Source organism: Vanessa cardui, chromosome 1 (genome assembly GCF_905220365.1).
Source record: "Vanessa cardui chromosome 1, ilVanCard2.1, whole genome shotgun sequence".
NCBI classification, from domain to species: domain Eukaryota; kingdom Metazoa; phylum Arthropoda; class Insecta; order Lepidoptera; family Nymphalidae; genus Vanessa; species Vanessa cardui.
The window spans coordinates 14399380-14527663 of record NC_061123.1 but is presented as its reverse complement, the minus strand read 5'-3'; the positions used below and the strand labels follow the sequence as shown (position 1 = coordinate 14527663).

The 128284-nt window shown below is 32.6% G+C and overlaps 5 protein-coding genes and 1 non-coding gene across 7 annotated transcripts; 3 read left to right on the top strand and 3 right to left on the bottom strand.

Annotated features, from left to right (window-relative positions):
* Positions 1–14142: 14142 nt before the first annotated feature.
* LOC124543137 (RING-box protein 2-like) lies at positions 14143–46808 on the bottom strand. The gene is made up of 2 exons (XM_047121245.1): positions 46566–46808; positions 14143–14450 (listed from the first exon to the last, which is right to left on the bottom strand). The coding sequence occupies exons 1-2, from the start codon at positions 46717–46719 to the stop codon at positions 14269–14271; spliced, it is 336 nt and encodes a 111-aa protein (XP_046977201.1). The 5' UTR covers positions 46720–46808; the 3' UTR covers positions 14143–14268.
* On the top strand, positions 31298–37474 carry LOC124542937 (facilitated trehalose transporter Tret1-like). Of its 2 annotated transcripts, none has more exons than XM_047120924.1 (4): positions 31298–31765; positions 34418–34876; positions 35359–35472; positions 35584–37474. In XM_047120924.1, the coding sequence occupies exons 1-4, from the start codon at positions 31691–31693 to the stop codon at positions 36841–36843; spliced, it is 1908 nt and encodes a 635-aa protein (XP_046976880.1). In that variant the 5' UTR covers positions 31298–31690; the 3' UTR covers positions 36844–37474. The 2 variants fall into 2 exon arrangements, with proteins under 2 accessions (XP_046976880.1, XP_046976959.1); XM_047121003.1 differs by lacking the exon at positions 31298–31765 and adding an exon at positions 34221–34318.
* On the top strand, positions 40208–45939 carry LOC124543060 (facilitated trehalose transporter Tret1-like). Its single transcript, XM_047121123.1, has 3 exons — positions 40208–40386; positions 42761–42880; positions 43617–45939. The coding sequence occupies exons 1-3, from the start codon at positions 40300–40302 to the stop codon at positions 44877–44879; spliced, it is 1470 nt and encodes a 489-aa protein (XP_046977079.1). The 5' UTR covers positions 40208–40299; the 3' UTR covers positions 44880–45939.
* Positions 46809–47647: 839 nt separating the features above from the next.
* On the bottom strand, positions 47648–59039 carry LOC124532200. The gene is made up of 13 exons (XM_047106945.1): positions 58863–59039; positions 55333–55577; positions 54932–55106; positions 54576–54736; positions 54190–54488; positions 53855–54111; positions 53409–53607; positions 52704–52973; positions 51150–51341; positions 50752–50907; positions 49939–50167; positions 49234–49427; positions 47648–48623 (listed from the first exon to the last, which is right to left on the bottom strand). The coding sequence occupies exons 2-13, from the start codon at positions 55566–55568 to the stop codon at positions 48490–48492; spliced, it is 2502 nt and encodes an 833-aa protein (XP_046962901.1). The 5' UTR covers positions 55569–55577; positions 58863–59039; the 3' UTR covers positions 47648–48489.
* Positions 59040–60506: 1467 nt separating this feature from the next.
* Trnas-gcu lies at positions 60507–60588 on the bottom strand. The gene has a single exon. It is a non-coding gene; the product is annotated as a tRNA-Ser (tRNA).
* Positions 60589–94461: 33873 nt separating this feature from the next.
* Positions 94462–99034, top strand: LOC124533356 (GILT-like protein 2). Its single transcript, XM_047108584.1, has 5 exons — positions 94462–94653; positions 94740–94819; positions 96762–96917; positions 97572–97742; positions 98725–99034. Exons 1-5 carry the CDS (start codon positions 94581–94583, stop codon positions 98968–98970), a joined length of 726 nt encoding a protein of 241 aa, XP_046964540.1. The 5' UTR covers positions 94462–94580; the 3' UTR covers positions 98971–99034.
* Positions 99035–128284: the final 29250 nt, after the last annotated feature.

The following is a 128284-nucleotide window of genomic DNA, read 5'->3' as shown; positions in this document are numbered from 1 at the left end:
TTTGTGCATGTCTGTGTGTCCCACTCAGCCATCAATTACTCTAGCGCCAACTACTATACTATGATTTGGACACGCTCACAGACATTTAAACATGTGATTGTGTGCACAGAGACACGTAAGATTGGTTCCAAGCCTATGGTACGGATATGACACGGTGCCATATCCCTAAAAAACAAATGTATTTTCAGGAAGAGGTTCAAAGGTATATCATATGTAAGTATTTTTTCTATGATAATATACTTTTCTCCTTATAAAACACTGAAAAAAATGAATGACTTTATGATCAGGTATCACAAAAAAACAACATACACATTTACGTCAATATTTTTGAATATTCCGAAAACAAATCTGTTATTGTTTTTAAATGATATTGTTTTTATTATGACGTAAATAGAAATTCTGAAAGAACTCGACTCATCAGAACGAGTCTTCTCAGATTGCATTCACGTATCCTGTGTGTACGCGAAGTGTACGGTTCCATAAACATTGGCTCATTGTGCAGCGATCGAGTGGAAAATTACTGCGGGCGAATAAGTGAAACCGACTCTGAAAATAAACACGAATTAATTATACGAAACGATTAAAACGTGCAAATTGAACTACTTATACAATCCATAATTAGTATTTTGCTAAATTCGAAAAAATGTTGCATGATGGTACAGTTACGAAGACAATACAGACAATACAATATAGGCATGACCTGATTTTACAGCATATTGATGAACTCCTGTACGGTCAACAACATAAACAATTCATTTTGTGCATTATGAATTTAAGTTTGTATTTTTTTTATAACTACGCAACAGATTTGAATGCGCTTCTCAGCAACAAATAGTGATTCAAGGGGAAGGTACATAGTAGTGAACAGTCAAGAAATTCAACTTTGAAACAAGAATTTTAGTTTAGTTTGTAAGTATGTTGTTCACTCTGAAAGCTGTATAGAGAACCGTATTCTACCCGTGAAGGATGGCATTAGTTCAAACTCAAACTCAAATTCCTTTATTCAATATAAAAGCATTACACTTACTTATTGATTGTCAAATAAACACTACCACCGGTTCGGAAAAAGGAACACCCTGACCTGAGAAGAACTGGCGAAAGAAACTCAGCGGGTCTTTTTTTTTCTGTTGGTTGGGTTGTTAGTTAGTTAGTTATTGTTAGTTGGTTAGGCTTCAACATTTATCAACATTTTTTCAACGTGATTTCAACAAAAATACATAATATCGACTTTTTATACTATTTTGTAAGTCGTTCATAGATGACACTGTATTATTTTACACCTTTCATCCTATCAAGGCATTACAATTGGTTTTAGTAAGCATATATTTGAACACATATATATTCTTGCAAGTTGTATCGGGTTTCAGTTTACAAACAAAATAAAGAGGCCTTGCGACGCATATTTGGCATTGTAGTATCATATGTTATAATGACAAAGAAGTCGATGTATAATGATGACTTTTGAATTTTTTTTATATTTAATTACGTATTGATTATGATTACAGGGGCGTGGCTACCGTCGTATCTGCCGTTTCAAATATACGGGGGTCTCGGGCTTCTACCTTTTCTGAGGACCCCTAAACATGATTTTATACGGGGCCCCGTCATACCTTGACGCTAAGCTTCTGTTGTTATTAAAAGAATCCTGTGTCGTTGATCCTACTCAAACATAGTCTATTAGTCGATATTTCGAAGGGTTCCGTACCATCTATAAAAACGGCAAAGAATCACTTTTGTTAAATTGGAACTCCCTCGAATATTTATTGCATTCTGATTTATAATTGTGCAAGTCCGTCTGGGTACCAACCACTTATCAGATATTCTACCGAAAAACAGCAGTACTTAGTAAAGTTGAGTTCCGGTTTGAAGGGTGAGTAAGCCAGTGTAACTACAGGCACAAGCGACATAACATCTTAGTTCCCAAGATTAGTGGCGCATTGGCGATGTAAATAATGGTTAATATTTCTAACAGCGTTAATGTCTATGGGTAATGGTGACCACATACCATCAGGTGGCCCATATGCCGCGTCCGTAAACCTATAGCATAAAAAGCCTAGTGGCAGACGAGCGGACAGCGAAGCTTTAGTAATAGTTTTATCAAAATTACTAATTTTACTAATATGATTTATTCCTAACAGCCAATTTGAACTATTTTGAGTAGGAAATTATGAAAAAATTGTTTACGTATTACAGTTGAAATGAATAATATTGCATAATTATTGCTTTATACTAAGTTCAAATGCACGAAAATAACTTAGTAAACCCATCAAGCACATTCATATCATAAACGTTTTACTATCATTCGAGTATGCACTTAATACTTCAAATAAATATATTACACAATTTATATCCTGCTTGCAATGTACATAATATATTATGCAAAGCAAATAGCATTATTAAAGCTATGTAATTCAATACAGTAGTCTAAAACACAGACTGATTGTATTCGAATCGTTAAAAACAATAATTAACTAACCATGAAGGTTGTATACAAAACCGTTCAAAACAGAAATATCTTCTAACAAAAAATAAACTAGACACATTCACAGTCTAGTTTAAACTCGAAACGAGAGTTTGAAATAATTTTAACATAAAATATTGTGTCGATTAATAATTATCGTATAATATTATGAAGGAATGTAAGCATAATATTTTATGTCTGTATGCTGACGTAACACAATTTCATTCCAAGGCTGACCGAAGTCTAATGCATTGAAAGTACAGACTGATTACAGGTTGTTGTGTAGGCCTCTGATTGGTCGATCGAGGAGGCCTGGCCGGGTGTGGCGAAACGAGTCAACGTTCATATTGCTCGAAATACCACTTGTGTTTCAAGGTATAAGGATACAAAAACTAAATACTAGGAAAACGAGATCCGTTCAAATGCCAAACGTGCAAACGTTTTAGAAGACACGTTTGTGTGTGTTTAGGAATTTACCCTTCAGGGGATTCGAAAATTAATATACCTAAGTGTTTTTGTATGAAACGCTTTATTTAATGAAAATAATTAAAAGATAATATCGAATGAATCGTCAAGGCTCTTTGTTGGATTGTAGTTAATTAGCGTCTTGTCCTTTTGTAAGTTAACTTGAAGAATAATTATTCAATTAAATTAATTATAAACAGATTTACATAGTATAACCAATAAAATGAACACAATGTTATTAATAACTTTTATTTCTTCGAAGAAGGTGTGTGTTTTTTGTACGATAGCAAATTTAATCGTAATTCGATCTAGATACTCCTATCAAAATCCGTTTCGTATCACATGGTAATCAAGATGCAAGATTAGTACTTTATTGTGGATAAGAAAACATACATGATAATTTAGGGGAGTAGTATTACGTTATTTGTATAGTAAATTACATGAATACATTTGGTACCCTCATAATTTCCATTAAAATTAGTTATATATTGAATCATTGAAAAGTAATTGCTCTTTTTATTTAATCTTTTATTTTTCTTGATGGTAGGGTCTCTCTCATTAGATATTCTACCGCTAAACAACAGTACGCAGTATTGTTGTGTTCCGGTTTGAAGGGTGAGTGAGCCAGTGTAATTACAGGCACAAGGGACATAGCATGTTAGTTCCCAGGGTTGGTGGCGCATTGACGATGTAAGGAATAGTTAATATTTCTTACAGCATCATTGTCTATGGGTGATGGTGATCACTTATTACACAACAGGTGACCCATATGCTCGTCCGCCAAACTATTCCATAAAAAAAATCTTATTTACACGAGAATACAATATATGTTTAAACAAAATAATTTAAAAAATGAATTTTTGCTAACTGTAATGACAGTACAATTATGATTTCGGTGAATCAATGATTAAATCATTAACTTATCTGAAACAAATGAGGATAATTGTATCTATGACAAGCAAATAATAATCTCAGACATTTATTTTCGTTAAAATGATTCACACAGATAAGATTACGACTTTCTTATTGACTTAGCTCCTTTAATAAATGACGTATGAAACAAGCATTGTCTTCTTCTTTCGAACATAAAATTACTTATGACAGAAAGAGAGAATCGATGAATCTAGCTTCGTATAAATAATTAGGCTCATAGATTATTTGAATCATATATTCATTTGTTGCAAAATGATATCTGCGAACAGATTGTTATCGCTTGGAGGTGTGGACTTGCGTTACACAATATTGCGTCAGTTGAACAATGCATTATTGCGTTGATAATATTCGAAATAATCTCAGTACTAAAACTAAGAAGAATGTCTTGCTATTACATATTACTATTTAAACTTAAAACTATCTTAGAAATTGGCTAAGGCTTGTAATATGTATGTTTCTGAGGACTCCAGAAGCTTTCGTTACAGAAACTGGCTAACTATAAGTAAATAATATAAATTGAACAACATCGCATGCACTACTCTGATCACAATGTAAGTAGCTAAAGAACTTGTGTTATGGAAAATCAGAAGTAACGACGGTACCACAAACACCCAGACCCAAGATAACATAGAAAACTAATGATAATCTACATCGAATCCGCCAGGAATCAAACCAAGGACTTCGGAGTAGCGTACCCATGAAATCCGGTGTACACACTACTCGACCACGGAGGTCGGCAAACTACTGCTATACGAGATACATATCCTATGGCCTGACCTGAAATGGTAAATAGTCACCATAGACATTTTCTATGTAAGAAAGATTAAAATTGTGAGATAATGTACTTTTTTGGCAAAGTAAAGTAAAGTCACCTGTAACATACAGAACACAGCCTGTAAATTTCCCACTGCTGGGATAAGGCCTCCTCTTCCATTAAGGAGACATTTTAAGTATTTATTTAAAAAAAAAAAATCTATTTGAAATTTAGCATGATTTAATCGATCACAATATAAAAATTAAAATAAAATAAGAAACAAATAAATAGTAAATTGTTACACAATTCAGTTGTGACGTTTACATAACATATAACTGCTCTTATTTTATGCGCAGTATAATTTCCTTACCGAGTGCACTATTTGTAGTAACACATTGTAGTATGTTACTTTGTCGTTCTTGTAAATTAATAAGTAAAAACTATGCAGGTCACTCTAGTGAATCATATAAATCAATATTTGTATTAGGATTAAAAATGATATTGCTATTCATTCAAATTTATATTATATCAGGTAAAATTTATTACTATCATGGCGCTTCTTAAATTTATACATATAATATTGGAGTTTATGTTTAAATTGAAAAATAAAATTGGCGTGTCTATTCGTAATATAAAAATAGCCCACTTTTATTCAATGCATATATATGTACACGCGGTATATACATATATACCAAAATAACATTTTTACAATTTTTGTCGGTCTGTCTTTTTGTTCCGGATAATCTCTGGATTGGCTGGACCAATTTTGACGGGACTTTCACTGCCAGATAACTGATATAATAGGAAGTAACTTAGGCTACAATAATATTTTTAAAAACGCGTACAAGGTCGCGGGCACAGCTAGTTATACATAATAATAGTAACTACTATAGTAAAATGTTTATTTAATTATCTTAAGTAAGGTATATAAGGAATGAACACACTATTTAAAAAAACTCTACTCTTTTTTGTTTCTCAATCAATTTCAACAAGAATAAATAGTTTACTAACTCACTGTACCAAATAGGTAGAAATGTTAAAAGAATCGAAACAAAAATTTTGATGAAAAATAGATAAGTAACATTTTTAGTCTTATATAAATATTAATTAATCCTTACATCTCCAAATTTACACTATTCCTGGGAACTAAGATTTTATATAACAGTAACTTATAATAGTAATAATAGCTCAATCATCTTTCACATCGGAACACAACAAAACTAAGTAATTTTTGGCAACATCCAGTTCTTCCTTGATGGCGACCTGGATCGAAATCGGTTAGGTATCGTTATCATCAATATATTAAAATGTTTTTAATATTTAAAATCACGATTAATAGAGAACGTTATTGTTCATTATCGATATTTATCGTCGCCACAGAATCAGCACTGCGTTTAATTAGCCATGTCTCTTCATATCCTACGTGACTTGCTAACTACGTCAATGATTTAATTAGAATTATAATTCCTATGTTAAACTTTCCTACACAGTTCACTATATCTGTTAATGTGTGTAAATTAGCATCCAGTACAGTAGTGACGACTTCGTATTTATTATTTTATTCAATTCTAGTTATATGTGCATATTATACTAAATTATCTTATTAAATATGTTAATATTCAATGATGTTCTATTAAACAGATATGTTATTAAAGCGCAAAAAGTGATGACTAGAAAACGTCCCAATTGGGACGTTTGCCTTTAATCGTTTTACGTAGTAATACGTTATAATACATCATAATTACGTAGTAATACGTTTTGCGTAATTAAAACATCTAGTTATCCCTTTTACTTATTGTTTTTATCAAGCTATCCTTTTTACTTGTAACGAAATGTAAAATAAACGGTCCACGGCGCGGCACACTTTTTTCTGTTTAGTATGGATTCAACATATCTGTTTATTAGAATATCATTGGTTAATATTATAAACCTACGCACTTGTCGCACAACAAATGAAAAAAATGTAAATGACAGTTCATTCCGAGAACTTTTTGTCAACTACGTTTTTTTTTTAAATTTGAACCCAGCCGAAAGTCGTCGGTTCTTCGAAACTCATGCAGCTGTTTTATTTTGGTTAATCGAATTGCGTTGTTAAAACTCTATTTTAGGTCTTCGAACACGAGGTTAGTTACATACATTTGAATATTTAGAGAGAGATAACTTTTAGGCAAGTTTTACATGCAGATGTCAGAACAGATGCCCGATATTCTAATATAATGTACCTACAACTTTGTAGCTATATAGTTTCGTGTTCTCCCAGTGTTCGAAATTCGAACATCGGTATTTATTATTTAAATAAATAAATTAAATTGATTTGAATTTTTTTTTTTCGAAATTTAAATTACTCTTATTTTATTACACACAGGTTTTAACAAATTATATGAAACAGCGGAGAAAATGCCACAGTTGACTTGTTATTTCTTTAATTTACGTTTTCTATTTCGATATTATATTTACTTTAAAGCGAGGAATTAATAATCGATACGCGTCCGTGTTTACATTTCATAGTTTGTATGTTATCGTTTTGATCGCTCTGTATGAATTGCATTCATGGCAGTCGATTTTAGTCGATTACCTGATAAATTGACTACGATTCGAAAGTCACGCATTTTTAATAAAATCGATACAAAATCTAACTTGAAACAATTGACTGATTTTCAATGTTGTTCTCTTTTTTAATATTGTTTCTTTCACTGATATATGTCTTTATAAATTTCGTATACTCGTAATAGAAAAAAAATCTTTTGTTCTTTCAGAAATGAATTCATTTCTGACCTGATCTCATTTCATGCTTTACATAAGGATGCAACCAGAGATGACATAGGTTGTAGCTTATTCGGAGGTACTTGACACACTTTAAATTAGAATAATTTGTCTTAGAAACTTATTTCATTATGTTCTAGTACGACACAACTTAAATGTAGCATCAGCAAATTCAATAAAACCGATTAAAGCCGATTTTTACATCTAATAGAAATAGCTCCCTATCGTGCCATTCGACACTATTCTCGCGTCAGTTCAACCCGAGAAAGCAAGTGCATGTAAATCGTCGTGTCAAATTAGGTCATATGATATTACAGTTATTACGTTTGTGTAAAGATGATATTCACATAAGAATTAAATATTGATAATTTGTGATAGCGTACTTAATTCGGATGTGATCGGTTGTACGAATTTTGCCGATGCTACATCTAAGTTGTATCGTACTATACCTTCTTAAGTGATAATTAATTAAATATTAGTTGTTATTAATCATATTTAAATACATATGTATTCACGTGTCGCGTGTTACGATGGCGCATGTTAGTTGGGTGCGTAGTTATGTCTAGAAAAGTAGAGCCATGATTGATGGCTGTGTGTACAAATACGATAATGATAGACTCAAGTTTATAATTGATATACTGTGTGCTTTGTTGGTAGCCCGAATAAGTAAATAATGCTCTATAAAAAGGCTAGTATGGTCATGTTTAACTTTTAACAATTTTTATTTTTTATTACATTGTTCCACAAATAATTTATGATTGACGTTATTGATTGATACTCTATATTCAAGTTTAATTTAATAATAAACCAATTTAAGGTTTTTTTTAAATTGTTTTGTTATATGTGATGTTATCAAGGCATATAGTTCGTGCGAAATTTGCATACATGAGGTAATAAATTTAGGTAGACATAAGGTTTCTTCGAGTCGAGATGGCCCAGTGGTTAGAACGCGTGCATCTTAACCTATGATTACGGGTTAAATCCCAGACAAGCACCGCTGATTCATGTGCTTAATTTGTCATTATAATTCATCTCATGCTCAGCGGTGAAGGAAAACATCGTGAGGAAACCTGCATGTGACAAATTTCATAGAAATTCTGCCACATGTGTATTCCACCAACCCGCATTGGAACAGCGTGGTGGAATATGTTCCAAACCTTCTCCTCAAATGGAGAGGAGGCCTTTAGCCCAGCAGTGGGAATTGACAGGCTGTTGTGGTTGGTAAGGTTTCTTCATACCTACAATTAACATGCTTATCCAGGCCTATATCTACTTGAGAACTAAATGAATAAGCTAGCTGACTATACCCAACAATCTCGATTTTCGGACTGGCATAAAAAATATCGAAATACGAATAGAGTATGTAATAATAAGTATCAAGTAGTCTCAGTCTGTTATTTCTGACAGTCAATATCTATATCAAAACTCAATCAGTCTATAGTATACATTACTTCAAATATAGTATACTTGCTAGACCATGAGGATTTTTTCACATTGAACATGTTCTGAGATAATCGCGTTGCATCAAACGATCAAACTTTTATCCTTAATCTATATATATAATAAAATTGGAGTGTCTGTTTGTAATATTAAAATAGATCTTTTTTACTCAATGGATATGTATGTATACATGGTAAATACACCAAAATAACATTTTTTATAATTCATGTCGGTCTGTCTGTTTCTTCCGGTTAATCTCTGGAACGGCTGGACCGATTTTGATGGGACTTTAACTGGCAGATAACTGATATAATAAGGAGTAACTTAGGATACAATAATAACTTTTTTTTGTTAAATTCAAGAGCGTACAAGGTCGCGGGAAAAGCTAGTATAACAATAAAGATTAATGTTGCCTTATGGCAACATTAATCTTATTATCTCAAGTGTAAGTACGAAATTTTGACAATCTTTGATCATCTTTCCAGTTCATCTTATCAAATCGAATCAAAATACACTTTATTCGAGTGGGTTTTTTCGAGCACTTTTCAATTGCCATTTTAAATGATTAAATTAAAATTAAAGTTAACGCCGGTTCGGCACGTAGATTCTACTGAGAAGAATCGATAAGGAACTCAGAAACCAATTCTCACTCGACGCTATATTGTTAAATCTACTTTATTCTTTGTCGAGTATTATACTTTGTTGATCTTTTATTATATGTTATTGTAACCTGTGCTTGAAATTTATTAATTGTCATCGCTAAGTGCTGGAGAAAATCTAATATACAATCGAATACCAAGGAAGGATGAATTGATTTCGCTGAGACGGAAACCAGATTTTATGAAGGTTATTTACTTCTTGTGTTTATACAAATTTAGTCACAGCTTCTAACAAAATAATCAATACTATTGTTATTACATTGTTTGTGTCCTTATATCGCCTGACTTAGTTATATATTGTGTATTCTCCATATTCTTGCCACCTCACACATACCTATTAGTATGTTCAATATTATTATTTATGTATTATTTACATCACGGCCTAATTCTGGTTTAAGGAAAAACAAATTAAATATTTTATTACTATGTATGTATATTTAGGAGATTCCTTCAACTACAACTGGCCGGAAAGAATAAAATAAAAAAAAAGGCAAAAGCGCGCGAAACCGTATCAAGCTGTCATTATTTATTCTTTTGGGCGCGAACAGTAAGTAAGGTCTAAATGTATATTTAAAATCATGACCGAATGTTATAACTGTCAACATTGTAGTATAGTATGACACGATTTAGATGTAGCATTGGTAAATTCAATAAAACCGATTACTGCCGATTTATACAACCAATAGAAATAGCTCCCTATCGCGAAATTCGACCCTATTCGTCGCTATAGATTACCGCGTCAGTTCAACCCGAGAAAGCAAGTGCATGTAAATCGATGTGTCAAATTGACGAATATATTAGGTCATATGATGGTACAAGTTATTATGTTTGTGTAAAGATCATATTCGCATAAGAAATATATATTGATAAAATTTGGGATAGCGTACTTAATTCGGATGTGATCGGTTTTACGAATTTTGCCGATGCTACATCTAAGTTATGTCGCACTATAGCAGACTTCTTTTTGACAAGTCTTTATTATCCTGTATAATCTCCAGGAACTTAAAAATAGACAAAGGTATGTTCCATGACCGATAAAGATTATGTAAATTAATAATTTTATTCTGATCAGGATCGCCAATAAAAATGACTTCTTTTATAGATTGCCTGTTGCGTATTTTTTAAGCTACTATAATAATTTACATTTTGATACATTCAATTGACTAAATAAAAGTATGTCATGAATATTTTATTTTTAAAATGGTGCGCGTGTTTTTGTAATTATTTTTTTATTTTATGTATGTAGTGTTGTACCTTTTTTATATTATTCGGGTGATGACTCCACTCCACCTGATGATGAGTGGAAATGGAGTCCAAACGTGGAGACGCCTAGTACGCACACCAAGAATGAGCTGCACTAGTCACCTCGTCATGTATGCCGGCCCGCAAGATGTCTTTAAGGTTCTTTGTTATATGTAGACTAGCTGTACCCGTCACGTTGTATGCGGTAATTATCGTTGAATTTAACAAAAAGAAAATATTATTGTAGCCTAAGTAACTCCTTATTATATCAGTTATCTACCAGTGAGAGTGCCGTCAAAATCGGTCCAGCCGTTCTAGAGATTAACCGGAACAAACATACAGAGAAAGATTGTAAAAAAATGTTATTATTGTTACATATGTATTGAGTAAAAAGGGCTCTTTTAATATAACAATATTTTATTTGAAATCTTTTAATATAATTTTTTTTATTTGATACAAAACCTTCTGAAGTCTTTCAATATTTATATTGAATTATTAATCTTTTCTTTACTCGAAATAAATAGTTGTTGAATTCTACGTAACAATTTTGTCTTACAAAATGTTTAGTGTTTGAATTCAAAAATGTGCCAAGCGTTTGCTAATACAGGAATATGTTGTAGATTAATTGAATACGGCATGGCCTATTCTGATGACACGATTGAAGGTAACTAAACAACTTAGACCTTGAAATGACATAACATTCTGGGTCAGATTCTAGAATAAACTATAGTAATTGATATGAAGTTGTGAAGAAATGACGTATTGAAGAACGCTGAAATTATTTTCAGAACTTTTCAATTAAATTAAAGTCGATATACGTAAAAATACGTACGTAAAGATGAGTAGAATAGTATTGTATTAGAAAATCAAAATGGAAGAGGTTAATCGAAAAAATATTTTTTCGTAGAAATTAAAGAGACTTGGGCTATTACATCAAATTCATTAAAAACTTCATCAATTCAGACGACATGTACCTAAGCATTGTGCAGTGAGTTAGAAGAGGTAAACGTAAGTAAATAAATTGACAGTACCCGGTAGAAGTTGTCCTGTGTATAAACACGCAACAATTTCTACACTAGACAAATAAGACAACTTTTTATGTTGCATCTATCGGCAAGTCAATTTAAGTACCCCAAGCTTTTGAGCAAATTGGCACACTAATTTAGAAGACACTGGTTCCTAATCGAAGGCTAACTGATATAATTGATCAAGTGTCGAAGCGTTTTAATCTTAAAATTAATCAAGCAAACTTCGGATATCAAATTGAGTTTTTTTTTTTATAGTAAGAGCCGAGATTGCCCAGTGGTTAGAACGCGTGCATCTTAACCGATGATTGCGGGTTCAAACCCAGGCAAGCACCACTGAATATTCATGTGCCTAATTTGTGTTTAAAAGTTATCTCGAGCTCGGCGGTGAAGGAAAACATCGTCCGGAAACCTGCATGTGTCTAACTTCATAGAAATTCTGCCGCATGATTATTCCACCAACCCGCATTGGAACAGCGTGGTAGAATATATTCCAAGCCTTCTCCTCAAGGGGGGAGGAGGTGTTGTAGTAATAAAAAAAAACCATCAATACTTCTCACATATTTGTATCGTTTAAAACTTCAACAGATGTTCATTATGCAAAGTCAAGAGGAACGCAGATCCCACTGATTTTCCGCTCCTTTGTCGACGCGTTTGCCATGTATTCAATTATGCGAATATAAACACTGTAGACGAGCAATATTTATCACACGGCAATCATGATGTATTGCTGTTTGTGGACTTCCGTTATCAATAAGTCATAACTTATAAGCGTAGTGCGACTAAATACAGTGATACCTGCAGTACTGGTTTGACGCCTTGTTAGTCCATTGGCCAGCTTATAAGGCCATAGATCTCGAGGTCCAGGGTTTGTGTCCATAAAGCGGTAAGATTTTTTCGAAGGAAATTTATCTGTAACTGCTGGAAGTCTACAAGCTGTCAAGCAATCCTGTACTTCAGAAAATACGCAAAGCCGTTAGTTCTCATCTCATGGGCACAGATTTTTGTATTGTAGTCCTCACTTGAGAACTGCCACCATCTCCAAAAACCAGAGGACTTCTTCGGTGATTTGTTAAAGGTCTTTATTGTTTTTTTTAAACTTACCACTTTCTATTCCATTTCCCGATAGTGTTCCATTGCTGGGCTAAGGGCTCATCTCCTTTTAGGAAGATTTGGAGTTTATTTCACCCCACTGCTCCAATACCGACTGGTAGATTCCTTAACTAAGAATGATCGAAATACTTTCTATTTTACATTTATATAATGTAATTTTATTCTGATTACAAATTTAAAATAACACAACAACTTACCGTATAAAAATCGGTCCATCTTTTTCGTATTTTATTGTTACTAGACATAAGGTTACTTTTTGAACACTGTAAATCTTATCAAATGTTCTTGAATAGTCAATATTTGACATTTCCAAATAGTCTTTCACCGCGTCACAAGCTGATGCTATTTTTAAAGAAATGGATAACATGCAAAACAATGTTATCTTCAGATCAGAACAGTTTAAAAAATGACAAATTATTATTAATTGTCTTACATATTTGTAAAGTAAACGGCCGCCTTACGCCGGTTAAAATGTCAAATTAGCAGTCTTAGATAGGGAAGATAATAATATTATTCCAAATAGAAGAGGTACTGGTGTTACGGCTTTGTACAAGCCCGCTTGGGTGGATCCACTACAAGCAGAAGTACTTAGTATTGTTCTTTTTGAAGGGTAAGTAACTACAGGCACAAGGGACATAATATCTTAATACCGAAGTTTGATAGCCCATGAAATGATTTAGGAATTATTAATATTTCTATCAAAACCAATTAGATGGTAAATTTCAAAAATCATAATAAAGTTCCCCAAAATTTACTAGTTTGTAATTTTCAACACCAAAAGTTTAGACCAAAAACATTCTTTTATCCAAATTATAGATGACACTTAGCTCCACGTAAAAAGTTAGTCAATGACTAATTTGACTGACATATGTTTTTAAACATTTCCATCCAATATGACTAGAAGTACCTAATACATACATAGACCTTTCTCGTGTTTTTAGTAAATAATATTATAATCATAAATAGCTTTACCTGTTTGCCAGTATGTTAGATGTATAATAAGCTGGGTACATAAAGTCGACCAACGTTTGTTTATCGTGATCTAATAGTATTGTCTGTATATGTCTTGTATTCATTATGTTGTTATCGAGTAACATAGTTTTACAAACCGTCGTCAGTAGATTGATGATGTACCACGTGTAATGCAGAACCCTGCTATTTTTAGTACCACATAAGTGAGTAACCTCGGTCCTCAACTACAAGCAAGGTTTTTCTAGACTTCGCGAGAGTAAATACTTGTCTATTTTAAACATTAAGTCAATCCACTGCCTCAATAAAAAACATTACTTTTATATATAGTGGTTTATTGATCAGTTAGTTTGTAATTCAAAAAAATATTTACAATGTATGAGACAAATAATATGAAGCATGCTTAAAGTTGGAAATTATTTGTTACATCACAATGGACAATTTTTATTTGCCCATCCGTTGAATGGACCACTCCTGTTGACACAGTGGACAACGGTTATTTTGCTTTACCCAGAGCGACATGCAGCAAAAGTGGAAGCTGTGGTTACACTCGCCCCAGACGACCACGCAATCTTGCTTGCCGTACGAGTCCTTTTTGCTCTCGCCCTGGCATCTGAGACAGGCGTCTGTGAACAAAATTATATAAATAGTAATGTTTATATTTAACATCGGAATGCACTTTTTTTAGTACTATTTTTATTACATTCTAGTGGGTTACATAAAAATGAGAAAACATTTAAAATTTTAAGCAAAACGTTATAAAAGTGTATCAAATCAAGACAACAAGTAATGTAATTACTGTAATTTGAATATTATGTAATTTTACGAGACTCAGCAACATCATCAACTGAAAATTTAGAAGCAAGCTAGAGTAAGGATATTTTTAATTGTTCTTTCATATTGCTGATAACCCGACGATAGATCTACCTATCTATATGTTTTAATTTGTATTTTTAAAACCATAAACTAAATTAAGCGACCTCAAAAAGAGAATGAATGTGTTAATAATATTTGAAATTGTTTATTTTTGGTTTATATTTTATATGTATTACGTATTTTATAACAAAAGACAGAGGTGGTGTATATTGTTTAATGTTTTTCTTTGTTAGATGTTAAAATGATTCAGAAGGCAGAGCTAATTGCACGACTTAGGTACTAGACCAAATAGAAAATGATATCTTGCGTTCTATACACCAATCCTGCTATTATTACACGGAAACAAACATTATGTAGCAAATATGCATACAGGCTTTATTTGTTTGCATTTAGAATACAATAATTGAAGTTACTATATATTTATTAATATATATTCATATCTATATACATAAAATGCAAATTAAATGACATTTGCGTTTGTAATTATTCTGAAATACAAATGCGATATCAGTCACGAAAGACGACATCATTGCATTATAAAATTTCCACTTTAATAGTTGGACAACGCGACAATTAAAACTTATATTATATTCTACTGCGTTTTATTTAAACAATAATTTAATTCCTAATTAAAAACTTCACTTAAGATTGCAGTAAACATCGTTAAGTTGTTTAAATGTGCATTATGCATTTCGCAAACAATATTGTTAATGCAGAAATGCAACATAAACATGTCAATATGACAATTATGTGTATTCTACAATTATATGTGTATATTTTAAAGTGTTTAAATAGTTATACAATTATCGAACTTAATTTGAAAATAATTATTATGAATTATATTATTTGTCTTTCAATAATAATAATAATTTATTTGAATTAGGTATTTATTTTATCGATAAATAACTTTCACATCAAAACAGGCTTAAGGAAACGGAAGCTTGTGTTATATGCTATTTGCTGTTTATTTTGGGACTATGACTATAATAGTTGGAAGAGAGGATAGTTGATTTCAATACTGGCTTTGTACAATAAACATATGTGGCGGTATTATTAGGCAACTCCTTAGTTACCCAGTTTTAATTCTTATCAAAATAAATATAACAATGATATGCATTTATCATAATAAGACATATCATTCACTTAGTAATTTGGAGCAGTCGTGTAACTCTGTAATTAAAATTATCCATAGGTAATTTTAAATATGTGAGGAAAGCCTAGCTTATACAATATAACTGGCATTTTTTAAATTATAATAACAGTAATAAAGTGATATAATATACTAAATCCCTGTCAAAATTTTGTACATATTATTATTTTGTTTTTATAATGGAAGGTATAAGTAACATTTCTTTACGTTTATCTTAAGTCAGAAAGTAAAAATCAAAACCGGTAATAAGCGGTTTAAATTAACGCCCGTGACCCAGAGACAGTACTTACGTACAACACCTAAGGGCGACGACCTTCGAAAGCCGCGGTAATTACTATCGCCTGCATCGCCTACAATTATTTTAGTAATAGGGGTATAAATTAAAAAGATCGTCGAGTCGAGGAAAAACAGGTAATTTGAATAACACTTTCATTTTATTTATAGATTATTGAATTACATATGAGATGTTCGATGCAAATTTCTTTCATAAAGGTTTTATGCAATAAACTTTATTCTAATGTTTACAGTACTTACAACGACTTAACCTTTTTGAGTCTTAAAAAGTCCGCGATAGTTGAATATGGTTCTATATTCTAAAGTACATTCATAATATTTTCATCCATTACAAAGTATTCAAAAGCTATAAGTTATTTGAGAAGCAACGTTCTCAAAATAATTATTAATCCTTATTCAGGTAAATATACAATACTGCGAAACTTGGTCTAATAATATTTGGATGTAACAATAAAATATTCACCTTGGCTACATGTAGCTAAATTTAAACCCATAAGTCATGGTCACATTTTATCTATGTATCACCATAAAATAAGTATTCATATTTCTCATAAATACCATATCTATTAAAAAATAAAACTTATAAAATAAATACATAAATTTTTCCAGTGTCAGTTAAACGATTGTGTGCAGTTGGCATTAAATATTATTTTGCTAGGCGCACTTCTCTATAGGAGATAATTAATTCCATCCATGCGCAGCCGGGGCAGATCGCTTGTTTCGTATGATTTTCATCACACTATATTATCTGTTCAACAGGTATTATGTCTTTGCATAAATTATGCAAGTAAATAATATAATATACGTAAATATTTTTAACCTATCTGAAGTACCTTAAGTGAAAAACAGATATAGCTACATAGAATTATGCGACAATATTTCAGTATATTTTCTTAAATCGACCCCTTAGTAAAAGGTTAGGGCGAAGGTTATAAGGCCTTTTATGCAAAACGAAGATCGTATCGATTACCATTGCATTATACTCAACTATAAAATATCATACGACATACGTACTGAGGAAGTAAATAAAATATATCTAGTGAGCTTGGTCTACGTCAGTTAATATACTTTTTTTGTTAACCGCAAATGCTACAGTCTTATTACAAAAACATATTAAGGAAACTCAGGAGGAGTATATATCACGTTAATTACCTAACATATAAGCAAAGTCATTTATAAAAATGAGGAATAATAATGGCCCAAGAATGAACCTTGAGCGACTCCTAATTTACAGGAGACTTAAAATAAGTTACTTTATATATTAACGTTTTAATTAAATGAGTTATTCCTAATAACAAAGACCAAATATTTCAGAAGCTTGTCTTACATACCTACGTGTATCAAATAACAGAAAACGAAATATCCTTGAGACGAAGAATTTTTCGTGTATAGTGTTCGTTTGTTTGTTAAAATGACGTTTAGAAATTGTAAAAAAAAGACAAATAATTGTACATAGTTACATTGAACCCTTCCTTTTTTAACATTTAATTTATGTAGTATACTCATCATTCAACTATAGGGGAGGTAGAATAAGATAGCGTCATGGTATATGCCGTCACGGCATAGGAGGAGGAAATTATACCAAGGCGTGCTTATAAATGTTTCACATCAACAATATTGACAGTGGAATATAAAAAGACATAGAAAAGAGTTATTTTAGCATATTACTAACATTGAGTACATCGATAAATGAACCAATACATCGTCATACTGCATACGTTTATTTTGAGGTATGCGAAAACTCCGTCCGGTGTTTTATGATTGGCGCAGAACATTCATCAAACATTTTTCTGTTTGTTTTCGGACGCAGGAAATAGTCTAGAAATATGATACATAAACGTTTTATGTAACGAATACATATTTTTTTATATAATTTACGTCAATCATTAAAAGGATCAAAATAATACGAACGGAGTGAGAATAAGCTGAAACCAGACAATAATAATATTGATGTGCTATTAACAAGTGGTTGTGGCAAAGGTCAATATATAATGGTAACATAATCTCAAAATTCGCGCCTTGATAATAAAAAAAATCATAATAAAATTGAAATCAATATCGTATCAACTGCATTTGATACTTGTAACTCTACATCGAAAAATAAAAAACAAACTTTTCAAAAACCATATAGGCATATTTGTCAATAGAGATTTTTACATAAGTCAACAAAGCGCTTTTTACGCTTAGAAAGCGAAAGCATACTAAAAATATGTTTTTATACATCTTGAAGATTACGTATTATAAAAATATCATACATATGTAGTTTTCTATTTCTAATTATTTTACATTTTATGTGCGCTATTAACTACAATATTCTACGTTTTGACAATGTCTATTTCATTGAAGATTCATGTACTTTTTTATGAAAATAACAAGTAAAACATACACGATGAATTTGCTTGCAAACAACCAATTAACATGTCAAGCCGCTCGATATACACAAATTAACAACTTTTATTATTTTACGACGTATATATGTTATAAGTATGTATATTACAACAAATTTAAATTGTAAAGTATGGTACGGTTGAAAAAGAAGAAATTACATTAACCAAAAAAATTAATAATTATTTTTATGTAATTTATTATTTCATATCAACAGAAAACCTTTGTTAATTACGCAGACGAAATAATACTTCACAGGCGGGCTCATTAGAACACGCCTCTTTTTTGTTTTATTAAAAGAAGGAAAAATTAAAAAAGAAAGGCATAGTCTATGCCTGCTTTCAAGCTATTACTAGTATTATCTTCCATTGAAGCTTGTGTAGGAGTAGAGACGACAATCGCCGAAGGGGTCAGGAATCAGGACCGACTTTCACATCGCAAGTGTCTTTGAACTTCTGATTCTGAATAATTTTGATAAAGCAAACGACTCTATGTACAACCGATAAGGATGCACGATTTAGCAAATAAGTTGTCACGAAAAATTAACCGTATCAGAGTGTTTTCGTTTTGTTTTTACGAAACGTATGGAACCTTCTAAGTGTATTTTCAAATATTTACCCACAATACAAATAGCAATCACATGTATATTCTAAGTATTTGACGTCATTCTAAAACTACAATTTGCTCTTTAAACAACATTAGATTGTTTTATTATATGGATACCGAGAAATGTGAGTGTGTATATATGACGGTGTGTATGTGTGTGTGACGGCGAGTATATGGGTGTGTGATTTTAACTATATACTGAAATCATTTCCGGACTGGTAATACCATCAAAAAATTTATGTGGCCGTGACTATATGTCCGTCTGTTGAGTAATATCGAAATTTATGGTTAATGTAAGAATTATTTTATTAAATCTAATAAATAAATGATGATTAATTGAATGATGGTAGAGTGTGTATAACAGCATATGAGTATCATGTCATTTACTGTCAAGGCATACGAGTCATGCCATTATGAAGTTTCACATTTAAAAGATTGCATTTTCATTTGTAACTAGAGAATATAAGAAACTATTCATATAACACAGTTAATCAGCGCAGGCGATGATGAAAATAATTTCGTAAATGTGAAATACTTGAATGAGTTAAGCCTTACAGTTGCTGAAGCATCCGTCGGCCACACGTCGGCAAATAGTTAACTAAATACGGACGGTAAAGTGCGAGGAAGACAGAACGATCCTGCGGTCAGTGGTTGTCTATTTCTAGAATTATGATTTCATCCACGTGACAGGCTTTCGTCTTGGGTCACTATAGTACACTAGCTTTGTCTCTTTCTAGAAAATGTTCGATTTTGTAAGGCCACCGCTGAGTCCAATCTTTATGTCTATGGCCCGTCTTGAATGCAAGCAAGGTGATTGATCTAGAACGTTTATTAATAGAATAAAATATTATACCGCGCCGTCACTATGTATTTATTTTTATATCGATTGAATGCACCAGAACATTGTATAGAATACATCAAAAATTGTATTTTATAGTTCCTTTTTTTTTAAATTCCATTTTTAAATTGAATTTTATCATTTTAGGATAGGCCATTTTAGGAATGTACCAAAATAATGTTCTAATTTTAATAAGCTGCGTCAGTTGTTCTACTTTTAAATGAAGTCATTATGCAGATGGTAATCATAGCGAGCTTGCTTGGATTAAATTATTAATGTCACAAATGAAATTGTTTTTGCCTTGTACACGCATTGAGACAATTTGGTTCGAGTATATTAAATATCGAAGGAACCACGATTTATACTTTCACACAAGAACATGCACCTAAATACGTACACAAGCACATGTGTGTGTGCACTGTACACATTGTAAAATGTTGTAATTGTGTGAGGAATACATGTTTGTGTTTGAGAATTATTCAGGCTCGTCAGTTGTATCAAACCTTACTGAAAACATAAACAATGATACTCGATTATTTTTGCAGATAACTATGATTACATCAACTGCTAAATTTGTATTCATCACACACCATTGTTAACACACGTTGAAATCGTTTGAATAAATTTCAGCTAATAAGGAGGAGGAACAATATTTTTCAATAAAACCTCTTTGTTTATGTTATTAATTTTCATGGAAACTATTTTGATTTTAGAACTAAAAAGAAGTGAATTGGAAAAATGTTATAGGCCGGTAATGCGTTTAAAAAATACCAGTAAATGTTGGCGACACCTGCAGCCTCGCCACACCGTTGGTTTGTGCACATTTCAACCAGTACTTTTCCATTAAAACCTTGGCGCATCCATAATTCTAATCTTATGAATCGAATTAAAGGGGCATCCATGTACGTATCTTGCGTGTACACAAAAATATTTTATGGAAGTAACAGTTTCTTTTTTTAAATTAATCTCAAATAAAATATGTGTGTCTTCTCTGCATTGTGGTGTTGACAAATGAAGATTGAAACTATTTTAAATAATTTTAAAAATCGAACTAATTAATATGTTGCCATTTTAAACGTTTTTAAGATATATAAAGCGTTACAGTTATTAAGAACGGAATATTTACCCCATTTTTTTTAAATTGATGGCGCTCGATATTTCATCATTATCTACAAATGTCTTGTTCATGAGACTGAAGTTTACGGATAGATGTCGGTCAAACAAAAATAATAAAACATGGTAAACATCCCGTTTTTAATAACTGTAATAATAAAAATAACCATCTTAATTTAAAAACTTATTTAATGCGTTGTTGTATTTAATTGAAAAAAATAATGTATTCTTGTAATTGCATGTCCCATATTGCGCATGATCGTGGGACACTTTGCATGTGTGTGTGTGTGTAAGAGAATTTTCAATAAGGTATTTCATGTCGCCCGTATATAGCATTTGTAATTTGAAGAATGCCATTAAGCTGATGTATTGAAAATTGATCATGTAATGTTTAATTTATATTAAGATATATAATAGGATGAATTTAATAACAAAACAAATAAAACCTGACTTATAAATAATTATTTGTCTCTTTCTAATGTATTTGATTTGAAATACGGAAGAAGAAGACAGCATTGCTTGTAACCCAAACCAAATTGATAGTACAAAAAATATATGTACATGTATTCGCGAAGATACTCCCCTACATTTTTAAGTATATATAATTCTCATCATTTCACGCACATTGAAATATCTAATATATAAGAATAACTGAAATAAAAAATATGACAATTACATTTTCAATGTAATTAAGAATGTATTATAATACAGTTGGCGTAGGTTCGAATAAAAAATATTTAAAAACGAACAACTTTACTTATAATACGTGATTAGTAAAATAATGCTGCGTCCCACTTTCCCATGTCATATCAATAATGTCAGAAAGAGATAAAACACTTTTTAACTTAACAGCCGATATACACGTAAGTCTGGAGTAAGTCTTAAACTAACCTATAAAATAATAAAAACACAAACAAATCTAAGATTCACGTATTTCAAGTTATTTGCTAATAACTCTATTATATATTTGCTATATTGTGCACTACTAAGAGTTTCTGATCAATATATATTTATTTATAAAAAGTAAAGTAACAGCCTGTAAATTTCTCACTGCTGGGATAAGGCCTCCTCTTCCATTAAGGAGAGGGTTTTGGAATTTATTCCACCACTTTGTTCCAATGCGGGTTGGTGGAATGCACATGTGGTAGAATTTCGAAGAAATTAGACACATGCAGGTTTCCTCACGATGTTTTCCTTCACCGCCGAGCACGAGATGAATTATAAACATAAATTATGCAAATGAATATTCTGTGGTGCTTGCCTAGGTCTGAACCCGCAATCATCGGTTAAGATGCACGCATTCTAACCGCTGGGCCATCTCAGCTCTTCTTCTTTATTTCCACTGATATTTACCGCCAATATTCCGATAACAGTTTCGCCGTCATCCAAACAGTAATTTCTTCGCAAATCCATAGTGAATATCATGGATTAGTCAAGCTACCTACCAATGATATCGCGTCGATTTACCGTCAAAAGTTGTTTATTTGACTTTTTCCTGTTACGCTTAGAATATAGTCGAATTATTTCAGTATGTTATCTATACTAATTGTATAAATGCGAATATAAACTATACCTGTTACCTCATTACACTAAAACTGCTGAACCGATTTAGGTGAAACTTGGTATGAAATAGATTCTGGGGAAGGATAAAGACTTTTGCAATTCACCCCTCTAGTGCAGTCTATAAGTTTTATGTGTTATAGGTTAAGTTTTACATACTATGGATAAAGCCACAGGATTAGCTATTTTAATATGTATCAGATATAAAAACACCTTCGTCTATAACATTATTTTAAAAGTTTAACTAACTCTGTTTGTCTGTCTGACGCTCTATCACGACCAAACCGCTGAACCTTATTCGATTAAATTTGGTATGCAGCAAATTTAAAATCCAATATTGGACATAGGCTAGTTTTGTTGCCTGACACATGATAACCACCACCCTAAAACACGAGCGAAGTCGCGGGCGACTACTAGTATTAATATAAATCTTAGACATAAAAACAGCTGCATAATAGAACGACTAAATATAAAATGTTTCAGAAATAACTTAACCGCTTGCGTGTCACGTTACCGTTTACAGCGTGAAACGCGTCAATATCATTTGAAGGCTTTGGAATAACATCAAAATCGAGCTTGAATATTGTCTGATGATGATAACTGTTACCATTTCATTGCATCAATCTATAAAAAAATAAATCGAATAATATTTACGATCATAAAAAACGCTATCAAATAAATAATTCGACAATATTGATTCAACTTATCATGTTTTATCGATAATATTAAAAAGAACATACAGCCCTAATTTCATACAGGCAAATATGTAAGAAAGTTGAAAAATAACGGTATGATAAATAAATGAATTCAACTATGCTTTCTTTTCTTACTTATTTTCGCCCGCGACTTCACCAGCGTGTAAGGAAGGGGTTCGGGGTTGTGTCAGGTGTTACGTACCCTGTTCTCCTAAGCCTCTAAGTCATGTATACAAAATTTCATAGTGATCGATTGATCAGTTAAAACGCGAAACAAACAAACTCACGTTCGCAATTATAATATCAGTTAGGATTTACGAACGGATAATATTCAAAAATGTACCGTTAAGTAGCGAGTAGTTAGCAAATGAATATTCGAAAGCTGGGCCTCGTTTCAAGGAGATGACATGTGTCATTTCATACGAGATTAACTTCGAGCACGACATTATTTGTAAACAGATCACCACAAATTGGTGACTGCGCGAGACTGGTATAGGTTGGCGGGCGAGCATATAGGCCACCTGATGGTAAGTGGTGGTATATATAATTTGTGTATTCTATATTTATATTTATTTCATAGTTTTATTAATAGATTCATATTATTTTATTTATTAGTAGAGCACCACCCACCTTATATTCTATGACCTATCCTACACCTGTTGGTTGCCTGGAAGAGATCGCTATGTAGCGATAAGGTCGCCAAAATTGTACGCCTGTTATATCTAGGCCATATCTTTGTCATTTGTATTTTTTTATTTCACTGTGTGGTGTACAATAAAAGAATAAACTAAACTAAACTAAGTGGTCACCATCACCCATAGACAATGACGCTGTAAGAAATATTAACTATTCCTTACATCGTCAATGTGCCACCCACCTTGGGAACTAAGATGTTATGTCCCTTGTGCCTGTTGTTACACTGGCTCACTCACCCTTCAAACCGGAACACAACAATACTAAGTACTGTTATTTGGCGGTAGAATAACTGATGAGTGGGTGGTACCTACCCAGACGGGCTTGCACAAAGCCCTACCACCAAGTGGAATCTAGAAAATGAAGCCACAAGCAACATCGTATCTAAAAAAATAAATAATAAAAATCGCGTTACATTTTCATGGTCAAGCTGACTGTGCAACACCAATTACAATTTTTGTTAAATGATGCTATCCGACCTTCCAGCTTATGTAAGTGTAAGAATGTTTAAGGACGGACATTGACACCTGAGAATCTACAGCCAACTCCCCGACGTCATTATGCATTATGCACGTTACTGAACTATTTTGTAACAATGATACATATTAAACAATTTTTATTACATACACTGGCTTTGTAAACAGAGACCAACTATTTAAATGATAGTAAAATATTCTGTTACTCATCGGTCGTTGGTGTAAAAAAACAATGTATTGGCCACGCCTTTCTTTGTCTTACCCAGGTTACAGGGATTGCAAGAAAACCCAGGCAACGTGTAATGGGGAGGTCCTTCGCCTAGAATGGTCAGTCTTGAAATATAGGTGAGGTGCTCCCGAAGGGCTCTTACAAAACTTTTCACTGCTTAACACTAACACTATACCTGAGTATTCGTTTATGATTTGAGTAGTAAACCTTTTCATGAAGATTGTAGTATATAAGATACGAATTGTCTTAGTACATAACATTTATTCCATTTCACAAACACATAATTTTATTGTTTTAGTATATACGCTTTAAATTTCTTTCTTTCCTTGCTTGTGTTCCAATCTATTAAGTGTCAGCGCAGCATCTCTTTTTCTTCCAATATTTTCTATTATTCGTCATTTGTTCATTCACAACCATGTTTCTCATTTCCCTCCTCACACAATCCATCAGGTAAGCATTCCTTCCTTCCCTCATCGCTCATGCTCATCACTTTTTAGTAACGTATTTTTCCTTTCTGCGCCTCACATGTCCATACATAAGCGGTTTCCTTTCACTTTTTCTGTTATTGGCGCTACTATCAGGCTTACTCTTATATACATTTACTAGGTGTAAATAATATTTAAAAAAAAAAAAAAAACTACAAACGTATTTTTATAATATTATTACAAAAAAATTATTTCCTGTTATAAACATATAAATGCTAGTTATTTTTCAAAGATATTTTCAATGACTTGACAATTTACATTTGTAACTTTAACTAAACATTTACTTAGGTGTTATTTATATACGAAATCAATTTAATACAAAGATGCCTTGACCGACTCTCGGGCCATACGTCGTCTTGGTTAGTTTGAGACGTACAAATTAACGTTCTATCTGTCATATATATTAAGACTATAAAGATGTTTTGATCCGCTGGTTGGAATACGAGAACCTCAACAGAATATTGCACTTTCAAACACTACTTAATATTCATCGTGCATCAGATGAAAATCGGCCACATATGTACCCACCAACACGTATTAGAGAAGCATTATGGATTCAGCTTCTCGAATAGAAGTCTAGCATTAGAACATTTACTGGCTTTTTAATTTTATACAAGAATTTCAGAAAATTTATGCAAACTTAGAAAACTCCAGAAGAAGAAAGTGGTGTACAGCGGGGTATTATTTTTATTTGTTGTTGAGAATAGCTTCAGATATACAATTTTGGTAGTTTTCCTTCAAGAGAAATTAGCTGTGAACAGTTTTTACAATATTAAAATACCAAGCGCTCTTGAGGGATTGGCCATAGCAAAAATTTAATAAAAACGAATTTGCGCAAATTTATGCTTGTTGACACAAAATAAAGGTGGCATATGAAACCTACTCGCTTTTTAATTCTAATACATACTTGCAGATTCGAACCGGGGCAAAAGTATAAATAAAATCATTTATGTAAAGTGACGATTTCTAAAGAGCTAAAGAGCACTAGCTCCTGAATAAGGTATAAAGAGATAAAAAATATGTTTTTTACAAAATCTAAAACCCAAGAAACCAGTACCTAATAGCCTTTATTTTACATTTTCACAATCGGATGTATATTTATTTCTGTACCATTCCTTCAATAGTTTTCAATGGTAATTTTCAACAGTTCTATATTTAATTTATACTTATGAATATTATTTGTTTTTTTTTCAGCTGTCACTGCATTCTCCAGCCACAAAAAGCATAACCATGCAAAAACCGCACATATAAATCGTCCATAGAGTACGTAACGGTAGTGTGATGTTTTGTAATTTTTATTTCCTCTCAAGTGGAAATTTTTAATCAGTATTTTATCTGTATTCATTGATAAGATAAGACACTCCTGTTTAAGTGAGACGCGTGACACATAAGCATCTGCACATTAATGTGATAATAAATTATCTTTTATCGCAGCGTCTCGGAAATAAACCAAAACTGTGACGTTATTATTTTCGAAATAATAAATTATATGCAAAAATATTCCCCTATAAATAATCCACAAAAGATTTATCTATACATTCGTCACAAGCTTTTGCGGGGGGAGGGGTTTGTATGGTTATTTACAATTATCCGGGATTAAGTAACCTATGTTCTATAATAAAATATAATCTATCTCTATTCCATACTTCTCCTTTAAGCTGTTCTGGCATGTTGGAGTAACAGGTATAGTACGACACAAATAAGATGTAGCATCGGAAAATGCAATGGAATGAAAATAAAACCGATTACTACCGATTTACACAACCAATAGAAACAGCTCCCTATCGCGACATTCGACGCTATTCGTCGCTATAGATTCACGCGTCAGAGAAAGCAAGTGCATGTAAATCGACGCGTCAAATTGACGAATATATTAGGTCATATGATATTACAAGTAATTACGTTTGTGCAAAGATCATATTCGCATGAGAAATAAATATTGATAATTGGGGATAGCGTACTCAATTCGGGTGTGATCGGTTTTACGAATTTTGCCGATGCGACATCTAAGTTGTGTCGTACTATACGTAAGATATAAATGAATGAGGCATCGTAAATATGCCTACTAACAAACGTTGTTCAGCTGGTGTTTAGTTAAACAATGATCTGTCTCTTTCTATCATCATTAATTTAACATTCCATAGAAGAAGACGCAATATAGTTTAAGCAATCACCCTCATACATTGGTTGGCAACAACATTTATTGAAAAAGGCGTATTTGTCTCAAATAAACAAATGCAATGCCTTACCAATCATTTTGTTTATAAGATATATGCAAAATTCTGTAAAGAGAAATTAAAGTTTGTCGAAAACGATAATGAATCGTTAAGATAAATCTCAAGACATATGCGTTCGACATTGAAGATAATACAATAATAATGATTAATGTTACAGATATGATCATTTAACAATGCAACGGCTTATTACGGCGGCGACACACGAGGAAATGCACATTTCGTCAAAGAACTTTCGAGAACACCGTCGGGACTCGCCTACTGGCGATAGTAATATTCCACTGGTTTTTTACTTTTGGAGTTTACGCATGTGTGAGTCAGTGAATGTTTGTTTGTAAGGCTCACTTCGAGTGCGTTGTGTCGACGTTACCAGCACCGAGCATTAATGACGTAACATCATTTTTTTAATACAAAATCATTTCAATAGGTAATTTAATATGAAAACCTACCTTCGTTTTATAGTGCCAATTAGTACAGAGCTAGTCGTTTCTAGTGAGAATTTAAACCGTACTGGATCCCTTTATTGTAATATAGTCCGAAACTTTGTTAAGCTAGATAGAGATAGCTAGATGCTTAGATAAGGACAAATATACGAATTAAATAAAGGTGATGTAATTGTAACAACTTAATTATTACATTATTTAATTTAATGTCATATAAAAAATAAAGGAACGGGACAATCGTACAGGAGAAACGTATAGTAAAGTTTGGGTTGATTTGAGTCGTGACGCACTAGCGTTTGACGTGACCAACGCAATGTTCGCCGTGTCGATGTGTGCATTACGAGTTCGAAGGCGGGGCAGGCGAACGGAGCTTTTGGCGTGGCACGTCTATACTACCGACGTGTCGTGCGCGCGTGACGATGTGCACGCAGTAAACGCACAGCCTTGCACTCGAAACGCCGACTTCTCCGTACAAAAAAAAAATATATATATACAGACGAATTGATAACCTCCTCCTTTTTGAAGTCGGTTGAAAACAAACCCACATTTTTAAATAAAAGTAGTTACAACGGATTTGAATCGCGTATATTAATTATTTTTACCATCCCGTATACCGTCAGTCTACCCGTGACCACGAACGCTGTAAAGTGCTCGAAACGTCGGGATGTTAAAAATAATTAATATACGCGATTCAAATCCGTTATAACTAGTTTTATTTAAATGTGTAATAATCGCGAAAATTTAAGACAAAACCCCATTGTTTAAGCGGGATCCTCAATTGCGGTCAACAATATTTATGTCAATGTTTATAACAATATGTTATAAACATTGACACAAAGATTTTCATTTCCGTATCATTATATACTATTTATATTATATACGTCACGAGATACAATCAAGATTTCATTCGGAGTAGGAAGATTATATGTGCGCGTTTCGTCTTAAAGAATTGCATTTAATTATTACCATTACGTTTTCTTCCTGATCGTGACGTCAGAGTTCCATTAAGATTACCTATTCAATGTTTATCAGTCGTTATCATGAAACAACGCTTATCCCTTATGTCGAGATGGGCCCTAATCAAACAGCGTCGACTGATTCGTTGACTGTAATTTCGAAAACATAGGGTTGCAAATGAAATGTTGCTAGCTGAAAAAATAACATTGCATACATCAATTTTCACAAGGTCATTTTAATACAAATGTTTTTCAAAGTTAATTGATATAAGATCGAATATTTCTTGTTTCATCATTCATGAAATAACAATTAAGTGCCATTTTGCCATTACTATGCCATTGATTTGAAATATATTATTATTATTTGTACATATAATTAATATTTATGCCAGTATTGCCAACCATCAGCAACAGCCCTAGGCAAGGACACACTTAAGGAGTGAACGCAGATTGTTTAACAGGTCTGGCGAGCGTCGCGGTCGTTGTGACGTAGACGACCCGCCCACATTTTTATACTATCTTTATCATAAAACCACAGATACAAATCACACAGGTAGATATTGCGAGCAATTCAAATGTAAAAAAGCTGATTAAATAAAATTCTGCTTAAGTAATTGATTATACCTTTCAAGTGTTATACGTATCTTTTATAACAATTATGATGACGCTGTAAAAATTGGGTGTGTCTTGTCTGACAAGTAAAATGGGAATAATAATAAAATATAAGATTTTAAATTAACATGGTTATTTTTATTACTAAAGGTATTAATTTCGGAATATTTACCAAGTTTTTTATTTTTGTTCGGTGAAGCTCGATATTTCGACATTATCTACGAATGTATTGTTCACGAGACTCGTGATAAAAAAAAACATGGTAAATATCCCGAAATTAATACCTTTAGTAATAATAAAATATCCGTACGTGACACTGGTGAATTAATCTGTGCCTTTTTGGCACAAATGAAAGCCAAAAAAATTTTAACTAACAATTAATACGAAATAAAATATAAATAACTCTTGAGTGTTTATTGTCAAATAATCAGAATATATTATTCAGAAAGAAAGCAAAATAACTTTGTAGCATTACTTGAATAACTTAATATTTAAAATGTGTTTTTAATGTAACAAAGCAAAGTAAACAAAACTACACGTAAATAAAATACATATAATTAAGAGAATATTATGTATGTATGTAAATAAATACATACCAACTTCTAAATGACGTCATATAAAATTTAAATACCTGGAAGCCCGCTCGGCTTCGGCTATTTTAATTAGTTTTAAATTGCATATGATATAAATAATAAGGGGGAAAACCCAAGTTAGTGTCACTTTTCAAATGTTTTTATAGAGAAGAAAAAAATAAGACGGAAGGTTATTTAAAGAGACAGATTAAATAAAAAAATGGAACGAATTTAATAATCTAACGACGTTTAGTATTTACAGCCAATCACACATAATTAAATGGAAGGCAAATATTTTAAAAAACGAATATAAAAAGAACGCTTTGACGTTTTTTTTTTCTTTATATTAAAATTGTATTTGTTTTTCAAATACCAGCAGTACCGCCAATACATCATTGCTATGCCAGATTGATTAACGCTCTTTGATTCGAAACCTAAATATTTCCTATAATTTTATGCATAAAGCAATTAACGCAAAGTTCTTGTCAATTTGGTTCAGTTCAAGCATACAAACGTTTCAACTTTGTATGTTACTTGAAACAAAATATTAAAAAAAAGGTTTTAATAAGCAATTGATACAGTGTATAGAAAAATGTACATGAAATGTTTTACTAACAAAATGGCGTATGCTAGACAGAAGGCCAGGCAAGGATAACGATTTAGGATAATATAAATTGTAAACAATTATTTTTTGTTAAATAATAGTAATAAAAATATTTAATAGTATATTTAATACATAATAGATATTATTTTAGCTCTAGTTATTAAAAATTCCTAACTTTAAAATATAGAACATAATTACGTTGTTATTGACTACTTCAACTAAACACGAGATGCTTTTCCTTATGTAATGCACTTAAATATTGTAACTAGTGTCCTGTTATTATTTATAATTCCTACTCATTATCAATGTAAATAATTTTGAATAAATTGTATGAAAATATAACAAATTGCGTGATAGTTTTCAACGGTAGAGTCAATTTATATTATTAATTATATAAAAAATCTCACGCTATACGAAAGATCCCCAAAACCGAACTATTAGTTGAGCTGTTAACCGAACTGAATATCTAAAACATTCAATTCAGGTGCAGTCTTGATAGTTTTCGTGTGTGTGCACTCACACTGAAAAAGGTTCACCCACATGGAAAAGCAATGTAACGATAAGGGGGGCGTAGGGGGCGCGAGCGGGACGGGGGAGGCGGCAGTCGCACCGAGCGTTGCCAACCTTCTATAAAACTCTGCGCTGCCATCTGCAAGTTTCAATAGATAACTTGAGTTCTAAAGAATACGGTACGCGCTGCCAACATTTACGTTCGTAGTTGTTCAACTTTGAAAAAAAAAACTGAATGTTGTTCAACCTTGCAAAATTGTGGCGCGAAATACATTTATTTTAAATGATAGCGAATACTTTATCGAATAAAGTGTACAAGCAGAAAAGACTCGCGTTATTTTCTGGTGGTTCGTTAACTGTGTCAAATCGAGCCTAATAGACGTTTTCATACGCAACGAAACGACTTGAACCAAATTAATGAACTTAGTGATATGTGAATGTGACTTTAATAAGTGAAGTTAGAGGACTCGTGACTTCAAAAACGATTACTTCAAAAATTGACTTTAAAGTGTTCTGATACAAGCACTTGATCAAGATGAGCTTCAATAAGAACAACCCCAACCCCATGGGGAAAATAATGGGATATCTCAAGCAGCTCTCCACCGAAATGGTAAGTCATAGGTCTCATAATGTTCGCACTATATTTAATCAAAAAAATATATATAAAACCTTTTTTTATTTCAATAACATCTGGTCATATATCGAAATATATTTTCAGTAGTAAAATTATATGAAAATTCTGTAGTTCTTTCCAGAAAGCTCTGGAAATTAATGTGCGGTATTTACGGTCGTGTGCCGGTCAGAACGGCGGCGAGCGATTGAAGCCGTTGCCCGGCAACCACTATCATCAACAATACGCTTTAAATCGATACAGAATAAGGATCAAAATCCACGAATTCACTGCTTATGTTGCAATTGCATATCCATGCATTAGTTTGAAAACGTCGAAAGTATAATTTCTATTTCGACAGAAACAGAAAGAAAAGTATTTGTCGAATTATGTCAAATCGTTTTTGACTCTTATAATATTGAATTATGTATTATTAAGAAGTATAATTAATTAGGAAATACTTTGCCGATTTATACGGAATAGAACGGCATAGCTGTAACGACCTTGTAAGGTCGGCATTCATTAAAAGTCCAGTAACACATCGGACTTTTGTTTTTGATACCTGTTGCAATTTAATTTGCAAAAAAAAGCGCTACAATAATTATGGTTGATTATGATTACATTTCGATACATGCATCGGAATGAAGTTCTTTAAATAATAAAAAAAAAAATCATTGAATACATATTTTAGTAGTTTGACTGTATTAAATAAATTACTCTTGAAAACTGTAATCTAAGTTATTATTTTAACTTAACGTATAAAATTAAACAGTGGTGCTATCTTGCGGAAAGACGCACATTTATCAAAGACTCGTTATATAGGCGAATACAAAACATGATCATTTGTTCACAAGGATTTCGCTAGATGGCATTAGTTGCCGCTCTTCTAGTCGACCTAAGTTTAAAAGAAAATATATTCATATATCACATAATAAATATATAATGTGATAAATTATTCGAAAAGTATTTTTTTTTTTATTATTTAACAAATGTTTAGTATTCGTTAGAAAATATTTTTTCTGCGTTTTAACAGTTCCATATTATTGGTATATGAAGGAATCTTCCTTCCAATATATATTACGTATATTGGATTTTAAAAATGTAAGTTGTAACTAAGTTTTATCTATATACCTATTATATTATATTATAATATATCTGTTAACGGGCTTTATAATTGTATGCACCACTGAATAATAAGCGATAAATAAAAATAATACCTATTACATCGGACTTTCCTTATATAAGTGTTCTAAAAATAAACTTACACCGTCTAATGGCACAAACTAGACCATAAAACGGTCCCGCTGCACGGTTATGGTCAAGGCATGGCGTCCTCGGTCCTACCCTACGATACTGATATAAAACAAGATCAAGGGCAGCCATTCATATTAATTACTAAAGCTACTTCTTTGAGAAAAAAAACAATAACATATTATGTATATTATAAAACAAAAATGTTATATTGTGTACTAATTATGTATAAAAAAATTATAAATTCGCAGTAAAAACTCCTTGAATCACTTGTATGTAGGTATTTATTGTGTGATGCAGACTAGGCAGTACGCACGTGTTACTTTTCTTGACCCTAACGAGTGAAGGTTTAATATCGATAAGGAGACAATTATTCTTGTTTCTCATAAACTATAGTTACATAAAAGTAAAAGATCTAGAAAATAAATAAAAGAAAATAACCAATGAACTAGATCGTTTAATGTATTCAGTAAACAATGCACCAATTAAACAATCACTAATATTATGTGCATATTAAACAATTGATTCCCAAATAAATAAATTTATGATAGATATGTGACCTCTTTATTGTAATGACATTACGCAAATAAATTGACATCTATTATTATTAATCTGTGGCAAATTATAATTGAAATTTACGGTTGATTTTTTAAGGTGAACTTATTAAAGGGATGCGGAACAGTGGCCAATAAAAATTATAACACTTTTGATCATGATTCACAGGTAATAAAACGTGTGAGTAGAGATCAACAACCTATAAATAATACTACGATTAAAAAAATACAGAAATGTCTAGTGTTATGTATAGGGTGTGGACATTTCTTAAATTAAAAGACACTCTTGAGCATTGTTTATACGAGCGTTAAAGGCGAACCTCATTATAATGGTACGACAACTATCCGATAACATCAACAATCGAACGAATAAAATATAACAACACAAGGCACATCGAGAGACTTTTATTTGAATTGACCATTGTCAGTTGCGCTAATATTATGAATGAAGTTATAGTTTTCGATGTCGCCGTGTCTATAACAAGGCGATGGAGTTAAATTTTTCTCGAAATGTATCATTAGGTTATCGAGAACATGCTTCAGTCATATGGACACTTTAAGTGGTCAATAAGCAATGTTTTCTCTATCTGACCCCAGACTCCTTAGGGTTACAATTCTTATCGTTATGACTGTCTTACGCACATAAGATAGTGGGATATAATAAATGGGACTTGTTTGCGGATGTTTTATTCAGTATCGAATGTTTAGTGAACTTATTTGACCATTTGTTATTGACCGAGTTGTATAAGTGAGTTCTAATAAATTGGCAGGCGAACCAATTAATATTTATTTTATCAGACGAGTATCATACTTTGTTAATTTATAAAATTGGATTGTTTTGTTACAGGGAGCCAGCGAACAAAGCCGTCGCGGGCAACAGGACGAGGAACGATTGTATCGTTCCCGTGGCCCGAAGTACGCAAGAGTTCCATCGAAGCCCACGCTTTCTGCATCAACGACTTGCACATCTCTCGCGACATCCTGCGGCTCTCAGGGGACACTTGTTCCCAACTACGCTACTATCCCCGAGATTGTATCAACGGAAAGCAGCAGTGAGGACGAACAAGATTCATTCGAAAAAACACGCCGTCATTTCCAGCAGCTGCGCCAAATCAGTCTAGGGAACGAATTCAAATATAAAATGGAGATGGAGATTAAAAGCGCTAAGGAGGAAAATTTGCGCAATTCTATACCTTTTGTGAAGCAATTAAGCACAGAGAGTAATAGAGTTAAAAATGATTACACAATCAATGGAGACGCTCAACCCTATGGACCAACAACCCAGCGACTCTACCTATGGACTCAGGTTAGTTTCTTTGCTGAGGCATTAATTTTGGTATAGTTTAATAAAATACAAATATTCATATTTCTAAAATAATTATAATTCCGATTTTGAAAATATAAGTAATATGGAAAACACATTAGCATTCAATTATGCTCATTTAGTGGTTAAAGATTTTTATATACTCATTAAAATATTTCTTGAAAGAATGGGGGCGGTGAAACTCTTGGAACTCGATGTAGGTACAATAATGTTTGTATGACTAGGGATAGGTTAAGCTACGGACATAAAAATACTTATGTACACGCCGTGTAAGCCTTTATAAAAGTTCGAATCGCCCACTGAACTTCAGAACTTTCCGGTTTAAGTTCACGTTGCTACGTTTTGTTCCGGAAAGAGAAATAAATAATGTCAAAAAAAGAAATATTTGAGGTTATGCGTTTGATCAAAATAGTATTTATATATTTTGAGGATTGATTAATAAAAGTTTTATGTAATTGTTACAGATTTTCGCTGCATTTGCCGTATCGATGGGCTCTCTCATTGTCGGCTTTTCATCAGGCTACACTTCACCGGCACTTCCTAGTATGAACAGGACTCTCACTATTACAAATGAAGAGGTAAATTAACAATTAAATATTAATGTTCAAATTAATGAATATTGTATTAAGAATACCTTGCTTTTCAGTTTTAAGAGTATTGATACTAACTATATTTAATTTTGTTTACAGAATAGTTGGATTGGAGGACTAATGCCCTTAGCTGCACTGGTAGGCGGCATCGCTGGCGGTCCCCTTATCGAATACATAGGAAGACGATTGACGATAATGTGTACGGCATTGCCATTCTTCTTGGGTTGGATGCTCATTGCGAATGCCATGAACGTTTATATGGTATTAGCTGGAAGGGCTCTCTGTGGTGTATGCGTTGGCATAGGAAGTCTTGCGTTCCCCGTCTATCTCGGCGAAACAATTCAACCGGAGGTCCGCGGAGCTCTAGGACTCTTACCCACCGCATTTGGTAACACGGGTATACTTCTAGCATTTTTCGCTGGAACATACTTAAATTGGTCACATCTAGCATTCCTTGGCGCTGCTCTACCTGTGCCATTCTTTTTGCTAATGATTTTAACCCCTGAGACCCCGAGATGGTATGTCACAAAAGGGCGAGCGGAAGATGCGAGAAAGGCCCTGCAATGGTTGAGAGGAAAGAATATTAATATCGATAAGGAAATGAGAGATTTGACGCGTTCGCAAGCTGAATCCGATCTTACGTCCACGGGTAACGCTTTCGGACAGCTATTTTCAAGGAAATACCTTCCGGCCGTCTTAATATCTCTTGGTTTGATGCTGTTTCAACAACTGAGTGGTATCAATGCAGTCATTTTCTACGCATCGACAATATTTCAAATGGCCGGGAGCAGTCTCGATGAAAACTTGTGCAGTATCATTATAGGAATTGTAAATTTCGTATCGACGTTCATCGCGACGGCTATTATTGATCGTCTCGGCAGAAAAATGCTCCTCTACATTTCATCTGTATCAATGATTGTCACCTTAGTAGCTTTGGGATCGTACTTTTACGTGAGAGAAGTCGGAACGGATGTCAGTAGCTACGGATGGTTGCCTCTGGCTTGTCTGGTGATCTACGTCTTGGGATTCTCCATCGGTTTCGGTCCCATTCCATGGTTGATGTTGGGAGAAATCTTACCGTCAAGAATACGCGGTACTGCCGCTTCGATGGCGACTGGCTTCAACTGGACGTGCACATTCATCGTGACGAAATCCTTCCACAACATTATAGCCGCAATCAACATGTACGGCACGGTCTGGTTATTCGCCGTGTTGTGTGTGATCGGATTATTATTCGTCGTATTCTTCGTACCTGAGACTCGGGGTAAGAGTTTGGAAGAGATCGAGAAGAAACTTACTGGTGGTTCGAGAAGAGTTCGCAATTTGAACACAAACAAGTCAAATCAAAATGGTTGTTAATTTATATATTAAAAAAAACAGCGTCTATAAACGCGTCATACATTCCTGAGTGCAGTGTCTGTCTGTGCTGTCCGCTAGATAAATATTGTTAGTAGATGCAAAATGGGGGGTTGATTTGTGTGGCTGAATGAACTGGTAACGTGATATTTCGTCGACTGATTGAAATTGTTGTTCGGATCAATGTTGAAAGACTGATTTGGATTGTATTCAATACGTGTAGTTTGTAAATATGAGCATTGTGTAAGTAAGAGATAGTTCCTTTTATATTTACAAGTAAACTAGCGTTTAGATGATAATAATTATCAGAGAATATAATTATTTATATTCAATCGGCCCAGTACTTTTTAAGGTACAATGAATATGTTTACTCATTAACGCATTAGGTTAGTTTAATTATATAAATTATTTTTGTAGAAAATGATCTGTAACTAATACATTAATGTTGATCATGACAAGATATATTTAAAACCAAATTATAAATAATACTTATTTTTGTGATGTAGAAAGTAAACTACGATATTAGTATGTAGTAAATTCTTAGCTTAAGTATTCACTTTAGTGCGTTTTCGTATATTACGGAGGCCATATTTATTTTAAAATAAAATACAAAACTAACAAATGTTTTTTAAAACCTCTTTTCATTGAGATACCCTTAATCTTCCTTCACTTTCACCAACCAAAAAGTCTCTCGGGTTGTATGAAACTAATTCTAATAATTACCAGTAATGTATTACTTAATTATAATTGAATATTATTTAAAATAAAAGAGTAACGTCAGTCTATACACGTAAGCGATTTTAATAGAAAATCTATATATGAAGATAATCTAATAAATGAGAAGACACTTTGTTTCCCCTTACTGACAAATCGTCTAAGCCTATCCAAAATACACAGCAAGTTTTGGAGATGGTTTCAATATAATGTATAATATAATACATGAAAAATAAAGTCTACCAACGGTATTGTTTGTTAATTTATATTTGGTATCACTTTTATTTGAACATAATGAAGATTAATTACTAGATCTAAAATAAAATCTACGTCAAAAACCTCTACCCAATATAGAGTAGCATAAGTTCACGTATGTGCCTAATACAAACGAAACACCTCTTAGATAAAACGACGGAAGAAATAAAATAAAAATAATCATATTATTTTACACTATAGGTAAATAAACTAAAACAAAAATAAATGGAGCAAAATTTTTAATGTTAGGACTTCCATGAACAGTCACTATACAGTTTAAAATTAAAAAAAATTAAAAAAAATAGGTTGATGCTATTAATAAACGAAATTGGTGTACTTTTCTAATTAATAATAAAATGTATGTTTAACACCAATTTATTTTTATGATATGACGTACTTCCGTATGTATGTCAGGCAACATAAAATGATTATATAAGTAAAAAATGTTTATCACGAAAACAATTAGCTAATAACATGTGATGTGAGGCTGATAAAAATGTCGGATAGGTCGTTGTCATGGCTAAAGGCTAATTAATAAACTTCAGCATTAATTTGTGATTTGAAAAAAGAATCCATAGATTTAAATTAAAAAAAAATGTATATTTGTTAGTTATGGAATATTAATTCGTATCGAAATAAATTGAACTAGCATTCTTGTCAATACAAATTACACTATTAAACATTTTATTGCCCTATAAAGAGAAAGAAAGTTCGAAAAAAGCGCTTCAAGCAGTCCGGAATACTAACGAAGCCGAGACCATTGCGATCACCTATGCCGTATTGTCTTTAAAGCATTCTCTTCAAATGTAGTTTAACGCCATCTATCACAAATTTATAGTACTAAGTCTCAGCATTATAACGCTACTAGCGCCATCTTTGACAGCAACACAAAGCTGTTCTAAGTTTTCAGGTTTCTTCACAACTTTTTTCATGATGAGACATTTACAATAACAAAAAATATATATCTTATATTTGTTTAAATGTAAGTGGTTATATATTTTTTAAATGAATTACTTTAATCAAATAAGGTTTTTATCTGCGCTGTAAACATAATTCGACGGTGCCGCCGTGTGAAGAAACTATTATAATCAGATGTGTCAATTGTTTATGTTAAAAGCATTCATTGCGTCCATAAATTGTGTTTACCGGCAGTCCGTTACTCTATACAAACAACATATGCGTTAATTTCTGTAATGACTGTTACGATTATATCGTCATTCCGAGAAGATTTATTTTCTAAATACAAATATACTACAACATGTTTTTCCTCTACTACAAGTTAGAGTAACCTGTTTTCTGTGGTGCTTACAAAAGGGCATAATAATACAGCAGACTTACACAGACAGTACACATTCCAGTCTTAAGCACATTAAGCGCCAGCAATTACGATCTGCCCGCACAAAATCCGTTGGTCTAATACTTGATTACATACGCCCTCAAAGCTTTGCGCCCGGGTTTTACCCCTTACACCCTTTATTAACTCTTTGTAGACATAACAAATTAAAATAAGTTAGCAAAACATTAAAAAATACGATCCACTATACGATGTATATTGAATATTTGTAATAGATTAACAGCCTTTTAATATCCCATTGCTGGGCTGAAGGCACGTTTGGAGTTTATTCCACAACGCTGCTTTAGAGCGGTTTGGTGAATTTTTTTACAAATAAAACCAATATTAAAATCATTCATTTTTTTTTAACGACCCTATATTATTTTATAATTGTTATCCAAAGTTCAGCGCCAAAATTAGGAATGTTATTACGTGTATTCATTGATTGTTTTAAAATGAAGGATGCAATGCAATAGGGCCAGAATAAGAACAGGAACGGTTAGAGATATAAAATAAAAAACCGATTTTTTTACATAAAACTATGTAAATACTTATTCGTTTTGATTACGTTTTATGCTCCTGGTTTGTGTGTATAAAAATGAAGTAGAAATATAAAATAACCTTACCTAAACTTCATAAGTCCTTAATTGTAGGTTTAAAAGCTGTTGCAATAATTATCGCATTAAATAAACCAAGAACGCATAAGATAATCTGCATCTTTTTTATTACTAATCCACCCGCTTCGCTTCGCTTGAAAAAGAGGCAAAGGATCAACGGAAATGAAAAGAAGGTATTATTATACCTTATAATTTAAAATACAAATCAATATAAGATTTTTATCTCGGGTACATATATATTTTGTGATAAATTTTAGGGAACAAAAATTGCAGTAACATTTTTTACGTTTTATAAGTATTGCATCTATATAATAAAATCATAGCTAGATAATATGCGATGTTAAGGTGGAAACCTTTTGAGTAACGCAACCTCGAAAGCCAATCAGTTTTGTCAATCAATTTGTACTCATATAAATCCCTAAGATCGCGCGAGCAGTGCTCATTTCTTCGATGCTCCATGCACGTTTAACATTGATTGGTGTTTACAAAAAGTATTTAGTCTAAATTTTTTTTCTAGACGATATAATAAAAAAAATAACAATGAAAATATTAATGAGAGCGGACACGCACTATAGTATAGTTGTGAGTGGAAGTGATTATGAAAAGCCGAAATATACCTTTTCACAGGTACGTACAATTCATATTCTATATTTTGCACAATATAAGACTGATAAAACTTCGAAAAAATCAAACGCATTTTTCATAACAATCGAATTTGAAAAACACAGTACTAAAATAAAATAGTAAACAAAAAATGTGTATCAAATTGAATAAATTCAATATTTTTTCAAGTTGCATGTAATTCACGCATTGTTTTAAGATTATGTTAATGAAATAAATTGCATGTATTTATAAAAGTTATGAGGCAATCAATTTGACATAACATGCACAAATAACCGTTAAGAAAAAATGCATACACAAAATGATAATAATATCGATCACAAGATGTGATTAAATAATGGCTCTCGTGTAAGTGGAGACAATGATTGTTGATGATTGCTTAAATTGATCGTAGGCGGTTCGTACACACCTCCCAGCAATCACGTCATCCTTGTTACACTTAGTGTAAACAAAAATCATTCCAAACCCATTTTTTTTTTCTTTTCATAACATATAATATACTAGTTGAACTTGCGGCTTTACCCATGCAAATTTTATTAAGCCTTAGCCGATCATCACCCCCATTCTATCCCCAAGATGAGTGAATTAAACACAAAACCTAACTAACCCCATAAATAAGCCCATCTAAATCGGTTGACCGGTTAAAGTATAAAGAAGAAAAGTCTGCGTTACATTCGCATTTAAAGTATTACCGTAAAAAATGAGTTATTTACGTACGAATTATTAACATTAAGTCCTTAAATATATATAAAAATGAAAAAAAAATTGTAACTGTATAAATCTCGAGGCTATAAATGCTGACAGCATTTCCCTGTTAAATCGAAATTTCGAACCGATTTTTGCATTATAAACATTTGGCCCATGGAGCAGTAGTGCCTTCATTAAAAGTATAACACCTCGCCTTATTGTCTCCACTGGTGACAGGAGGGATAGTTCGTGTTTTGTCCTAGGAGTAATGGATAATTAGATTTTTTTTCATTTAATGTTTAATATTCGACAAATAACAAAACAATTGATTTATGTTAAAATTAATACATATACTATACTAATTCATTCAAATTACGTGTATGCTCACTGTAGTGATGGAGTATATAATATGATTTTGTAAGATAAAGGATAAAATTGACTATAAATATTGTAGTAGAATTAATTAACAACATTTATATGTTAATCAAATGTCACAGAATGCCAAAGCTCGAATGACTTGCGGTCTTAAAATTTTTCGAGTGTTTTTGCGATTTTTTGTGCGAATACGCGATTTTATCGATGCCACTGCGCTCAGTTGGTTACAAATTTAAGACTTATATTCAAATAATAACTATATTCCAATTCACACATAGCATGTATCTGCGTCTACGTTCTAAGTGTGTCAATTAGATCTGATATTGTTTTTATTTCACATTATATACATATGCTTCTGTGATACAGTCACCGCTTCATTACCTATTCATAGCATTAAAACAAAACCTACAACACTAAATGGAGAACAAAAAAAGATATACATAATTACTTTAAAGTAAGGAAATAATTGATAACCAAAACCTTATTTATTAAAAGACGATCAAAAAGTAAAAATTGTCCATTATATTAATATTATTTTTAAAGGCCAATTAAATAAATCGTCTTGTTTTGATTTTCCTCGAAATCGATTCTGTGACTTTTAGAAGGACAAATCTATGTGTTTATGTATGTACCGAAACACCTATGTAGGTATATATGTAAATATGTATACAATTATTTATTATTTTATGAAGATAACGTTTATTTCTATTGTCATACATGAAATAATCGTAATGTTAACTTGTGTAATTATTACTAAACTTCTTTAATTTTAATTATTTTAACTTCATACTAAATTAAATTTGTAACAATTATTTCGATTATAAATTAGCTAAATCGAGTAAATTACTACATTACGACTACGCTGACCATAGAACCTTAAGAAATATTTGGACAAATAGACGACCGCTGGCCGATTATTAATCCTGCTTTAATTTAAACACGTGACTAATTGAAGATTAGACAGTAGTTTTTAGAGATATTTAACAAAATAGTAATGGTTGACAATATCAATTTAATTTGTTTATATAAACTGTTTTTTTAAATAACCCGAAACAATAAAACAGTAATTGTGTATCATCAGTCGTTCATTAACATTATAGAATAAAGTTTTGATTATTCGTTCTCGCCAATTATGGTCAAATCTTGGTCCAAAAGTTAGGCGCCCAGTCTTAGCTTGCTTTGCTTTTTAAGGGGAGGTAGATCAAAATACTCTGGCGCTTGCTGTACTTAAGACTGATAACCATTTACGTTGGTAATTAATTATGAACTCATATATTATATAGAAGAAACAGAAATTAAATAATTCATAAGTTTTCAGATACTGGCTGCCGTTGCTGTTTCGATGGGATCAATGATTGTTGGGTTTTCATCGGCTTACACGTCACCAGCTCTAGTGACTATGGAAAATAGTACAAGAATATCTGTTTCTGAGGAGGAAGTATGTATTAAGAAGTGTTTTTTTTGCACGAAACAAAAAATCACGTTTCTTTGGATTAACAGTTTTACAGATTCAGCTAAACTTGGGACCTTTATAATTTAATAGAAAACCCCGGTAGATCCTCCTATAATAAATACTTTTTGGCTTCAGTATCAGCCAACTTCAGACAAAGTTCGAGTTTTGAGTTGTGTCAAAACATAACAAATTCGTATGATGTAATCAATGTAGCTTTAAGAAATTATTGACAAGGTTAAGTAAAAGTATTCTGTTGGAAACTTTACTTAATGTTATCTTATGATATGTTAAATGATTATACCATAATAAAGTACTTAGTAGTTTAGTCACAGTTTTAAACCTTTAATAAATACTTCAAAAAACTGAACATGATGTCTTTTACCCAAACTTGAAATGAAATTCAGCTTTGACTCCAGCACGGCAAAGTTTCGGCAAAATCAATTTTTGGTCGGACAGTAATATATAACAATCAAGGTGACCACTTAAACTATATAGAAGTTGATGAACGTACCTCTATCAACAAATTAAAACATAAACATATATGACAAACTCCGTCCTGGTCGGTCAACCGATCTCAAAATCAATATCAATTTTGATAAATTCTACACATAAGAACTTCTATTGGACGTTTAAAATCATTAGGTTGCGCAACTTGCAGCAATGTATCTAAAACTAACATTCCGTATATTTTAGTGTATAACTTCACGTTGTTGTGTTGCAGGCAAGTTGGGTTGGAGGCCTCATGCCTTTAGCTGCATTAGCGGGAGGAGTATTAGGAGGACCTTTGGTGGATTACATCGGTCGACGCAAAACAATACTCATGACAGCAATTCCTTTCTTCATTGGATGGATGTTAATAGCCACAGCTCGAATTGTTCACCTAGTATTAGCTGGTCGAGCTATATGCGGACTGTGTGTCGGTATCGGATCATTAGCTTTCCCAGTATACCTCGGCGAAACAATCCAACCTGAGGTCCGTGGTACCTTAGGGCTGTTTCCGACTGCTATTGGTAATATTGGTATACTTATTTGTTACCTAGCTGGAAAATATCTTGATTGGTCTGAACTTGCATACTTAGGATCAGCACTTCCCATACCTTTCCTGTTACTTATGTTTATGATCCCAGAAACACCTCGTTGGTACATATCTCGCGGTCGAACTGAAGAAGCACGTAAAGCATTACAATGGCTTCGAGGTGCTAATACTAAAATTGATAATGAAATGCGCGATATAGCTTTATGTGATGCAGAAGTAAAAAATGAGTCGTCATTTAAGGATATTTTGAACATGAAGTATATGAAAGCAATATTAATATGCTTAGGACTTATGCTTTTTCAACAATTATCGGGCATAAATGCTGTAATATTTTATACGGTTAAAATATTTAAAATGTCTGGCAGTTCTGTTGATGAAAATTTATCGACAATCATTGTTGGATTGGTCAATTTTATTTCGACATTTTTCGCTACAGCTCTAATTGACAGAACTGGTCGTAAAATATTACTGTATATCTCATCTGTAACAATGACTGTGACTTTAATAGTTCTCGGAACATTTTTTTACATCCGAGACAATTTACATATAGATGTATCTAAATTAGGCTGGCTTCCTTTAACTAGCCTCATGGTCTACTTACTCGGATTTTCTTTAGCCTTTGGACCAATACCATGGCTAATGATGGGCGAAATTTTACCCGCAAAAATAAGAGGAGGAGCTGCGTCGATATGTACAGCCTTTAATTGGTTATGTACCTTTATAGTGACAAAGACATTCCACAATATTTTAGTTGCCATTGGACCAGCGGGGACATTTTGGTTATTTGGTAGTATTTGTTTCGTTGGTCTATTTTTTGTAGTCGTATGTGTTCCAGAAACTCGAGGGAAGAGTCTTGAGCAAATTGAAAATAAAATGACCGGAAGAAAAGCGAGATCTCGTAGGATGAGTTCTATTGCAAATATAAAGCCACTCCCAAGTGGCTGCTGAATTTCAATTATTGTATATTTACTAGTAAATTTCCACAATTCATTATAATGAGAGTAGTTTACCATCAGACTACTGTTTTTTGTTTGACAAGGTAACAAGTAATAAAGGAAATGGTTAAAAAGAGAGCCATATTAAATATGGTCATAGTAGTTGTATTATATAGTAGAGTAGTATGTTAATTAAAAAATATTGCACAAATAGGATTTTGTTCTTGGGTAAACTATGAAAACCCTGAAGGATATTAACATAAAATATTAAAGGAAAGAAGACTAATGGGCTACTACGCTTACAGAGTATCCATGTTGAGTAGTTGATATGCCAAGAGTCATTTATTTTATAATATTTACTGATTTTAGGTAAATATCATGATTTTTCTATCTATTTATGTATATTAGAAAAAAAATTAATTAATAAACAACTTGTATTCATGCAAGTTTAACTTTTAATTATTGCAACTGATTTGTTCTACATTGGATTTGGCGATGAAGTTCTTGTAAAATTTGAAATCTTGAAAAATTTTTATACACCCGATCTCTCACAGTGTGGTTTAGTGAGTGTATAAATAACAAATTAGTGGCACCTATCGAAAGAAATAAGTTTTAAATCTTCCTTAAAATTATATAAGAGGTTTTTGTGATAATATGTTTATGTCAGTTTGTATAATCTGTATGAAACCTTAAACATATATATCTGCTTGATATTTGAACTCTCTGTTTGACCATCACATGGGTAAAGTCGTAGGACATTGTTACATTATCACTAAGGCTAAAGCTTGCCATCTAACGCAGTAAAATTCTTAATCGGACAAATACAGTGGATTTTCTTGTAAAACAGACGAGAAAATGTTTCGAAGCTGTTTTGTCTATTAGCCTATTTTTATATATATAACACAACAGTAACTTTTGTCTCATTGTGAAAATTTTATAATATGTACTTACAGGTTAAATTATATTATTACATGTTTATGTCTTTGATTCTCGGAATCACTAGAATTATGAGGTCATAGGGGATTGAATACAAATAATTGTTTTCGATATGAACAATTTTTGTTTAAATAGAATATAAAGTTAAAAAATTAACATGAGCTATAGTTTCATGATTTTTGAATGCTTTACTTTGTTTTTGAGACATAAATAGTGCAATACTAATACACAGTTACCATTTATAAAAGAAAAAAGAAAAGTATGAAATGTCTCTCAAACAATGTGCATGTCATTATTGTAAATTATTCAACTATCACTATGAAATTGTTTTATTTTTAAATCTGAGCATAATTTATCAGTACTTATATATATTAGTATAGTACAGTACTTATATGGATTGATATATTTCTGCAAAATCAAGTCTAAAATTAATATTGTTAATGTTATTAAATCTAATATTAAATTGTGTATATTATAGTATATTGTAATTTTACATTCATAAGGTTAAGAAAATATTTTATGTCCTTTGATGTATTTAAGTAGTCTTCATAGAAGTGAAATTTATACAATTTTTACATTATCATTGTATTTTTTAAATAAATATGAAATATTGACTACGGTTGGTTTTTTTCAGAGGTTTTTGATTATACTTTGATCATATTTAGAGAAATTTTATTGTAAGAAATAAATTATACTAGTGAAGTGAATGGAATCGATAGTTCTTGTTAGTATTAATAGATCTTTGTATTGTAAACAAACTCACCCATCACTTGAACGCGGCAAATGGCACAAGTATCGCATTCGACATCCCAGCTCCACATTGCCACTGCATTCCACTTTTTTAATGTAAACATTTTATCGGGCTTCTGCCCATCAGCATCCCCTCGATCGAAGGACTCGCAATCTTCTCCAGACATTTATTTTAATAATTATTTTCTTTCAAATCATGAAACTATGTATAACTCGATAAATGTCAACTGTACTCTGACAATTCACTTGACAATGACATGTCATGACATTTAACAAGATAGTAGTCACTAAGTCAGCTGTTTTAAGGTAAGGCTATCTGTGCCCTTTTGGCACAAACAAAAGCCATAAAAATAAGAAAGAAGAAGGTAAGGCTATTACAGTAGCTCAGATTTAAAACATTCGTATAGTTAGTTAAATTGCATATGATTCTTACTTTAAGCTCAATCTTTAAAAAAATGCATTATACTTTAATTTAAAACGAAGTTCGTAACATGAATTTAGTTTTGAACATTGTATTTTACACCTAAAAACACATTGTAAAATCGTTGGTTCTTTCCAACTTATTGTCAACATAAGTAGTACTTTATAATATTATTAATATCTGTACTTGTTATTTGAAAAAAAAAGTTGAAATACGTTTTAAATTATTCCAGGTACCTACTGCTAATATATATTAATACAATAAATTTATTTCCTTTAAAATATTGTGGTCCCTACCTTCAAAGCATCTTGTTTGGTCAAAGCTTTGTTAAAATAGCCTAATGGTTGTCTATTCTCATTAATTTCAAATAAATATGTTTCCTAGTTCCTATAAAAAAAATCTTTAAAATAGTCACTTAACAATAATATATTGGACATAACCAATCATTTTTGAGTTAAGTAACGAATAGGTTTCTGTAACATTTTATATTACAAATATATTAAATAACTTTGATAATAACAGGACAATTCCATTGTCTGTAAGGAAAATATATCGTTTGGTAATATGAACTGGTCATTAATAAAATACTTTTTGTACGAATTATATTTTATTGTAAAAATTGTATCACTATCTTCAACCTGTAAATTATTATAAAAAAATAAAACACAAGAAAATACATATGTAAGGACTATTGTTAATAAGCCACGATATATTTGGAGTTTAATTTATATTACAAAACTGTAACAGTATTTTAAATAAAAATCAAAGATTGAAACAAATAATGCTTCAATTAATAAAAACAAATAATTATGGTAAATGTTACCAGCTTAAAATAATTAATATAACTAGACAAGTACTAATCAATTGTGTTCATTATTATAATTTCTCAATATTTTATGTGGCGCTTACAAAAACGGTGGGATGTTGGTAATATGTTTGCAGGGAATATACGATATATTTATGTCGTAGGATGAATCTTAAAGTTACTGTAATGCTTATATCAAACTATAATATTATGATACCCATTATTTACAACACGGTATTTTATGGCTGTGGCTGGCTTTTATGATAAATCGCAAATACACAAACTTATATTTTTCTTATAAATGATGTATAAACTTTTACAATAATATAAAACGCAATAGATACTTATTTTATAAAAAATATGCAATTTTTAATAATTACGCACCTAACTAAATTATAAACCTACAATAAAATTACGTAAATTTCAATAGAAACTGTGCAAAGTGCAAATCTATTAAAGTAATGATTACCCTTGAAACAGCAAATAAGGTAATTTTGTCAAATAAATAAACTTTCTTTATAAAAAGGTTCTTAATTACATAACATCGTAACTGTCATATTTATCGCGCAAAATTGTTAAGAGCTTATGATTTTTTTTTAATCAATAATAAGTTCATAGTTATAATTTTTATAACATACTATAATTACAAATTAAAACAAAATTAAATTCGGTAGGAATGTTACGTAGAATAAATTTTACAAGTATATAAATTTAAAAGTAATTTAGAAGATAAGTGAAAATTAAAAGAACAATACTAAATCCAACTCTGCCACTACTGCTGTAACATCCGAGGTCATTTATTTGAACTTGATACCTTATATTGTATGGGAATCTGCAAGCATTATCTGTAAGAAATAATAAATGTATTCATAAACGTTTAAAATATTATCATTTACACATATAGCTAATAAAATTTTAGGGTCTGTTTGTAATATTAAAATAGCCCGTTATGACTCAATGCATATGTAATTTTATACACGGTTCATATACTAAAATAACATTTTTACTATTTTTGTCGGTCTGTCTGTTTTTTCCGGCTAATCTCGGGAACAGCTTTTGCTCGGGAGTGATTTTGACGGGACTTTCACTAACAGATAACTGATATAATAGGGAGTAATTTAAGCTACAATAATATTTTTTTTGTTAAATTCAAACGCGTACACGGTCGCAGGCACAGCTAGTTTAAAATAATTACTTGATGTAATTCAATACCCGGTATTAGCGAAACGTTATAAATAATTATAAATTAAATTGAACATTATACTATGTAGAGTATAAGAAATTAATAAGAAAATAAAAAAATTGTGAACAGACAGCTCTTCTAGTCTATGTCCATTATAATATAACCTAGATGGCTAATCAATCATAAAATTGTCAGGACATAACCGAAATCGGTCAAAAGCTCAGCAACATTAATTTGAGAAAAAAAATGAAGTCAAAATAATATTTAAGTACCTGTACAAATTGAAGTGAAAGTTGTTGTTGTTCCAGGCACAAGTGACGATACAGATATGTAAAAGAATGGACAAGAACCGATCGTCCAACGTCCGTCACAGGGATTCTGCAGATCCAACTCGACGTTACCAGTACTCGCCAACGTTTGACATATCACATCACTTTCGCCTTGACCAGGAATAGTTGAGTTTTGTCTGGAAAATATATTTGTTTTAGTGCCATTGTGTTGTCAAACATCATATCGATATGTTTTAATATTAATATTATTTTATTGCCGGTGCAGTGGTTAGAACGCGTGCATCTTAACCGATGTATGATGATGATAACGGATGCAAACCCAGGCAAGCACCACTGAATATTCATGAGCCTAATTTATCTTTATATTTCATTTCTTGCTCGGCGGTGAAGGAAAACATCGTGAAGTAATCTGCACGTATCTTATTTCATAAAACATTCTGCCACATGTGTATTCCACCAACCCGCATTGGAACAACGCGGTGGAATTGGTTCAAATCTTCTCCTCAAAGGGAGAGAAGACCTTAGCCCAGCAGCGGGAAATTGACAGACTGTTGTTGTAATAGTTAAATGCAACAGTAATTCCTGTTCAGTAAACATTATTGACACGGACAATCCGAATCAAAGCGATTATTCAAATCAGAGAATTCATAAGATAACATTGTAAACTGAAGTTAATTGAGCACTCACCTCGGTTGCGTTACAAAACGTGAGTAACAAATTACAAGGCTGCCCACTCCTGCATTAGTCCTTACGATACGAACTCTCCTGTTACCGTTCCCCCCATAGAAATAATTGGGACTGATGGAATAATAATTTATGGAGCCCGGTTCTACAAAATCATCGAACTGCCTTGTGCCCGATGTTAAGTCAGAATTATAAGTTGATCCACACAGCGGGTTCACTATTCTGCGTCCAACTACAAGATAATATTGTAATTTATAATATGCACTATGTATAATAAATAAATAAATAAATAATAAATATGAGACAACATCACATACATTACTCTGATCCCAATGTAAGTAGCTAAAGCACTTGTGTTATGGAAAATCAGAAGTAGCGAAGGTACCACAAACAACCAGACCCAAGACCACATAGAAAACTTATGGTAATCTACATCGACTCGGCCGGGAATCGAACCCGGGACCTCAGAGTGGCGTACCCATGAAAACCGGTGTACACACCACTCGACCACGGAGGTCGAGTGATGAAGTATGACTTACATTTTTCTACTAAACGATTTTCCACAGTTTGTTAAGGGTTTCGTTATTTTTGTGTATTCGGGTTTGTTGTAACACTGCTACTCAGCCATATTTAGTTACATATTTATTGAAGCAGATAATATTTTATAAACAAATGGCCTCGTGATAATTCTTATTTTATCAAAATCAAAAAAGGAGTAATTTATGAGAAATAACGTTCCAAATTAATGCCACTATGGCATACTAATTTAAAAAATTGTCGAGTAAAAGTAAAGGATATCTGTTCCAACTGTTTTACCTTGTTCGATACTTGCAAGTACAGGATTCATCACGGTGGCCGCATTATTGCCATCAGAATTTAAAGATATGGTCCGAATATCATTGTGTACATCTCGTACTAAAGTCCAGAGATTATCGTATTGGTTCGTTGCTGTTGCAAACAATATCCTTAAATCTGAAAATAGCAAAAAAGTCAAAGTTTTAAAATATGAAGTAAATTAATTAGAAAGCTAGAGACTATGATTAAATTAGTTATTAATTAAAACAGTACCTAAGATTATTATTGATTAGAATTATACAGAAAAAAAAATACAGTGAGTACCTAATTTGGTGCATTTTATGATAACTACTTTTCTAAGTAGACCATAGATAATGCATATTTTTATCTAAGCCGAAAACAGATTATTATTTTATTACCTGGTACAGTTTCATTTAAAATTCTTGCTTGTTCCCAAGTCATTTGAGTACTTTGAACACTGGAACTGAGTAAAAAGAGAAGAACGGTAGAGTTTCCGCCGACATAATTTGCTGTACGCTCATTTTCCAGTTCACTTTGCATCATAGTTCGAATATTTGTTAATGCTGTTTCAAGATTCACACCGCCAAGAACTAAAAAAATATTCATGTTATTATTAGCTTGCAAAATTCGGCAGACGTTGTCCTGCCTATGTACCAATAGTCATAGTGATCGGTCAAACAGTTTTGAAATCTATTAATACAAAAAAGTTATTATACCAATTTTAAATATAGAATTTAATTTCAAAAACATCTCATAAAAACAAACTATAACTTTTGGATCTCCGAATACCTTATTTGGTGGTAGGACTTTGTGCAAGTCCGTCTGATTAGAAACAACCATCTCATCAGGTATTCTACCGTCAAAATTAATTCATCTTTATTATTCATGTCATCCTATATCTCTATAAATTGATATATGTATGATGTATATAGAATTTATCTTTTGAAGTTCATATAAAATTACGATTAATACGTTAATGTAAAAACCTATGTATTTTTATAAAGTATAGTTTCATTTAAAAGTCAGTTTGATAAATTTGATCATTAGTCTTATAAGTATTTATATCTTTAATAACATAATAGATTGCATAGCATTGGGTTATCTTAAGTGTTTCCAAATACCTTGCAAATTCCACTCAATATACCTTCTCGAGTAGGTGTTTGTGTTTTTGTTTGTAAATGCTTATGTTTATTGTTTTTTAGCATGATTTAAAAATTGAACTAACAAGAACTGTTAATTTTATGAAGAAAAATTATTGGAATTGATCTGATTGAATGTTTTCGTACAGTAAGGACCATCACATTAATCCAAGTTGCATGATGATCATCCGTTTACTAGATGACAAAGACTGATGTGAAAGCGCAGTGTTATCATTTAAAAGTGATATGTGTTTTTTAGTCAAGATGGCCCAGTGTTTAGAACGCGTACATCTTATACCGATGATTGCGGGTTCAAACCCAGGCAAGCACCGCTGATTCATGTGCTTAATTTGTCTTTATAATTCATCTCGTGCTCAACGGTGAAGGAAAACATCGTGAGCAAACCTGCATGTGACAAATTTCATATTAATTGTGGCACATGTGTATTCCACCAAACCGCATTGGTGGTGGTGGAATACGTTCCAAACCTTCTCCTCAAAGGGAGAGGAGGCCTTTAGCCCCGCTGTGGGAATTTACAAGCTGTTGTTGTTATGTGTTTTTTAAGATTCGAATCTTAATGATATAAAACTAAAATCAGTGCTAGAATGATGCTCTACTTAACTTTTTATGTAATAAACTTAACTTCCTTAAAATAATTTTCATAGTACGTTATCCATAAAATGTATTATGTACCTTAATTCGTATAAATAGAAAGTGCATTTTTGCTTGATAACATACATGTTAATATATTTCCTGGTGTTTTTTGACAATTTTTTGGGCAAGAACATCTTATAAAAAAGAAAGTCAACTTACTGGATTGATGTCTCGCCATTGTATACTCTGTGTGGAAATCAGCCAGTGAAAAGGTTTTATTTATTATAACATTTCCGTCGAAAGCACTCAGTAAAGTTACACTTGATCCAAACTTTCCAACTTCTATATTATCTAGAATGAAGGATATGGCTGGATATATGGTCTGATACTGCCAGGACGAATCGACCACCAAGTAAAGATTTGTCTTGAGTCTGTAGTTATTTGAACTTATATCAGTTGAGAAACAGCTTAAATCGTTTAGATTGTTGCCTGAAAATATTGAAAAATGGTTATTTTGGTAACATTTATGCATTTAAATCATTACAATAGAATATGTTATTTAATATATGTTGCAAATACGAAAGACTAAAAATTTTGATGGTTCTTTTTCGTCGGTACTCTCACTTCCGTCTTTAAATAAAGCGGGAAATCTTTGATTCTAATGAAAAAATAAATGATGAACACTGAAGGCTTATTTCGTTCTCGTTATCACTCTCCACTTCGCTCTCGTTTTATCTCGGTGGTTGTCATGTGTTAGGCAAAAAACGCAGCCTATGTTCTTCCTCGAAGTTGAAGTTAGCTTCACACCAAAATTCATTAAATTCGGTTCATTGGTTTGCTCGTAAAATAGCGAAAGACAGACAGACAGAGTTTCTGTCACATTTATAATAATAATAAAAGTTTTTGTCATTACCAGATACTTACTTACGTAACTTTGGAAATTAGTAACAGCACTGTTAACCGGTTGTTCTAACCCTCCGATAATTGTTCCACGCAGGGGTATGTTTGTGTCTAGAGCAGCGGCAAACGCGTAGGTTTCAGCAATCAAATTAGCATTTGGTACGAGTTCTTGAATTAGGTTTCTTCGATTACAAGCTCTACGGGTTGAATCGAATACTCCATTCTGAAAACAGTTTATCTTTTAACAAAATTGATACAAAAAATTGCAGGATTTTTGAGTTATTATGGTAAATTGGCTAAAACTAGGCAAAGCCTAGCAGTTTTAATTTCCCAATGAATGCAAAAATATACTATACATGTAAGTTAGGTAATATGCTACATATACTTTAGTTATGAGGTTGTTCTTTTTCTAAAAATAAAGCACAGGCGCTACAAGATATCTGGTGGAAAAAAATCTTAATAACACTAACCCTTGCAGAATAATACATATCAAGAAGCTGTGACAATTTTAATGACGATCCCTGTAATGCAGTATTCACAACGTTGCCTAATACGAATCCATCCATGCCACCACGTATTTCAGGATCTGACATTTCAATATTATTGCGACCGCTAAGCATGTAATATCTCTGAGCTTGCGTCGAGTTCCAATTACCAGCTGCACCGATGGATATAGAAGTACTGCCTCTTTCTATATTTTGAATAAGAACAGCTTCAGCTAAATCTCCTGAAATACGAAAAAAGTTTCGTTATATATATTTTTTATAATCTGTATTTATTCGATTATGAAATAATAATAATTTACCTGATAACGTGGTTGGATAAGTAGAAGTAACAAATTGTTGAATATTCGGATCGTTGATTATAGATCCCTTAGCCAGCTCCAAGATTGGTATCGTCTGGAATTGCGCTCCACCAGCTATACCCGCCAGGACATTGCCAGCGGACACAGCACCCCACGGTGTGTTGACGACCCCACCGAGAATTGGGCATTGACTCTCTCCTAGTAACTGACGTTCGGATTTAACCCCATTCAGATCAGTATACTCGACATCATCTTTCGGATTAAATTGTCTCATTTGTCCGTTTTTATCTGCGGATTTTCTAAAACAGTAAATTTGTTAGTCGACTCCTTTGATTACTTAAACATGTAGGACAATAAAATTTCCTACGTATCTAGTAGGTACTTACAATTTAGATAGATCCAAAATTTCAACATCATCTTTCATAGAATGGCTTGAAACATCACGAATGGTCCTCAAGTCGCGATACTGCGCTAATGTATTACAAGTATTTTCATTTCCACGAATGCGAGCATCGATTGTTGTTGATATCATATTATGTAGAGCACACTACAAAATAATATTTTATAATTAGAATGTTTTACATACAGTAAACATCTTTTAAATATAGCCTAATTATATACCAAATTTCTGGCAAAACAAATGGTTTTAAAATAATAGATATTTTTGATATCTATTATTTTGATATTTACATTATTATTATTATATTATTTTGATATTTATTTAGATATTTTTGATATTTACCTTTAAAGCAGAATTTATAGTGTTATTGGGCAAAACTTGCAAATTTCCTGGAATAATTTTCGTAAGAAGCAGCTTGTTACGATAAAATGAATGGGAAGTAGGTGCGAATGGCAACACGGATGATGACACTATGTTGGCTCCTGGTTGATGGTATTCAATACCATCTTGTCTGTATCTGTAAAATATAAATTTAAACTGAGAACACATTAATTTTTTAAAACACATATACGCTATTCAACCCATAATGACTTCCATCAAAGTTAGTTGAGATACACGTCTAAACTACAGGTAAAGAAAATACAGATGAAGTGAAATTAAATACTAATGGAGAAAATGTAAGATAAATGCAAACGTTGCTTGTGTTTAAACAGTCTGTAATTTCCATAATTCATTTTACTTACGTTTGAAGTAATAAAACAACCAATTGTCTCAAATCCATGTTAACATTAGGGTTGTCCTCGATTTTAGTGATTATATCTATTAAAACAGACATCGATGTCGGTGGCAGATTATTTCTGTTTATTAACATGGGGTCTGTGTAACATTCTCTGAGGTCGGGAGCCACACTGGTTTGTGCGGTCAACTGTGCATGCACACAGCTCGTGGCAGCTGCCAATAACATCACCAACCAAATCATGGTGATAGTCTGAAACAAAAGAAATAAAATCAATTAAACTACTTATTCGCCGGCTAGAGTGAGTTAAGGATTCCTATTGAATAGTATTGATAATTATGGATTTTCGCAAATATTGATAGAGGATTAGTTTCATTTGAATATTACGCATCATATCATTGAGTCTAACGAATCGAGATGGCAAAAAGTATTCTCGTAATACATAAAAGTGTCTATAATACCTCGTTCTAATAAAATCAGTGGGCAACGTAGTGAAAAATTATTCTCTTTAAATGATAAGAAGGCTTATGCCCTGCAGTAAGAGATTTTCATAATGCTTCCCTTTTTATATAGAAAGTAAATATGTATACGTAGTAAATATAAATAAAAAATACAATTTATTAACTCTTTTAAACTAGAACTACACAATGTGTGAAAGCTCGTAGAAAGAACACCTTATGAGTATATATCTCAGCCAGGCTTTACTTTAAAGCATGGCCAGTGAGTCTACTTTTTAAACAAAGCCAAAAGTCAGTTGACTATCTATTTAAAAAAAAATAACAATCTTTATTCTAAAATTGAATTATTTTAAGGGTATGTTTATATTTAAAATACACTAACTTCAAAAACCAAGCCTCTACCTAGAACCGAAAGGAAATAACTCCAATATATTTTCAATAAACTTTAGACCATCTTTAAACTGATTCAGGCATTTTATCGGATTGATAAAAATGGCTGGTATTTTTCGACACGCTATCTTGTCGATCGTTGATGCATCGTTATATTGTATTGTATTTTCACCAAGAATACGCATGCTACGATATAAATAATGATGACGAATGAGTTTAGGCATTCTGATTCATTGTTACATGTAACTTATCAACTGAATTTATTATGGTTATCTAAAGAAAATTAAGGAGCGACTAAAAATTAACAAATGATTGATTTAACTGTAAGCAATAATCAACCTTGTTATTCATTGATATTACATTTTTTATGTCATCGATAGGTAGACAATTTTGCTACATGATGGTAAGTCGAATACAGTTATAATCATTTCTTACATAACCAATACACAACTAGCATTTGGAAATGAGATCTTATGTCCTGTGTGCCACAGGTTACATTGGCTTATTCACCCTTCAAACTTGAACTCAAAAATACGAAATATTTCTAACAGTCAAATACGAAATATGTAGAAAATGTAACAGACGGGGTGGTATAAGGACTTTCATCAAGTTTATTAAATTAAACAGTTTTCTTATTATATAGGAAACTGTTTAAGACATGTTCTTTTCATAGCTTTAATAATCTAAAATAAAAATACAAGCGCTTAAAAAAGAAAAGTATTTTTCACATGAGTATCATAAACATACTCAAATTAAAGTAATATTTGCCAAATGACAATTTTAAAATAGACACCAACTTGTTAGCACTGTTCGAATTTATTAATTGTATCATGAAGATCCTATGAGGCTAACAATTATTACATTCATAACTGTAAGCAATTATAATAATAAAGCAAATTAGCTTTTAGCTCAACAATCATTTTAAGTGTATAAAATGATTATGTACAAATTTTTAATTAATGTACAAACTCAGTGGCGAATTTAACAATAGGCTAAGTAGGCTGGAACCTAACCTCTAAATCTGTCATTTAGAGGGGCGGCAAATTTAGCCCAAACTTGTTATCTTACAGAAATTAAAAAAAAACTTATAATCATATGCATACACATTACGTCGGTAATCCGTATACTCGTCGTACATAGCGGGTTGGAAAAATAATCTAGTAATTGACAGAAATATCACCTAGTTTAAGAGGAGGATATGAGGAGATATGAGGACGATAGAACACAAATCATAAATGTTGCAAAAAAAAAAGTAGGGGCGGCAAAATTGAATAGCCTACTAGCCTACTAACGGCACGTTTGTAAATCCGTCACTGTACGAACGTAATATCTAGTTCTCCTAAAAAGCATTCGTCCAGCTGTTTCAGCCACGTGGAAAATAAATCCTTATTCTAACTAACCTCTTTATTTGCAAAACAATCAAAACACACTTAGTTATTACAAATAGTGTAAATTCCTTCTAATGGATAAAAAAATTAAAGTGGGTTCCGTATTTATTATGGTAGAGGTTGGCTACGAATAAACTTTTACTTCTTTATAATTACAATAGTTGTTTCCTACCAAGATGATTCATAAGGGTGTAAATATTCAGCCACTCTAACTTCTGGCTTTAATATGTAATAAATTTCACTGGATGAATCACCGTTAATAGATACAGAGATTTCCTGTCGTCACATGTAACTATTTTCAAAAATCAAAAAAGTTTTTATTTAACTGATAAGTATTAAAAATTTGTAAGTAGAACTTTGTCAAAGTCGTCTTGGAATGATCTGCCCAATCATTAGATATTCTACTGCCACACAATACTTAGTATTGTTGTGTTTCGGTTGAATTTCGGGTGTATGAGTCAGTGCTACAAGCACAAAGTAAATATTATCTCCCAAGGTTGGAGGCACATGTAAGGATTTTTTTATATTTCTTTCAGCGCTAATGTCTATGGGCGGTATCGCTTACCATCAGGTGCTATCATCTATCATTTTCCAGTCCGCCTATTTAATAAAATTATTATTAAAAGTAAGCGTTTGACTCATTTCCAATTTAACTATTCATATGATAACTTTAACTAAAATTATAAGTACTGGAGCTTTGTTTTATGTATGGCTGCCTATTCAATATAAAAATAACACAATCTATGATGACCTTGAGATTTCATAGTTGTAAATATCATACAGAGCCATTATCTTAAAACACATAACCTAATTTAAGTACCAAGTATTTTAAGGTCGTACTTATTTACAATATTATACTCGTAACAATCGTGTTGCAATATGCAACATTACTGAAATGTTCGCTTTTGCATAATTTTTATTGATAATAATAAAATATAGCGCGTGATGTTGCTACATGTAAAAATCTTTTACAAAAAGTGCCTTTTGACAAATTAGGCCTACCCTTTTATGCAAATAATCATTGGTAAGTTTATTTTAAATATTAAAATAAATTACTTTCGTATATGCTAGTAATGTTCGTATTTGCTTATTCCAAATTGAAAATGACATATTTCTTTGTATCGTATCATATCATAGGTACATATCATTAAAAAGTAAAGTATGATCCAGGAGGACAATCAACGAGTAAGAACTTAATTATCACAATAGAAGAGGGAAGTATATACTTCCTATATATAGTACTTCCGTACTTCCTACATATAGCATAGTAGAAATAAAGCTAATAAAAGTTTAATACTTACAATGCACTTATTACAATGTAAACAGTCTTTAATGATTAGCTTGTATTTCTTCTCTTTGCACAACACTATGTCATAACACTTAATATAAGATATTCCTCACTTATAACTCAGGTTCATTAATAATTCTTCTGGCACACCCAACGCATACCCAGCGTATGCTTATAAAATAAAGGGCAGTATTACTCGATAAGATAATGAAAGCAGGTCTAGATAAATTCGTGATAGCCATATTGTGCGTTCTTATCGAGGTATATCTGTTTTTTGCCAGCGATTACGGCGATAACATTGATTATGGTGAAACCTGTTACTTCGTTACAATAAATATTTTTCGAAACGCACGCCGGATTCGTTTTTAAGTGGTTGATATCATTAATTAAACAATATGTTACAAATAACTTTGACCGAATTTTGACAACGGCGACCAATAACGACCACAAATGGCGATAAGCAATAATAGCCTGTTGTTTGGGAGACACGTTCCATTTTACCCCTACCTTACATTCTAGGATACCATACGTAATCTAGGTCTGATTGAGACCCGGCGCAGGACCTGCGTGCATATCGAAGCACGAGGATGTAACATAGTGCGATTTAGTTATAAAAAACTCAATTATACATTGACCTGAGACATTTGTATTGAGACATTTGAACTCAGGATCTATTTCTACATTATCCTACACCAATCCTTTTGTAAATTGTAATTAGACGCTTATCGATAAGAATATTATTCATGGCACAATTTACTCGATCTACCGAATGCTACCAGTAAAATAGAATGATATCATTCGCTTGTAGTTCCGAAAAGCCCATATCGCCTTCTCTTGAATTTTAGGTATTTGGATTCGCTGATGACGATAACTAATAAAACTGGCGTAACTTTTTTTTAAGGCCAAATCTAGCCTTTTTATATTTTTCACGTTTATTGAAATGTATCTTGGAGAGAAATATTTTCTACAAAAGTTGTAGTATATGAGGAGACGGTTTTTTATACAATAGAATTTTAAAGTAAGCCAGTCCTTTTAAAAAAAAAATGCCGTATATTTCAGATCACTGATCCGAATTGGCCAAACCAGAACTACAAAATCTTGTCTGCCCGATGGTAGCTCCACGAGTAACAACAAACAACGTAACAAGCAGTGACCAGCGCTTGATGAAGCGGCTGCGGTCAGGCTGGATCGACCGAAACTGGACGCGAGTGTTGATGCATATTACAGAGCAGACTTTTAAAACGCAAGGGCGGTTGAGCGGCTTTCTCAGTCCCGGAGACGCTAATTTCTATTGATAAAAATTATAATTTTGAGTTTAAGATCAAAGCTTATAGTTTTTTTTCTTTTTTTATAATACCAAAAGGCCTGACCTGCGTCTTTAGTACGAACTTTTAGAATAGTATTTAATACAATAAAATATTTTGTTTTTTGAGTTATAAACGAGAAAATAAAATTTGTGAATTTCGTGCTTAGCGACTCAAGATGCTCTAGTAATATATGAAATTTGAAGGAAAAAAATATTAATTCTTCGTTACTTTATGCACTTACTCTAAAGGATTTTCGAATCTATTAATAAATAAAACTTTTTGAAAATAATTGATATTATAATTATAATTATAAACCTTTATTTTTAAATATTACTACATCCAAAAATTATCGACGAGGATGGGATTCGAACCCACGCGTGCAGAGCACATTGGATTAGCAGTCCAACGCCTTAACCACTCGGCCACCTCGTCGCTTGTGAGCAGACGCAAATTTTATAATTACATATTAAGATATATTCAATATTCAATGTAATTTCAATAACAATATGAAACTTAAGATATATTTAATTTATATTATAAGACATCTTCCTACATTAATAACGTTACATCACACGATAACACTAAAAATGAGCATAACTATATTTATAATTCGAATATAGTATATTAAAATGATACTATAATTAGTTTTGCTATGAATATATTTTTACTAACAGTTTTCCTATTTTTTAATCAAAATTAAAATTTGAAATAAAATAACTAATATTATTGCTATCTAAATATTTTTGTCTAGATAGGAATACTAACAGTGCCATCTATTGGAAGTTTTCAAAACTACGAAACGCAATTAGGTTTGGACTTTGGATTTTTTTTAATTTATTAGATTAAATTTATTTAAAACTACAAGTTAATTGTGCTTAAAATAAGCATCAGTCAAAACATATGCTTCGTATGAAATCTACTTCACAATTATTCGTACGACGACATTTCGAAATGTAATACGTAAACAGCGACATCTATGTGAAATATTAAGAAGCTGCATGTTCCATTGCTTAGTTCCTAAATTACTCACCAGGCGTTGAATTAAAAGATTATTTTTATTTTGTTCTAGATCAGTAATCTATCTTTTCCACTTCATTTACTGTCTATGGTTAAAATATATGAAACAAACAGTACGTTTTTCTTTTACCTGTGTTTGTCAGTGCCTGATTACCTGATAATTTTTATAATTTTCCATATAACTTCTAGGCGACCTATTTTTAAATAATTATACCTAGTCAGTAAAATACGCGATTTAGGCGCAAAATAATAAAATATTTTAATACAAATTGGATAACTATATACAATTTTTATTAAAAAAATATTCGAATATTAATAAGACATATATAGGTTATACCTACTTATATTAAATAAAATTTATGTTGAAGCAATTATAATCAATTTTATTTGTTTAATTAATGTGTTTCAAAATCACTATCTAACTTTAAATTATGAGCTAAGTAAAATATAAGCTGGAATCGCAAGTTTATTTCTTACCATCTAGTATATTATTATTACTACATTTATAATTAGGTAATTTATTTTTGACGACTGTAGTTTTTATAATACTGTAGGAGTCATGTCTAGTTATTGGATATTGGTCTAACTACATAATACATTACAAGTAATTGTTTAATTAAAATATATATTGTTTGCAGTATAAGAAATACAATATAGACGACTATTAATCTTAAGATAAAAATATTGCTAATGACAAGCTTCATTTTGTGGTTGCAACAGAACGCTATTCAGAATTAAGACCAAGACATGGCCGCGGAACAAAAATAAATAGAAAAACGAACAAAGGAACTGGTTTACTTGGAAAAAAAAGGCGCGTTAATTAAAACATCAAGACTAAGTTATAAAGCTACATAAGTTAATTGCAATCCATTTGATAATATTAATTAAACTGCTATCAGAAGCAGGCTGACTCGTCGGAGTCTAGACGTGGCTTCTCATTGGAATTGCTTTGGTACACATTACATTGATTTGTGCGAGCGACCGTCTCGGGCTCCGCGCTGAGAACGTGGGTATGTGGAAACAAAGGATTTATAACCACGTTTATTTTCTTTGTAAAAACCACAAACGACTGTATACGCTTGCAATGAAACAATGTAAGAGCATACCTACATTATGTATACCTTAAAAAAGCTTTGAATGATTAAGAACTAAGGCCGTTAACCAAGCAGCAATGTAATGAGATGAATAGTGCAAGGATTACATGTGTTTTGTAATCCGATAAAATGGAACTTTCCTTTTACCTTACTCTACTAAATTGAACTGTTATTATATTGAATATTTTTAGAGGTGTAGCTTAGTATACAAATTCGCAGAAAGTTTAGTTTTCAAAGCAACTTTAACATTTGTACAGAAAATTCAAAGACGATGCATACCTATCTGTTATAGATATGAAGTCGCTAGTGTTCCATAAGTCTGTACCGTTCGATAGGCATTAGTAACTAATTGTTTTAAAGAAAAGTAGAATCATATCTGTGTTACAGTGAAGCAACAAAAGTGCACAGACTTAGCTCGCAAACAGTATTGGCGGGTAAAACATCGTCGGAAGGTCTTCGCACACGGTAAATTTTACAGGATTAAGAAAGCATCTCACATTACATTCGATTTACGGTTTCTTTGACTGACTGAATGAAATTCGCTTATCTTGTTCTTTTTTTCAAGAAATATTGATTTTACGTTTTTTTTTTGGGTTATATTTTAATTGTTATTAATGAAAAATATTATTATTCCCTAAATATTGAATACTTTCTATTACAAGAGCCATTTTTATTATTTCATTAATTATTTAAGAATAGGTATTGGACAACATCACATACATTCTGATCTCAATATAAGTAGAAGTAACTAAAGCACTCGTGATATGGAAAATCAAAAGTAACGACGATACCACAAACACCTTGTTGGGTCTGGACCCAAGATAACATAGAAGATCAATGAACTTTTTCGACATCAACTCGGCTGAGAATCAAACACGGTACCTAGGAGTACCCATGAAAATGCACCCTACTGGATTACAGGGTTCATAAATATAAAATATAATTTATATATTATTATATTTTAAATAGAAGGATATGTTGTCATAATTTAAATATAATCAACATGAAGATAACATTTTGGTATATGGTTACGAATATGTCGTCGTATTTCGAATTTTATAAAAGGCAAATTTTATTTTATTAACACTTACCGAGCAATTTTCTTAACATCGAGAAAAATCCTGACAAAGGAGCAACTACATCTTATAATATCCTGTGGAATATCGATGAGGAAGTCTGCCTAAGAGATTATCCTCTCACGAGATTGAGTCCCCACTTCCGAGCTTCCAGACGTGAAATATAATAGTCTACAGCTTGTAGATTACCAGACTGACTAAAAATTCTTTCATTTTTAAAGTCTACGTTCGAGATAATGTATTGCATTATCAAATTCGTATTGAAATAATTTATCTGCAATACTGACAATGTAATAATTACACTATATAAATTCGCGTTGACAGTTTACTAATATATATTTCACGAGATTACAAATTTGACAAATGCTGATCACGTTTGATAGTCAAATGTTTTATTTTATTTCGGAATATCCAAAAGGCCACAAGTACCTCTTTATACATATGTCGTTGTAACATTTAATATTTAAATGAATCATTAACTATTTCTTTTTCATAAATGTTTGAGCTTTAGTATTCATGTGTTTTAACGTTTATATGGTTCGTATTTGAAATATTTAAAATTCTACACGCGAACACAGAGAAGCTATTGAGCCTTCAATAAATTCACATTGGCATTAGTGGTTCAATATGGATGCAGGAAAATCGTCTGCAGGACGGAAATGTGCGGCCAACCGCGGTATGGTAAGTGAAAACGGATTACTGCGACAACTACCTACATATAATATTTTGAACTATTTTAATGTGTTATGCTATACAACAGAAACAAATTTATATTTATATTTTTAACAAATTTAAATTTATATTTTTACATCATTCTAGTGCTAAATAGAATTGAATGATCATTTTTGAATATTTGGAAGGTTTACCCGTTTAAAAGTATACTGTCATTTGGTAATTTAATGTATGTACAATTTATAAACAATTTGTAGTTTAGACTCTGTTAAAAAGCGGGCAAAGCCCCAAATTGACTACTGTTTCACTCTTCTTTTCTTTACTCTGTTGTCAACATTTGCAGATTAATATTTAGAGAAGGATGAGATCACCGCTTTTATGAAACAAAGGAAATGCATACCAATATAGGTATAGTTGTATCATAAATCAACAGTTGTTTAAAAGTTTTTGTAAAGTAACTAAGTCCGTAAATTTCCCATTGCTGGGCGAAGGCGCACTCTCCTATTGAGGAGAGAGTTTGGAACATATTCCAGCACGCTGTTCCAATGCGGGTTGGTGGAATACACATGTGGCAGAATTTCGATGAAATTAGACACAAGCAGGTTTCCTCACGATGTTTTCCTTCACCGCCGAGCACGAGATGAATTTCAAAATATAAACACCATTAAGCACGTATATATAGTGGTGCTTGCCTGGGTTTGAACCCGAAATCATCGGTTAAGATGCACGCGGTCTAACCACTGGGCCATCTCAGCTCAGCAGTTGTTTGGATTGTCATAATACAATTATTATTATTATGATTGCTGTAAATCATATCGGCAAGTTACAAAAATCTAGCCAGCGCGATTCAGAAACGCGAATAATTTAATTAGCGCCATCTATCGGTACCGGTTTGCATTATTATATAGTTACTCTTTGCACTTTGGCTTGTACCAAGAGAAATATTACGACTTTTGACCCTGGCCTGCCAAAAGGATTGATTCATTAGACGCGGCTATCGGTGAGGAAATACCCGGCTCAGGAGGTAATCTCCAAGGATCCATAGTGGCTTTTAGGACAAGTAGTGATATTTTTTCTTTAACATTTATTTAATATGATGAATACCTTTACATGCAAGCTTTATCAACTGAAACTAGTCTAGTATGTATTACAGTTCAGTGGCTCGGCGCTGAGATTGAAAGCAGTGACATGAAATATTATATTTTGTCGTGAATTTAATAAAAATGTGAATCAACTGTTGCATTACCCGCCAGCTCCGCTAGGCCTGCATTTATGAAAATATAACAATTTGTCTTTTATTTTAATAAATAACATTTTTAAAATTAAATTTGCACGCCCGAGCGGCGTTAAGCAACTAACATTCAATTTCACTAATGAATGAGTAGGATAAACGTGAAATTTGTTTCTATTTTCCTATCTTTTGCTGGAATAGTGTTTCCACTGTCTAAAATACAAAAATCTGACTCTGCATTAAATTAATCTGGACGCTACTTTGCCCACGGCTTTCAATTAGCTAGTACGCCTAAAAATTCAGATTATTTAAAGCCAGAATTTTTCAAAGCTACTTTCTCATTTTTAAAACTGAACATATGTTTTTTGAATATGGAATTGGCTATTGCCAGGCTCATCTGTCGACTACGGCATACTCAGTGTAATATATTGACAGAAAGCCTAACAAAGCAAAGGGACATACATAGGTCGGACGCGGAAATATTTGTCTAGACACGATTGACCGACGTTTACACACATCTCTGCAAAAAAGCCTTCGTCATATACATAATTTCAGCGTTTGAATTAATTAGTTTCATAAACTGACGTTCTTTGTGCAAGTATATCAAGTGTTGTTTCTTTTTCTCTGGTATTTGTGACTTATTTTATACCAACAAATTCATTAGGAGGCAATAACTCATTTACATAATTTAAGTTCATTGTGTTCCTAAAAATGAATAATATTCCATTCTTACTATGTCTTATTCATAACTAGCGACCAGCCCGGGCTTTGCACGGATGCAATACTGAATTTGTTTATTTACATCACATTAGAAACTTCTAAAATTATCAGTGTTTTTACTAAACTGTGCATGTATTATATACAAAAACTATCCTTTCGAATCATTGTATCTATTAAAAAAAAACCGCATCAAAATCCGTAGTGAAATTTTAAAGATCTAAGCATATATAGGGACAGACAGCGGTAAGCGACTTTGTTTAATACTATGTAATGATCTCATTACATAATATTAACGAGGATCATATAGTAACGAGCTTCGACGCAGGGGGTGTCTCTGGCGAGGCCTGTAAGCCAGCATCACGCGGTCGATGTCGGTCCCACACTCCCAATTACCACAGGCCGTATTTCAACACGTTCACATCACTGACATTTTTCAATCAGGCAGCTGGATCGACACGGCAGTTTTAAAACGTATAATTAATTACATAAAATTAAGCATAATTATATTTTCCTTTTAATCGTATCCATCAATGTTATTATAATCAAGATTGCTACGATTTAATCTGTGGCGTACTCAAAACGTTCTAAAATCGAATTCAGAACAAGTATCTTCCAAATAGAATTTAAAAACAAATTAATTTACTCTATTTAGGAAATTGTACGAGTATCTTTAAGCAGAACAACAATAATTAAGAGTACGTTTACTTATATATTACTATTTGTCGCCCGCGGTTTTACTCGCTTTTTAGCGTGTTAGTGTGTTAAGCAAAAAAAAATTATTGACATGAAAAGTTTACATAGTCGCAAAACATTCAGTGGTCCCGCACTATATAATACGAAAAAAGTAACCTATGTCCTTCCTCGAAATTCAAGTTTGCTTCATAACAAATTTCATCAAATTCGATTCAGCGGATTGGTCTTGAAAAAGTGACAGACAGACAGAGCTACTTTCACATTTATAATATTTATATATGTGAAATATAAAAAGAAATACGCACAGCGCGATTTAGTTCATCAGACTAATTATTTCAGTTGAACAGGACGAGTGTATATCGATATTGTGCAGTCGGGATATCGATTGCACTTCAATCCCCGGCGGTCGGTCATTCTTCCAGCCGTGTATGCAGCGGTGACGATGAAATCAACAACGCGGGTTTTCCGGATATGTTTACCGAATACACAACGTAAATTAATTGGAGTATAGATCGCACTCAATTACGGCTAGCAGGTGGGTTACTGAGAATTTATTCCTGCGTGAAACGGACAGGATCCCTGATGTTTTAAAAAAATATATCAGTTATCATTGTACGTAAAAAAAATAATAAACTATTTTGTTTACAAACGTAACGTTATATAAAATCAAGTATCGACAAACACTCACATCTCATGTTATACATTTTTTATTTGTAAACTAAACAATATAAGAATCATATCGATTGTTTTTCAAATAAATTATTTTTTGTAGAACTAGTAGTGTATAGGCAAATGCAGTGTGGCGTGGGTGAACCAAAGATTTGAAAGGCACAAGATCGGGATGGCTTTCGTCCAGCAGACGGCAATATTAAAAAAAGAATTATATATAAACTCTTTTTATAAAACTGTTTGAAATGTCTGTTTATTATTTGTTTATTATTACGTGGCAGGGCCTCGGATTCACGGTTCGTTCGACAAATACTCCCTTTAGCATGTTTTCCTCTTCCTGCTACTTGAAGTTTACTCGAGATCGAGTTAAGAAATCCCTTTGCAAAGTCTGTCTAAGTTGAAGTGGTTGTGACTTAAAGGCTAAGTTGTATTCTCAGTTCTTTTGCCGAGACTCAACGATCTATCGATTTAATGCAGGCAACTGGAATTCACGGAACAGAGCCATTTATTTGCAATTTTCTTTCGTTGATATGCTCGTTGGAAAGTTTGAATTGAAAAGCATATTACTGCATACAACTTTTACCGTCTCCCGTATGTAAAATTGCTATGAATACGAGCGTCTGTCGCACGAAATAACAAACGAGTTTACAGCATACGTTCGCTCTGAGGGTTTCGTAGCAAACAAAGAACGCTTTAGGCTTATTCTTTTGACTCGTTAAAACTATTCTTTAAAACCATACTGTACATAATAATTCAAAAACTTAATATATATAGAAACAAAAAGAATCTTCTGTACCCTATTTATTCCAGAATGTAATTTATATACTCGTTTCTTGTGTATTGTGCCAATCGGTAAATAAATAAATATTATATAAAATTTATTTCCAGTGGAAAATAATAAAATACCATAAATGTGCATAAAAATATTATTCATTCAGGATAAACTACAAACTTCTTTCATTTTTCCCCTCAACGTGGAAATGTAGTGGCGCTGCTTATAATTCAGATTTCAGATCCTAGCGTCGCTGAACGGTAGGCATTCATTTAATCCAAAGATTCGAATGTCACCCTTATCATAAATACATTAAGGTCTATAAATTTTTAAAAGAAATGCGTCGTTTTTCTTGTAAGGGCATAATCTTGTGAAATAATTACCACTGTTTTGAGAGGTTCGTCTACAAATAACTATGTATGTAACGAAGTGAACCAACTAGATATTCCGGCTATTTTTCGTTACTTTAAATATTTAAGTCAATGACAACAAAAACTAGTGAAAAAGTAATTACTAAATTTAATTTGAAATAATAATTAAATGATCTTGAAAGTTGTTTAGAAATTGCGAAGATATTAATATCTCGTAGCAAAAATATGAAATTGATATATTTATTCATTATTCGAATAAACACAATAAAATAATATATTATACGATATTAAATTTACTTGACCCTGAAAATAACTGTACATCGCAGTACCAGCAAAAAATATGATAAAACTGGCCAAAAATAATTTGCTGCAGCGAAAATTAAAATGAGAGATTGTCGAGAATAGCGTAGCGGTTGTATTTAGCGGAAAATGAAATGCTGAAAGATAGTTAGGCGGAAGAGGCGAGGGGCGGCTTGGCGCAGTACGGTCTGCTAGACGGCTACATCTACGCTGCTCGCAATAGTTGCAATGCATTATAGATTTTACGTTCAATACGATAAGATCTATAAATGCTTACCTCAAAATAAATATCGACAGTCGACAACAAAAGTATTTTTGATACAATTTTAGTCTAACCAGAAATCGAACTATAACTAAATAAACAAAACACGATAATGTTAAGATTGTTTACTGTTAAAAATACTGACAGTTCTCGATCCTTAAGAAAGTTCAATATCGATAATAGAACAAAAGCAAATGGAATAATATAAATTAAAAACCGTTGATATAAATATTAAAAAATAAGTCTTTATAGAAGTTCGATAATTTCAAATAATGATTGTAATCAGAAGAACTCAGTTTTCACTTTTCTTTTTAACTGTACCGTCTCAGTGAGGAATTGCAAGGTAAGGTAAGGTCTATTGAGTACGTAATATAAATTAAAACGTACATATCTCAAATATAAATGTTTTCGGAAAACATAAAACTTGTTTTGCTGTCTGTATTCAATTAAAACGCATCATCAGGTTTAATTTATTTGCACACGCTTTATTAGTATGTGATTAACAAATGTAACAAGTACATTTTCGTTTATTTCTAATTATCGTATGAATTTGAAAGTTATATAAGTATCCAATTTAAATTTCCAGTAAAGTAAAGATCAATAGCATTAGTCAAAAATATTTATATTATTCAAATACATATTATATATTACACTAACTTATTGATGATAAAAAATCTACGAGTGATTTTGCAAGAAACAACTCAGACCTAAGAAGAACCAGCGAAAGAAAGTAAGCGGGAATTATGTTTTTTATATATTTTTTTGACATTTGTATTTGCAAAGCATGAGAATATGAAAATCATACTTACTTTTTGAAAATGAGTCTGCCTGGAGGCGATCGTTTTGTTTCCAATATGATTTATTGAAAACTAATGTCACTTTTATGACAATTTTTAACACACATGCATCCCTTATCATATACGTATTTTACATATAAATCCGTGTAGGTACATTGCCTCATAAAATAATTATTAAGTCTGTATAGTCAGATAACTTTTACAATAAGGTTATAATTGTTCTAAGTAGTTTTAGTATGTCTCCATCACTACTTTTTAACCGACTTCAAAAAAGGAGGAGGTTATCAATTCGTCGAAATCTTTTTTTTTTAATGTTCCCCAATTTCTCGAAGAGGCGTGGACCGATTTTAAAAATTCTTTTTTTGTCTGAAAGGTGGTACCTTCTAGTTGGTCCCATATTAATTAAAACAGGTTCTGATGATGGGGTCTTGGAGAAATCGAGGGGAACCCTAGTATAAGATATAGAATAGGCACATGTACCGTGTTTTACATATTTTCTGAAGTTATATTGGCATTTGCTTCTGGCAATCATAATATTATTCTGCTAAGGTCATGATGGAAGGTGTAAGTCCTCAATTACTAGGAGTTAGGAAATAGTTCTTTGAACATTAATATATGGATTTATACTCCTCTTCGTAGCTTTTATGAAGAGATTTCTTTTGTTATGTTATTTTTTGGTATATCATGCTCCAGATATAAGTTTTATTGAAATAGGTTCAGCGCTATTTGATCAACAAATAACCATTTGTTACATAAGGACTTTTAATTTATATTTTGAGAAAATAACACTAAAAAGAATAACATAAAATATTAAAAAAAAAATAACACCGATTTTAGTGATCACTTTGAAGTCGGAAGTCGAAGTCGGTGTTATTTTTTTAAAAAAATATATTTTATCAAATACAAAATTCAAACAATTTTATTGTATCACTGGGTTTCGTTTTTAAGAGTTATGGTGATCTTCTTCCTTATGATTGACGGAACATCGACGTTTTAAAAAATCGTATATTCTAATCGGATTATATGTTTTTGGTGACTTATATTTGCTGGCAAAAATATTCTGCATACTAAACCAAAAAATGGGTTTTATAAAAGTGTGTGTTATGGCTTAAATAGAAAATAATATACGCGACATTTGCGTGTCACACGCACTACTGAACAAGTAGGTACTTGTGTATTAATTTATTTTATTTTCTAAATTATTCGTGCCTTATTAATGCTGCGAGAAATTAAACATCGCACCTATTTTAAATCTTACGTTAAACAAATAGTCCTTTAAGGAGTAAATACATTTTTTTTTAATTATTATTCTGAATAAATAAAGTAATGATCAATATTGTATGTAACCTAATTATTTTATTACTTTTTAACTCCCTTATTAATTTTTTCGATTAAAAGCGTCGACGGGTTTGTAATAAAGATTTAACAAAGACTAAATGGATAGAATATATATATTGTAAGCCTATAAATAAAATTATTTAAAAAAATATATTTATAAATAATCGTTAAAGGTTGCATCGGTTTTGCTATTGAGTTACATTCACAGAATTATATAAAAGTTGAAAAAATATATTTTGAATTTGACATGGAAATTGAGTTGAATAACGGAAGATAACGATGATTGTAATAAAAACAGATAAATGTAAATATTGTAAACTGTATTAAGTAATGTTATTTATTTGATGTTCCGGTATACTTGCAGCTGGGTTTAGATTCTTGGCCTTCCATATTTATTTATTATTATATTCCATATTTATTATTATATGTCAAGTGATTTCTTTTTTGAATTTTATGAAGGCTACGAGAAAACAAAATGAGAGGAGACCGTTCGTGTCATATCGTATTTTCAGAAGAAAACTGAAAATATTTTTTAATTGTAACGCCATAATTGTTCACTTTTTGTTAAATTCTTCTAGATTATTTAGAACCATTTTAGTAGCAAACAGCATGCACCAATTTAATCCAGCATCCAATACCAGCTGTATCGTCTGTACATTGCTCGAGCTATAATAATAATATTAAAAAGTCTTTTTTTTTATTTATAGAAAATGTACTTCTCCGATTTGTATGTACATATATTTTAATAGAGTATTGAAGGGATTTCGAACGAATCCATTGACATATAATATTTAAAAGTAAATTAATGACATGTAATGTCTTTTTAAATGTGTCTAATTTTATTCGTAATAAAACCATAATTCTATGGTGTTGCTTATTTATTTATATCAATTTATTACGAATAATTAATATCAATGTCAGAAGAATATTCTATGCCATCTTATATATCAACCATGTCAAGATATCTTCGTCCTGAAACTTTTAATGTCGAACCTGGTACGGCTTCTGCAGATTTGCGATGGTCACACTGGAGGTATACGTTCATAAACTTTATCTCAGAAGAAGCTTGTAACGAAACTGATGAAATGAAACTCAAATTATTAATAAATCATCTATCTCCTACCGTGTACTCCTATATACGTGATTATAAATCCTACGAGCATGCCTTATCATTATTAGATCACATATATTTAAAGCCTAAAAATGAAATTTTTGCTCGATATACTTTAGTTGCTCGAAAACAAAAACAGGATGAAACTATTACAGAATACGTACACGCACTGAAATTATTAGCACATGATTGCAATTTTAAAGCCGCGACTCCTGAAGAATATAAGAATGAATACATTCGTGACGCGTTTGTTGCTGGGATCACATCCCAAACAATACGACAGAGACTCTTAGAAAACACTACCTTAAGTTTAGATGAGGCCCTAAATCAAGCGATTGCTTTAGAAACAGCCGAACGAAATTCTCGAGGCTATATTAATAATACTTCTTTTAATCTAAATGCTCTTTCTAAGCAGGAACAAGAAACGCCAATTCAACAAAACTTAGCTATAGCAAATTATTCAAGAAAGAAGCAGTGCTTCTTTTGTGGTGGAAGCATTCATCGACGATTTAAGTGTCCTGCTCGTAATGCCACCTGCCAACTTTGCTCCAAAACAGGTCATTTCGCTAATGTCTGCCGTAGTAATAAAGAAACACTTAACTATGTTGTAAAAGAAGATGCACCGGTGGAAGTTGCTACGATTTCTGCGGCCTCACCTTCTAGCTTAAAAAGAGCTACGGTATCAGTAACAATTAACGATTACAAAGCTGATGCACTTATTGATACTGGTAGTTCCGTAAGTTTCGTAAGCGGTTCTTTAGCGCAAACAATACATCTGAAAAGGAAGCCATGTAAGCAGGCCATAACTTTAGCCTCACTTAATCACATATCTTTTGTGGAAGGTTCCTGTGTAGCGACAATCAAAATAGGGCAACATATCTATAAAAGTCAGCCCCTCTTAATTGTAAACAATCTTTGCGCAGACCTTATTATAGGGCATGACTTATTACAAAATCATTCAGTGCTTGAATTTCAGTTTGGAGGTAACCAAGGACCCCTGAAAGTCTGCAATATTATAGAAGCATCAGTTCCTCCTGCAACTTTATTTAGTAATTTATCTCCTAATATTAGACCAATAGCTATAAAATCTAAACGTTACTCCGAAGACGATTTACAATTTATAAATAATGAAATATCTAAATTACTAGAAGAAGGCGTCATTGAGCCCAGCGTATCTCCATGGCGAGCACAAGTATTAGTGACAGGAGGTGGTACACACCGAAAGCGGCTTGTTATTGACTATTCGCTTACCATAAACAGATTTACAGAACTAGATGCATTTCCTCTACCTAGCATCGAGTCTATAATTGAAAAAGTTGCAAAATTTAATTATTTTAGCCAAATCGATCTAAAAAGCGCTTATCACCAGGTACCAATTTTGTCATCCGAACGACAATATACAGCATTCGAAGCATGTGGTAAACTTTATCAATTTACAAGAATACCTTTTGGGGTAACAAACGGTGTCGCGGCCTTCCAGCGAACATTACAATACATTATCGATACAGAAAAATTAGCAGGAACGTTCGCATATTTAGATGATGTCACTATTTGTGGTAAGAGTAAAGATGACCACGATAGAAAACTCAATGAATTTATGAATGCAGTTAAGAAATACAAATTAACTCTAAACGAAAGTAAATGTGTCTTTGGAAGCGACTCTATAAATCTTTTAGGATACTCAATATACAATAATACGATTAAACCTGACAATGACCGTCTTAAACCACTATTGGATCTTCCAATTCCTACGGATTTACCAACCTTAAAAAGGACTTTAGGTTTATTTGCTCACTATTCCAAGTGGATCCAAAATTTTTCTCAGAAGATCAGACCACTTATTGGTATTAAGCATTTTCCTTTAAACCAGGAGGCTGTTACATGTTTTAACTCTTTAAAGTCAGATGTTTGTAAATCTACTTTGGTAGTGGTCGACGAAAATGCAACATTCATGGTAGAAACAGATGCATCTGAATTTGCCATTGCTTCTACACTCTCTCAAAACGGTCGTCCAGTTGCATTTTTTTCACGAACTTTAACTGAGTCTGAGTGCAAACATTCTTCTATAGAAAAGGAGGCAAGTGCAATTGTTGAATCTCTGCGTAAATGGCGGCACTATTTAATGGGTAGACATTTCTTGCTTTTAACTGATCAACAGTCTGTAGTATTCATGTTCAATCAAAAACATTCAAGCAAAATAAAAAATGAGAAAATTGAAAGATGGAGGCTTGAACTTTCCAGTTTTAAATTTGAAATTATTTATCGACCTGGTAAGGATAATACAGTGGCTGACGCTCTATCTAGAGTATGTGCTCATATTAATTCTGATAATAGTAAGTTGAAAGAAATTCACGAACTTCTTTGTCACCCTGGTGTCACAAGATTAGCACACTGGGTAAGGACGAAGAACCTTCCATACTCTATCAATGACATTAAACTTATAACTACTTCCTGCAGAGTGTGTGCTGAAATCAAGCCTCGTTTTAATAAAAATAATTATCAACTCATAAAAGCTACTTCTCCATTTGAACGATTGAACATAGATTTTAAGGGACCCTTACCATCTAACACGCAAAATAAATACATGTTAACGATTATTGATGAATACAGCCGATTTCCATTCGCTTATCCCTGCAAAGATATGACTGCAACGACTGTAATTAAATGTTTGAAGGATCTTTTCTTTATGTTTGGCACTCCGCTTTATGTACACTCAGACAGAGGAGCGACATTTATGTCTGAACAATTGAAGCAATTTTTTTACTCTCTTGGGATAGCTTGCAGTCGAACAACTCCATATAATCCCCAGGGGAATGGACAAGTTGAAAAACTTAATGGAACTCTTTGGAGAAACATACAATTATACCTCCGATCTAAAGATATGGAGGTATCAGATTGGGAAAAAGCTTTACCAGTGGCTTTACACTCCATCAGGTCACTTTTATGTACTAGTACTAATGTAACTCCTCACGAAAGAATGTTCAACCATGCCCGAAGAACTTCAAACGGCGAATCATTTCCTTCTTGGATGTTAAATCCAGGACCTGTTTTAATGAAAAAGAACGTGAGAGCTACCAAGTACGATCCTATAGTTGAAGAGGTAGAGTTACTCCAGCCCAATCCGCAATATTCGTATGTCAGATTGTCAGATGGAAGAGAAACTACAATCTCTAACAGACAATTAGCTCCACTACCAGAAAATTTAGAAGATTGTAATGAAAATAATGAAATGCAAAATTCTGAAAATATTCAAGATGAAAATCCTATTCCTAATCAAGAATCTATTGAATATAATCAATCTCATGAACTTCCTTCCACGAGTTCGTCATTTAAAGAACGTCGTTCAACACGACCGCGAAGAATGCCGAGCTATTTAAACGATTACGTATTGTCTTAAGAGAGGGGGTGAATGACATATAATATTTAAAAGTAAATTAATGACATGTAATGTCTTTTTAAATGTGTCTAATTTTATTCGTAATAAAACCATAATTCTATGGTGTTGCTTATTTATTTATATCATCCATCGTCTAAAATATATAATTGTGGTCACGTAATAAATCGAATACATATTTAATAATCATGTAATTTCCATATATATTCGCCTTTCTAGAAGCAAGTTCTACAATCGCTGTAGTCACACAGCACTAAAGCGAGTAGAGACGCGATATCCAAAACGTTCATAATTTAAACGAACACTTTATGTTTAAAAAAAGAATGACAACTTTAAAAACGAAATGGTTTAATTTGCTTGTCACTTGATGTTAGTCCTTATAAATAATAATTAACATCAAAATTTTGTCGTTTTCTGTAAATTAAAATTATCGTTTACTTTGCGACATGGACGCATGAGAAAAAAAAGAGATCTGTGGCGTGAGATAAGATGGATTAGCACATTACGACCGCTACTGATTGTATAATATTTGTTAATACGTGCGACATTAGTAAATATATGTATATTGTTTGGTCAATACCTTAGTATTTCATCAATAAATTAGTAGCTTAATAATTATTGCTTTATTAGCTGTTCCCCATTGTTCCACACGTGTTAATTGAAATCGTAATGAAAAATACTCCCAAAGGCAGTAGTTTATTAGTCAATCCAATTCTTCAAAAACATTTTCTTAAATTCGATTGGTAATTTAAGAATAGCGCGTTAAAATAATATTATATGTTTCTCTAATCTCGCAACGAATGTTAACCCATAAATAACAATAGTTTAGCTGAAATAAATCTGTAGTATGTTAAAAGACGCAATTTATTATAAATTGCTAATGGAAAACGGACATTAGGAAGCATCTATTTTTGTCGGTTTATATTTCATAGCTAGCTTCCATACATCAGTATCTTCGTCCGTACAGAATATATTTTCTAAATGACTACATCTAAACACGTGGCAGACACTGCATTAAAATTTCAAAGACGGCAAGCAGCACTTGACCCCGGTTTCAAAATAGCCTCAAGTCTTACATAGTGACGTCTTTCAGTGCAAAATATTAAAACTTATTTAGTTGTGTTGATGTATTAAGGAGGAAGTGCGTGTTGCGTTCCGTTTTGTTTTTCTTTTTAATACTGTACAAAACTTTTTATTAATCTCACCAATACTGACGTTATGTTAAGTTCCAAATTTCTTGTTATGTATTTATAATTATAATAAAATCATTCATAGGTATAAATGTGGGAGCAAGAAGTATGCATTTGATTTATATAGCAGTTAGTGTAACAAAGGAAAGATTATCTCAACAAGAGATTTCTTCTAATCGCTCTAGACTTTGAGTGATATAAATACATTTTTAAAGTACTCTTGATACAAAAATATAAACAAAATAAAATAATTATTATTTACTATAGCTTTGCTCGTGCGAAATTCAAAAAAAATTACCTATGGCACACATACCGTCACACCCAAATTTACCCCCTCGAGGGGGTAAAGTCGCTTTCTCAGTACTTAAACTATCTCCCTACAAAATGTCATCTTAATCGGTTCAGCAGTTAAAGCGTCAAGAGGCTAACAGACAGAGTTACTTTCGCATTTATAATATTAATATAGATATAATGCATTTAGGTACATTTTAAACATAAGATTAAAATTAAACTAAGCAATTCAAATAAGTTAAGTTCAAGATACTTACACATATGAATTCAAAGATAACAACATACGTATGTGTATATATAATATACAAAGTTATTTGTATATCGAAAAATATTAAATGCAAGTAAATCGTAGACTCGAGATGAGAGTAACGCTCCAGACTAGAAAGGTCAGTTGCAAAGGTAAGCGACCTGGCGATAGCCCGGCGCGAGCTCGTGACACTGTCTGATGCGAACTGGGGTAACCCTTTGTTCGACTACTCACGTCGGTTGCACTTTATTTGTGAAATTAGGAACATAAAACGTTGAATAAAATCGATTTTATTCGATACAACCTAACATTAATAGTTTTATCACGCAATTATACAAACTACTTAACGATTAGTCGAAACTCGACCATAATCGATTTTAGAAATATTAAAAGTACATTATTTTTATATTATTAGTTCCATTTGGTTATATTATTAACATTAAACATCTTTTATACCTTACAAACAAAGAAGAAATACGACAATAAATCGGTTGACAAATCGAACTAAGTTGTTTCGTGTTTTTTTTTACGCCAGTAAAAGAAAAAAGGTGTTTTATCTTTTGCCTATTTATATGTGCGTATACACATATATATTGCCTTTGAATACAAATTAAAAGAAAAGCATGTTGTTTGTCGTCAAAACAAGTCAGCAGATGTCATTTATTGTAATTATGTCGTGCTTTAATTTTATTCGACGAGTTGAGATATATATTTTCTCCATATATGTTAAACCTGTGATAGCGGTAATTGCAACGCCTCGACATATTATGTACACGTGAAGTACGTGACAATTTTAATTGAAGGCAAGTACTTTTGGGTACTTTTTAATATATAAATTAATGGGATATTTTTATGCATAACGAATTTGCAAACTGTCTACTCTCCGCCATGAGATCATTTAATTATTTATATATTTGACACAAGTAATACAAAACTCACGATTTTTTTAATTCCATATACGACATTGCGAAGTTTCTCCAGCGTGTATTTACAAGTTTTCTAATAAAATATTATTTTAACGTAAAACGATAATAAGTTTAAAAAGAAGCTACTATGATTAATAATCGTTCTAATTTTAAAGTTATAGTGTTAAAGATTTCAGAGCTCGATTCTATTAGTTTCGAAGGCTGTCAAAACTGAAAATATATAATCAAGTTACCTCATTTTTAATGTAATAAACCTGCCTAAATAATAAATGCGCAGTAGCATCGTGGAGTTGGCAATTTGATAGTAACTTTAGGGCATATAAGGAGGTAAAGGACCTACGTCTTTACATTTATCACTTCGTCAGCTCACAAGAGGGAGAATAGAAAGTGCATCATCTACACTATACAAAATGCTGGGCACCAATTTGGAAAGTATATGTATATTTTTGTAACTTGTAGCACATATACCTGCATAAAGGAGCATACACTTTTGTTGCTGGTAACATCGTAATAGTTACAACATCGTATAAGATTTTTTTTTTAATTATTTTATTGATATCATCTGTTTATAAAGTTCGTGTATCTATATTATTTATATACCATATGATATTACCACAAGAGTATTTATAAGACATCAAATCACATAAAATGATTTTTACTCAAACAGTTTTCATTACTTTTAAAAAATATACTACTTTTAATAAAATACAAAACACTCAAAGTCATAGGCATACACATATTTTGAGTCGAAAATACAAAATAAATTTTCCGCCTTATCACAGCAACACGTTCAAAAAAAGGAAGGTACGTTCATGCCTCTGTCAGTTCATGAAAAATTCAAGTTATCTAGCGAAGCCCAAACACACCTTTGAATGTATAATGCATGATTTATTACAGTTCGAACTAAGAGTAACAGTTTTAACACGATTTATGAAGTTAAAGAGTCGCCACCCCATCATGTATTATTCATTGCATTCGTTAAAATTCTCGCAAATCTCTTGTTTAAGTTATAACTCTTCTATTAATCCTACACCCTGAATTTATGTATGTATTACTTAAAATTTATATAAACCGACAAAATTTATTCACTCTTACATTACTCTAATGACTGTTAATTTGTACTTCTGTACAAATATTATAAATGCGAAAGTAACGCTGCCTTTCTGTCTGTTTGGTGCTCCCACCGAGATCGATAAAATTTGCTCTGAAGCTTGAATTCCAAGGAAGAACATAGGTTTTTTTGGTTTTTTTACTCACATCTGACGAGTAACTCTTAAATCAAAGCCACGGGCTATAAATAGTATTGAATAAATAATATTAAAACGCTATCAATCTACACAGATTTGATAACAATTTCTCTCAGCTTGTAAATGTACCATAGCTGAGATTGGTCAAAGCCCAGCTATGGTAGCTGTACATCTCTTTTAAACAAAGCTTAGTGCTTTTCACCACGCTGCTCCAATGCGACCATGTTTGTTCCTATCTCGAACGTCCCTAACCCTTTTATATTATATTAGTAAATAAGTTATTTATCGTAAGGTTGACCGACATATCAAAGAGAGGACTCCTTTGGGTATAGAACGGCTTTTTATTGCAAAAGTATTTTCTCAATTATTAAATACAAGACTTACGACAAGACACATGCGAAGTGTTTGGTTCATTGTATTTATTTGAACTGTAAAGTCGACTCATATCTGAAACCTAAAGTAAAATTAGCTTAAACGACGACAACGCATTTGCAAGCCCCCAGTGTGGCAGATATCCACCTATTTCATAAGCTCCATGATTGCATCTTAAGAAGAGATGCCTTATCCAGTACTGGGACCATTCCACGGTGCGACTTTTTTATACAGCGTGTGTACGTGACGCTTTCACATGAACCGCTCAGACGCCTCGAACACGTGTAGACGAGCGCCGCCAGACGCAAAACATTCCCGTCTAGATTGTCAGTCAGTAACAGTTCGTCTGTCTCGTCTGCTTCTTTACGAGACGGACACGTTACAAGCTTGTAGTATCATTTGACCTTTTATTTTCTTTAATTTACTTCAGACTTCTTGAACTTCTTGGCATTGAATTTCGTCGATTTACGATATTTACAGATTAAAAATACTCATTTTTTTACTCTTTTACTTAACTGATTCAACACAAGTAATAAAGAGATTAGGTGTAAATATTATATTCTAACATAAGTCTGACTCAATTACAGCAAATTATTACAGTAAAAAGTTTATAGTCTATTTAATTTAGTCAAAATAAAGTATTTCGGGTGCCAAATACCACGCTATAAATTTCAGGAAACTTTTGTCTCTAACCAACATAATAACAAGGGTTAGGGATCCCAAAAATCGTATGCATTTTTGCAAATATCTCATTTCCTGTGAGACCTATGCTATTTATATTTATTGTGCATGTTGTAGAGGATATAACTATCTACAACTTTAATTTCAAACAACCCTGCCACATATAGGTTTTGAGACAAGTTTTAGAATGTCAAAATAAAAGTTTATATATGTTTACAGCTATCTCAAATGTATCTCGAATATCTAGATGAAACTATTAAAATGACTGTATACGTTTAAAGGCGATAGAAAAACACCATACATGAATTCTGAAGTATTACTCAATTACTAGGAATAAAATTGTGATTTCACCCGTATGTACATCATAAATGTATTTCCAACGCGAAACGTTATCTAATAAATAACAGATCGTAAAAATGTATCGTCTGCTATCATCTTTCAGATTAAAGCCAAACTTCTTAATCTGACTTTGACCATCGTTTCAGAAATTCGAAACGAGACTTATAGTTTCATCTCTTTGTTGATTGTAGGTTAGTTATTGGGATTTATACTTGGTGGTAGGGCTTTGTTCTAGCTTGCCTGGGTAGGTACCACTCACTCATCAGATATTCTACCGCTAAACAGCAGTACGCAGTATTGTTGCGTTCCGGTGAAGGGTGAGTAAGCCAGTGTAACTACAGGCAAGGGACATAGCATCTTAGTTCCCAAGGTTGATGACGCATTGACGTTGTAAGTAATAGTTATTATTTCTCACAGCGTCATTGTCTATGGGTGATGGTGACCACTTACCATCAGGTGGCTCATATGCTTGTCCGCCAAGCTATTCCATAAAATAAAAAAATACGTTCATAATATATATGATATATCTATATATATGAGCAGTTGTTGAGGTATTTACATAAAATCGTGTCTTTAAGAAAACCATTTTATTTTTTATAATATCAATTTATAGTGAAAATGTTCAAGTGTCACTTTGTTTATAAATCAAATTGATTTAGATGGATGATATTGCAATCTCAGAACCTTTCATAGATAGTGCAAAGTTATTGCCTTCATATCTCCACCGAGCTCCGTAAATTGACGGGAAACGCTGGTGATCCCCGACGCTGAATAAGGCAATACATATTTCATGAACTTTCACATAAACACTTATTTTTATACGCTTATATATTATACGTTAAGTTACATTTTACTTGTCGACCTAAATTTTATATTGTATACTCTTTACTGTTACCTATAATATAACTAGGTCTGTTGAATATACAAACATGACGCAAAAGTTATCAATTCATCGATTAAAGTAACAGCCTGTAAATTTCCCACTGCTGGGCTAATGGTCTCCTCTCCCATTAAGGAGAGGGCTTGGAACATGTTCCACCACGCTGATCCAATACAGGTTGGTGGAATGCACATATGGCAGAATTTCAATAAAATTAGACACATGCAGGTTTCTTCACGATGTTTTCCTTCACCGCCGAGCACGAGATTAATTATAAACACAAATTAAGCACATATATATATAGTGGTGCTTGCCTGGGCCATCTCGGCTTTTCACCCATTAATCTGACTTAAATATTTCCAATATATACTCATATGACTTTCTGTAATTATTTCATACCGACATGTATATTATATGATAAAAAACTTTTCATACTATCGACTTTGTTATTGCTCACCAATAGCTGTGACACGTCAACTGTTACGTCAATTGGTGTATATTTGCCTGATAACGTCCTGACCGATTTGGTTACACCAGCCAATCCCAAGGGAGACCATCCAACAAGACCTATGTCTTAATGCATAAGTTCACAAACACAAGTGCATTCTCTTAATCCGTTATCATCATAAACCAACGACTTTTTGTACAGGAATGTACACACTTCCAGCTCCTGGTCTTCGGGGCTGTAGCTGAGAAATTTGATAGAAAAATCCAATAAAAATTTTCTCGCTCTGGCCTGAGTTTTGAACCGAATACCTCAGGACCTGTGGCCTTATTTCTAGTTACTAGGTAAACGAAACAGTCTTCTCGGCTGTAAGCATATACACGAACAGAACGCTTTCCAGTTTTTGCAATTATTTATATAACAAAATTAATGTTTCTTTGTATTTCTCGTGCAATCCTTAACCATTCAGCCGATTGAGTTGAAACTTTCCACAGTTGTTTTTGACATTTGCGTGAAGACTTTCGAAATGGGATCATCAACTGTCATTTCGAAACATTTCGGCTAACTGTTTGTACAACATTTTAAAGACACAATTCATGTTGAGCTAAGCTCCTATATTATAACACCTCACTCTATATTCAGTTGTCTATTAAAAGTTTTCTTTTTTGATATCCGAATCACCATTATCATTACATATGTAGTATAAATCAAAGTCGATTACCGCTGTCTGTCCCTATGTACGATTAGATCTTTGAAATTACGCAACGGATTTTTGTGCATTTTTTTTAATAGATAGAGTGATTGGAGACTCACGTTTTTGTATAATACATGCACAATAAAACAAGGAAGCACTGATAATTTTTTGACATTTCTTAAGTGGTTTACATTTGAAGCGCTTAGCGGTTTGTATTGTCTAATGACTGACAAGCTGTGAACGTTGTAAGACATTTTGTAGTATATTAATTGATATCAACATTGTGCCCGTGCGAAGCTTGGGGCGGGTCACTAGTACTTAATAATACAACAAATAAAGGAACCTTCGGCGCATATTTGAAATTTATTTTTTATGATGTATTTTTAAGTTTTTTTATGTAATGCGCGTAAATATCAATGCTACCCCTCTATTGTTTAATGAATCAGTGCGGGACAAGTTGTTGTGCTGAACATAGCTGTGCCTTTTTGCTCTCCAAAAATAGGGGCATAGGTAGTGTTAGATTTGCGCGGGGCGCATTTTCTATATGACTATTATATAATTATACCCACTTTAAATTTAATTATCGTACCAAGAGAATATCAAAATAAGTGAATACTTTAATATTCACGTTTTCGTACAATAATGCAACAATGTGATTTAATTCATGTTCTAATTGAATACATAAGTACACAAAAAAGAGCCGAGATGGCTCAGAGGTTAGAACGCGTACATTTTAACCGTTGATTGTGGGTTCAAATCTAGGCAAGCATCAATGATTGTTCATGTGCTTAATTTGTGTTTATAATTCATCTCGTGCTCGGCAATGTAAAAACCTGCATGTGTCTAATTTCATAAAAATTCTGCCACATGTAAATTCCACCAACCCGCATTGGAACAGCGTGGTGGAATATGTTTCAAACCTCCTCAAAGGGAGAGGTGGCCTTAGTCCAGCAGTGGGAAATTTTCAAGCTGTTGTTTTTGCATCAATGAATAAGTAATGGTTACTAACATTCCAATATTATTACGATAGGAATAAGAACATAGTACCAAATCAGAACCTGCGATTTTCTCATCGCATTATGACCCTAATACCATCGTGGTAAAATTGATAGAATCATTATAATATAAAAAAATAAAATTTATTATTAAATTTTAACGTTGACTGATGATGTAATGTAAATAAGGCTTGATGTAAATTATGTAATTAAGGCTCAAGGATCGCAGCGACGATCGGGAGCGGGATCAAATTGAAATTAAATCGCATTACCTGCGAGGAGCTTCCAGATGCGGTTTATAAGGTCCGTTTTGAACTGGAATGAAGATCGTCCTCATTATATTATGTAATATATATATATATCGAAGCATCAAAAAGTTTAATAAGGATTTATTTCTTTTTTATCGTACATGCTGGTAGCGTTAAACACATGACAGCGAAATGATAACCTCCTCCTTTTTGAAGTCGGTTGAAAAGGGATATTTCAAGAAAATATATTACGAAGGTGAACAACTATACTTATATTTTGAATATCATAATATCCGCTAACGAGCTGATGCCTAACTCCTCATTATATATGTATTCTGTTACACAAATATAATTTACCCTAAAATTGAGATTGTGATGTTTCAGTAAAATACGGGTACATTAAAATAATAAGTAAAATAATATAGCAACGACAAGAATAGCACAACTGTGGAGAAAATAAACTAAACACACACACACACGCACGCACGCACGCAAGCACGCATAATTAATGTGCTTAATTCATACGTTCCGAGATATGCTGAAGAATAACTCAAAATCTAAATATTTACACATATATTTTTCTAAAATAGGCTGGCGGGCGGTCGAATTGAATACCTAATTGTGTCTTATGAAATTTTAACCATGTTCTAGATCGCCTATGTCAAAACCTTGGACATTTAGAAGTCGAGTCCTTTGAGGCTGTAGTTACACTGACTCACTAACGTTTCAAACTGGAACACAATAATAGTACCTAGGGGGTCCTACTTGGTCATAGAATAACTAATGAGTAAATCCACTCAGTATTAGCACATTTTTTATAAAATACTGATTTTACCATTGTACGAACTAGTTATCAATTCAAAAACTATCATTGTCTATCTTGGTTTCAATTGGAGTGTTTTGAAACAATGAACAAACTGATTCGCTATCAGAATGTCGTAATATCCGTATGCAATAGATAAGGGCTATAAATGAAGCTCGATCGATCTCACTGAACAAAGCAGTGCATTTGACCCGCGTCAGACACGCCACGCGCTTGTAACTGTATCGGTTCATTTCCTATAAACCACAATACAAATTAATAAAAAACAATTTGAAACCGATGTTCCTCATTATTCCAGTACACAAATAGGAAGGGAATTTTTGTTGCATTTTCAATGTGATTATGGAAGGAGTTCAAACACTGGATCTGAACTTGAACCTATGACCTCGGAATCCGCGGTTTTATAATCTAGCAAAAAAATAATAATCCGGTGGTAAGGAAAACATCGTGAAGACACCTACATGTGGTACATAAATATAACCTGAAAGATCCGACGATCGACGCACACAGCTTGATGAAATAAACTCCTAACCGGCTCCTCAAACGTAAGCGACCTTAGACCAGCAGAGCTTACACGCATAGTAATTTTACAATACTACATTATGCATAAGCTAAACCTTCTTGTTCCTTGTGCTTGGCCTTGAAATTATTACTCACTAACAACAATTGAAGACATTTTTTTTGGTGGTGGTCTGCACAGACGTTTGCACAAAGTTCTTATATGGAACCTCAATAGTGAATAAACGGTTTTCAATGCACACCTTCGATAAACGTATTTAGTACCCGGTCATGTCAATTTTAAAAATATTTTTATAATTTTCAATTGATTGATTGATTTCAATAGTAATTAATATTATTTAAGTAACTTAAATAGTAATAAATATGTCATAAGAATTATAAATTAGTAGGTATATTTATAATTCAAACTCAAATCCAAATTCCTTCATCCAAATTCAATATAGAAGTACTACACTGACTTACTGGTTAGGAAAAGAAAATACCCTGACCTGAGAAGAATAGGCGAAAGAAACTAAGCTATAATAATATATAATAATAAGGAGACGGTGTCTTCATTCTATAGAATTTTAAGAAAATACATTGCCACTGTTTTTGCCTGACACATGACAACGAACACCCTAAAACATGATCTAAGCGCCGGGCAACAACTATTAATTAATCTTATTAAAATGAAACACAGTCAACGTTATGTTAGTATTTCCATAAATATTAGGGAAAAGTAAAAATATCGTTACAGGCGGTAACTGTCATCGAAAGCTGGTATCGACATTGTTTGAGACCGTGAGCCGATATCAAATTAATATTTAACGGGAATTGGGCAACCCTCGCTACGAGGAATTAATACGTGGATAGCGTGAGAGCTCGCACCTGTTATAAGAAACATGACCAGATAATACAGGGGTATTTTTAGTCCTCGATTGTACCGTGCCTTGTTACTTATGTTTGTTTTCAGTTTGATGTAATATTTATACAATAATAAATAGGTATTTGTATGTAGAGGTAATTCTGGAACCAATGATGTCATTTTAAAAATATATTACGACTAGAAAGCTATATTATTCCTAAGTGATATAAGGAATAAATTATATTTTTTTCATATCATTTTCGTAATTATAAACTGTAACCAATAAAATCCCATCAAAAACATAAATGTAAAATGAAAGCCATGTTCAGTATTATGAAGTCTACCTTGGTTGTTGACTTCAACGACAAAAGAAGTGATATCTAAATGGGTGCCAAGTTCCATTATCCTTCCTGAAATTCATTTAATACTATATAAAATAACATTTCTCCTTATAACTTAGAATAATGTATTGTAGAATAAGATCTGACTTAATACTTTTGTTTTAATCCACGACGGTGCTTCAAGAATTGGTACGGCAGATTTTCATCCCCTACAAATTATATATAATTATGCGATGAAATGAAATTTGCACTTGCAACCTAATTGAGTTATTCGTCTTTGTTTCTTCATCTTAATTTCTTCATTCAGGAACAATGAAAATAACGATATTACTTTTTCGGATTAGATCCCGCAATCTTGTTTCAATTCCGAGTTTCCAATCCCTTTACAAACTCGACTGTGCTGTAACAATTAAATGTAACAAATTAATTTTATGCAAATTATTAAATCATAATAAAACATACAGTTTCGTACATAATATTTATATCAATATGATTTTCTACGAATTGAATAAAATATTTTACGAAAAGTTATCTGCCAATATAGTTCCTTAAATTTTAATCATATGACGTTCAATATTCTAGTCCAATAGGCCCTTCCCTTCTATATTATATTCTATTCTATATTCTATATTATTATCTAACCAACATTCGACCGCCGCATCACCGCTGCTACATGTTTCCCTCCGTAGGTGGTCGTAGGATTTACCTATAAAAAATATCCTAACCTTTCTTGCTTAATTATTTAGCTGTAGATGCGTTACAGAAAGAGTTACAAACGAGAACAAAACTCACCTGAGGAAGTGACTACCACCGCCCTGTGGACATGGACATCTGCAACACACGGGATTGCAGGTGCGTTGCTGGCCTTTAAAGAAGGCCATTATAATATTAGTACAGATTTATATTTATATTAAGCGTGAACGTCATTCAATAATAATAAGAAACACTAATAATTTACCGTAGAGAGATGCGCCTTAATACATGAATAGACCTGTAAAGGAAAGGTGAAGTTAATATAATTGATTACAATATTATTTAAATGTAACATTTTATTCAAGGCTATTTAGTCCAATGTCAACTGATAATTTTCAACACATACAAAACTATGATGCCCACCGGAATTAGAATAGTCACCCCAGTTCTTTATAGAGTATCGTAAAAACTTTTGAAAAATGTATCCGAGTAAATCACAATATAACAATAGCAGAATATCCAGCACTTGTAGGTTCTTACTTTATATATACTTTATTAGATTATAGCACTTCAATGAGAGTTGACGCTGGGCAGGCGGATTAAAATGTTGCCTAATATTTTACAAGATAGATTACGGAAGAGGAAGAAGAAATGCTGCACTGTACCCGAGTAAATGTAAGCTGAGTGAGTGAACGATGATACGAAAAAAACCACATACATACAACACACATACACGAACATACTCAAACACATTTCCGATTGCATAATGGATATGAAAACCGAACGATTTTTCCTCGTAATAACCACCATCCGTGAAAACCAACAAAACGCGAAATCCGAAACTGAAAAAAAGCTGTAATCTGTGCACAGAATAAGGATTTACATAAAACACTACGCTTCGTGCAGCGGAATTGAGTTCAATTTTTCATTTTGCTTGTACAAATAGAGACCTCCCATCGCTCTGTACGCAGACCACCTGACTGACGAGTTTTACTCTTTTAAAGTTTTTAGTGAATCGATCCAGACAATTGGTTTGTGTGTATCATATCGTTTTTCATGGAGATTTTTATGTATCAAACAAATATATCATACTGATAAGCCTATCAGTCATCTATAAATGGAATGAAATATTGTAATATCAAAATAACCGCTTTTTACTAAATGCAGTTGTATGTATACATGGTAAATATACCAAATTAACGTTTTTTACAATTTTTGTTCCGGCTAATATCTGGAGCGGCTGGACCGATTTTGACGGGACTTTCACTGGCACATAGCTGATGTAATAAGGAGTAAGTTAGGCTACTTTTATTATAAGTAAAATAATAAAAAAGTCACGTTGGAATGTTCAAATACTGTTCAGTACTGCGCACAGCTCTCGTGCACTCGTCACAACTTAATATCACAAAACCTGCCTAATCTAGAATTAATAAGTTATTGCAAAATATAATAACGTTTTTTGTAATTCAAATGCGCACGAAGTCGCGGGCAGAGCTAGTAATAATCTAAATGGCACTGCGTTTACTCATAATGGAGGCCGAAGTTACTTAAATCAATTTCACCGTCACTTTCTCGTACTTCTCTTCAACTGATTTAAAATAGCTTCTGCTTGTTATACTAGTTACCTTTAGCGTTGTTAGGTTCCTTATAGAGTTACCTGTACCTGTTAATGATAATATATATGTTAATAAATTAACCCAACAGATCATAAAGAGGCTTGGCATCAGGCAAGTATAACCAAGTCCATATAAACTGACCAATCGTCTATCTTGTATGTAATATAATAAAAATGCCTCCGATCTCAAAAGAATATTTAAGAATGGTGGGCATATAAAATTAACTACCTATTATTAACAAAAAGGAATAACTCACTTTGGTAAAAGTTTATGCAGGCCTGACTGACGGCTACTTATCTTATTCTACCGCCAAAAAGCAATAAGTACTTTGTATTGTTGTATTCCAGTTTGAAAGATCATCGACACAGTATAATTACAGGCACAAAGGACATAAAATCTTGGTCACGAGAATTGTGAAGCATTAGTGATGTAAAGAATGGTTAATGTTTCTTACAGCGCGATGTCTATGGGCAGTCTTGACCACTTACCGTCAGGTGGTACTATAAAAGACATAATTATTATCTTTAGCACTATAAGAAGCCATATTCATTATCTTAACACATTACTAAAGTATTAATTCTTGTTTCTGATATTATAATTCGGCAAATTGGAGTTACGATAAAAGAAACATTGCCGTAGGATGTAGTCATAGACGGCCTGATCAAATTAGATGATAGATCACGTTTCGAATTGAGTTTTCAGTTCAACTTGCTCATGAAATAACCGAGCACTATGAATAAGCCTCTGTCTGCATTTGACATCTACTTTCATTCAAGCACCATTCAATTTATTTCTTTGAATTGGTCTAAAAGCGTCTCTTCGCAAACAAGAGTTATCAATGTCGTAGAACCGAATGTTTATGTATAAATAATAACACATTGTTAGAGATACATTACTATGTTGTTTATAATTTTCCACAAAGATATTTTGTCTAAGCAGGAAGTTTTGTGCAGTCAGGAGTGACATATTTGTTACTAAAATGAATATCTGTAAATAAACTGTAAGAGACGATTATTGAAACAGAAGGTGGTAGCCAGACTAGCCAATGGGCCAGATGATGACCACTCCCTAAAGACCATCGCGCATTGTCATTGCCGCTTTAAGAAATATTGACTACTCCTTATATCTTCAATGCGCCTCCAACCTTGAGAACTGAAATGTTAAGTCCATTATGCCTGTAGTAACACTAGCTCACGCACCTTTAAAATTACAAAACAGCAATATTGAGTATTGCTAGTATCTACTACTCATGATCTCATGATGAATAGGTAGTACCACCATGATTTTGCACAAAGCCTAACCAAATAATAAACAAAAATAAAATAGTTCCAGTTGGATAAAAAATGTTACCAGTGTCAAAGTTTTTATAATAATAAATCAACAAACAAGCTTAAAATATAACACAACATCCTTTCAAAACGTTAGCGAACTTGTTTTAATTTCTATATTACTGTATTCTCATTCCATTTTTAAATTTTTCACCCTATTCGGATAACAGATAAAAATATCCCTGAATTTTAAACCGAAAGTCGATTTTAGTCAATAAAAGCTTCGAAGCATACACCTCTGTGTATGTCCGAACGGTCACAAAAAAAACAGGCGGAAAGATAAATTCTTGCAGTAAAAAATTTATCGTATTTTTTTTCTAGAATGTATACGAAAAATACATACAAACTATTTGGTTTAAACTTCTTTTTAAAAGCTAGACCCAAACTACGATTGTTGAAGTTAGCTAGCGTTAAACTGTTTCTGTAAAATAGTTATTCCTACAAATCATTCCATATCTTTGTAGTTGTAAAGTTCTACAACTGCGAGTCTGGTAGACACGGTTTCTTGAGACGCGACGTGTCTATTTCATCCATTCAAAAGCAGACGGTGGCATTGTAATACAATTTTCTTCAGAGATGTGGAAAGTAATATGTGGAGAACGTAACTCGACAATAAACGGAGACTCCATTGTGAGAGCAGACTGTGGCCACACTTGTGTTCAGTATAAGTTGCGTGCTGTTACGATATTACATTATATTTACAAATATTTAATCTCTAAAATGGATCTTCGTTTAGTTGAGCATCTTCTTGGAGCAATATATTTCTATTTGACCAAATATTTGCTATATTCGCTAAGTATATTTATTTACATAAGAATTATTAACACAAAGAAATGATAGATGGATTGTTTGAAGGACGATATGGTCATGGTAAGAATGTTACTGGTGAGATGACGTCCGACAGAGAAGTATGGATGGAGAAAACATACTGCGCCAACTCCGAATAAAATTGAGACAATAAGACAGCAGGAGGACGATGAAGTATTAACACAAACTTAAATATATAGATATATTACTTCAAAGAGTTACTGTATGAATCTTGACTTCGTGGAATAGTGGCAAGAATACTAGCAGCATTTCTCCATTGAATCGCAATTTCGTTCATCTAGGCAAAAAACAAACCAGCCCTTCTGTTAGCAGTGGATTGAATAAGGCGAGGTGTTCTACTTTTAATGAATCTTTTTGCTCTGAAGGTCCAAGTGTTTGAATAACGAATGGGACAAAAAATAATTTGGAATAATGCACGAATATGGGAATCGTTTGTGCGCTTCAGATTTTTCCACTCCACTTTTTAACAATATTTCATATAGCGTCCCACACTCGGACCCTTGCTAAATCACAGGGAACCAATATCTGTCTATCAGGTCTCTTATCGCCAACACGACAAATTCTACGGGGTGTAACTTTAAAAAAGGTTTTATTTGTTTGTTTTGCTCAAATAAGACAAATATAATCCCTCTAGAAATATGCAAACATACCACGTGTAATGTTGTACTGGTATTGAAAATATCAGAAAAGGCACTTATATGATCCCTCAGCCGTTTTCTCAGTCTCTGAATTTGTTACTGAATTTTACATTGAATTATTTTTACGCATGTGTACGTTTTACGATCACTTAACACGCTGTGTAAATCTATTATATAGCATACAATAAAATATAAACTCTGTAATATCCCTAAAATGTGTTTGATTTTTTTATTTTATTGTATTTTTAAGTCACTCATGCAGTACTTGAAACAAATTGAGTCGTATAGCCTTACTATTGAAACTTGGTCAATGAATATACCAATTTTTATAGGTTTAATGCCTTTATTATGTTTTCCAGACACAAAAAGTCTCTTTTCACGAACTACAAACACTGCTATCCGTCCTTCATCAAATAGAGCCCTTGTGTAAAGTCCGCCTGACCTAGCTCTGCAAACTCCCAATTAATTGTGAAAAAAGGTTTTTAGTTCCGACGTTATTCGTTTGTTGCGTTTGCATGTGAACAAAAAAATCATCAAGTCACAATTAACGCTTTTCTTTCGAAAACCAAGTGTTTGCGAGCATTTTCTGTCAACGGTACATCTCTATGACGAGTTAACTCTTGATAATATATTGTATCTTATTTCGTAGCGTCAAAAATATAATGGTATTATGGAACTTTTTACTTGGTGAGATAGTGCGAGCGCGACCGCTGAACCAGAATGCTTAGTGGTTGTGGCTTACTGTTGTATTCCGGTACGAGACGTAAATGAGCCAGTGTAACTAGAGGCATAAGGGACATAACCTCTTAGCTCTCAAGATCTACTGTTGCATTGTCGATGCAAGTAATGGTAAATATTTCTTGCAGCGCCTATTTATAATTTAAAAAAAAAAACTGTCTTACAACCTATTACTATATACCTCGGTGCTACCATATCTATATACTTTTCATTAAATATTTTTACATAGGTACAAATAAAATAAATTGCGAGGAACGAAAAAATATGCATTTTATAGCATTTTCATATTCAATAAATAACAGGTATGTGAAAATGCCCCTATCTAGCTTTACGGTATTATCGGAATTAAAAATATTTTTAGATAGCAATCTGAATACTACACATGAAGACACATACTAATATGAAGACGCATAAAAGAAAATGTGCGTTTGAACCGTCTAATCAAGCGAATTCAGAAACTAACCTCAGAACACGAACATCAAAAGTCAGTATGTAATATGCTACCTGGGTATGAAAATGGCATATCGTCATATGTCGTAAAACATATCCCGAGTAAGATAGGATTTTTTTTTACAGAATAGCACTACAGTAGTCAGAACTGTAAGTTGCTATAATCGCATTATTCTGAAATTTATAATGTCGTAATCAACCGTTGGCAATATTCCTTTCAGTGCTTTTGAATTTATAATATATATGTAGATACTTATATTACTTTATATATGATTATTGTTTATCATATGCTTATGGACATTTCGGTAGAGAATCTTTCACAGGATTTATAAAACACATCTTGACATCCAGTTGCAATTTCGGCTGCCAATTGAATCAGAAGATTTCGGTAGATAGATAGATTTCATAGTTAACATTTATTATAAATAAATGTTTATTACATGTATCTATATTCTTTGTCAAATGAAATAACTTGCTACCGGAAAACAAGGTACTATTCAACTAGGCTGCGTCACTTCTGGTTACTGAATATACACTTGAGGCACCAGATCATCCAACTCTTATATACTTTCTCGCAAAGTTTTCTATCACAGCGCAGCGCGAAGTGAACACACAGAGAAGTTGAGCAAATAAAAATTTAATACTATTGAATTGAATCTACCATCTTCGACTAAATCCTGAGTATTATATATATTATATCCATTGAGTCATAGGCTCTTTTTATAAATATCATAAGTTAAACTACTTAACCTATCTTTTAGACATATAATATTGTATTTGAATACTATATTGTAGTATTGTATTAAAAAGTAATTGAAAATAACATTAAGTATCGCAATTCTTCTATATAATTTTATGAGGAAGTTTAACTATATTATTTTAACATTGTTTGAATATTTATCTTAACAACAACATATAGGGATAAAAACATATTGATTGTGAATATTAATTAACCTATTTAATTATACGACAAATAACAATTTTCGTGGTATTGTATATATTTTTTATTTATTATATCTAATATTAAGTGGAATATATATATATATATATATATATATATATATATATATATATATATATATATATATATATATATATATATATTCCAAAATACAATGTAAATATATATATATATATATATAAAAGTGTTATTTTCTGGCATTTCTTTCACGTAATGGAGAAACGTTTTGGCAATAAATATACCATAAGTGATTTTATTCCCGTACTCTTATAATCCAAAGAGAAGAAAGTCTGGCAAGACCAGGGGCAGATCAGACGCAAGACAAATGGGGCAACTGTCAACTTTCTTCAAAGAAAAATCTTAATAAATGTTGACTTTTTCTACCCGGGTTTCGAGCACGGGGTCTCTACGTAGTTGTCCACGTTGTTAAAATCAAATAATATTAGTCTATTAAATTAATGGCTATTATTACGGGCAGTGTGCACGGTTCTTTAATGTTATTAACTGTAGCGGATATGTATAATAACACGTACGAACAGTCTTAGAGTATCGGCGAAAACAATCGGTCACAGTATGGCTCTATTAAATTATATTTCATTTACCTTATTCATTTTATTTACATCGACTTCAGCTCAATATCAAATTGGTAAGTCAATGTTCGATTATTTAGGTATAAAATATTTTAATGAAATTTTATTTATTTAATAACTCTATGATGAATTTATTTCGCAGTTGAATTGTCTAACGCATTGGACGAAACCAATGATACAGTCGATTTGTCAAAAAATGACTTATATCTTTTGAATGATAAGGTAAGCTAAAACAAAATAATTTAATTTGTAAAATTGATGAGTTTTTATAACTTGTACGTTTTATATTTTCATCTTGTCTATTTCCTCATTCTAGGAAAATACTTCAATAGATTTTTCTTTAATTTAACTTTGAAACCCTTCAGCAAAACTGCGTAAGATTGAGTAAATTTGTCTATCTTTCTAGATAAATATTTTTATAATAAAATCTAGATTTGATTTCTAAAATCGTAAAATAAATTTAAAATAATTTTATAAAATAATTTAGGTACATTGTTTTATTAGTTCTGCATATTATTGTTTTACGTAATTCGTCGATCGGCTGTATTTTAAAAACATGAAATCAATTATAAAAAGCATATCAAAATTTTGTAGCTCACTGAAGCAGTTAACGTGAAATATTTACCATAAAATGTTACATCAATCGCAAAAATAATTACGTTAATATCCAGCTTAAGCCCATTTGCTTTTACTTTAGTTAATGTGTAGTTGACCTATTTAGCGTCCGTTATTTTTTTTCATGCGGTTCACAACTTCAATTTTCAATATCTAATCTAACAGTCTCGTCAATATTCAATATCCAGTCTAACTATTGAGTTTCATAACGATTCCGCTTGATAAAATCTAGATTCCAAACCGATGGTACCTACATTCTATTTAAATTATAAATAAATTTATTATTATCACTCAACTGATATACTATTTCGGAGAAAGCATTTAGTTTGTCGTATCTTTAATTAGTGTCATGTTACTAATAACGATAATTAAGTATCATTAGCACACATCACTAGCTTATATTTGTTTCCGACAAGATAAGATAGGTCATTAATATGAATAAGGAAGAGGAATGACCTAAGAATTGATCCTTGTGAGACCCCTGTATTTATTGGAGCTACGGCACAGATTTCGTTATTTACGTCGATTCTTAGAATTTTATTGTTTAATTTCGTTTATTTTATATTAATAGTATAAAATAGTATAAAACACCTATTTATTTAACTTATATCGTATAATCTCGATAATTATAACAAATTGAGTAGTCACATTTAAAATAAATTTTCAATTGCCTTTATTATATTATGAGTTAATAATTGTTGTACATTTTTAATTTAGATATTTAAATATTCTTTTGTTATTTACCTCACGAAAATTAACCCCAGAAGTACTTATCATATGCATCATCATGATACAAATATAATACAACGGTATAGTATCGTTTGTGCAAATTAGTCATTTTTGGAAATTAGAAATATAAAAATCAGTGATAGGTTAAAGATAATTTTGGGAGTAAAAGATTATTGTTAAAGAGTTTCTGATTCATCCTATAAAAGAAGGTACTTAGAGTTGGTATAAGGGTTCAATTGAACCACCAATTGGAAGAAGAGAATAAATCCAAAAAATAGGAACGGAGATAATAAAAAAAAACTTCATAATGCTTTCAAGTTATAAACTGATAGGACATCAATGATTATTAAGAAAATATCAATCCTGATTTATTCAACGACAGACCTGCCTGAAATGTATAATATTTAGCCCTACGTCTAAAGAATGTAAGAGTGTATAAAAGTGAATATGTCGAAAAGTGGCGTTTATTCCCTTCTTCCAATTGGTGGTTCAATTGGGAGTATAAAGATTTGCATGAAAGTCCGTCATTAGACTAGCAACGTAGATTACCATAAAAACTACTTGAGTACTCCTTGGTGAGTTTGATTTTTTTTGCGGTGAGATACCCTGGCTTCATGGCTAGAGTTAAAAAAAAATGTACTTAAGAACAAAAACCTATAAAATCTTACTACAACATAATTTAAAAAATAAGCCACTACAAACGCTTTAACAGATGACTTAGCAAACATGAACGTAGGTATTTGAACGTACAATGTATCGTACGGGATATTATTTCTATTCAATATTTATATATCTTGTTTGAAACCTTGTTTTATTACAGTATGCATATTATCAAGATGACAAGGTGGATGTGAAGCTATATTACGAATGTCTTTGTCCAGACTGTATACAGTTTGACAAAAATAAATTCAGCCCCGTTGTACAGAATCTAAGTCAGTACTTAAACATACATTTATATCCATATGGAAATGCACAGGTAAGAATTTTTAACTTTTAAATGAATAACTACGCGATATCAGTATTTGAAATAAGTAAAAATATATCAGCTTTGTTTTACATTATGTTATGAATACTTAAATATTGTTTTAAATTACTGCCTTCACTGAACAAACGTTTCAAATCAGTTACATCGTTACATAATTTTTTGTCCTTTTTCGATTAACAAATTGCTAATGACTGAAAGAGAGATAGATGTGTGAGGATATCTGCATTTGTCGAATAAAATTCTGTTACATCAATAGACTGCAAAACTTCCCCTTAAGAGAAGATTTGCCCGACAATGATAAACACAACAACAGCCTGTAAAATTCCCACTGCTGGGCTAAAGGATTCCTCTCCCTTTGAGGAAAAGTTTTGGAATATATTCCACCAGGCTGTTCCAATGCGGGTTGGTGGAATACACATGTGGCAGAATTTCTATGAAATTTGTTACATGCAGGTTTCCTCGCGATGTTTTCCTTCACCGCTGAGCACGAGATGAATTATAAAGACAAATTAATCACATGAATCAGCGGTGCTTGCCTGGGTTTGAACCCGCAATCATCGGTTAAGATGCACGCGTCCTAACCAATGGGCTATCTCGACTCATAAATAAACACACCTGTTATATTTTTCTTGGCATTTTTAACAGACTTTCGGACACAACGGCCGTTACGACTTTAAGTGCCAGCACGGTCCAGCCGAGTGTTACGGTAATAAGCTCCACGCGTGCGCCATCGATTATTTACAAAATATCACGGAGGCAGTGGAGTTTAACGCCTGTATGATGGAATATAAATCAAACGACGAGGCTGCTGATAGGGTAAAATTCTGTTTTTTTATCTTACGTAAAAATGTTTACTAGGTGTGCAAACCCTTCTGAATAGGTAGCACCCTCTCCTCAGAATTTCTACCGCCAAACAGCCGTACTCATAATTGTGTACCGGTTTGAAGGGTGAGGCAGTGTAACTAGAGGTTTGTACCTGTTTGTTACAAAAAGACATAACAACTTAGTTCGCAAGGTTGGTGGCGCAATTGTGATGGAAGGAATGGTTAATATTTCTTACAGCACCAATGGGTGATGGTCACTAGAACGTATCAACTAGGTAAAATTACACAAATAATATTCTTTGTATTTAGAAGTATGACACTATGGCCTGATCGAAAGGGAAGAACATTTTGCAGGTCGGTCTAGTAGGTACATAATCTGATACCTACTGCGTTTACGTTTAAGTTTCTAGTACGCTCATGGTATGTTTTTGACGGTAAAGGCACTCCCTATACCTATTTTTATACGTATGTATGTAAGTACGTCATTACCACATGCGATAAAATTAGTTCGTTTGGATTTTGATTTTTAAGGGAATTATAGGTTAAAACGAAAAGAAGAATCCGTGTGCTATTTTATGACATGTGTGTTTTGTTTTATATTTGTGCATGTTTGATCGTTATCTATGATTTTTAATATATTTTTAACATCATCAGTTATTCTACCGCCAAATAACAGTACAAAGTATTGTTGTGTTCCGGTTTGAAAGGTGAGTGAGCCAGTGTAACTACAGGCACAATGGACATAACATCTTAGTTCCCAAGGTTGGTGGCACATTAACGATGTAAGGAATAGTTAATATTTCTTACAGCGTCATTGTCTATGGGCGACGGTGACCACTTACCATCAGGTGGCCCATATGCTCGTCCGCCAAACTATAACATTAAAGAAAAAAAAAGTGTTTAAGTTATTGATTAATACTTCACATCTGTTAAAAAATTCAATATGTAGTAAATAATTTCCTTTTATTTTTCAGTGTGCAAATGCTATGTATTTGGACTCAAGACCAATAAAGGCGTGCGCTAAAGGTGAGCGGGGAACACAGCTCCTCAAATATTACGGCGAGGAAAGTAAAAAAGCTAATTTCTCATATGTTCCGTACATTCTTATTAACGGCAAGCTGAACAGCGGAGACAACTTCATGGAAGATATTTGCGCAGAGTTCGCTGTTGCGCCGCCACCATGCGTGGAACTGTACAACTCCTCTGAATACTATCATTAAATTTATTAAGACAATTTTTTAAATCATTGCATTCTTAATATTATAAACTTATATCGATACCTAATTGTTGTTTGATATTTATATTCCTTGTAATATTAATCAATGAAAACAACAGAAAGCTAATTACACAAAAAAAAACATTTAAAATACTTATACAAGAATACTCTAATATCTAAAGAGCTGAGATGGCCCAGTGGTTAGAACGCGTGCATCTTAACCGATGATTGCGGGTTCAAATCCAGTCAAGCACCACTATACATATGTGCTTAATTTCTGTTTATAATTCATATCGTGCTCGGCGGTGAAGGAAAACATCGTAAGGAAACCTGCATGTGTCTACTTTCATCGAAATTCTACCACATTTGCATTCCACCAACCCGCATTGGAACAGCTTGGTGGAATATGTACAAAACCCTCTCCTTAATGGAAGGGGAGGCTTTATCCCAGCAGTAGGAAATTTACTGGCTTTTACTGTAATATCTAAAAAAAATTGCAAAGTACTGAGTAAAGTAACATCTAGTAATTGTTTTATCATTGAACTTAAGTCCAATATCCTAATGAGGAGATGGTTTAGTGCTTTTTTTGCCACGATGCTTCAATACAGGAACGAACATATGTTACATAATATTGTTGCAAATATATTGTGACACAACTATGAGTATTCCCACTTTGATAAAAACATTCCAATGGGATTCTCCAGTACCAAGATTACAAATAGACCGGACAGCTCTCTTGCAAAATAAAAACAGATTTGTTAGACGAAACGAAACAAAGGTATGTATTATGTATTTGTAACAAACGAACAGGAATATTTAGCGAATACAAAGCTTAAGAACATTGTTGTTAAATTTCAAGACAAATTGTAGAGTCTCGTCGCGACAGTCGGCGAGACGTCGGGAACTTGTATCGTGTATGCTTCTTACCAGTCATGGTGTTGTGCCAAAACAACTGTTCTGTCATCTTTGTGCAGACAATGAAAGTTTATATATTTATAACTATTAATAAATTGATTTCACAATAATAGTCCTTTGTGCGAGCCCTTTAGATTGGATACCACCCATTAACACCAATCAGCAACATTTATTATCTGAAGATTGGCAGCAATGTCGAATTGCTAAAGTAAGGGATACTTAATATTTTTAATAGCGCTAATGTCTATACACGTTGGTGACCACTTACCATGAGGTGGTCAATTTTCTACTCAGCCATTACCATTTGAAATAAAAATAATAACAGCGTCTAATTGAACAAAATGTTTCCGCTTTGAACGATGATTGGGCCAGTGTAATTATTGGCACAAAAGGATCATAGACCGTACTCGTACTTTTGTTTAACATTTTTTTAAATACAAAACAATTACAGATGAGAACTAATTTAAAAAGACATTCCCTTCAGAGGTTTCTACAATAAGAGGTTAATGCCACGGGAAAAAATATAAAACCTTTTTATATAGACGTACTTTTTCTTAATAGTCTATTAAAAAAAAATTAAAACATGTTAGTTGCATGCTTTGATTTGAATGAAAATTCTTCCTCAATAAAAAAAGACAAAAAAATCAACGGTACCTAAAAATCATCGAAATATTTTTATTCAAGAACTCGAAAAAAATAATAAAGTTAAAGTCTTACTTACTTACTAAAATGAATAAAAACATAAGTACATTATATTTCAATTGAAATTTTCAATACGATACCATGTTAAATGTAATAAGATTGAAGGATTAGTATCATTTGTTATTAGTATAAAGTAACTTCTCGTACAATAGCACTGGTGTTAGAGCAATATTAATATCAAATAAGTGTTTTAGAGAAATTGCCTATAAAGTTTTAACAGGCGTAATAATATTTTACATCACAGCTGCAAAATTATATTGTTTTAGATTACAATTGTTAAATTAATTAGTATAATTCTTTGTTAGATTAATCTTCTTTTAAAAAAATCTTTGTCTACTGAATCCTTTAAAGAGAAATGATAACACATTTATAAAATGACTTCTACATATTCCAACAATGAATCACACGAAAACCATTTCAAATATTCGTTTCTTATGAGTAACCAGACCATTGTAGTGAGACTGCTGGCCGTAAAACATTATGCATGAACAATAAAAGTCTCGATGGAATATCGTTCTGTTTCATCATCATTACACATTCCTTCATAAAATACTTGACTCAAGTCTTTATATTTAAGGACTTGCCATATTTGAAAATTAGGCACATAAATACTTAATATAATATAAAACTGAAGATTACGTTTGTTTGTCAGCGTTAATCTGCGGATTCAAAGTGTTAATTTTGATAAATGTTTTTTGCTTATCAATTGTGTGGCAGCAGTTTTAATTAGCGTTTAACGCAGGTGAAACCGCGTGAAGCAACTACTCTGTAAATATACCCATAGATCACATATGTCTAACTTTATCACTCAATTTTAGTGAAATAAATTTGCAAAAAAGAAAAACAAAAGCAATGACTACATCATTATTAATAAAAAATGAAATTGTCTAGATATTACTCCAACTGTACGATGATAATAATTTGTCCGATTATAAATTTATGTAGCTCAAGTCAAAAAAAGTCCCTGAAGTTCAATTAAAAGAGAAGACAATCCACATTACATAACGGTGAGCTACCTTAAGTCCCGCAGAAGTTTGTAGCCTAGGTTTAATTGTCCTCTATAAATTACGAAAATCTAGTTACACAGTTTATTCTTTCATTTAATACGAGTGTCTGCAATCTTAAGTATTATACAGCGAAGACGATTTTATTATTTGTCTCATTCCTCAGTTGTTCTTCTTTTGTTTCATTTTTAGTGTATATGTATGACAAGCTCATTTTCTGACTGTTGGCCAATATTGATGTAGCCACGATTCCAATGTAAACCAATAAACTAAAAAAAAATAAATAATGGCTACGTTTTGAATGAATCTATGATATTTCTAGCGTCCGCCCCGGCTTCGCACGGGTTCTTGATATGTATCGTTATATTATTACCAAAAAACATAAAATAATTATAAATAGGCTACCTATGTGTTATTCTGATGTATAATGTAAACTTTCATCCAAATCCGTTCGGTATTTATTTCTTGAAAGAGTAACAAACATATACACATCCATCCTCACAAACTTTCGCATTTATAATATTATCATTAGAAATAAAGATTAGGATTTGAAGTGATAACAGAAATTAACAGCTTTTCAACGCCTATCCCTTATCAGAGAACATTCATACAAAACAACTAGATATCACATCAAAACTTTAAGCAGTTGTTTTCAAAAGCAAAAGAAAACTCTAGAACATGACACTCAGAAAATCAAACAACGCATTTTATTAGCAACTATGTTTTACACGGCAAAGATAAATAAGCCGTAATGAATATTGTAATGATAAGATGGCGGCTCGTTATGAGCATACCACAAGATCAAGGTCTACAGCAGTTGTATGATTTACTCGTGTATACATATAAATAGAGGTAACCTTAATCAGTCAGTTAAAATGACAACGATCCGAGGTCGCTTCGATATTTCTAAACTAAACTAAAACGGTATGTGTCATATGTTTGCTAATATCACAAATCATCCGCGTTATATGAGTAAATTTATAAAATATCCTATACAGAATTTATGTATATTTTATAAATAAACTAAATAACAAGGATATTGCTGATAATCTTTATATTTTTTCTTGTTTTGTTTATATATAATTAATATGTAGTTATGCATCACTTTACCTGTGGTAAGACTTTGGCACATCTGTTTGTTAACGACCCACTTGTCGTTTATTCAATCGCCAAATTTGATATAATTCCACTTCAATTTCAAGGGTGGAACATGTTCCATAATTGAAAGCAACGGATAACTATTGCTGAAATTTTGTTCGAAATTTAAATTATACCGAAGGCCCTCTACCTATAAATACTACTACTGTCACAAAATTTTATGCTTACTACAATATTGTATTCATTATTCAATACACTTGAGTAATAAAGTAATAGAAAAAGTATATTAGTAAAGTATATGATTATATTTTTATATTTATTATTATTATTAAATGCCAAATTCATGGTCATATTTGATTTATTTATATATATTTTTTTTTAAATAAGACATTTTGTCAAAACCCAAAACTCTAGATCAGAGGGATATAGATAATATTAAAAAAAAAAAAAAAACAAAAACACGAGAATCTAAAAAGTTATGATTTATTTGTAGCATAAACGCGAGTCGACCCTTATTACCATTAAACTTTTTACAGTTACAACTATATTACAACTTACAAACCATAATACTTATAAAATGTTGTTTTAGTTTATGCGTAAATGAAAAATTAAGCTAAGTGAATCGCAGTTTTATTTCCTGGCGATAATAGAACACTAACTCGTTTCGCGTTCGAAGTTTTAAATTAAAAAACGAAATCTTATATTTAAAGTATAATTGTATTTTTTGTACAAAAACAATTTACAGTCAATTATCAAATGATGTCAATTTGATTTACATAACATACCTTACAAAATAAAAGGAAGAGTAGTCTTAACATACATTTTTTCAGTTAAGTATAGGTATTTTTTGTCGTGAAAAGTGGATACGATTTTTAATTGCCGTCCTGGTCTATACTATCTATAATAATATTATAAATGTGAATTTAACTCTATCTGTCTGTCTGTGTCTGTGAAGTCGAGATGGCCCAGTGGTTAGAACACGTGCATCTTAACCGATGATTGCGGGTTCAAACCCAGGCAAGCACCGCTGTTTCATGTGCTTAATTTGTCTTTAAAATTCATCTCGTGCTCATCGGTGAAGGAAAACATCGTGAGGAATCCTGCATGTGACAAATTTCATAGAAATTCTTCGACGTGTGTATTCCACCAACCGGCATTGGAACAGCGTGGTGGAATATGTTCCAAACCTTCTCCTCAAAGGGAGAGGAGGCCTTTAGCCCAGCAGTGGGAATTTACAGGCTGTTGTTGTTGTTGTCTGTCTGTCGCTCTTTCTCGACCAAACCAATGAACCAAATTTTATGAAATGTGGTGTGAAGCAAACTTGGACTCCAAGGAAGGACCTAGGCTACTTCTGATGCCTAACACCGTTAAAATAGTCACTTATATTTTTTGCAACACAGAATGAGAAATACGACAATTATTCATATATATACTATATATTTATATATTGTTATTATGTGTATATTGTATGTATATTAGTATTGTAGTTTTATTTTTTATTTTTATAATATATTGTCACAGCCCGTCACAACCACGCAGGGTAGGTACCATTGAAAGTCAGCGTTGGGTTCTTGGAACCCAACTTTTCAGCTGAATACCCTTTAGGACACGTTAACTATCATTGTGTTGTTTTGTATTAATAGTATTGTAGTTAGTGAGTAGTTATAGTTAGTTAATATGTTTTTATTTTTGTTTTTTTTTTTGTTTAATTTTTTTACACTTCTTATTCTTTTATTATGTGTGTTTATTTTGTAATGTGTCCTAGTAAACATTTCTTTCTTTACATTTAGTTTTAAAAACTGTTTTACCGATAACAATGATCGTTGACAAATATACATGTACTTTTATGGAAAGAGGTTTTATACCATTGGTTTCACACTTTGTTTTAACTAGTCGCTAGATTGCGTTACAGCATATAAATTCAATAGCGATCAACCGATCGCTATGACGATTGTTATACGTATAACATAAACAACGTCTGCCGTTCGTTAGTACTCTATAACACTCAATGATGCTAGAACGAACAAAACATTGCAGATATTTTAATTTTTTGAGAGAACTAAAGCTAAACAAAGAACGAAGCGAGACTCTTACTTTCTTTTCTATGTAACAGAGGGTGGGACTGGATGTGGGGGACGTACACGACCCATTCCCGGTCAGTCGAAGCGTCGCCATTCATCCGAGGGATTATGCAGTCGCATATCAGCTATCCTTGTCTATTTTAATATATATGAGAGTGACACTAGAATCGACATTGAACGAAAACAAATCAGTCGCTAGAGAATATGTAGTGGCGTTTTAGTCTCCCGTTGACTTGGCACATCGCCCAATGACGCGTGCCAACAGAAAGCCACGTGCAGCGGGAAGTATCAGTCTGATATAAAAAAATACTTTATTCGATCAACAATTTTATTCAGCACGAGTAAAATAAAAAATAAAAAAATATCATGTTTAATTAATAATGTACATGACTCAACAACATCCGCGTAAAATGAACAAGAAAGAGTTATTCATTCACGTTGCTAACATGTTTCTCGATATTAAATTCCCAATAAGGAATAACCGAATATTTTACCGATTATGATATATTTAATTTATTCGATTTTATGTGTAGGTTTTATACAAACCTACGCATTAGTTTCAACTTTCTTAACAGAAACGACGGACAGGTTACAACTAGCCTGTAGATCCTGTCTTAACAGAATTACAGGGAGTAAACGAGAATTATAGAGCGAAAATAGCATTGATTATTATTTTAAAAGTATTCGAGTCGAGAACTCGTTTATTCGATAGGAGCGTTCGGTTTTGCACGTTTTTAAAATCACTGTTATTTTAAGAACGGATCGTTTTGTTTTGCATTTATGTTTATTCAGTATCTCGAGATACTTCAACCTTGATGCCTTTGTAGTAGCAGCTCGTAAATATCCCATTGCTAAGCATTTGTTTCTTTTCAGAGGAATGCTTAGAGCTTTATCCGTCATGCTGATATAGTGCGGAGTAATAAATTCATTTGTGTCAGAATTTCATCCGACACGAGATTACCATTAAGATCTACGTGTCTGATCCATCAAAATATAAAATGTCTGGCTCAGACATCTTATAATTAATTAATATTTAAGTTCAATATTTAGCTACATATATCTACAATTTACAACAATTAATATCTAACATTTGAGAGCAAAATTTCAACTGCCTGATTTCCTATATTACAACAATATCTAAATTGCCACGAAGCATCGAGGAAAACTATTTATCTAATTAACATCTAGGTCGGAAGCAGAGAGGTCAATGCTCATTAACGCTATTACCATTCCTATGATTTCAATTCAAGGTTTTAAGAAATTCTGCTAATTCTTCCAAACTCGATCAATAAAACAGACATATTCTATGCTATATAAAATAGTTTGCTACTCTACTAAAAACTGCTTAAATGGACATCTAAAATGCTAAGAAGGGATTAAACTGTATCCTTACTAAATCTAACGCAAAAGGAATATTCAAAATCTATTTATAATATGAATATTAAAATATATATGTCCATACCATCATAATGAGAGCTTAATTTTTAGAAGTTGTGTAATAAAATATTATATTTCTTAGTATGCAAAATAAGTGAATAATGTCGAGACAATGATGCAAGGAAAAACGGGCGCGCCATTTCGATGACGTTACAACGCATTGAATCATTGTAAAATCGGAACAGCGTCTGGTGACTGCGCAGACATACTCGACAAATGTAAAACCTAGTCAATTTATACGAACTGTAGATTATAACTTATGAGTTATCTACTGTAGTAAAGAAATATTATAGTAAAATACGTACATTAACAGTTTGATAATTATCTAAGCCTTCTTCTTTTTGAGACAAAAGTAAATTATATAATAAATAAGATACTAAGCTATTCAAATACGGCCTAATGGAACGTGGCAGATTTTCATCCAATTTATACACGTTTCCTAATGAGATTCTCCTCCACCGCCGACTTGACACATGAAATTCCATAGGTACTTGTCCAGAATTGAAGTCGGAGGATTATTCGTGAAATACAGTGTTACATTATCAATTAACAACAATCTTTATTACATCTTGATTTAAGTAATTTTAATACAACTGTGGTTATAAGTTCTGAGACGGCCTTCGTTACTTATAATATTAGACTTGCTAAGTTCCGAAGACTCTCGCTTCGGAATAACGAACAATAACATGATCAAATTAATGAACCAGCGCACGTCTGCGAAGGCGCGGAGCGGTAGCGGAATGCCTATCCGGCGCGCATATTTCACGAGTTTTGTTATGTTATCTTCACAACTACAAAAGTTTATTAAGTACTTTATGCCAATTTACAATCGCTGCCAGTATACCAGTAGAGGATAAATAAATTATATGTCTGTTAAAAATCAAAGCTGGTACCTTAAATGGATTTGACTTCGAGTCACCATTGGCTTTAAGTGTTTGACTGTTTTTTTTTTTTTTGTAATAACGGAAGTTGAACGTGCAAAAGGGCCATGTGATGGACGCCAATATCTAAATACATTTGCGCCAATACGCCAAATTGGGAAGTAAGATGTCCCTTGTGTCCGTACTTCCACTGTCTCATTTCAGTCTTCAAACCTGCATACAACAATACTAAGTTATTGCAGCTTGATGAGTGGGTGGCCCAGACTTGCTTGCGCAAAGGCCGCCACCTTTTGTTATTTAAAGTGTATTTATAATTATTCATCTACCGCTTATCGATTACGAAAGATACCTGCTTCGGATGAAACTCTGCCACATGTATATCCCCCACCCAAAGTGGGGCAAGGTGGCGCAAAGAGCTATTTTTGTTATTAAAAAATATAGTTATGTTTACTGCTGTAGTATTCTAACAGCTGTTCATAACTGAAATATACAATACTAGCTGAACCCATGGTTTTACCTGCTCGAAATTTATAAACACAAACCATCAAAATTTTACCCTCGAGGGCTACATTAAAAAAAGCCTATGTGATTCCATGGGACTCAAAGTATATCAATAACGTATTTTGTTTAACACGTTCTCTGCGGAGCGAGGTCTAATGCACCTCGTATATGTCTCCCTTGCGGAGCTTAGAAAAACATAGACTTTTATGTTGCACGAAGGCTGTAACATATATTTGACATATTGTAGGAAAGGGATAAATATATTTATATGTAATGCCTATTGAAAACCGAATGCCATAGTGAACCTATATTAATATGAGGTCTCAAAAATTCGATCGCATCACATCATTACATCACGTAGAGTTTTAGATGTTACGGGGTCTAATAAGCCCTGTACCGTTATGAGGATAGTTTTCATACGAGGCCTTAAACGCCCCGTACAACAGAAATGAAAAAAATGATACCTCAGTTAACGTGTTAAGTTGTATTGTGTTTCGGATCAGCGATTTAAACATGAAAAAGAAAAGGAAAAAGTTCAAATCAAATCAAAATAAACTTTACCCAAGTAGACTGTTACAAGCACTTTTGATTCGTCATTTTACAATTAAGTGAAGCTACCACCGGTTCGGAAAGTAGTTCGAAAAGAACCAGCAAGAAAGTCAGTAGTTACTCTTTTTTAACATTTAAAAAATACAAAGTCATGTTAGTTAAATACAATTATTTAAATTAATACATATATCCTGCTTGGAAGTCAACAGGTATTAAACTCCACACTTTTTTATCATCTATAAAATCTTGTATCGAATAATATGCTTTTTCTACCAATGTATTTTTAATTTTTCTTTTTTAAAGTTAAAAATGTCTGCGGAATTTGATTACTACTATTTTATTTATTTACTTTCGTACTTATAACATTAATATATATTTCCTTATATGTGTATTCCAATATCCATATCACAGAGGTATATAACATTTCAATTGATGAACAAAATAAAAATCCTTAACAAAATCTTTCTGTGTAATTCGACAAAGTTTCAAAAGCTTTTATATTCGCTGAAAGGCAATTTAAATATACCGTCATGCATAATAAGATATTACATATTACTAAGGCATGAGCTGAGCAGTCTTCAACAAACCAAAATTATCCACTTCGAGGATCAATGAGGCTAGCGTTACATTGTTCATTTAACAAATGCTTTAAGATTAGGTAAATATGTAACTATGTATATCATGTTGGTATGTTTTTTACTTTAATTTATTTTACTTATTTTAGTGTACAGTATGGTAACAGGATGTTAATTTCTTACTGCTGGGCTAAGACCTCCTTTCCCTTTGAAAAGATTAGGAGTATATTCCACCACGCTGCTCCAATGCGGATGGGTCGATTCATATGTGACAGAATTTCGTTGAAATTAGACATCCTCAAGATATTATTATTTACCGCCGAGCTCGAGATAAATTATAAATACAAATTACTTTAATAACACATGAAAATTCAGTGGTGCTTACCTGGTATTTGAACCCGCAATCATTGGTTAAACGCTGCGTTTTTAAGTCTCCATTACTGCATAATACATACGACATATTGCGTATACCCTTTTGGTTAGCTTAAAATGTTTAATTACATATATTTGGTTCCTTATTAAAAAAGTCTGCACCGACTTGCTATCTAATACATTATAATATGTTTCTAATACTAAAAATCAAATATCATTATTATTCTTATATTTCGAATTTACTTCGCGTAGTTGAATTACAGGAGCGGATCCAGCGCCGGAATAAGATTAAATTAAGCAACACAACTCTCGGCTCCAGTCAGCTGCTCGAAAACCACAATGTCTCGGTTGAAATATATTCATACCTATATATATATATAATCATCATTCACCCTTATCTCACTTGTTTGGGGTGGAGCAGTGACGTTCCTCCCTCCCTTCATCTCTAGTTAGTCTTACATGTGTCACCCCGCACTATCCATTTAATTTTCGTACTTTCTCTTGGCTTACAGCCCTCTACATCCGTTATGCTGCGATTATAATACTAAAATAGTGGGTGTCGTTGCTTGAAATTTATGAATTTCGTTATATAGATACAGACTAAAAATATTTTAAAAATTTACATTGACAAGTTAGGGTGAGGCCAGACAGTTGACGATACCAAAATTACCTATTTCTTTGCTGTCAATATTTCTCGTCTGGTCGCAACTTAACATTATTTTTATATAATGACTCTCATCCACGTAACTTATCCATACCGTGATTAACGGTATATCCTCGAGTTTATATAACAGAAGCCTATATTCCAAGTAGAGACAAACTGCTTGTAACACACATATTATTAGTTTAGGAAAAATTGGCCCAGGTTCGCACCTGCGACTCTGCCATAATAAAGATTATACACAAGTATCTACGCCATCAATACGCGTACTACCTGGGGAACTCATATTTCTTACACGGGGACAAGTAATTCAATACTCATTCCATACTGTTTCAACGCGTGCATCTTTATACCTAAATAAAACAATAAATGTCTTCAAAACATAAATCAAAAATTGATAAGCTCCTCAATGGTGCAAATGTTATTTACGTAAATCAGTATTTTGTTGTCATTGCAATTGTGGACAATATATCAATCAGAATTGCCTTTATGTGCGTATGATAAACAAATCATTATTTTAATGAAATCAGTAACTCATTTTCAACTTTCAATCTTTATGTCACGATTATTGCAACAACCAACACAAACACAGACGGCACACATTCACAATTTTTTTTTAATTGCAATAAAAATAAAATTACGATTCGCTTACTTTTATAAAACAAGTATATTGATATGACGTTTTAATTAATTACGTTTGGGTCATAAGTGTGTTAAATTCAAGAATGTACGGTCAGTGTTTATGGTATAACAATAAATAAATAAAAGAGATAAAAATCTCAAAGATACAGAGTATGAAATGTTATAATATAAGCGACGATATTTCATCGGCGACTTTTTCTCATCTACAATATTTATTGCGATTTTCCAAGACATTTCGATGTTCAGCGGAGTAATAAATTAAATTGCGATGAGTAAAATACGCCTTTCGTTCTAGTACTAAAATAATATTGGAATATAATGCCTTCCTCGTTCGAGTTAGCGGTTTACAATTGGAGAATGGTAAAACTTTTTGGGTTATTCTATACAGAAATTATCGATTGTAGCCCACAAGTACAAAATCTTCAGTTAGATAATAGGTGGTAGGGCTTCATGCAATAAACAGCACCAGAGTTCTACCCATTTAAATCCTGGGAATCATCATATTTTCTACCATCAAGCTGCAAGAAGAATAAGCTGTTTATAGTTTTTCGGTTTGAAGGGTAAGTGAGCCAGCTTAACTGCAAAATCAAAAATATACTTGATCAAAATATCAAAATTAACTTAATTGAAGTAGACTTTTACAAGCACTTTTGAATCGTCTTTTTACAAACTATATTAAGTGAAGCTACCACCTGTTCGGAATGTAGATTCTACCCCGAAGAACAGACAAGAAACTCAGTTTTCAAAATTAAGAATACAAAGTTATGTTAGTTAAATATAAGACCTGTCAAATACATATATTTTGCCTGGAAGGTAACAAAAATTGTCTCCACGCTTTTTTATCATTGAAAAATATGTTTTTTTTTTAATACAGACACAAGTGTCATTACCTCTTAGTTTCCAAAGTTGGTAGCCCATTGGCGATATAAGGAATGGTTAATACTTCTTACAACTCAACGTCTATGGACGGTTTTGAACATTTTCCATAGGATGACCCATTTGGGCGTCGGCCTACTAATATTTAAAAAAAATAGGATGATTAGCATTTGTTCTTGAGAACATGACATTACCAGACAAAAAGTAAGGTATGTTCTTTTTTACTTCTAGAGCATTATACATCGTCTCTATAAGGCTCTGAGTGTTTTCTGCGGTGATGGCATATTCGTCCGTTCATAAACTAATGGACTATCATATGATTGATATTCTAGAACCTTATTATTAATACATATATTATCATAATCAAAGTATGAGACGATTTTAAATAATCGATTTAAAGAATTCATACAACGGTAAAATCGGGACACGTGTTGCGTACAGAGTAGGGGTGAAGAACCTATGGTCGGGACAGCCGATAAGCAGACGCCATGTTTACTGAATGATCATTATAAATCATAGACGTAAATGTTCCAGCCTTTGACCCATTGATAAATAAAGTATAGACGGATGCTCCTGTCTCGTTCGCGTATATTTCGATCGGTACGGGACGGTAAATAAAAATAAACTTCACCGCCATTCAGTCAGCGATTTTGTTAGCATGAATCGAGTACAGTCCTCAATTACGTAATACATTAAAATCCAAATCGATTTATATTTACGATACGAATATATCCATTATTAATATAAAAAAACGATCGACAGTAAAATCGTTGTGTATTATTTTTAATCTGTGTAACAACGATTTTACGCAATTGTTTAAAATATTCATCCTAAAATTAATTTATATACAAAATAATTTCCAGAATTGTATCAATAAAAAGAAAGACTATTACAATTCGCGTCATTCGTATATAATTCGCTATAAACAATGATTTATCTCGTTTAAATGCAATAACATTGTTATCGCGTTGGAATGGTGTTTGTTAATATGTATAATAGCTACGGGCCAGTGGCTTGACCACTATTTCCTGTGATACAGCAGCAGTCGCTCGCTTCGCCGATAAACGTCCCGTCCGACTTCCGTCACACGCAACGCATCTACATCTCACTACATCTATTTATTCACTTTAAATAAATACTAACAAGACATTAACACGACATTTTTAGATTATGTAAAAAATAGGCGTCTTATCTAATATTATCACTATATTAGTTCTTGGTGGTAGGGCTTTGTGCAAGCCCGTTTAGGTAGGTACCACCCACTCATCAATTATTCTACCGTCAAATAACAGTACAGGTGATGGTGACCACTTACCATCAGGTGGCCCATATGCTCGTCCGCCAATCTATACCATATAAAAAAAAATCACTACATGTAAAAATATATGTATAAAACGAAGTACCGCAGCCGCGTTTGTCTCTCTGTATGTTCACGTTAAACTCCAAAATTACCGAGCAGATTTTCATGCGGTTTTCACTAGTAGACAGAGGGATACGTAAGGAAGGTCTATGTGTGTAATTTATTAAGGTTTTTGTTTAAATAAGTTGAAATGGAACGACAATTGTCAAACATGTCAAAAAAATATAAAAGTTATGTCCACCCGTCGAAGCCGGGACGGGCCGCTAGTCGATGTATATAAATAAAAGTGACTAATTTGTATCTTTGTCCTTTATGCGTTAATAAACTATTGATCCGATGGTAATGTCACATAACGTGAGCTCTGTATACGATCGGAAAGGTTCCAGGTTCAAAAATATTCAAGATGTTTTCTTTGGCTGTTTTCTACATTACAAACATTTGATGTAGACCTTCTTCTATCCGTGCGAAGCCAGGGCAGGTAGCTAGTGCTGTTATATCGCAAACATATACATATACGTTTGTTTTTCTTCTTAGTCTAGCATCCAAGTATATTCAATATAGTTAAACTTTGTACTGTTATTATTGGCGGTTGCGTGAAGGTTTCTGGCATAGTGCCATTAACGCACAATAGATGGCGCGCGGATCGTATCACGCAGTCCTTTACAATAAAACTACATTACAAGGTATGCCAGTTATTGCCAAGTGGAACTACTGGTAATTATCTAAATAAAATTTTATCGGTACTATGTCGATTCGTAGGCAGCGGCGATAACGATCAATAATTCGATGTAATCAAATATTTTAAGGTCAATTGCCGACACGATGTTGAGTTTCTGATAACAATATTGATATAACATATTAACGTACGTCGCTCAAATCAAATAAGCAAATCGAACACATAAACAAGATCGATTTTACCGGTTCCTAAATCATATCAAATTATACTTTATGTTTAATTTTAGTTAGTTGTTATTGTGTGTGTATGTGTGTGTGTGTTTATATCTATACTAAGATGTAATATAAAAGCGAAATTAACTCTTCCTTCTTGTCGATCTTTAACGGATAAACTACGACACCTAACTTTTTGAAATTTTTTATGAAACAATTATCAAGTCCTAGAAAGGATATAGGTTTTAACGACCACTTTAGGTGCTAGGTATATCCCTTACACAAGAGCGGAGCCAGGTACAAACTAGTGTTTAGTAAAATAGAACATAGTTGCTAATCAAAATTACTACGTATTAGTTACTAGTTGACTTCTTTGTATAAGAAGAGTCGTATGTACAGGTTCGTTGTATTTGTATGATCCGGTTTCAATAGTGAGGCAGGGTAATTATGGGGAAAGGGGCATCGTCGATCCCGATGGTGGCGACGTATTGACGTTGTTTGGATGATTATACATACCAAACTTCCATACATAAATATGAGACAATATGAAACAACATCACATACATTACTCTGATCCCAATGTAAGTACTTGAAGCACTTGTGTTATGGAAATCAGAAGTAACGACGGTACCACAAACCCAGACCCAAGACAACATAGAAAACTAAAGGAATTCTACATCGACTCGGCCGGGAATCGAGCCCGGGATCTCAGAGTAGCGTACCGATGAAAACCGGTGTACACACCACTTGACCATGGAGGTCGTCGACATACATAGAAAACATTCATTTAATGAACACTTACATCTAGCTCCCTCTCCTTTATTATTATATTTAAACATCATCATTACATATTATAAAACAAAGTCGCTATCGTCTGCCCTATATATGCTTAGATCTTTAAAATTACGCAACAGATTTTGATGCGGTTATTTCAATAAATAGAGTGATTTTAGAAGAAGGTTTTTGTATATAATACATGGACAATATAGTAACAAAACACTGATAATAAGAAACATAAAAAGACCTTATCATAACTCGTCATATTATGATGTTATAATATGACAACAAAGGGAACCCATATCGTGTACGTCGTAAAAAGAACTGTTTATAACACGGTCTACTCTTAATCACTGCATCACAGCGCACTTCCTGCTCTAAACTCACAAATCAAGGTGTCAAGCAACACATTAGAGTCGAAATTGGGATTTGTGTCTCATTTATCGATAAATACTTTCTCTTTTTACTTTATACGAAGCAGTCAAATTGGATTTTTTGTATCGTTATTTCCTAACTCGTTATTTATAAAACAAGTATCATATCAAGATATATTTAATTATAAATTTATTTCTTTAGTTATTTACAACAACGTAATTATAATAATATATGATACGATTATAATTAGATCCTAGATAAGTGAGTATAATTATTTTTCGAATCGTTTTTTATATAACTAGCTCATGGCCGTGGCTTCGCTTGCGTAGCGAATCTTGTTAACTAATACTCATTTACATAAGTTATTGTTATATCACCGGCTTCTGTCATCGTAGCGAAATCAAATGCGTATCAAAATCGATTTAGTAATTTTTGCGTGGCGCTCGAATTATATTTTGTACACCAAAATTTTTTACTAGAAAATTTATCACTTGATTTTAAGTGGCCACTGAACATAGCTGGCAACGTCATTTTTTAACGATTCCTTACCATCACCAATGCTTGCTTAGGGACTGAGGAGTTAAGTCCCTTGTGCCTGTAGTTATACTGGCCTATAATTGGAACGTCACAATACTAAGTATAGGTATATGAATATATGGTGACTACGCAGACGGCTTGCACGAAGGCTAACTACCAAATACAAGAAAACCATACGTAATAATATAAAAACGGTAAACTAAAATCTTTGATATGTGCATTACATATGTGTCGTTGAATGAGATTTTATTGACAAGGAATTTTTATAACGAAATGGAAAGGATTGCGAGGTAATCCATCATAGGTGTCGCGGATATGGCGCCAAGTGGAGCTGATGTCACGGTCACGCGTGGTTGCGTCACAGCATGGCCACCGGCTGCAACACTGAGCACGACCTTACGCCCGCGCTCGCCGTTTCAATGACCACTGATCCATCTAACGAATGTAGGTTAACAGTTTTTCCACCAAGACTTCTTGTTCGATATTGAAAATGTAGAAACGTTCGCGTTTAAACTGTTATCTGTAAATATTTCTTGTGATTTTTATGTAACTTCTACAGTTTATTTAAGATGATTTTTGTACGATAAAGGTAATTTAGTTTTAAACGGAAATGGGATTTTAGTTTTGTCAATAGTTACATTGAAATATTTAGATATGTATTTATACTCGAACATGCATATACAACATATTTATAATATTTACCTGTATGTGTTAAAGTCCTAATGATCGATCCCTACGTAGAGATATATACATACAACAAAAATATTTAACAGTGTCTGTGTAAATACTGTAGGATTTTGTTTTGTACACATCAAATTGGTTGATTTTTGTAAAGATAGATTAGTTTTAAACGGAAATGGGATTTTAGTTTTGTAAATAATCTAATTGAATTATTTATAATCGAACATACAATTAAAACAACAACTTATTCAATATATTCATAATATTTACCTTATTGGATATGTTGAAGTCCTCCTTATGATAATCACTATGTAGTGATATATATGCAACTTAAATACAATTAAAATACTTAACAGCGTCTGCGTAAATATAACTATACTAGAACATTTCATTGATATATAATACAGAGTACCAAGGATTTGTTTCCACTAACAGCAGTTGTTTAAAAGGATATATTTATTTACCTATTTCCGTCTGTATTTTCGATGATGATTAATTACATTCTACTCCACTATTACGTGATCGAATGTTCGACCGGATACTTGTCATTTTACATTAACAGGTGAGAAGAGATTAAAGCGCACAGCGGCTCTGCTTCGAGACCTATTATTTAAATCCCGTTGGACGCGAGTACCATTATCGTCCACTAGCCATGTAAGTGAACCCGACTAGCCTCCAAATCCTATTAGCGTCAGAGAAGAGATGTCCACATATATGCAAATTACAATGGCCATTCGTATCCTATTTAGTCGTATTATAGTATTAACTTACTAAATAATGTTACTTAACAACTGTATGTAAGTCAACGCGACAGCTGTTCTATTTTTTCTGTTCACGTTACATGGAACTACAAATCTCTTGTACAATGTTTTACTTCTTTTGATGTCTTGTAAGAGAAATATGGCTGAGATAAACGTACTATTTAGACAGTGTCTGTCCTGAAACTCTATGATATATAGGTGTAACACAATATCATAAAATATACTTGGTCTTGGTACAAGAAAAGATATCGAGAAAAAACTATAATCAGTAGTGTTGTGTTTCAGGAAAAGTCATCTTAGTTCCCAAGATTGAGAGTGGATTGGCGATATGAGGAATGCTTAGGCGTTGGTGACCAGTTATCATCAGGTAGTCTACATGGCACATTTGCCCATGCAATAAAAAGTAAAAAATAAAAATGATGAAAGGTTAAAGCAACATAATGGTATTATGGCTAATAAGGAAATTGTTTTTAATTTAATATCGTATTGGCATTTTCGTAATCTGGGGGATTTCGGAGGAAAGTTCGCTAAGCTTATTACAATATCTTGAAGTTTGTTGGCTTCAAAAATAACAATGAAACAGTTCACAGCGCAGATGACGTCCCCACAACTTAATTACAATTTCTGATTCGAAATTAGAAAACAAACTTCTAATAATAATCTTAACTTCAAAAATACTTCATAGATATTATCTATGTATATTTACGATGGTTATAATACTAAGATAAACGTAATTAAAATCAAATTCAAATCCAAAATGACTGTCCACACCTTTTTATGTTATTAATTATCTCACAGACTACATTACAAAGAACACATGGTTATCTAAACAGAAGTCCATTTCTGCAACCATGGTGTTTCATCTGCCCTCAAAGAACCTTATACATGCTCGTTCATGCACAAACACTACCAGGGGTCATTTCTTTAAATATTTAATCTCGACCCTGAAAGGGATAGAGCTTGAGCCTACGCAGCATCAATCTTTAAGCTGCATCGACTTTGAAAAAAGTTAAACGAAAGTAGTGAAGTACTTTCACTTTGCTCCTTTAGTGTTTCCAACTAATTTACATACTAGATAGGCAAAGGCATAATTTTAAAATGTTTATAAATTCGTTTTTTTTTCGATCCAACGGATATTGGAAACGATAAATTTTATTCGTGCGATGAAAGTATCTTAGTTTCTATTACAAAGATAATTATCTGAATAGAGATATTAAGTATATTTGTGCACATGAAGACAGGGAGCCAGCTGGTCGGTCGAAGGGCAGGCGAAGCGTAGGTAGATGTCGCAGCGAGCAGCGACAGTAATTATCGCCTGAGTCGACGACTCCGGACCGAACGTTCACCCCGAGGGTCGGGCACAATACGCAACTGTCAGGATTGCAGCCAGCCTATCACGAACCTAAAACAAATTATATGCAAACGCAATTATAACAATCGTTTGTGACTAACTCATTTGAATGCTAAGATTTTAACGTAACCTATAATATCAATGCTAATGTTATAAATTTTGACAAATGAATTATGGCATAAACACGCACATTAAAACTTATACTTGTAATATGTAATTTTATATTAATTTATATCAATCTCGCAATTGTTTTAACATCGAAGAACTGAGTCATTCTTTCTGCGGCTTTCTTATTCGACGCGATACAAGATATAAAACTGCTGTTAATTGAAAGCGAAAATAACGCACGGTCTGGTACGAATATAGTACTCGTAATTATTGAAGTGTAATGTGAAATTCATAATAGCTTATTATTTAGGTGGTGTCGCAATGGTGGGGCGACGCCTAGCCAACCGGGCCAGTCGACGGCTCACGGTCGTCCGCCACCCACTCGACGGTTAACTCCATATAAAGCATATGGGCGCTCCACGCCTCAATAATAACCATATTTTATATGAGTTATTTAAAGAAGCAAGCGCTGATTAACTAACAAATTAACTACACTACACCTGGTGCCCGTAGTCTTTTGTTTATACCCTCGAGCAAAGTCTAGTCAAACGCTCGAGATCTTTGAAAGTGCAGTTTGAAAGCGTCGACCGTCAAAGGATTATTGACACATCGACAAGTGCCGCTATTGTTCTTTTTATGAAAGTGCAGACAGATACACGCACTATATATAAATATAAATACATAATCATGTAACAAAAATGGCGTACAAATTTTATTTTAATCGTAACAAGCGTTCGGCAAAGGAACAACAAACCAACAAACAAAAATTGACGTAAATCTAATCTTTTTAATATATGCTTACTATACGTTAAAGTAATTCAACTTTATTAATCATATTGTAATACAAATGGACTTACACAGAGCAATTACAATTACAGATCCATGGGATGTAACATCTTATATAACATGATTGACATCGCATAGACGTAGGTAAGGAAAACATCATGTCAGGTTTTTACTCTTTTTTACCAACGCTCGTTTGCCTAAATAAATAAAAAAAATAACCTTAAAAAATAATCTATTTCATAATACCACATCACTACTTAAATCGACTACAACTATTAGATATTCGAAAACTTTAGACCTTTTCAGAAATATGCTGAGACGTATATCAAATATAGAAATTCATAACAATTTTATTTAAATAATTATTTTATAAATGAAAACATATTATCATAATTTCCAATAAATATTACAATTTTGATAGTTACTATTTGCGTACTATTAAGCTTAAATTGAGGTAATAACCGACGATAACGCGAAGTTTATAAATAGACGTAATTTCTCCTCTTAATGGATTACATTACGAAAATAAAACATTCAATTAAAACAAGAGATCGTTAATCAAAACAGAATGCCATCAACATTTGCCTATTTAATAACTTACAAAGTGCATAATAAAATAAAAAATCTATAATAGGAATATTAACAAAATGAAATGCTGATTAAATGTCAGACGAGACTTCCGAGGTGCGGTAGAAGCGATCCTTCTCATTAAAAGGCGGATTGTGTTGAACAACAATGCATCATTACCTTAGCTAGTCTAGCGGATTCTCGCGATCCCCGCAAACTTTATACAAGTAATTACCATCGCTTGCTAGTGAAAGCTTCCTAGTACTTGGTAGCAAACTGTTAATAATATTACCCGTGAAAATAAACACTGCTCATATTCGAGAACAAGTTCGTCTTAATTAATTATTGTTATAATACTATTTACGTTAATGCTCTCGGTTATAGCGATGGGTTTTAGAAGCACACATACATACATCAAATAAAATCAACTAAAAATTTACCTGTAATGTAATATATTTTATAAAATACGAACTATTTTATATAAAACACTCGTATTTTATAAAATAGTTTTCACGCTTTGTTTAAAATTTTACTTTCGCACAATTAAAATGTAGTTAAATTAGTTTAATGGTAAAGCATATATTTCTTGTTTTGATAGACAACGGACAACACATGCATATAAAAATAATATACATAGTTTAAAGGAAGATAACTTTTTGAATGTTTTTTTTTTTTAAATATTATATATGGTTTGGTTCTTCTAATCACTACTGACATTACACTGCAAAAGATTAACTATACAGAGAAACCTTTTTTACATACGTAGTGAACTTTTTCTTTAAATTGTACTCCTAAATTATTTAATATAAGTAGGTAAACTGAACAAGTTTCAGTCAAAATCCACATTCTCTACCCTTATTCTAAACTTAGAGGTGACTTTTTAAATTGAAATAACTCTCAGAGCAAGCTAGAGGCGAATCGAATACAAAAATATGATCAAAATTTATTCAACAACAAAAAAAGCTATCGAGGAATAAAAATAAGGCCAATTTGATAACCTCCTTCTTTTGCAAGTCGGCTAAATGGTACAGACGGAAACTTGTAATAATAATTGTTCATATTAATAGTTTTTATTACTCCCTACTTTTTATTAATAAATCCCTAAAATTATTACCCTTTATTATCATCTCCTTTCGTTTACCACATTACTGTTAGACGGTCTTTGTTTTGGAGGTGATTGAACTTGTTATCTATGAGTGCCGTAATAGTCTAATAGACTACTTAAATTACGAAACAGAGAATTTGTTGTCAATTACCAAAATGAAGTTCATTACTTTTTATATTATCTGTAACGTCATATATTTTGTAGCTGTAGATAGATAGGTGAGTCACTGGCCGCAAATAATTTGTTTTTTTTTGGGGTTATATTTAAAATAACAAAATAAAGTGAAAAAGTATAGATTATGTTCTTTGATCTGAAGTCTATACTTAATATTATATATTAAAAAGCAAATCTATCCTCATCACGCTTAAGCCGCTGAACCGATTTAGATTAATTTGGTTATGGAGGGAATTTGAATTCCGGGGAAGTACCGCTTATTTTAATTTATTTTTTAAATCCTTGAAGAGGTAAACTGGGTTGTGATGGTTTGTGTGTAAAGCTTCAACTAGTTTATAATGAAATATGTTTTTGAGTTATTTTCATAAATACAGTGGATGATTAATTTATATCCCGTTATATATCGGTACATCTATAGCTTTTATATCATATGTCATATACAAAATTAAACTTAATATGAAAGAAAATTATATAAAAGATCATTTCTCTTTAATAGTAATTAATAAGTGATAAACATTATGAAACGCTAATAAATTCCACGTATATTCCTTTCAAAATATTTGCTTTTATGATAACCATAACTAGGCTACATAGGCACCTCGACCAGAACTAGGCAACTATTGAAATAAATAAAATGCACAAATGTTTTTCCAAACACGTAAGCTCGCTCTCATAATCCGATGAGATGGAAATCCGACACGAAAGAAAAAAGGAGACCCAGTGACTAAACTTTGTTTCTGAGTCACGAGAGTTTAAACTATAAACTTTCAACTTACACTGAGACTCATGACAATAAATTAAATGTACTTTTTAAATTCAAACCTGAAAGTGGAATCCCGATTATTATCTGCCGCCTCATAAACTAGCCACGATGCCATTCAGGTATGGTTCGAAGCACCATATAAACTCGTTCATTGATTCACGACTCTATGTATAGCTCAATAAAAATATATAAAATCGACAATTGAAGAAGCATAAGGCTAATACCAAACCAAAGAAAAAAAATAACCAATTCCATGTTAAATCATTGTACACGTCCTAATAATGGGTAAAGTAAAAAGTTAAGCAACGACCCGTTAATGTTCCTCTTTAGAGCTGAAGCCTCCTCTTTCCCATTGATTTGGAACTAATTCCAAAACGCTGCTCCAATGCATTACATAGTTGGCAATGGATACATATTTGGCTGAATTTCATTGAAATAAGATATGTATATGCCGTATTCCTCGCGATTTCCTTCACCACCGAGCGCGAAATTATAAGCACAAATCATTAAGATATTTTCACTTTAAACGTTAAAATCTAATGTTGGATATCAGACATTAAGTAAATAATTACCTGTATATTACCCAATATATATACCAAGCCAGGTATTATCAATTAATAACACTCTTCAGAGCCTTTACTTTATTTTTGTCAATTTAGGACGAGTTGTCAACTCGAAGCGTTAATAACTAAAACATCGTAAATGAAATAATTAATCCCAGTTAACTGTCCCCTTACACCAACACTATCATCGACCTAGCAATTCAACAAGATAAATTAGTTGGACTATTTGGGGCGCATATTTTAGTGTTCAAACATACGGCTCGGCGCAATGCTTAAAATAACTTTGTCAATATTATGTACATACAGCGTTTGCGCTGTGAACCATTTGTTTTTCTGTTGCCATACATTCATGGTATCATCACATGTATTAAACTGCAACAGTTCCTTGAACTGTATTTACGTATAACAGATCAACAGATCTGTGACCAAATTAGTTGGTCTCGGGTAGTTGAACAAGGGAGGGCGGTGTTGAGAGCGGGTGGGGCAGGACGCAAATAGCGCCGTGACCCGGCCATTGACTCGGTTTATCCTAAACCGTCCCACTACTCTAGTTAAGCCGGCAAGACGCGAGAAGCCGAGCCAATCTGCCGTGGCTATCGACGAGTGTTCCACACATTTAGGCTATCGTCATGACCCAATTTTGCCAAATGTACTTTTATTTGAATATATTATAAAAGCGGTTCGAACAGGAAAGTCTAATTTTAACGCTGTGATGAACTGTACATTTACTTTTACGTATAAAAATCGTTCATTAAATAAACAAGATAGCCGTTAGTCATTTCGATACGTAATGTAATTATATATTTGTTTTTTTTTTTATTTACTTCACTATGACTCAAACTTACAAATCCGATTCTAATTATAACACAAATTAAATTGATTAATTACTTTCGAAATACATTAATTAATCTTAGTCATAATTAAAAGTAAAATACGACTAAAATAATTAATATAACTAAGTAAATAAAATACAAAATCTTTTCATTAAATTAATAAATGGAAAAAAGTTACAAAAGATCCATACATAGAAAGTGACACATATCTTTTTACAGAAAACAACATTGAGTTACAGATGCATTAAAAAAAATCCCTCTTCAATATAACAACAGTTATTATTATTCAATAATGCCAACAAATTGAGACGAAACAATGTATGAAAATTTTCTCTACAAACAAAAACAGATGCAAGAATATGTAAAGCAGTAGGAAAATGAAAATAAACATTACAATACGGTTCTAGACAAACAAACTTCCTGGACCTTTATTATTTGGAATCATTTTACTCCGAACATATCAGAACAACTAAGGTCGTATCCATCGATTTATTGTATCTTCATAAATGACTCAACATTTGCTAAGGAAAGATATTTAATGCATACGACATAATTAGACTCATCCTTTTTATAAGTCTTTCCTCATTAGTCAGTACAAAAGACGAGGAAGGAACTACGTAATAAGGCATGGCTCATGCGTGCAATCTTTTTCAATACAGGCATACCATAACTCCTGATTATGCTAATGTAGCCGTGATTCTGTCGGTATCTTCCATAAATGAAGCTTGTGCTACCATTAAAAGTGGATTATGAATACGCGACTACGGTACCGGCTTAAACATTTCGCTTTTGAATATGTCAGTAATGACGTAAGAAATTTTAAATACATTAATGTATGAGTATTTTTAATATTTCCAAGCTGTAAAACGCACACTTTTTAAAGTTTCTTTTTTTCTTTAAATAGGGTCGCGAAATAAATGAAAACTAGTAACCTAATATTAGTTTCCGTGTCAGAAAAATAGTTTTGTGAAATATTCGATTCTATAATATAATAACGCAAAAAGTAAAGCATTTGCCAATGAATAATAAAAATTAAAAAAAAGACAGATCACAAACAACGCAGCGCTAGTGACAAAGCCATTGTTATTACTAACACGCACTAGCATCGCTCGGATTCTCGACCTTCAGTTGTAAACGACGAACGTAATGCAACAGCGAGAACGTTCAATCACTCATGCATATAATACTTTACAAGTTTACATCGTTACACAATTCGCTTTTATATTTAATAAATAGTAAAATGAGAAAATAGCGCAACGATCATTACGGGTAACATACACAAATTGTCATTCAATTTTTAGCTAACAATAATAGCCATTTATGTTCACTTCGTGGGGCGTTGTCTGCTAAGTACAATTCAATTGTCACATATTCACCAAACAAGATGCCAAGGGACATTACTTCTCAGGTGAAGGTTGTGAACGTGGTTAGGTTTGGTGCATTATATAAAAAATATATTACGAAAGCGTGTGTAAATATTATTTAAAAAGTTAAAAAAAAAAAAATAAGGAGCTGAGATTGCCCAGTGGTTAGAACGCATGCATCTTAATCGATGATTGCGGGATCAAACCCAGGCAACCACCACATATACATATGTGCTCAATTTGTGTTTATAATTCATCTCGTGCTCGGTGGAGAAGGAAAACATCGTGAGGAAACCTGCATATGTCTAATTTCATCGAAATACTGCCACATGTGCATTCCATCACATGAAATCATTTCACATGGTGAAATATATTCCAAACCCTCTCCTTAATGGAAGAGGAGGCCTTATTCCAACAGTGGGTAATTAACTTTTGTAATTAAAATTTACCATTTCGGTGCATTAAAATTGCCAAAAATGTGGTTTCAAAATAGTCCAATGTGTAGCGATGACTATAATATGATAAGATGACTATAATTGAGATCGAATTATAATTACGGATCGTAATCCATCACAATGTCTATTCATTGTCCTTGATGATGCTGTTGTCGTTCTGACCGATTTTGATGACAAAACCCAATCTCAATTGAAACTAGCCAAAAACGCAGGACTTATTACTATATGCACAAGTGTATACAGACACAGGATTCCTTAAACCCGTAAACAAAATCAGAATTCTTGCCGGAAAGAGGTAGCAGAAACAACGGCTTTTCGTGCTTTACAACTCTAGGAGACTGAAGGCTGTTTGTCATTACAACTCAAAAAATTGGTCCGACATGGGACCGAACCCTTGCCCTCGAGATCTATGGCCTTATCTCTAGACGAACAAGCTAGTCCTGTTACGTCATACGGATATTTGTGTTGATATATGAAAAATTATATACTAAGCTAATTTTTACGGCCGACTATTGTAACATTAATTCTCATTAGGAATACTTTTACTGATGGATTATTGATGTGATTATTATTACCATACTAGTGGTAGAGAGTAACTTCGATTACTATATGTGATTCATAAAAAATACCATAAACAGTGGGGCACATGGACAGTGCAAAAAATAGTCTGGCTCGAACGATAAAAATTTATTACAGTTTCTGCGAATAATATCGAGATTATTCAATGAAATGAAATACGATCGTACATGAAAGTTAATTAGACGTAAACTGTTACAACTCATTGTGTATGATATGCAGTTATCTGACGCAGACTTTATTTTATCCTGTCACCAAACGCACACTTTCAGCTTTGGGTTCACACGCTTTGTTCAAATACAATGAATCTCTATGTTCTTTTTGTTTTCATTCAGACGACCTTTGTTGATAATAAGCAATATCGCCACTTATATAAAAGAAATCAGCGTCGTGAGATTTTTAACATTTATCATCAGTAAACGCATTCTTACTCATTTATACACAACAACGATGGTCTCATGTTCTGAACCTCTGTTGACTCAATACATGCGGTTTCTATTCATTGACTTCAGTTGACTTTGAATTTATTTTAATTGGCTCCGAAATTGTGTAATAGCTTCTTAATGCACCGTAAAACTATTTGCCGGCAGATACGAGGATTTTGTGGCGCTTCCCACGTCCGCTGAATTGGTTTACGTCAATGCGGCCATCAGGTCGAAAATATACATCGAACACGCGAGCTCTAACCGCTTAAAAAGCATGTCAATCAATTTACATTAGGCTAGCTAGCTTCATAAAACACGAGCTACCCGACATGCCTTTGTACGGATAATAGTGTAGTTTTACTCTTTTGTATTCTTATATAAACAAATAATATAATAAAACCATTATCGAGATAAACAAACTATCCACCCGCATTGTGATAATGCATTCTCCACCAAATGGCTAAATAAAAATGGCAACTTAATTAACTATATATTAAAAGAAAACGCTTAAAATTAATATGTAATTAATTTCATACGGATAAATATCGTTAAACGATTCAAACTTTTACATATATTTTTTTCAAAAAAAAGATACCGTCGCGAAATTTTCCCTTTGAAGACACGTTGGAGATCCACAAATATTTCATACTAAGTTTTCTTCAATCATCAGTCATCTGTGAGCTGAGATGGCCCAGTGGTCAGCTGAGATGTCCCAGTGGTAAGAACGCGTGCAGAGCTGAGATGGCCCAGTGGTAAGAACGCGTGCAGAGCTGAGATGGCCCAGTGGTAAGAACGCGTGCAGAGCTGAGATGTCCCAGTGGTAAGAACGCGTGCAGAGCTGAGATGGCCCAGTGGTAAGAACGCGTGCAGAGCTGAGATGGCCCAGTGGTAAGAACGCGTGCAGAGCTGAGATGTCCCAGTGGTAAGAACGCGTGCAGAGCTGAGATGGCCCAGTGGTAAGAACGCGTGTATCTTAACCGATGATGGCGGGTTCAAACCCAGGCAAGCACCACTGTATGTGCTTAATTTGTGTTTTAAATTCATCTCGGCGGTGAAGGAAAACATCGCGAGGAAACCTGCATGTGTCTAATTTCATCGAAATTCTGCCACATGTGCATTCCACCAACCCGCATTGGAACAGCGTGATGGAATATGTTCCAAACCCTCTCCTTCATGTAACCTCCTCTTACATGAAGGAGAGGGTTATCTTATCTCAGCAGTGGGAAATGTACAGGCTGTCACAACAGTCATCAGTTTATGGAGTTAAAGACTCTCACTGATTCCTTACATAGATAACAATATAGCTGACTTACTAAAAAAAGATCCAACCCGTGACGAAGTCAAGGCCGATACAACAGCAATGCACAATTCATAGAAAAAAATACTGTTGGCAATGATCACGTGAAAATCGAATAGATGTTTTTTGTATGATATCACTTAAAAAACAAACGAAATTAAATAAATATAGTTTATTAGGCAAAGTATTTTGTAATCTACTTTGTTAAACCTGGCAAACATAGTCAACTATCATACTTTACAAAAATATAAGTAAATCAATTATTATTTCTGTTATTTTTCGTAATAACCGTTTACGATAAATGTTTTAAAATTATATACATAAAAAATTACCTACAAATTAATAAACGTTTTCACGTTTAAAGGCCATTTTTAGTGTGCCTTTGCCAATATTATTGAAACTATAAAAAAATGTATAAACATTGCTTATAATTATTTGGCATGAGCGAGATATTGAATATAAGTGTTCCCAATTTCATTATAACATTTAAAATGAGGGTATTTATTACTTCATTGTTGCGCCAGCATTATGTAACTGAACGTTATGGACACTGCGCTTGACATTTACAGTAGGGGAACGAATCGAGAAACATCTTTGACACAAATTTACTTATAGTATCATTAAATGGAACTTCATTTAACACAAATCACTCAACAGATATTATCATTACAAAAAATCTGTCAAGCAACATTATTATTAATCCGTTTTATACGTCTTAAAATATATTTATACAATACAGACTGACACTGAGGGATGTAACAGTCACTCCTTACATCATCAATGTTGGTATCACGGCACCTCAAAAGCCCCTCGTGCCTGTAATTACACCAGCTCACACTTCAAACCGGAACATATCAATTCCAAATATGGACTTTTACCGGTTGAATAAATCACAAAGCCGACTCACGAATGTATCTCTGGTAAAGTATTTGTACATGTGTATCATTTTGTAAAGCTTGTACAACCATCACGAGACTATTGTCTCTGCCCCTGTTCCTGGTTGCCTAGAAGAGATCGCTCTATAGCGATAAGACTGATATCGAATCAGATTTCTTTTCACTATAACCGTTTCGTCTTGGTGTGCAATATTATAATTATTAATTTAGGCAATCGCTATGATATACAATAAATCATTATTGCACACAAATAGACAACGACAACTAATCTTTAGATAGCAACAAGTACCAACATGATGCCTTTCCTAACCATTCCTCATTAGTATTGTAAACGTGTATGGGCTTACACTCTAGACAAACCACTTGGTAATACAGCCTATCA

Excerpts from the sequence above, each read along its gene's own strand:
- LOC124542937 (XM_047120924.1), top strand. The coding sequence starts at position 31,691 with ATGAGCTTCAATAAGAACAACCCCAACCCCATGGGGAAAATAATGGGA. Across the intron at positions 31,766-34,417 it reads AGCAGCTCTCCACCGAAATG|GGAGCCAGCGAACAAAGCCG; the intron begins GTAAGTCATAGG and ends GTTTTGTTACAG. Across the intron at positions 35,473-35,583 it reads TCACTATTACAAATGAAGAG|AATAGTTGGATTGGAGGACT; the intron begins GTAAATTAACAA and ends TTTTGTTTACAG.
- LOC124543060 (XM_047121123.1), top strand. The coding sequence starts at position 40,300 with ATGAAAATATTAATGAGAGCGGACACGCACTATAGTATAGTTGTGAGT. Across the intron at positions 40,387-42,760 it reads CGAAATATACCTTTTCACAG|ATACTGGCTGCCGTTGCTGT; the intron begins GTACGTACAATT and ends ATAAGTTTTCAG. Across the intron at positions 42,881-43,616 it reads TATCTGTTTCTGAGGAGGAA|GCAAGTTGGGTTGGAGGCCT; the intron begins GTATGTATTAAG and ends GTTGTGTTGCAG.
- LOC124543137 (XM_047121245.1), bottom strand. The coding sequence starts at position 46,719 with ATGTCTGGAGAAGATTGCGAGTCCTTCGATCGAGGGGATGCTGATGGG. Across the intron at positions 14,451-46,565 it reads TTGCCGCGTTCAAGTGATGG|ACGCCTGTCTCAGATGCCAG; the intron begins GTGAGTTTGTTT and ends TTTTGTTCACAG.
- LOC124532200 (XM_047106945.1), bottom strand. The coding sequence starts at position 55,568 with ATGATTTGGTTGGTGATGTTATTGGCAGCTGCCACGAGCTGTGTGCAT. Across the intron at positions 52,974-53,408 it reads TAATTTCCAAAGTTACGTAA|GCAACAATCTAAACGATTTA; the intron begins GTAAGTATCTGG and ends CAATATTTTCAG. Across the intron at positions 49,428-49,938 it reads CGTTTTGTAACGCAACCGAG|ACAAAACTCAACTATTCCTG; the intron begins GTGAGTGCTCAA and ends TATATTTTCCAG.
- LOC124533356 (XM_047108584.1), top strand. The coding sequence starts at position 94,581 with ATGGCTCTATTAAATTATATTTCATTTACCTTATTCATTTTATTTACA. Across the intron at positions 94,654-94,739 it reads TTCAGCTCAATATCAAATTG|TTGAATTGTCTAACGCATTG; the intron begins GTAAGTCAATGT and ends TTTATTTCGCAG. Across the intron at positions 96,918-97,571 it reads ATCCATATGGAAATGCACAG|ACTTTCGGACACAACGGCCG; the intron begins GTAAGAATTTTT and ends CATTTTTAACAG.